A 144,179-nucleotide genomic window follows, 5' to 3' on the forward strand; every position below is an offset into this window, starting at 1 on the left:
TGGATGCAATGATGTTGTTGCAAAGGTCCAGGATGGGAATGGCATGGGCTAATCAAATGGGCTGAGAGGATGGGACCAGGTTGGGCCTGGACAGCCCAGCTGGGACAACACCTAGTCCACCACTGTTCTCTAGTCTATGATCTTCTTGTTATACGAGTTGATCAGTTAGGCTAGTGAATTGAAAGAGTCTCTAGAAGCTCGCTTGGTCCAGCGATTCAAGCTCGGGCTTCAGTGATGTGTAAGCTTGCTCCGATGAGCTTAGCTTGGAGCCTACTGGGCCTTAGGCGATTGAGCTGACTTGTTAGGTTGAGCCCAGCCTATAAGGAGTAATTCAGAAAATATCCGTGACATAAGCTCCCCAACTCGCGGTGTGATCTTCGGACCGGGAGTTAACGCATGCAAACTATTCCAGCTATTAATTCACCTTTAAGACATCCACCCAATCGCTTCAAATCTCTTTTGTTTCACGCAGCACGTCTTGTCTGCGTCATATTTAATGCACATGTTCCTCCATTACTGCGCATGATTATGCTTGTGGGGCCCATAAGCTATCGTGTGGACGATGGATGCGGAGTGTACCATGAGCTGTTTTGACTCAACGACTGAGTTCATCCGAGTAGGGCGTATAAATAGTACAGGGTATTACCTTTTTTCCCTCTTTCACGCCACTTTGAAATTTCCTTGCTTTTGCCTTCTGCTTTCAAGACTTCCATTGCTACCAAGTTCTGCCGACTACAATCCCCCCCGTGCCGTCTGCCATTCGTGGCCTATTTCCAGATTACGACACCAGCATGGGGTTTTCTGATAGATAAGCTTTCGGTCACTTTTGTCTATTTCCTTGAGGTTTCCTTGGTCCGTCCGTCGTCGGTTAACTGTTAATGGTTCTTTGGTTTCTCCGATTCTGTCGGTGTCTTCTTCATTATCCGGTGCACCAATTTGAATAAGTTTGTTAGGTTCTCATTGAGAATGGCTTTAGGATTTGACTTCTATGGAATATCAGGCTTGTAGTCTCAGCCCTTCCGCCTTAGGCGACACCTTGTTATAAAGCGCATAACCTTCCAAATAGGGAATATTTTTAAGGCTCTTCCGATCTTCTTTTTGAGGTATGGTCCGCGTCCTGCGACTTGATTGTTCTTTCTTTTTCTTTGTAGTTGTCCGATTCTGTTCAAGGGAACTCAAATCAAAAGCGATGCAACTACATTATAGGAGAAAACGATACCTCGAACTTAGAAGACTACCTTGTGACAGAGATGCATAGCCTTGAGGAAACTAGCTCGAGAGTTAGGAAGGCCATCGGCGAGTAGGTCACTGAGGGAAACCTGGAATGCCCCCGCTGCGGACTCAAAAAGAAGACCCGATTAACCGCAGCAGCGAGAGGATGACAGAGACAAGAGGGCTAGGGTCCCTGAAAAGGAGGTGGTCTTGGAGGCCATGCCGAGAGGCACCTATGTTGGCAGTCTCCTGGACTGCATACCCACACTTTTGGGAGTGGGTGCCAAGCCCCTAGACGACACGGGGATGAAAGGGGTCCCTCTCTATGACTTCATGGCTCGTCATAGCTTCATCGTACGTTACACTTTTCATACCTTAATTTCTTACTTTTTGCTTTTTCTCTAGCTGACTCTTCTTCTTTCATAACTTTCCCTTGCTGTAATGAAGCTCAAAACGTAATACCAAGACTTCGAGGCAAAGCTCGATGCGGTAAGCACGTCCCTTCAGGGTGAAATGATAAAGCTACAAGAGAAGAAGAAAACTCAACATGCCGAGCTCCTCGTTACTCGAAAGGAGGCGAGTCAGAAAAATAAAGACCTCGGCGAGGAGCTTCGCATGGGAAAAGATATGTGGGAGTCTGCCAACTCCAAGCTCATTGGCGAGCTGAGTAAGGCTAAGGAGGAGCTATGGAGGGCCCAGGACAAGCTAAAATCAGTTGGGGCAGAGCTGGAGAAAACCAGGGACGAGCGGAAACAGGCCGACGATCGAGCTGACCGGTGCAAGCAGATATCAAATAAGGCTATCGATGATATCAAGACGGAAGTGGAAGCTTGAATAGACTTAACATGCAAGGAAACTAAGTCTGACACCTGCTCGGCGTTCCTTTACACCCTCTGGTTGAACCGTCCCGAGATGGATTTCTCTTTCTTTGGGGGACGAGCCGTCAAGGAGGTGAAACGGTACACGGCTAAAGCTGCTGAGAACGCCGCAGTTGCCACCCCGTTAGATTCATCTGAGGTCACCTCGCTAGCTGCTCTTGCTGAAGTCCAATCGGTTGAAACTGCCGAAGTGCAGCCTGTTGAAGCAAACCAAGTCCAGCCTGCTGACGCTACCATTCCTCATAGCTAGGCCTTTTTTTTTTTTTTTTTTTGTAATACAAGTACTCATTCAATGAAATGAAGCATTTTCCAAACCTATACCTCTTGCTTTAAATTTCTTCACTAATTTCAAGCCAATCAAACTTGAAATTTATCGAAGTCTTAATAAATGATTCTTGAACTTGTCTCCATAATATAACTTGAAACAAGCTTCAGAAAGTTTTAGCATATCTGGGTAGTCTCGAAAGTATAACTTGGAAGAAGTCTTCGATAATACAACTTGAGAATGATAAATCCAGATAGATCTAGAGAATTTCCAGCTCGCAGACTAACAAGTTTGAAATGTGGCTCATCAATGAAAGCCATAATAATCAGTAATTGATACTAGTCCGGATGTTGCAGACAACCATACTTTAGGCAAATTTAGGCAATCCTTAGTCAATGTGTTCTGAAGAAATAACATATGGGCCATAATGGAAACTTTGCCAGTATACATATCCAGGTAGATTTTGTTGCGATCTCAGCTAACACGTCGTGCTGCAATCTCGGCAGGACGCAGACCATGGCTTGAGCCAAGATAAAAAGATCTCAGCTAGTGGGACTCCCATTTGTATTGCCAAGTTATATGTCCAGATGGATCATAAGTTGACCCCAACTAACATACCATGGCTTATTAATTCATTATCTTGCATTACCAAGCTATGTATCCAGGTAGATCATGCTGCGACCTCAGCTAACACACCATGGCTTTACAAGTTTTAAATGAATTGAATAGGAACACCCAAGTAGGTCACAGACCATGACTTAAGTCAAGATGAAAGAACCCCAGCTAGTGAACCTTAATTCAAGATCATTCAATGGAAGTGGTTGCTGAGATGGTTGCTTCGTAGAACACCAAACCATGACATTGCGATCAAGATGAATAGATTCTATTTTACGAACCATGGTCTAGGGTGAGGATTATGGTGAATGCACAAATAAGCCTCAAACTATGGCATGTAAGCCAAGTTGAATGGGCCCCACCTCGCAAACCATAGCCCTCATACCCCAGACTATCTCCTGATTCTTATATTTAACAAACAAAATGTGGATGTAATAAGATTTGGCAGGAAACAAGATACATTAATATCACATAAATCGCATGCTCAATTTTATTAACAAGGTTCATCCTGATCTGATGTAGGAGGACAATGAACTAGGGTGCGAGGAGGATCATCCTCAGCAGGAAGAGAAGTGGAAGAAGCATAAATCTTGGGTTGGTATACTCAAGTGTTTTGAACCCATGAGTAGTGGATTCGGTTGATAGTGGCTTCATTTATAATACCATAGGGGGAGGGAAGTTCAAAGTGTTCAGTTTCAAGGTCAATTTCAAGACGGGTGAAGAGATGAGTGAGAAGGCGACCATAAGGTAAAGAGGAAGTGCTACAACTAGTGACACTATGAACGTGATCAACTATGAGGGTGGACTGATAGGGCAATTATTCATGAGAGCCCATAGTAAGCGGGCCTCGAAAGAAGTGAATAGTTCAAGGGTTCCCCTTCGGGGAAGGGTGATGTGAGAGAGAATATTAGGAGCAAGGCAAAGGTCAAGAGACTTGAGGTGAGTAACAGAGTAGGACGTCTCACAGATGAGTTCCTTGTTGCCTGTGAGATCAAAGAGAATGGTGGTCCATGGAACTTCATAATATGGAAGTTTAGACTCGTCAGAGGTAATGGGGATTCCAAGGATGGTAGAAAAAGATTCAATAGTGACGGGGATGTCAACACCCTTAACGAAATAGTGGGAAGTGGCATTGAGGTTGCTAAAAAAGGTATGAATGAGGAATGGATAGACGGGACATTCCAAGTTAAGGATGAATTCCCATGGGCGATCGTCAAAAAACCATTTACAGAAAGTGAGATTGTGAGTGTCAAAGTAGAGTCAGTAAATGTGTTTTCCATGAAGAATTTCTCGATTTTGAAAAGAGCTTGGAAAAAGCTCTTCAAGTTTTAAGTTTGGAAAATATGTGGGTTGACTTGACGATTCGAGTGGTGGTTGAGGATTGGAGGATAACGAGGAATGGGAATGTTTACGAGGGTCCATGATAGAGGTTTAAGGATGGGGGAGTTGACTCAGAATATATATGGAAGTTGACTTCTAAGGGAAATAGGAGTAGACTCTGGAAGTAAGAAAAGTCGACTATTAAGAGATGTGGAAGTCGACTCTTCGAAGAAATAGAAGTCGACTCTGGTATGAAGATAGGTAGTTCTGGACATAGAGAGAATGCGTTTTCACTGAAGAATAACAACCACAAAAAGGCGACGCATATATAGAAAGTAAACAAAATCAAAATCAAAAGCATCAAAACTCCATTAATCAACACATGGATGAAAAGAATATTGTACAACAACAAACTAAATGAACATACAAAACAAAAACATAAAGAAAGAAAAAGAAGAGACACATACCTAAGGCGTTCAGACTGAAGAGAAAGCACAAGATAGAGACAAGAGAGTTTAGGAGAGAGGGAGTTCAGGAGAAGTAAATGAAATGAGAGGGTTTGGGGATTTTTAAAAGGGATAAGGAAGAAGGCCGACAGTCGCATGTACGCGGCTACAAAATCGCTGCAGAGTCAATTTCTAATTGTTGTTGTCAAAATACAACAATTAAAATTTATGATGTGGGGTTCACTCGAGCTCGATGTCAGGTGAAGTTGGGTTGCCGTAAGAGAAGTTGCCTGAAGGGAGATCGCCGCAACGATTTCGTCACTAGCTCTTTTGCCACAAGGCTTCACCACTAGCTCTCGCTACTAGCTCTCGTCACAAGATTTTGTCATAAGGCTTCGCCACTAGCTCTCGTCACAAGGTTTTGCCACAAGCTCTCGCCACAAGGCTTCACCACTAGCTCTCGCCACAAGGTTTTGCCACTAGCTCTCGCCACAAGGCTTCACCACTAGCTCTCGCCACAAGATTTTGCCTTCGCCACAAGGTCTCGCCGCAAGCTTTTACCTTCACCGCTAGGTTTGCCGTAAGCTTTTTCTTTCACCATGAGGTCTCACCGTAAGGATTTGACCCTGTTGATGCTAAAAAAATGGGTTAGAAGGCTTGTGGGAATCTTCCCCTTCGAAGACCCTCCGATGCCAAAGTCAATCTCGAATCCCAATAACTATTCATGAAAACAATCAAGATGCATTCAAAGTGTCTAGATTTTACCAAAAATTAGAAGTCCTCATCAATGTCCTGTAGTTGGGTATTTATAGGGCACGATTCTCAAGGGTGGCTAGTGTCAACACTTGGCGGTTGTTGAATGGGGCCAATTTTAACGAATGAGGGGGATCACCATGAATTTGCCGCGAGGCTGGCCCTCGCGGCCAGCCCTACCGCGGGCCTGGCACTCGCGGCTAGCCCTGCTGTGAGCAGTTTATGGCCGGCTCGGGGCCAACTTGCCCCGAGCCTTGCGGCGAGGCTGGCCCTTGCGGCCAACCTTCATTTTCAAAAAAAGATTTTCATTTTTTTCCCCCATTTTTCATGGCACAACACTAATAATATAGGAGTCAACTTCTATGAGAGTCAACTTTTATAAAGAAGGAAGTCGACTTTGGACTAAGAGTCAACTTTTATAAATATAGGAGTCGACTTTAAAATAGATTGGAGTCGACTTTTACAAATTAAGGGTCGACTTTTTAGATGCGTCAGGAACAGATTACACAGAGGCATGAAACCTAGGTAGAAATAGATATTCAAGACTAACCGAAGGGGTTAATTATCCCTAATTCTCTTTGAATAAAATTAAAACGATCTTTCGAAAGTGGTTTAGTGAAAATATTAGCCAATTGCAAGTCGATTGGGACATATTTTAAATTAATATCTTGATTTTGCACATGATCCCTTAAGAAGTGATGTCTAACTTCAATATGTTTCGTTCTAGAGTGTAACACTATATTTTTTGATAAGTTAATAGCACTAGTGTTATCACACTTGATGGGAGTTTGGTTAAACGAGATTCCGAAATAGGTTAATTCTTGACGGATCCAAAGGATTTGAGCGCAACAACTACTGGAAGCTATATATTCGGCTTTGGCAGTTAATAATGCTATCGAGTTTTGCTTCTTGGAAAACCATGAAATCAACTTGTTTCCCAATAGTTGACAAGTTTCGGATGTGCTTTTCTAGTCAACTTTACAACTGATAAAATTCGCATCAAAATAGCCTATTAATTCAAAGTCGTCCCGATTCAGATACCATAAACTGACATTTGGAATTCCAATTAAATATCTAAAAATTCTCTTCACCGCCATTACATGGGACTCTTTAGGATTTGATTGGAATCTAGCACATATACATACACTAAACATGATATCGGGTCTACTTGTCGTAAGATAAAGTAAGGATCTTATCATACTCTTATTGAGTTTTTGATTCACACTAATGCCTTGATCATCTTTGTCTAACTTTGTGGATGTACTCATTGGTGTGCCTCTTGCCTTGGCATTTTTCATCCCAAATTTTTTAACATTTCTTTTAAATATTTTGCTTAATGCACAAATATACCTTCTTTGGTTTGCTTCACTTGAAGGCCCAGAAAGTAGGTTATCTCTCCCATCAAGCTCACCTCAAACTCACTTGTCATTAAGTTTGCAAAATCCTTGCATAATTTTTCACTTGTACCGCCAAAAACTATATCATCTGCATAAACTTAAATTATTAGCAAATTTGAATCCTTATGCTTTACAAAAAGAGTTGTGTCTACTTACCCTCTTGTAAATCCTTTTTCAATAAGAAATTTGCTTAACCTTTCATACCAAGCTCTAAGAACTTGTTTGAGACCATATAACGCTTTTCTTAACTTATATACATGATCTTCTAAATGAGGGTCCTTGAAGCCGAGAGGTTAATCTACATATGCCTCTTCACTTATGTAGCCATTTAGGAATGTGCTCTTCACATCCATTCGATATAACATGAATTTCATGTGAGAGGCAAAGGCTAAGAGCATCCTAATTGTTTCTAATCTAGCCACGAGTACGTAAGATTCTCCAAAGTCGATGCCTTCTTCTTGGCAATACCCTTTGGCTACTAGCCTTGCTTTGTTTCTAATTATGTTCCCATTTTCATCTAATTTGTTTTTGAACACCCACTTGGTTCCTATGATTGATTTATCCTTAGGCCTAGGAACTATCTCCCATACTTCATTTCTTTTGAATTGATCTAGTTCTTCTTGCATAACTTTAATCCAAAATTCATCTTCTAAAGCTTGATCTATGCAAGTTGGCTCAACCTTTGAGATGAAAGCAACATTGTTGTAAAAATGATGCAATGAGGCCCTAGTCCTTACACCCTCACTTGGTTCTCCAATGATTTGTTCTATAGGATGGTTTTGAACAAACTTATAACTCTTAGGTAGCTTATCTAGATTGTCCACATCTAACGGATTCTCTTGAGTTCTAGGTTGATGGTTTGATGAATCATTCTTGACATCTTCTTGAATGTTAATTTTTTCATCTCTTTTGATGGATCTATGGATATCTCATCTCCCTCTACATTGATTTTCTTTGGCTCAAAAGACTCATTGAATTTCACATTAATGGATTCTTCTAACGTGTTTGTTTTAATATTATATACTCTGAAAGCCTTGCTAGAGTTTGAATATACATGAAATATGCCTTGGTCACTTTTAGCATCAAACTTACCTAAGCTATCCTTAGTGTTCAAGATAAAACACTTACATCCAAAAGTTCTAAAATAGGACACATTTGGCTTTTTTTTCATAATATATCTCAAATCGTGTTTTCTTGATTCATTGCCTTAAGTTAAACCTATTTAGAATATAACAAGCGGTATTGATCGGTTCTGCCCAAAAAAAAGTAAGCAAGCTACTCTCCAAAAGAATAGTTGTAATACCCGTGAGATTTTTGAGGTTATAAAGGCATTTTATGAAGGGTACAAATAGAATTTTTGAAAGAATGAGACTATAGGGTACACTAACATAGTTTTAAGAAACCAAATCGATGAAAAGGAGTACCCCAGAACATAAAAATATCTAATGAAAAAGATATGTTATTGACGAGTGTCTTGAGATAGGATTTATGACATTAAAAGCAATCGGAACAGAGACAATTTCTCAGTACTACTAATCTTAGCCTGAAAAACTGAATGATTATAAGGGATGTAATACTCAAAATTTTTAGATTTAGATACTTGAGGAAATAGGATATTTCAAGGGATTGTGGATGTTTCAAGATAAAAGTTCAATTTCTAAGCTAGGGGTAAATCGTAATTTTTGAAGTTCGGGTAAAAGCGTAATTTACCTAAAAACTAGGGATATTAGTGTAATTAATCCTTTCTCCAGTAACTAAAATACAATTAAAATTTGGCCCCGGGGACCATGTTGAAAATAGTCTAAGTACAATTACTTAAAAGTTTAGGCCAAGGTGTAATTCTTGAAACCTTTTTCCTTGGGGCATTTGAGAGATTCAAGAAAAGCCTCATAATGACTTTAGAGATAAGGATGAAGGCTCATGATGATGTTAGAGATAAGATGAAAGCTCATGATGACTTTGGATATAAGATAAAGGCTCATGATGACGTTAGAGATAAGATGAAGTCTCATGATGATTTTAAAGATAAGATAAGATTTGATTTGGATAAGATTTGAAATGATTACAGAAAATCTCAAAAGATTTAGAATGATTGCAGAAAATCTTATAAGATTTGAAATGATTGGAAAAGATCTTACAAGATTTGGAATGATTATAGAAAATTTTAGAAGATTTAGAATGATTGTAGAAAATCTTAGAAGATTTGGAATGATTGGAAAAGATTTTGAAAAATTTGAAATGATTAAAGAATATTGTATTATAATGTGACTTACTTGGTGGCTAAGTTTTCAAAGCCTATAAATAGGGTGTTCATAGCTAAAGATTCTCTCATGTGAAATTGTGATAAATTCGTGCTAGACGAGAGTGCTTTGAGTTTAGTGGACATAGGGTTTTTAAAGCATACGTGAGGCATCACATGCGTGAGCACTTGGGCAGCACATGAAGGCGTGTAAGAAGGTGGTTTGGACAAAAGACTTGAGGAGTTACACAAAAATCGAGGTTGGGCACAAGATTTGAGGTGTTCTGAGTTTCATTCAAGGTGAGTGTTCGCCCCCAAAACTTGATTTATTGTGAGTGGTTTTATCCTAAAAACTTGGTTTTGACTTATGAGTGTTCTACCGAAAAACTTGGTTTTGTTCTACCTAAATGTGTTATTACTTCATGTAAAATGGTTTTGTTATATGCAAACAGTAACCGGTGAGGGTTGGTTTCATGAGAGAGGTTCGTCCCTAAATATTTTGTACTTGTGCATTGCATTTTGTAAAATGTTCTTTATATGATGCATTGAGTTGTGAAATGTGGAATTGTCATATGTTTTGTGTTGTTCATACGGAATGTCAACCTGGAATGTTGTCTGGATAGTGTAGCCGTGATTTCCCAAAGGTGTTGCCGAAATAATATATAGGGGTATCTCGTGCTGGTGTGCATGCCAAGATAGCCGTCTAGGTTTTCGTGCCTGGCCGTATGGTCAAAAAAGTTGTACTAGGATGACTAGGTGGTCCATATGGGATTTGAGTTGGGATTGGGCAATGGTTCCTAGATGGTTTTGAGTGGGAACGTAATCCCTGACGTAATTGTCATGAGCCGGGTTCTTGCGTTGATGTGACCTTTCTGGGCCAGGAGTGGTAACGATTGTTCCCGAGATGTTGGGGAGATGCGTTGACCTTGCCCTTCTTAAGCTAGAGTTGCGTTGTGTTGACGTGTCGATGTGGTAGTGTGGCCTTTAGAAAGATTGCTTTTTCCCCGTGGTAAGGTTAAGCGCTGTGTGAAATTCTCTTGGGCTAGGGATTGCTGGGTTGTGTTTGTTAGTGTAGGTGCTCTAAACCCAATCAAATTGGGCATGTTGTACACTGACAATTATAATCATGTTTATTATTTGAATAAGGAGTTGTTCAAATTTACAATAAGTCATTCTATTAGTTTCTTGTTATTATTGTAATAACCGAATGATGTATACTATGATTAATCTATAAAGATGTGAGATGATGCATCACAGTTTCTAGACATCATTAAACGTCCCAAGTCATAGCAATGTCAAGAATGGACATTGACAATTGCGATAAAACTTGTATGTGCTATATTTTTGCTATGTGATAGCAATGAGGGTATCACACCCATAGGCATGGGGATGTCTAGACAAGTACATAAGTGACCAATGTTGTAGAACGTGTCACTGGACATGACTCGCCATGAGAATCTATTTTGGTTATATGTTGATGGAATTCTCATACGAGATGGGTGTAACTAATCCTTAGACCTGAGGTTGTCACGGTCATCTCATAAGAAGACCGGTATGCTTTGACATCATTTCGATGGGCCTAGACAAAGGCTGCATGTGGGCGATCGTTGGGTATATCGTGAGACTTATGGAGATGGGTGCATAGCCAAGATAGGACTCGTCTATCCCTTGATAGAGGATGATGTATCTAAGGCGCCTTCGGTGGATATTCACTTTAAATCCATGGCCATAGTGAAAGAGATCAATAAGGAGTTATTGATTCACTTTCTATTAAGTGGAGATATCCAGAAGAATGAAAAAAACTTATGTGATCATAATCAAGCAACACATCGCCAACTTGAGATCACATAGGATACATTGACGAGAGGATCGTATTACACAGTAACCATGCTCGTGAAAGGTTATTTGCGGATTATGAATCCTTCTGAATAATTGGGTAGGCATGATGCCTTGCTAGAGGCCAATCTTGTCTTATGTGTTTGTACCGACACATTACCAACATATTCGGAAGCCTAATGAGTCATACGCAATAGGCACGGTCCCTGGCTTAAACCAGGAGAGTTGACGTATGGTTAAGTGAGACACTTCGGTAAGAAGTTGTGCTGTCGTAGGTTCTCACGGAAAAATAACAAATAAACGTAAAGACGTCGATATGACGAGGAGTCGTTATAATAGAAAGAGTTTGCTAAAATGACAATTGATTAAATTAGGAAGAAATTTCTAATTTAATAATTTTCTATTTGTTGGAGTGGCAAATAGGAAATAAAATATATATTTGGGCTTAAGTTAATATTTGGACTAAATTCGATTTGGGCCAAATATTAAATTAAATATTATATTTGGACTAAATTGGATTTGGACCAAATATTAAAATAAATATTATATTTGGACTAAATTAGATTTGGGCTAAATATTAAATATTATATTTGGGCTTGAATTAGATTTGGGCTAAAATATTATATTTAAACTTATAAAAGGATTTGGCCATTTAATTATAATTTTTGTTGGACTAAAATAAACCCATTTAATTTAAGTTCCTAATTGGACTAAATTAAATGGGCCGGCCCATATCCATTAGGGTTTAAGAAACCCTAGAGCTCCTTATAAATACTCATTTATGGGTTGCCCAAACTAAGGGGGGTTTTGGTGTCATTTTTCAAGAGTTGAAAAAACGTATTACCGCTCACTCTTCCCCGTTTCTTTTTGCATTAATACGAAACGAGGGCGTTCTTTTACCGTCCATACACAAGCCGCGCAAAGGAGAATGAGCTAGCACTCATATTCCGCTCTCTTTGCCAACGGACGTGTGCCGCGTATCACGAGTTAGAGGCCGGACGTTTGGACGGCTCGAATCCGCAAACGACTCGATAATCTATAGGTTAGATTTATTTATTTGTTTGTGAATGATTTAATTTCGACGTTGATCCAATCGCTAGGATCGAGGTAAGTTCAAAAATTTTGAACTACGTTGTTTACCCCGTAGCGATCTTGCTTTAATTTCAGTGTTGGTTTATTTCATGTCTTATATTCATTCATGAAAATGTGTTTTTGAACTCTCACTTAAATGATTCATCATCTAATATGGACTATGTCCCTGGAATATTCAAACGTTCTGGGTGAAGGTAGCGGTGCGAAAGGAAAAGGGATTGCCAAGAAGTGACGACGATTAGTGAATAGTTTATAGTATGTTGTTTTCAATTATACTGTTTATTTTGATGCGTCATGTAAATGTTGGTTTGATTTTATGTTATGAATAAAGTGGTTTCGGTTATGATCTATTGAGGTTTCGATCCAGCTTCTGCATTTGAGGTTAAAACACGTTAAAGATATGAATACATGTATTCTTGGGCTGCTGGGCGGATGATGCCACCAATACAGGCCTAACAAATACCAAGTTATTTTTTGAACAAGCACAAAAAATTCAGTTATATATTTTTGCCTCTACCAGCAGCTGGTTCAGTTCTTTGATTTATGTTCTTGACAGGTAGTTGGTGCAGTGATTTACATCAGTCTGTCAAGTGTTAGAGCATAGGTTAGAATTTGAGGTTGACCACTTGTGCAAATAATTTGAAAAGTTATGTCAGAACCTATGTATTTGTCCCAGAACTTAGAATTGAGAGCCATCCCCTTGGTGAGTTCTTGTGGTCTTTATGCGTTCTTGCTTGAGACATGATGAATACTAGTGGAACATTCTCGTTTCTTTTAGTTTTAGAAAATAAGGTTGTTCATACATTTCAAATGTACTTTATCTATTGATTCTTGCATATGTCCCAAGAACTGAAGAACATATTTTATTGCATCACCTTGTACACTTATTTTTCCCTACTAATATTATAGCTCTACAGGTAGTTATTTCCCAGATGAATGGACGAAATTATTCATCAAACTCAGTCCACTTGTTTCAAGTGGGGAAGATGAGGATGAAACTTTCTAAAGGATGGATTACAAAGGCTAGAGAATCATATTCAACGCCAATGCAGGTATTTAAATTGTTGGGATACTGCATATTTTCTTCAAATAAGAGACTATAGAGAAATATGAACATTTCTTGAGGCATGGTTGGTTGGTATCCCCCATAGGATGACATTCTGCTATATTTCATATTGTGGTAAAGTGAAAAATGTTTTCCTTCATAGGATTTAAGATATTGTAATTGTCATTCCTCATATAGGAAGAACTTTCAACATAAGTGAAACTTTTACAAGTGCTATGAGTCCCTGTATGGTGCCATGTCTTGTAAGAGCTCCATTCATTTTGCTGTCAAAAAGCAAGGGACTGGCCCTATTTAAGATTCTCCGGGAATTAAAGGTTTTCTTGACATGCCAAAGAGGCTCTCCCATCCTACCTTAATATATACAGCATAGAAAAAATATTTGATTCAGAAAGAAGTTTTCTACAAACAAATTAATTGCCTATATTTTAAGTCCCCTCATTCATAAAGGCTATCTTGGGTCTCTTTGTACGGCAAAAGAAAAAGAATAGTGTCTCTCCTGCAACGTAAGATTTACATTCCCATATTATGTCTGTTTAACGGGCTTAAGATTTGTATTTCTGTGGAACGCTTTCTTATTATGCTCTTTATTCCTCCAGCTTTGTGGATTCAGAGGTGGTGGCAATTCTGCAGCCAAGTCATTATTTTGGCAAGCGAGGAAAGGGCAATCGTTTGTATTAGCATTCGAATCGGAGCGAGATAGAAATGCAGCCATAATGCTTGCGAGGAGATATGCTTTTGAATGTAATGCATGTGAGCCCTCCTCTTCTATCTGTTGCTACTATTTACTTCTCTTGTCCATCGATAAAATCTTTCGTAAAATGCATCCTGAAAGAAGTTTAATCTGCCATCTAAAGGCCAGAAAAGTTAGTAACTGTTCCTTCAACCAAACCTCTAGCTGCACTGTGCCTATTCAGTCATCATTCAAAAAATATCATTTATGGATAAACATAGAAATAGGGGATCACAAAAATAGTGGAAAAGATATAATTATCTAAACACGTTTCATCCTTAAACCATAATGTTCTTTGTGTTTTGGATTCTGAATGGCAGGTGGTGCTAGCGGGGCCAGAGAATGTAGCATTCATTTGAAGCTGACTGATTTTTTTTGAGGCTTGACTGATGTGAGTATAACGTTGTTCCCTTGGAGTGTGATAATCCCATTTGTTGTGTGTTTTGTGAGATGAAGAATGATTTCCCGCCGCCTTTTGGAATTGGGTTTTTGTCTAATCTGGTCTGGTTACATCCTTAGCAGGCGTCGTTTTTATTTGCCTAATCATTGGTTGTAACAAGTTTTTAACTCTCTCTCTCTCTCTCTCAAAGTTAAATTTAGTAAAATGTTTGAATCCCTTTACGGGCCTCTAATTTCAAAACCTCCCAGTTTGTATGCCGTTGGTTGCAGGTGCTACAAATAAAGATTAATTTGTTGATTTTTAACATTTAATATTCATTAGAGTAATCAAAAAAATAATACATGATTGTCACCTTATTAATCCAATGGGTTCTTCGCCAATTACTTAATTTTATATACCTAATCAACGATATAAAGTTAATATTTAGACTGGAATGTCTTCACTTGCCATGCCTCTAGATCAATAGCAATTCAACATGATTTGATTTTTTTTGTTTTGTTTTTTATATGATGCATCTTAATGGTGGTTCTTATTTTTCAAATAGTCATTTAATTGGGAATTATATATATAATTGTGATTAGACTTATTTACACGTGGGCATAATCAATGACCCTTTGGTTTGGGCACCACTTAAGAAAACATTGTCTAAATTGAGTGGCTGGCTAATATGAGCATAATTGTGACTTTAATATATTTTGTGTGTCACGATAAGGTTAACCTCCAATATATTAATTTTATGTTGAAGTTTTTAAATTTTTATGCTCAATTTTTCTTTTTGAGAACCGAAAACTAAATATATTATTTGATTTTTAATGTAATTTTTAAAAATTTAAAATTAGAAACAAAAAAATATCATTTGATGAATCTATTTATGTTAATATACTGATGGAAGAGTTCTAGAAATTCGTGCAATAGGATTTTATTTTACGAACGCATTAATTTTTTTATTTAATATTTTATATTATATGCGAGAATAAATATTTTGAGAAGAGTTAATAAAATAAAATCCAAGTCAAAAAATTTAGAAGAGTAAGGCTATCTCCTTAGTGGTGCCAATTTTAGCTTGCCAAATCTATTTATAGTGAGAATGTTACTAAAAACGAGCTCTAGCAAAGCTCGCTATAGCTATATTTCCTCATTAAAAATTTGACAACCTTCAAATGCCTTGTCAATATTGGCGAGTGAATTATTCTCGCTATATCTCGTTCACCCCTCAACTGCTCAAAGCGAGAAGAAAGAACTAGACGCGAGAAGGGTGAAGACGAGTTGCAGGACAGCGACGACAGTAGGAGATCTGGCAATTGTGGCCACGAACAATAGCAACAACAAGCAATGGCAACAACAGCAGATCCAACAGCGATAGCCACGAACTACAGCAGTAACGAGCAGCTTTGGCGTCTTCCTTGTGAAGTCTTCTTCACAGCATATTCATGGTGATTTGTGATTAATTTTGTATATTTTGTAGTATTAGATTATTGATATTATATATTGTTTATTTGGTTATTGAGTTGTTTATTTAATTATTGATTTTGTATATGTATATATGATTATTTATTTTGTATATGTGCAGTAATTAATTTGTGTATTTGATTATTTATTTTGTATATGTATATATTTGATTATTTATTTTGTATATGTATATATTTGATTATTTATTTTGTATATGTATATATTTGATTATTTTATATATTAAGTGTTCAAAAATAATAAAATTGAAGTTTATTGATAAAGAAATGAAATAAGGAGTCAAATAGACAAGAGAATAGGGAGTATTGTTGGAGTAGGCACAATTTAGAGTGAATTATTTATAATATAATAGAGAGTAAAATAAGGAGACTTGTTGGAGATAGCCTAAGGGGTGACTTGTTGAATTGATCGAAATGTTGATGGGGAATAAATTAAAATTGTGTAAAAAATTAAAAAAAAAACTAGAAAAAAAGAAATCGAAAAAACTGGAAAATCAAACAAACTAAAAAAATTGACAAAACAAAAAAAATTGAAAAAGTTTGAAAAAAACCTGTTCACCTTGCTTTGCCAACTTCAGTTCTTGTTCAAATTATATTACATATTTCTGTTCAACAAAATTATATCAACATTCAAAAAAAGAAAATAACAAAAAAAAAAAAAAACTATTCCCTATAATCAACATTCAACAATATAATTTAGTAAGTTTCAAGTGCAACATTCAAAACAATCAACATTCTAATTTCATACCATTTTCAAGTTTTAAGTGCAACATTCTGATTACATACAATTTTCAAGTTTCAAGTGTAACATTCAACAAACAATAAATAAAGAAGCATATACTTTGCATGAACCTTATCAAGTTGTGTAAAATTTAGCAATGGAAATAACAATTAATCCAATAATATAATTTAAAAAATAAACAATTATATAGTAGAAAGCATATACTTACGCATGCATGAGATCTTCAAAACTCTAAATTCCATGAGTGTGAGGTTGTTTATGATAATCTTTGCTAGTTCTAAAAATAATATACAAAATTAATTAATTAATTTCAAAATAATAAGTATTGAAGCAAATTTTAAAAGAATAGTAAAAATTAGTTTACATTATTCAAGTTTTTTAACATGATCCAAATCTTTTTCAATATTACTTATTGGAGTGATAGATGTTCGAAACGAATATTGGGTATATATCAAACTTTCAACAACTTTAGGAGTTAGAGAACTTTTAAATGAATCAAGAACTTGACCCCATTGCTAAAAGCAGACTCATATGCAATAGTGGAAAGTGAAATAACTAACACATCACGACTCATAGATGAAAAAATGGGAAACCTATGACAATTAGTTTTCCACTAGAGCCAGCTCAACCAACTTGAGAGCCTTAGCTAAAAAAGTTTGTCGCGGCCTCTTAAGAGTATTAATTTTTTTGTAAAAAAATAAATAATATACCTTTGTATGGGAAAATTCTATCATTTTATTAAATTAAAAAAGAAAAAAAAGTTAAAGTTCAATTAACTATAAAATATAATAATCTCTTAATGATAATGAACTTTTAATTAAAATATAATGTTGATAGGTCAAAATAAGATGAGCAAATAAATAAAATCACTTTTGAAATAAAGAAGATTAGATTCTAGAGATAAAAAAAATTAATTTACATCGAAACACAAAGTAAAAGAATAAAAATTAAAAAAGATAAAGTCACCTAATAGTGATACAGTCTTCACATGCAGCTCGAAACAATGGAAACAAGAAGGACAATACCATATGATAATTGTTATTGCTTTTACTTGGAAGTTTGTAATTGAGAGATTTTTTTTTAGAGCTGTAATTAAAAAATTTATAATTAAAAATAAATTTACAGTCTTAAAATCTATGGGATATTCAAGAAAAAAAGGGTAAAAATTGGGAACTGTTGTTGCACGATCACAACAATAAATTTTTAGATGAGAAATCGTCGATGGATGACTCATGTGTGGCTTATTCGAGTAATGGATGACTCACTCGGAAGATGGATGACTTCATCAGGCAATGGATGATTCTCTCAGGGTGGAGCAACAACAATGAATGAGTCTCTCGGGGGGAACGACAGTGATGTATGACTTTCCTAACTAGGTTGAGAGCGATGGATGACCTATCCAAAAAGAAGATCGATTAGGGGCGTGGGTGAAGATCTCCACGCAGACCCTCCAATGCCTAAATGAGCCTATTGAAAGTATAGAGTAGTTGAATGCAAGGAGAAAATATGAGTGTGAGAGATTGCATACTGAAATGGGGGATGACTCCTCTATTTTTATCGATGAAAGAGGCAATCAGGTGTCGACTGACTTGATTTCTTCAACGCGTAACTCAGAGGTGGTTTTAACTGGGTATCGCGGGAGTGATGGCATGCAAATCGTCAGCACATGCGGGGTTGCGCGAGTGAAGGGCTAGCAGCGCGTTGCGCATGGTCGCACGGGCTGGGGGCACCCCTGGGTAAGGGTCACCAGGGGTGTAGGCCGCGTGCTCGTTGGGCCAGCATGGCCACGTGGTGCTATCTCCTTCCTTTAATTTTTTTCTCTTATTTTCGTTGATCCACTCTGTCCACTTGTTTTGCAAGACACATCAATAATGGGAAGAGAGAATATAAAAATTGGGAAGAGAAAATGAGGAAGACAAAATGTTGTAGATTGATTGTTGGGTAAATTAATTGTTAGGCAGATGTTCATGTATCTATGTGAAATTTGGACTGAAAATTGGATTTTTATTTTATATTTAATTTTTCTAATAAAATATTTATTATTAAAAAAATAAAATATATATATAAATCCAAAATTTTAGGGTTTTCATAAATGCGGGGCCTTAGGCGGTCGCCTAGATGGTTTCATGGTTGAGCTGCTCTACTTTCCACCATTTCAAAATGTCGAAGTCATCCTTATCTTCCTCGCACACTTCATTAAAATACTTATTCAATTTCGAATGGGCATCATTAGAACCACTACCATTAGCAGACTTATACTTTTTGTAAAGAGAAATAAACAGATTTATTCTCATGCATTGAGGTTTTTCTTTCCCAATACTCTCCACAACACTTGGAGTAGAAACTTGAGACATCTCTCATGCTTTACCTTGAGGTGCCGACTTTTGCTTATACTCATCATATAAAACATGAATGACATTCTTCAATGACAAAACTGCACTAACACCTTTTTTCACTCGGATACATACTTGAAATGCATATTCCATAAAACCTAATTTGTGCCTAAGATCAAGCACCACAACAATGTAATATAAGTGGTTTATTATTTTAGATCCCCTCAATATTTGTCAAACTTATCTTCATCTTTTTTGTCATTTCATGCACCTCAAAATGTTTGCCCTCTTACCATTATTGTAAAAGATAGTGTTAGAAGTGACATATGATAACCTTGAAACGTGTTAAAAAAAGCATTGCAACATTGTAGCAAACTTTATAACATTTGTCCAATCCTCAGGCTCAAGTCTCCCACCAATAATAAGAAGTTGTTGTAGGTCTTATTTCAATTACTTGTTTCAAGCTTTATCTTAAAACAAAGATCTTACTCATCAAAACTCTTAAAAGCCCTCTCAAATTATTGTGCAGTTTCTAACATGAAGTATTCTGAGTTCCATCTAGTTTGTAACATCCGAAGACAATAAACCCGCACATTCAATTTTTTTCAACTTTACACATTCTTTGAATTTCTTCAATCTAGTTGGTGATTAGCTAACATATCTTACTATATTCCTAACTCTTGTTATTGATTCATTAATATCTTTCAAACTATATTGCACAACTAAATTTATTATGTAAGCCACACATCTCATATGAATATAATGCCCATTCATAATAATAGAATCCTATTTCGCAATTTTTTTCTTAAAATAAATCACAACATCATTTGAACTAGTGTTATAAATCATCAAAGTAAAAGCTTTATCAAGTTTATAACCCATTAGACATTTTTCAATTGGTAATGAAATAACGTCACTTTTATGATTATCACTTTTATGATTAGAAATTGGATAAAAGTTTAAGGTCATGTTCTCTTTGTTGCTTTCAATCCGTTTTTAATTTTCAATTTTCTAAAACACTCAATACGCATTTACTTATTCATTTTCAAAAATGCATTTTCCAAAACACAATTTTTTTTTGTATACAATACTCAAAACACTAAAATGTCGTTTTCGCTGTTTCTAGGCAAAACAAGTTCTTTAAGTCCAAAACGCAGAAAACACTCTCCATCCTCACATCCAGGTTTGACTATTCCTTCTTTCTTTTTTCTTCTCTACTATTCAAGGCTCGACCTTTAATCATGCCCACCACTGCAATCACCACCGTGAGCCATTGTCGACAATCATCTCTTTTCTTACGTCGGTCAACAAGAAGAAACGAGATGGTGAGAGGCAAGGTGGCAATAAGAGGAGAGGCGAATAGAAGTAAGGCGACAATGAGAGGTAAGGCGATGGTGAGAGATTAGGCAACACCAATAGTGAGATGAAGACGACGAAAGGAATAGGGCTAGAGAAGAAGAGGCAGTGGCGAGATAAAAGGTGAGAAGAAGGTAGGGAAATGAAGAGGGCTGGAGAAGAAGAGGCGACAATGAGAGAAAGGTGGCAAAGAGAAAATAACTGGAAAATGAGAGTAATGGGTAGCCAAGGAAAGGAAAAATAGATGAGAGAAAAGAAGAGAACAAATGAGTGGGTTTCTTGGGGGGGAAGAGTGGATTTCTTGGGTAGAGAGAGGACTAGAGAGGGAGAGAAAAGTGGGGGGAAAATTAATAATAATATGTATAATATGTAATTTAATAAATAAATGATATAATAATAATAGGTATGTATATGTATGTATGTTAAATAATATATTATTATATCTAATCGCGAATTTCTTATCAAGCTTGCTCACGAACCTTTAATCGAGCCAGTTTGCGAGCTAATGAGCCAAACTTTATTAAGTTCAAGCTCTCTTCGTTTACAAATAGAGCTTCAAAGTTTGACTATTTTTTTACCAAGTCAATTTATTTATTTATTCGTATTTTATTTTTGTAAGGGAAAAAAAATGTTGCACGATTCACTAACTTTAAAATGTATAAATTTCTTAATAATATATTAATATTAAATAGTTATAATTTACTGAATAATAAAATTTATCGAATACAATGTCATTAAAAAAATATTCTCAAAATTTTAAATAGAACGCGTTTTTTAGTTTTTGGTTTTGAGAAATAGTTTTTCAGAATAACAAACAAAATACGTTTTTAGTTCTTTGAAAACAGATTACCAAAACATAAAACTAAAAATGAATTCAAAACTCAAAACTAAAAATTGAAATGTAAAGAAAATAGGCCCTAAGATTTTTTTCTTCAACTTCTAATTATTGTTAATGAAGTGTGTCATCAAACACATATAATTAATCCTTTTTATTAATTCATTCATCAAATTCAACATTTCTTCATTAAATAGATCAAAACAATCACGAGAAAAGTCTAGCGATAAGGAATATGAAATCTAGGACAAACAACTAACATAAAATGCCTAAATCCCTTATGCTCCACAAATTTGAAATGAAGCTTATCTACCGTTACCAGATGAGTTAAGCTTTTCTATCAAGAACTTGATCAAATTTTTAATTAATAAGTGCACCTATATTGTTACGTGCTAGTGAACTATTGTGCTATTTTTTAGGATTTGTTTCATTATTTTATTTACTGTTTAGTTGTTAGGCGTTTTTCAGTTGTTCTAGGCTTCCATTCTCGCATGTTCTCCTTTTTTTTAGGTGATGTGCAATTGGTTGTGCACTTGGTGGTTTCGGTTAATACTGTATTTAAAAAGGGAAGATGACTGGAGGAAAGACATTGATTTTTTTCGTTGCAGTAGAATATAATTTTTCTCTTTGAGAGTTTCTTCACGACAAGAACCACACCTTTCCATGCTAGAGGTTGAGCGAGAGCTCGCCAAATTCAAGCTCATACACATATTCTCACCCTTTCCCTCACTCCCCTTTGAAGTTAATTGTAATTGTAATTGCATTTGTTGGATTTCAATAGCATGAGGGTGTTTTTTACAAGATCCCATATGATTTGTTAAAAAAGTAGTCAAATTATTTTTTTTTTTATCAAAATGAAACTCCTTAGAACAATAATTGAATTTCTCTTTCATCTTACTCTCAAAATTTATAAATTTTGTAAAATGATCTCATACTTCAGACCTTGTTTTAATTACTTTTCTTTTTGCCTTTCCAAGTGATGTAGTATTGCTAGTGCACAAGTATCAGCTTGAGGCTTGACTTGGTGCTAGTAGTGGTGGAGGCCTTGAATTGTCATCGATAAGGTTGTTTGTGGTGTGATTGGTGTTTTCTTGTCTTGACATTTAAAATAAATATAATTTTAATTAATATATATTAAAATAACCTATATGAAATCAAACATTATTAAAAATTTAATGAAATTATTTGAAATTCAAAAAATACTATACTTACATTACTAGATGACAATGTTGAGGCCGTTTTGTATCAAGAAAGTATTAGATTGTTAGAAGAAGTCAAAAATTATTATAATCCTTAAAAACCATTATCACTGATTCATTGATCAATCTCTTTGTTGTTAGATTACTTTTAGGCAAGTAGATCAGCAAAAGAGAAAAAAATACAACTTAATTTATGCTGAAGAAAACCTAATCAACATGCTTCAAATATTAGATTAAATATCCATACTTAAATTTGATCAATGTAACTTAGTGTAACTAAGTGATAAGGTTATTTGTAGATAAGAGAGGATTACAAATATTACAAAATTAAATTCAAACTTTGATTATTTTATTTAATCGAGTGAACTTTTCCCTTAATCGAGTAATCTTTCCAATTACTCGAGTAAGGTTTTATAATTACTTGAGTAAACAAAAAGGTTATACGAGTAATCGTAGATATTACTCGAGTAACAAACTAAGTTGATATAATGAGAAGGTATAATGAGATTGTCAGGGAACGGTTTTTGTATTGAGTTTCTGTTGAAAAAAAATATATCCCCGAAATCTTACGTTACCTAACGCCCTGGGAAAGCAGGGTGTTACAATAGTCCTTGCCATCTCTTGAAGAGTCATATTTTTCCTTCCAATGACACCATTTTGTTGTGGGGTTCTAGGTGTGGAGAATTGAGGAAGAATCCCTTAATTTTTGCAAAACTCCATAAAAGATTTATTCTCAAATTCCCCACCATGATCACTCCTAATGCGAACAATTTTGTCATCTTGTTCTCTTTGAATTCTTTTAGCTAATTTGACAAAGTTTTGAAACACTTCGTCCTTTGAAGATAAAAACATGACCCAAGTAAACCTAGAAAAATCATCCACTGCAACAAGTACATAAAATTTTTCACCCAAACTTCTAGTTTGTCTCAGACCAAATAAATCCATGTGTAATAGTTGTAAGTGATAGAATTAAACTGACATGGCACACACCAAGAGGGGGGTGAATTGGTGTAATTAAAAAAAATTCTTTTGCGAAGTAAAAATATTTTAGTTAAAGAAAGATTTATCAATGAATAAGCTAAGTCAAAAGAGCAAGGATGCAAACATAAAACAGGAAAGATGAATAGCAGTGAAGACACAGATTTATAGTGGTTCAGCCTTCCAAGCTTAGTCCACTACCTTACCTATCCACTAAGGATTTTAAAAGCAATTTCACTATCAAACCCCCTACTCAATATGAGCAGGTCCTCTAGTCCTTGACGAGGCAGAGTTACAACCTCCCAATTTAATGGGCCCTCTAGCTACTGCTAGGAAAAATACAGAAAATGAAGTAGAGATTCTAAGAGTACAACTCTTAGTTACAAGCTCTCTCTTTAAATGAATGATCGAGGCTTAAAAGAATAGAATAGTAAGATATCAAAGCCTCTTAAATGGAAATACAGAGAGAAAGAAAAATAAACGCTCGATGTAATAGTGAAGGCACAGTCGTTTTAGATATTCAATAAGATTCAGCAGCCTTCAATGCGTCTTCAACCACCTATTTATAGTTGATGGTGGGCAAGTTCAAAATTTGGACCATTGTGGGTGGTTGGGCGAGCATTTAATGCGCCAAAAACGAGCCGTTATAAGTTTCTGTGAAACACATAGTCGACAGAGAAAATAGGTTAGTCGACTATTTTATCAAATAAAGCTAAGCATAGTCGACAGACAGAAAGTGATAGTCGACTATCTTTTAATACAAAAATCTCATAGTCGATAGATACAAGTGTATAGTCGACAGATGTGAAAATGTGAAGAAAATTTTGAATTTACAGAACAAAAATAGTCGACAGATGAAAAGCTATAGTCGACTATCCTTACTTGATAGTCGACAGATTAAGAAATAGTCGACAGATGCCTCACATAGTCGACAGATCAAACCAGCATAGTCGACTATCCTTATACACAGTCGACTATCCTTAACAGCATAGTCGACTATTCTAAAGCATAGTCAACAGAATGAAACACATAGTTGACTATCCTTTTGAAAACATAGAAAACTTTAACAAATCCTCATTTTGATCTTTTTGAAAGCAAGTTGAGATTATCAAAAGTATATTTTTAAAATAAATATCACTCAACCAAACTCAATATTTCTTCTATAGGATTTCATATCTTGCTTCAAAATTCATGTATTACAAATTTGTTTTCTCATTCATATAATCCATACCTTATTTCACAATTCACATATTAAAAGTTATTTTCTCATTTATATAATCCATGCCTTGCTTCATATTATAAAAGTTATTTTCTCATTTATGTAATCCATATTGTAAAGATTGATTTTCATATAGTCATTATCAAAACCATTTTATTACTAAGAGTAAAATATCAGTAAGGGTTTAGTTGTTGATATCTGACTCTTAGATTTAAAAGAAGCTATAGTTTGCTTTCCTTGACAACAAACATCACAAAAGATTTCTTCATTAAATTTTATCTTTGGAAGCCCTAAAACTAACTCTTTATTAGAAATTTTTCTAATTAAGTCTGGATTTACATGACCTAATCTTCTATGCCATAAAAGAACATCTTCATTTTTTACCATTAAGCATTTTACATTAATTTCTTCAATGTCAGTAATGTAAACATTGCCTTGCCTTTTAGCACAAATAATAATGGAATTATTACCATCAATAACAAGACAATGCCCTTGTTTGAAAATATCTTCATAGTCATCATCACAAAATTTACTAATGTTACGAAGATTATGCTTTAAGCCATCTACTAAAAGAACATTTCTAATAGTAGCGAAATGTGGTTGGCCAACAATACCAACTCCAACCACTTTACCTTTGGCATTGTCACCAAAAGTGACAAATCCTCCATTCTTGGGAGTGAGATCTATAAATAAATCTCTCTCACCGATCATGTGCCGTGTAGCAGCCACTATCCATATACCACTTGTTGCACATTGTGGTCCTCACGCACATCTGCACATTAAAAATCATGTTTTAGTCTTGGGCACCCATCTATAGACGGGTCCCTTAACTTTTGTTTCATTAGGATCAAATGATTTTACAAATTTTTGTGCATTTGTATGATGTACATTAACAACATTGGTGCTTTATAATCTAAAGCTCTCGTTGTTTATACTACCCATTTGAGTATCCACATTTGCACTTGATTGTTTTTCCTAGGTTGAGACTTCCACCTAGGTTGTCTCCATTCTCTCTTAGGTTCCTTGTATTTTGCTCTAGATCTTGAATTCTTCCTAGATATCAATGTGGCTAATGTTCTCTCAATTCCATTCTTTTATACAATTAGCTTATTGTTTTGAGATTTTCGAGACTCATTTTCCTCTTGAAGATTGATTAGATGAATATCTATTTTCTTTTCCTTTTCTTTCTTTAATTCTTGTGATTCTTTTTGAAGATTGTTTATTTCATTCGTTAGCTTTTCACTTTCTTCTTTATGACTTTTGTTGGAGGCCTTTAATTCCTTTTTGAGACTTTAAAATTCTTTATATAATTCCTTTATGCTTCTTGAAGTTCCTCAAATTCCACATTTTCTTCCTCATCATCATCTTCTAATGCCATGAAGCACACATGTGCTTGTTCATCTTCGAATTGAGAAGACTCACTTGAGTCATCCGCATCCCATGCCGCAAAGGCATGTTTCTTTGGCTTTTTAAATCTTCTCTTTTCTACCTTTTTATCTTTCTTTTCTTTTTATCTTCAGGGAAATCATATTGCATGTGACCTATCTTCTTGCACTTATAACATGTTAGAGGCACTCTTTTGCACTATTTTCCTTTTCTCTTCATTAGCCTAGCAAAGGTTCTTGTTAGTAGGGTCATTTCATCATCTTAATTTTCCTCACTTGATTTCGATTCTTCTTTTTCTTTTAAGACTAAAGTTTTCTTACCATTTGTATCTTCATTTACCTTGTTCAAGATCAATTCATGGGTTAAAATAGTTCCTATTAGTTCTTCCATTTTTAGTTCCTTCAAGTTCTTGGCTCGAGACACGACAGTTACTAAAGGTTGTCATTCTAGAGACAATGACTTAAGTATTTTCTTAACTTGATCTATCTCAGAAATTTATTTACCTAACATTTTAAGACTGTTTATAATCTGTTGGAACCTACCATTCATTTGACTTATATTTTCATTAGAAAGCAAATTAAATTCTTCGTATTGAGACATTAGAAGATTAATCTTCGTATCCTTTACTTAATCAATTCCCTCATAGACTAATTCAAGCTTTTTCCATATTTCATTAGATGTTGAGCAAGCTGAGAGTTTTTCATATTCACTCGGGAGAATTGAACAAAAAATTATGTACTTTGCTTTATGATCCATTTGATGTTTTTTTTATATCATCTTCAATCCATTCTTCTTCTTCGGTTGAAGTTATGGCAAAACCATCCCTAACTATCTTCCATAGTTGATAATCTATAGAAAACAAAAAAAGATTCCATCATTATTTTTCAATAGTTAAAATTTGTGCCATCAAAGAATGGTGGCCTAACGGGCGATGGTTCTTCAAGTATGGCTTGATTAGAGAATGAGGCCATTATGAATCTCTTCTAGGTTGAAACTATGGATTAAAGATTCAACTATTTTAGAAGCCCGCTCTGATACCAATTGTTGGTCCCTTAGGGTATGACTATTCAAGAAGGGGATGGAATAAGTGATTAAAATTTTTATCAATTTTAAAATAAAGATCTTGTTATTACAATTTTATCAAATTAGATTTATGTAAATATATATATGAAAGGTTGAAGTGATGAATTTTACGCCACAAGATATATCAATGAAAGAGAATATATGGCACAAGACAATTTTTAAGTGGTTCTATGTATTCCACACAACTAGTCCACTCTCCCAAGATCTAATCACTATTGGGGTTCCACTAAAACTAACACCAAGGCTTTCCCTTAGATCACCTTGAAAACTAATACAACCTTAGATTACAAATGGTTCTAGGTAAGCTAAGCAAACCACAACAAAGTTTAAATAAGTACAATACTTTGTCCACACTTGGACTCAAAAGATCTAAGCAATAAATATACTTATACAAGGCAATAAATGAAATTATACAATAACCTCAAGATGGAGAAATTTGAATAAAACTTGAAGTGACTCTTTCCTCTTTGCCTTGTGGCTCTTGGGTGAGTCAGCAATGAAGCTTGAAAGCCTTTGGATGTTTGGTTAGCTTGATGAGAGATAGGGAGCTTTGAATGCTTATTTGAACTCAAATAAATGATAAACTTCTCAAGCAAAACACCCTTTGTGCTTTTATAGACACGTTTGGAGAACCTGTACAACATTCAAAAAAATGACCATTGGACTTGAGGAGTCGACTTTCTTGAACCAGGAGTCTACTTTCATTTTAAGTGGGAGTTGACTCTAGTTATACAAGAGTCGACTTCTCCACTACTAAAGTCAACTCTTCGAAATACACCAATGTTGTCAGGTCGACTTTGCATAACTTACTCTTGATTGAGTCGACTCTAGCTTTGCAAGAGTTGACTTTAGCTTAAGGAGAGTCGACTCCATCGAATCAAGAGTCAACTTTTAAAGCCAATTTTACAGGAAATAAATTTTAAACCTATAGAAATTGCTTGAGACTTGGTTTTAACTAAAAAAATAGTTTTAGTGGCGATTATGAACATTGAAGAAATATATAATAATTTACTTTAAATAAATAAATAGGGGCTATAAATTATATATCAATTATAAAATATTTCTTTTGTTAATTATCAAAACTTAATTAAAAAAATAATTGGGGCAATTTGGCTCAACATCAGAGGCAAACGGTTGTGGGTGCAATGGTGGCAAACGACAGTTAGAAGAAGGGTAGCAAATGTGGGTGATAACCAGAGGCTAGAGAGAGAGGGGGGGGTTTAAGGGGATTTGGGGTAGTGACATGTGGCAATTTTTGATTGATCGTTAATGCATAATCAGCTCACGTCAGCGTTGCATGTGTTTTTCGTTTGACACGTGTGCATAATCGTTAACCCCAACCAACGGTGAGCTAATGAGGAAGGGATGAAAAATGTTTTTGAAATATGAGTGAGTAATTGATAACATTTTAAAGTTCAATTATCAAGTAATAACTGAATGCAAAATTCAATTAGTATTGATATAATTAATCCCATAGCTATACATGTACGTACATTCATAGCCACAGCCATATGAATACATTCATAGAATATATATACATATATAATACATTCATAGTTTATTTAAGAAATAGTTAGGAACAATAATATATTATGCATACAAATGAGAAGATAGACAATCATTGACCATTGGTAATCAATCGAAGAGCTCAGAGTTGTAGTTGCCAATCAAAGATGACCGGAATGATGGAATGGTAGAACCACTACAAAATTGAAAAAACAAAAGGATGACGTTCGCGACAACAGAGAAATTTAGAGACTTTAAATTTTTCACAAAATGAATAAAGAAGAATGGATTATGACTAAACATTTTTAGTAATGTGATCGTGGCATAAGAATCGTGTTGAAAATGTATTTTTAATATTATGAAATAGTTTTAAAATTATAAAAAATCTGAAAATATTTTTATGATATTTATCAATATTTTGAGATAAGAAATGTTTCCAAAAAAAATGTCAAAACGACACTGTTATAACACATGAATCAGAGTAGGCCACAGACCAACTATGCACATAGCTAAGCAATTAAAAATATTAAAAGGCCCACTTAGCCAAAAAAAAAATAAAAAGCCGAATTTGCTCTGAAGTTACACGGTTCGAGTTTATCTAGTGTGTTCTGAGAGAATAATGATATTTTCCCCTGTACATACGCACATATATATACCCAAGACTTAACTCTCGAAATCCGCACTAGCATTCCACTCGCAGCTTCGTCAAAAACCCTAGTCCCCTTCCAGAATTCATACCCTCCCAGACGATGGGTACGTGCCTCTTTCGGCCTTTATTTCGATCTGTTATATTTCATTTATTTTAATTTTGTTTCGATTTCGAGTTTGAATTGGTTGTTATGTCCGCAATAATTTATGCGAACTTCCGTTTCTGATAACGCCGGCTGGAATCGAGAAGCTAAGGACAGGATAGCTTTTGCGATTGAAATAGTTTGATTATATGTGTGATATATAGGCACGTTTCTAGGTTTTATGTTAGCATATCCAACGTTTGGAGTTATTGGAAATCTGCTTATTGAAGTATTGTTTTTTATGCCAGACATCGAGGCGGATATCCGGGCACTGCAGCTTGATTCAGCGGGTATACAAATATTTCTGATTATCTTTACTTTTTGGATTTAAATTTATCTTGAATGGTTGAATTCTTTCTTATGTTGGTTTGAACTCGTCGGTACTACCAACATTGATACTATCCGGTATCATTATGGCTATTTTGTTATTATTAATGTCGTGGTTATTCTAGAATTTTGGAATTGTTATCCTGTTTGATTTATTTTGAATGCTATCAGAAGATAATGCTTCAGTACCAAATGAAGATGTGAAGGCACAAGAATTTGAAAAACCTGTCCTGGTGGAAGAAGGTAGGCTGAAACACCAAACTTGCTATCCCATTTCTTTTCCATACAAGATGAAGAAGGATTGCATTTGCATATTCTCCATGATATTGTCACTGGGACATCATTTGTTAAATGATAGTGCAGCAAGAGGTTGGAAAAATTGACATGTACTCGTCGAAATTTGTTTACATGAAATTTAATTAGGTTATGTGCTCTGCTAGAACAGACTTTGGAAAATTTCTAATTTTAGGTTGGCCAAACCATGCCCAACCTTGAGTATCAGGTGACAGCCACCCAACTTCATTCGTCTAAATGACAACCTGTTCAAGATTGAGCTAGGTTGATTGGGTAGTTGCTCAAGCAAGAGAATCTTTTATGATTCTATCGGAACAGAATGTTCTAGGAAAAACAATGTTGCCACTTAGAAAATGATCATATTTAATCAACCTTCCAGCCACAAAAAATGCACAATACTGTCACTCAACTGCCTGCTTGTAGAAGTATGCCCTTGTTGAACTTGTCTTAGATAACAAAAAGGTGAGGTCAAGACTTAGTCAATGAGTTTCATCCCTATCTTTGTAGGGATTAATTGAAGGTTGTTCCTTTATTACAAGTGTCGGGTTCTTCATTCTCGTGTTTAAGCTTTAACAGAGGTCATTTAGTTCAAGTTTGGACAATCTCATAGGAAATCTATGATTTCATTGCATTATGACTTTCTGTTGTATTAATAGCTATGCGATGTTGTAGCTTCCAATTTTGGTATACATGGAATAATTTTTACACCTAGAGTATCTCCCTCTATGATTGATGGTACATTCTTAATGAAAGACATGAAAGAGCAGTAGACATTTGTGTTTTTTTATTTTTTCCTACTTATAGAATAGGAGGTGGTTACTTATGTGCTAAAAGGTGTTAGCAATTGCATATATGCTTGCTTCGAGTAATATAATTGTCATGAACCTAGGGTTTAGCCTAGGGTTGGATTGGAAATTGGAAGAATGAAGGGAGAATTTAGAAGAAGAATTGGGGAAATTAGAAGAACAGAAAGTGAGGGGGGGAAGATCGAGATCGAGAGAGGGAATTTAGAGGAAGGAAAATCAGACTATTCAATATCAATTCAAGCATATCCTCCAATCTCTTACAAGTAGCCTTTATATAGGCCTTAGCTAGTTGTTAACTGATTCCTAACAGCACCCATGTGCTTCTAACAACTTGTAAAGTATCTCCTAACAACTATTATATGCCTATTACCATATTACCCCTTTATTGCTTCTAGGGTCATGACAATAATCAATTATTTGAGGTTGTTTATTTGGGTTAAATGTTGATAAGTAGTTTATGCTTATTTTCAGATTTGACTTATGAGAATAGTGCAACCTCTCAGCCAGCACAGGTAGAGCCAAAAGGCACCATAGAAGGTATGCTATTACTTTATTTGTGTGCATATGTTCCTGTCTTTTTGCTCGTTATTCTCTTTCTCCTTTGAGGATGGGTCTTAGTAGCAATGAGTAAGAAAAATGATTGGAAGGTCATGAGTTTTGAGTGGTGGAAATAGCCTTTTTGTAAAACAAGGGGAATATTATGTATGAAAATGACTCTTTCCCTCCTTGACGCTCATGAAACGGGAAGTCTAGTGCTCAAGGGACTCCCCTTTTCTCTTCCTTGTGTTTGTTTGTTTGCATTATTTTGTAGCATATGAAATTGTGGGGTAGGTGCTTTTTACTGGGTATGTCTACTAGAACTAGTTTCTTACGATTCTGAACTTGTGATATTTTCTTCCTTTCCAGTGAAGGATAAGGACACCTGTGCTTTAGAAGATACTGAAGATGAAATTGAAGAGAATAAGAAACGACATTTAAATGTTGTATTTATTGGCCATGTTGGTAGGTTGATATCTTCGATAAGTGAATCATGATGTTTTCTTTAAGTTTATTGAAGTAAGCCATATGTTTTCTTTACACATGGGTCTGCAGATGCTGGGAAATCCACAATTGGTGGGCAGATACTTTATCTTAGTGGTCGGGTTGACGAGCGCACAATCCAAAAATATGAGAAGGAAGCAAAGGATAAAAGTCGAGAAAGTTGGTGGGGTGTTGCTTAACTTTTTAGTTGAAGTTGGTTTAAATTTGTCTTCTGGTTTAGTTCTTCTATATAGCAGAATATGTGATGACTGAAAACTTCTGCATTTTCTGTATGAAGTCTGATAATGGGGTATGAGTAGGTAGAGTAACGTAATTAATGCATTGATTCCATTGATAAATGTTAGATTTGTTATGCAAATAAAGTTGAACTTGATTGCCTTTCAATACCATATAGAACTTGCTTTAAGAATTTGGGTGCTGTTTTTAATCTACAATACTGATCTCTAATTGGGACAAAATATTTTAGACCAGAATGAATGATTTGGAGGCTTTTTTTTTTTTTTTTTTGAAATAAGTGAGGACTGATATGATATTAATGAAACCAAAAGAGTAATATAGCAATCCTTAGAAAAACACCAGCCCCACCCACCAACGAACCAGAAAAAACAGAAACCCATAAAAACCAACTGCCCGCCACCCCCCCCCCCCCAAAAAAAAAAAAAAAAAACCAGCCATTAGGGAAGGCTGATCATCCCAATCCGACTTCATAACCAACCAGCCTAGAAGAGAGAGAGGAACTTATTGGCCTAGAGTCGAAGTAGACATGATGACTTGCTCCAGTGTTATTAAAGGCGCAAGGTGCACTAAGGCGCACAAGGGTCTTGGAGCCTGAGGCTTAAGGCGAGGCGCGAGCCTGGTGGAACTAGCCGCAAGTTAATAAAAAAATAAAAAAAATAAAAATATAGCTAAAGAAAAAGGTATAAAATAGGTCCTAACTTCTAATAATATTTTAACAAGCATGTTATAAAAAAAACCACTCTCAAGACCAAAAATTTCTATATTTTCATCATTAGAAGCATCATCTCTAATATCTTCTTCCACATCATCTACTCCTCTTGTTGGATGATTTCTATGGTTTAGAAGTGTGATGATAATTTCATACATTTTTTGGGTAGGTAATATATTGGACTTGAATTTGCATCTTTCTTTGTTTTGGTGACTTAATGTTGCATTTTGTTATTGCATGCCTTGAATTTGTTCAATTCTCCCTATCCATCTTCATCTAGTTCAAATTCAATTGGAGCATTTGAAGTAGTAGCCTTTTTATTTACTGTCAAATTTGTAGTTGAAGTAATAAATTTAAACCCTAAACAGTAAAAAATTAAATAAAGTAACAAACAGTGAAATAAAAAGTTTGAAAAATAGCTAAAAAGCCCAAGGCGCGTGCCTTTGCCTGAGGTGCCTTGGGCTGAGGCGTGCTTGAGGTGCGCCTTAGGCTTAGGCGTGCCTTTTGGTCTGCGCCTGCTTGGAAGGCTTAGGCGTGCCTTTTGGTTTGCGCCCGCCTGGAAGGCTTTTAGGCGCCTAGGGTGCGCTTTGCGTTTAGGCGCGCCTCTAATAACACTGACCTGGTCCGCTGAGAAAGGGAAAGATGGCTCTACCGCCTTAACCCAAGCCACTAACCTTGATTTGGAGGCTTTATAATCAGCATTTGGGTTCCTGATGGTTCAATTTTTACCAAACTACTAATTATCTACTTGACAATTTTGGTTGTTGAGAAACCAAGAAAGTTACTAGAAATGTCCTAGGATCCAATAAATTATTTATGCCTCTAGGTATGGTTACTAAACAATTAGAAAATCTAAAATGCCTTTGAATAATAAGATCTTATGTTCAAAATGCCTAGTATTAATAAACTTCTTATGCACCTCTGCTCCGGTATCAAACTTTATAAAAATTTTAGTGCTTATTAAGGAATTCTTTGTCACACACGGGTGATATTCTTCCTGATTTTCTTTCATTTGCACTCTGTTATTTCTTGCTTTAGATTCTGTTACTGCTATTGTTTTAATTTCCAGCTGTATTAGTTTGTTAGAGAGAATATTCCAAAAGCAGCCCATGTGTAAGGGCTTGAATAGGACAAAATGGTTGTTATAACCGTTTAGGGAAGGAATCCTCTGGGCTACGTCCATATGCAGGGGCCTATATATCCTTCTCAGACCCTTGGGTCCGTTAACAAAGAATATCAATAGAATTCAGATTTCTCTCTTTCTCTCTATACTCTTCTGTTCTTCCTTGCTATTTCTTCCTTTCTTTCTCTCTACCCCGCTCACTACTACTATCGCTGATTAGCTCTTAATCAGCTAGCCGACCCAAGTCACCAGCCGTGACAATTTGGTATCAGAGCAACGGTCTTGGCTGGATTAGTAGAGCACTCTTCCATGGCGGACAGTACCCACATGAAGAGCTTCGAGACGTAGCTACAACATGAGGTGACTTGGGTTGGATCGGAGCGCAATCATGAGGTGATCTTAGCATTGGATCGCCGAATAGAAAATTCGGTAGGAGAACTCGATAGAAGGCTCGATGGGGCTCTGTCTCAAATGCGGGAGGATAATGCGCAAATGAGAGTAGAGCTGGGAGCCCAACTCCAATAGTTTATGGTTATGTTCACTCGCCAAAATGCTGTGAGATTGGCCCCCCGAGTTTCCCTCTAGAGATAGAACAGAACCATTAATACCAGATGTTAGGAGAGACAGAGTAGCAGGAAATGAGGGAGCTGGGGTGGAACTGGAGGTTGATATAAGGAATGTGTTGGAAGGTGGACATGAAGGACAAAATCGTCCACAGCAACCGGGGTTCCCGACACCCCGGTTGGAGATTCCGGTGTTTGACGGGAATAATCCCCGGTGGTGGGTGATAAAATGTGAGCGCCAGAGGAAAGGAGGGTAGCCCTGGCTTCGGCCTACTTTGATGACCTGGTAGACGCTTGGTATCAGTGGTGGATAAGGGTCAGGGATAACCCAACCTGGGTGAAGTTCACTGGGAGGTTATGCGAGAGGTTTGGAGAAAAGAGTATGTCGGATGTTATTGAAGAATTCAACAAATTAAAACAGGTAGGAGAGGTGAATGCCTACCTGAGGAGGTTTGAAGAGCTGAGATCACTGATGATCAACGACGACCCCCACCTCTCAGAAGCCTATTTCGTCTCTAGTTTCTTGAGCGGGCTCAGCGATGATCTGAGGCCTATGGTTAAAATGATACGGCCTAGAACAGTGAAGCAGGCGCCAGAAAGTGCTCGACTACAAGAAATGGTGGTCGAAGCCTTGATGAGGAAGCAGAGGCAACAGCATCGGGCTGTCACGGGAAGCTCATCCCATCAAGGGGATAAGGTACATAACCGAGATTGGGGTAGAGGTGGCCAAGGTGTTAGAATTTCAGGGGGGCCTAGCTCTGGGGGAAAATATAATGAGCCGAGGAGGCAGCCGGGTTGTGCTTCAGATGCGGGGATAAATACTATCCTAGGCATCAATGCAGGCGGCAGCTGTTGTTATTTGAAGGGGACTCGAAGGAGAAATCAGAAGTAGAAGAAGATGAAAGGGAAGAGGACGGTGATCTTGGGGAAGAAGACACAGGTGAGATCTCACTCCATGTGCTGAAAGGGGTGACCAATAACAAGATCATTAAAGTGGAAGGGAAGGTGAAGAATGACAGCTTATTGATCTTAATTGATAGTGGAAGCATGCATAGCTTCCTGGATGAAGGATCTGCAAAAAGATTGAGGTGTTCCCCCAAGGAAACTCAACCCCTCAGTGTGACGGTGGCTAATGGGAACAGAGTGATCAGTGAATCGGTATGCCGGGGTTTAATCAGGAGATGCAAGGAGAGAAGTTTGAAGCAGACCTGAGGTTGCTGCAATTAGGGGGCTGCGATGTGGTACTAGGGGTTGACTGGATGAAAGGAGTGAGCCCCATAAGTTTTGATTTCAATAGGATGGAGGTATCCTTTGACAAAGAAGGAAGAAGAATGACACTCACAGGAGGGTGAGAGTTTGGGACTTGTAGAATGATAACAGGGAAGAGGCTCCACCGGGTGTTCAAAAGTAAGTGGAACCAACTGGCTCAACTGTTCTCCATTGCAGCAGTGGAAGAAGGGGCCAAGCAGAAGCTGTATGGGGAATTATGCTTGACTGTCAATAGCTAGCGATGTGAGCTTGACTAGGTACACCTTCAGACCTCTATTGATGAATTGCTCAGTGTTCTAAAAATCGGGCTAGGTGTCGCCTAGCCGCTAGGCGGCCGGTGGCCGCCTCGAAATTGCCCTAGTCGGGCCTCCTAGGCGCCGGCCTGAGTAAACGTCAGGCTTGGGCGCCCAGGCGGCGCCTAGTCGGCCAGCGCTAGGGGTGTGCAAAAAAACCGTCAAACCGCGGAAACCGTCCGCACCAAACCGTGCGGTTTTTTGGGGGTGCGGTTTGGCACGGTTTGAGAAATTCTCAAACCGTGCGGTTTGCAGTTTGTGGTTTTTTTGGTTTGGTTAAAACCAAACCGGCCAAGTAGTATATTAATAAAAAAATTAAAAATATCTAATAATTTAAAAATTAAAAAAATAAATTAAAAATATATACTTTCTTGACCATGAATTATATTGTGGATTTTTGTGTTATTTTTATATTATGAGCATGTGGTTATGTTGTAGATTTAAAACTTTTAAATTTGCATTTTTTATTAGATAGTAACTTATTTTAGTTTTAAACTCCAAGATACTATAAAAATTTAAAAATTATGATTTTATGCATTGATTTTTATGTTTTAATTAAAAATTTATAAGTTAGTGAAGGAAACACCAAATGAAACAATAAAGAAGCATCAAACTGCGGAAACCGCACCGCAAATGCGGTGCGGTCTGGTGCGGTTTGTGCACACCAAACCAGACCGTGTGGTCTGGTTTAATGCCAAACCGCACATGTGGTTTGGCTTATTAAATCCTTCCCAAACCGTCCAAACCGCACCGTGCACACCCCTAGCCAGCGCGCCTAGGGCTTTTTAGGGCTTTTTTTGCTAAATCATAAATCGAACCTGTTAGCGTGTCCCCCTCTTCACTCTCTTCTCACCTCAACGTTGCTGCCTCAACGCCGCTAAGCTTCATTGGCCCGCCAGTAGCTCATCGCCGTTGCTGCGTCCAGCTCCATCCTCGCCGCCAAGCTTCATCGTCACCGCCTCTTATTTGTCGCGTCCTCCTCGTCCTCGTTGCCTTAGCGTCGTCGCCCCCGCCCTCGTCGTTGAGCTCCATCTTTGTCGACTCGTAACCTCTCTCTCTCTCTGTGGGTTGTGCGTTTGCTGCGTTTCTGGTTTCTTTTTTATGTTTTTTATTTTTTATTTTATTTCATTTTCTTTTCTATTTATATATAATTATTAGATTTATATTTAATTTTTATTATTAATTATATATATTCTATAATATTTGCAAAAAATCTGCTGTTTGCTTATAGTATATTGATGTTTTTATTATTGGTTTATGTTGCATTATTAATGCTTTTCAACTTTGATTTAATTGAAAATAACATCAAATTACATTACAAAATTTAAAAAATAAAAAAAATAGCAGTTTTCTAGGCTCCGCCTAGGCCCCCTAGGTGCTAGGCCCCAGCCTGGCGCCCGACTAGCGCCTAGCGCTTTTTAGAACACTGGAATTGCTATTAAAATTTAAGGACTTATTTACTGAACTTGATACTCTACCCCCAACCCGAGCCTTGGACCATTCAATCCCCCTAAAGTCCAATACCAAACCCATAAACATCAGATCATACCGTTATTCTCCTGTCCAGAAAACAGAAATTGAGAAAATGGTAAAGGAGATGCTAAAACAATCCTTCATAAGGCCCAGCCAGAGCCCTTTCGCTTCACTAGTTCTCCTTGTTAAAAAAAAGATGGATCTTGGCGTTTTTGTGTGGATTACCGGCAATTAAATACCTTAACTATCAAAGACAAGTATCCTATACCCTTGATAGAAGACCTAATGGATGAGCTACACAATGCCAAAATTTTTTCAAAGCTGGACCTTTGTTCGGGATACCACCAAATAAGAATGAAACCTGATGATGTCCATAAAACAGCTTTTAGAACCCATAATGAGCATTTTGAATTCTTGGTGATGCCATTTGGGCTCACCAATGCCCCGGCCACTTTTCAAGCCCTAATGAACCAAATCTTCGAACCCTATTTAAGGAAATTCATACTGGTATTTTTTGATGATATTCTTGTCTATAGCCCAAATCTGAACCAGCATCTACAACACCTCAAAACCACCCTAGAAGTCCTTAGATCTAACCAGTTCTTCATCAAAAGGTCTAAGTGTTCATTTGGGCAAGATCAGGTCGAGTATTTGGGCCATTTGATATCACAAGAAGGAGTTAGGACTGATCCCAAAAAGGTGGAAGCCATGCTAGCTTGGTCACGACCCACAACAGTGAGGGCTCTACGGGGGTTCCTTAGCCTTACCGGTTACTGCCACCGGTTTGTTAGAGGATATGGAGTGGTGAGTAAACCTCTGACCAACCTGCTTAAGAAAGGCTCTTTCAGTTGGGGAAAAGAGGCTAAGGAAGCCTTCGAGAATCTGAAGATAGAGATGAGCAAGGTACTTGTTTTGGGACTGCCCGACTTTGCTAAACCTTTCATGTTGGAGACGGATGCCTGCGCGCGGGGGGGGGGGGGGGGCATTGGGGCTGTGTTGTCACAAGAAGGAAGACCCTTGGCATTTCTAAGCCAAGCATTAAGCCCAAGGCATTTGGGATTAAGCATCTATGAAAAGGAATTCTTGGCGGTGGAAAAGTGGCGGCATTACCTAGAGAATGAGAAGTTTATAATCAAGACAGATCATGAAAGCTTAAAGCATTTGTTGCAGCAAAAATTGCAAACACAACTGTAGAGAAAGGGGATGGCAAAATTGATGGGGTTGGACTACATAATTCATTATAGGAATGGCAAGGAGAATGTGGTTGCGGATGCCCTTTCAAGGTGCCAAGAAGAAGGAAGCCTCGGTGCAATCACTACCGTAGTACCAGCATGGTATCAAGAAGTTGTCAATAGCTATGAAGTAGATGAACAGGTGAAGGGAATACTGGAAAAGCTAGCATTGGGAATTACGGAGGTTGAAGGTTATGCTTTACAGGAAGGGTTGATCAGATTTAATGGCAAGATTGTTATTGGTGATAAGGGAAATCTCAAGAAGAAGATCATGCAGTCCTTGCATGAATCCCCTTGGGGGGGGGGGGGATTTAGGAGTTCAAAATACTTACCTTAGGGTAAAACAGTTGTTCCAATGGCCCAAATTAAAAACTGATGTTAAGAAGTTCGTCCTGGCCTGCGACACCTTCAAGAGATGTAAGCATGAAAATGTATCCTACCCCGATCTTCTTCAACCCCTGCCTATTCTGGACCAAGCTTGGACTAGTGTCTCTATGGATTTTATAGAGGGGTTGCCTAAATCTGAAGGGAAGGATAGTGTGCTGGTGGTAGTAGATAGGCTGACAAAATTTGCCCATTTCATAGGGCTGTCTCACCCTTTTACAGCGCAGGAGGTAGCAAGGACCTTTTTGGACAGTGTAGTGGCGCTGCATGGAGTTCCAAGTACTATCATTTCAGATAGGGATAAGATCTTCACAAGTGAGTTCTGGCAAGGATTGATGAAGTCTATGGGGGCCAAATTTAATATGTCGACAACATATCATCCGCAATCGGACGGTCAGATAGAGAGAGTCAATCAAAGCTTGGAAACCTACCTGCGGTGTATGTGCATTCTACTACCCAAGAGTTGGCATCGGTGGTTAGCATTGGCCCAATGGTGGTATAACTCTAATTACCACACAGCCCTGAAAATGTCTCCTTTCGAGGCCAACTATGGGTACAAACCTCCCATTCTACCCGCCTTACAAGGGCAGGCTACTGCGACCGCTGTGGAAGAATACATGCAGCAAAGAAGGATGGTTTTGCAGCAACTTAAGCAGGAATTAGCTTCAGCCCAAAATAGGATGAAGCAGTATGCGGACAAGAAGAGAAGTGAGAGGGAATTCGAAGTGGGAGAGAAGGTGTATCTCCGGTTGAAGTTTCCTCATCTAAAGGCCCTTAACCAAGGACCGGTGTCCAAACTGAGCCCCAAATACTTTGGTCCCTACCCCATCATGGCTCAGGTCGGAAAAGTGGCCTACCGACTACAACTTCCCCAGGGAACCCACATTCACCCAGTCTTCCACGTCTCCTTATTGAAGAAATCAGCTGGGGCTGAGCTAGTGAATACCGCACTGCCCACCAATCCAAAGGAGAAGGAGATTTTGAAGACGCCTAAGGCCGTTCTAGACAAAAGAGTTATCTACCGCCAGGGGGTACCCCTCATCCAGGTGTTGGTGAAGTGGCAACACGGAGAACAGGAAAGCAACACGTGGGAGTACCTACCAAGTCTTCTCCAGCAGTTTCCTGTGGCTGCTAGCCTACTTAGCATTTCTTAAGGACAGGAAATGATTTAAGGGGGAGGGAATTGTCACACACGGGCGATATTCTTCCTGATTTTCTTTCATTTGCACTCTGTTATTGCTTGCTTTAGATTCTGTTACTGCTATTGTTTTAATTTCCAGTTGTATTGGTTTGTTAGAGAGAATATTCCAAAAGTAGCCCACGTGTAAGGGCTTGAATAGGACAAAATGGTTGTTATAACCGTTTAGGGAAGGAATCCTCTGGGCTACGTCCATATGCAGGGGCCTATATATCCTTCTCAGACCCTTGGGTCCGTTAACAAAGAATATCAATAGAATTTGGATTTCTCTCTTTCTATCTATACTCTTCTGTTCTTCCTTGCTATTTCTTCCTTTCTTTCTCTCTACCCCGCTCACTACTACTATCGCTGATTAGCTCTAAATCAGCTAGCCAACCCAAGTCACCAACTGTGACATTCTTCTATGAAAAAAAAAGAGAAAAGAATTCAAAGGCTAATTGGAATTACAGCAATTCTTTCTTAGCTAATTAAGTTTATAATTCAAATGACTTTTGCTTTTTTGGAGGGGGGTGTGGGATGGGGAATTAGTTGATTTTAGGAAATCTCGAGGGCTAATTTTGGAAATGCAGCAAGTTAGGAAGTCTTTTTCCTTGTAAATCCGTCAGAGCTGTAGTTCTAAAATCTAGGAGGCTGGAATATAATTATACATGTAATTAGATATGAGGGTGAGCCTTACCCTCATATAGTCTGATATTTGTATAACACATAATTAGATTTTGGGAGAGTGGGTTGGGGGGGGGGGGGGGGGGGGGAGCATATAAAAGATAGAATTGACTTAATTTTTACTCTTCAACTTTTTGGGTTATCATTTTTTTGTTAGACAAATGAAAACAAAACTTGTCATTTGATAACATTGTTGGAACCCTAAAAACAAAAATTGAAAATATTGTTTGTGATTCTGTTTACAACAAATAGTCAAATACATGTCAAGCCTTAATCCCATTGTGTTGGTCCAGTTACATAAATTCTAGCCCGTGAATCATTTCTATATGTGGCTTTATCTCTTTTGGTTGTTTTGTTTGCATTAATAAATTTATTTATGTCATATAATAATTAATTATACGTCAATTGACCTAATATTTTTAATAAAAATAATTTCAAATGTAATTATATGTTAATTTTGGAAAAATGGTTCAAAGTAAATCATTAGTTTTGGAAAAAAATAAATTAACTACAATCAATATGATTTTTTCCCAAATATGGAAACTTGAATTATCCTTAGAAATTTATAATGCATACCATTTGTAGACAATTTAACAAAAACTTAAAAATTAAGACATTTAAACAGTAACAATAACATAGCAAGCCATAGTTTCACTAGGTGGGGTTGGTTATATGAATTCTAGTTACACAATCATTTCTAGGCCATATCTTCTATGAGGCCCTAATAACTTACTATACAAGAGTTTCCCATGAAGTTTTTCTTTCTCTTCCTCTACCTCTTTCATGAAATACCTGTTCCCGTTCCATTTGTTGTCCCCACTGGTCTCTATTGGTGTTACTAGCAATATTATTATAAAGTTAAGCATTGTACAACTATGAATTGATCTAAAACAAGTTATACTTATATGTTTTATACAATTTAATTTGATTAACCTACTTAGAAAATATGAGGGTGAGCCTCGGTAAAGCTGCTTCTTTATGATTGGAAGGTTATGGGTTCAACTAGTTGGAACCACTTCTATGTAAAGCAAGGTAATGCTGTCTACAAAAATGACACTCCTTTGACCTAGCAAAGCAGGGAGCCTCTTGCAATGCCCCTTTAATCTGCTTCATAAATATGAAAACAAAAAGTCCAAAAAACAAAATGATTACTGTTAAATAAGCATGATATTACACCAATAACATGTAAATGGCATTAAGCTGCGAAATTTCTTCACTTGTTTAGTGGATGCTAAGTGATATTCATCAACTCATATAAACTTTTCTGTATGATCACTCCCATGAGGGAATCAATCAATAAAAAGGTTATAGTTATCTTTTATTTGAGTAACATTAAGTTGGAGATAGTGGTTTCTTCAACCTTAACACATCTTTCCATTCAGCTGACAGCAACACTAGGAAAAAATACCAATTCTTAAGAAGGGGAGAGTAGAGACTAGAGAGATGGAGAGAAAGGAGGAGGAGAAGAATAGAAAGTTCAAATCATGTAAATCATCACTTACCTAGAAGTTGAACTAAAGATTGCTGGAGTAGATCGGCATCTCAAAAGTAGAAGGAAAATAACAACTCTTGAAGGGGACTCAAAGTAGAAAAGGAGTGGGGAAAAAGCAACAAGAGAAAAAATCAACACTTGAAAAAATTGAAGGGAAAAGAGACAACAAAATAAAAGAAAAAGAAAAGAAAAGAAAATCAAAATTTGCCCTAGATTGGGCTGACCAGAGGGTGAGCTTTGTGGATCCGAGCTTGGAAAAGGAGAGAGATCTTAGGTGACTAAGAAGGTTTGAGGTTGGAGAGCCAAAAAAAGAAAAGGGCATGCTTTGGGGAAGCATGAAAGAATATAATTCATGTTGGGGAGAGGGAGGGCCAATTAGGGGAAGAAGAGGTAGAACAAGCAAGAGTGGGTTAGAGGGAGAAGAACAGAGCTCATGCTAGGGAAGAGGAATGATGCGGTCACCAATCAAGACCCGGCCCAAAGCTGACTCTCGACCACGCCGGAACAATATTTTAATACTTCTTAAGTTTTTAGAATTCTACTTGATTTAGGATTCAATTTCATATTTCTACTTGATTTAGGATTCTACTTCATGTTGGATTAAGATTTATTTCTATTAGGATTCTAGTTGGATTTTGTTTTCCAAATATTAGATGGATTTGGATTAGCCAAATACTATAAATATGCCTAGGATCTAGAGTTTGTAATCAAGTTTTTCTTAATCAAATTTCAGCAACCTATTTAGGTTTTTTTAGCAAAACAGTCTTGTTTTTGCGTCTTCTTGAAAGCCAAGCTTCGGCCATTGAAGTTTGCTCTTTCAAGGGTTTATTTTGGTGTGTTTTCTTCACACTCGCGCTACACACTGCGTCAGGTGGTATCAGAGCGGTTAATCAACCAATCAGATGGCCAATCTTGAAGGTAACGGTAGCAACCAACCTCGTGACGGTGATCAGGGGTTGTCCGCAGTTTGGAGAGCAATTGAAGAACAGCGGGAAGTAACTCGTACTATCCAGCAGCGATTGGAGCAACATAGCAACCAATTGGGCACCTTACTACGAGTTGATGATGACAGGAACCTGAATAATGGGGTGAATCAAGCCGGAGCGGGAAGACCACCTATTAATCATGTCCTTGTTAATCCTAGAAGACCAGTGATTGAAGATAGCGATGAAGAGGATGATTTTGGTCGAGCAATAGCTAACCCTGGTGGTAGAGGGGTTAGGAGGAATGCGCATCAGCACAACCACTGGAGCAACGATGAGTATAAACTAAAAGTTGATATTCCCACCTTTAGTGGAGATCTTGATATTGAGGGGTTCCTGGATTGGATCACTGAGGTTGACCGTTTTTTCGAATACATGGAGATCCCAGATGAACGACAAGTAAAGTTAGTGGCTTACAGGTTGAAGGGCGGTGCATCTATTTGGTGGGAGCGATTAAGAGAAACGAGATTGAGGGAAGGCCGACAGCCAGTTCAGACATGGAGACGAATGAAGCAACTGTTAAGAGGTAGGTTTTTGCCCCCTGACTATGAACAATATATGTTTGAAGCTTATCAAAGATATGCACAGGGAATGAAGAGTGTGAATGAATATACCTCTGAGTTTTTACGATTAGCAGAGAGAAACCAATTGTCAGAAAGTGACAATCAACAAGCAGCTCGTTACTTGAATGGATTGAAGCTTGCTATTCGTGATAAAATTGGAGTTCAGATGGTTTTAAGTGTGCAAGAAGCAAGGAACTTAGCTTTAAAAGCTGAGTTAATGTTGAGTGAGAGATCTCGTAATGACACCTATCGTCGGTATAATGGGAATGAAAATAAACAACCAGCTTTTGATAAAGGTAAGTCGGTTCAAGGAGCGCAACCCTCCAATCCACCCCATACAGTCAACCCTAATAAGGCTACAGCGGGGGGAAACATTCGAGGTACTACTTCTAATCTTCCAAAATCCCCTAATCCTTATGTAAAGCCTATTCTTTTAAAATGTTTCAAGTGCAATGAGGTTGGGCATCGATCTAGTGATTGTCCAAGGAGGAAAACAGTTAACATTGTTGAAAAGGAAGAGGAAGATGTTGCTGAAGAGGAAGTATATTGCGGGCCTGATGGGGAGGATGATGAAGAAGATTATGGACATGGGCAATATACCTGTGTAGTGAGGAAGTTAATGCTATCTCAAAAGAATGAAGATACTACTCAACGGCATAAACTTTTTCGCACGAGGTGTACGGTGAAAGGAAAAATCTTTGAGTTGATTATTGATAGTGGAAGTCAGGAGAACATCATAGGAAGAGACGTGGTGGCAAAGATGCAGTTAACTCCTGAAAAACATCCAAGCCCTTACATGATTGGATGGATCAAAGAAGTTGGTGGCATACATGTGAATGAACGTTGCAGGGTGCCTTTCTCTATCGGTAAGTACTCCGACGAAGTCTATTGTGATATTGTTGATATGGATGCTTGCCATATTTTATTTGGGAGGCCTTGGCAATTTGATGTGGATGCTAAGCACTCGGGTAGGAAGAACACATATCAGCTTGAGAAAGAAGGTGTGCGTTATACTTTGTTACCCATAGTGGAAAAGAATCAAACCAAAGCTTCTAAAGTGGAGGGGCGAAATTTTCTTACCATTACACATAAACACACAGAGTTTGTGAGGGAGTGTAAGGATACTCGAGAGGTTCACTTATTGGTTATCAAGGGAGAGAGTGTGAGTGAGCTACTGAAGGTAAATCAAATTCTAGTGGAGGTGCAGGGATTGTTGGAGGAATTTCATGATGTGGTTCCTGAGGAGTTGCCTAATGAGCTACCTCCTATGAGAGATATTCAACACCACATTGACTTGGTTCCTGGTGCTAGCTTGCCTAACCTACCACACTACAGGATGAGTCCTAGGGAGAATGAGATTTTGAGTGAGCAGGTAGAGGAATTATTGAGAAAAGGGCACATTCAGACTAACATGAGTCCATGTGCAGTGCCAGCATTATTGACACCAAAGAAAGATGGGAGTTGGAGGATGTGTGTTGACAGTAGAGCCATCAACAAAATTACTATTGGGTACAAATTTCCAATTCCTAGGCTCGACGACATGCTTGATCAACTTGATGGGGCTGTGATTTTTTCCAAAATTGACCTTAGAAGTGGTTATCATCAAATTAGAATTCGATCTGGAGATGAGTGGAAGACAGCTTTCAAGACAAGAGATGGGTTGTTTGAGTGGTTAGTCATGCCCTTTGGACTAACCAATGCACCAAGCACTTTCATGAGACTAATGAACCAAGTATTACGCCCTTTCATTGGTAAATTCGTTGTGGTGTATTTTGATGATATTTTGATATACAGTAAGTCTATTAATGAGCATGAGGGGCATATTCGAGAGGTGTTGAGTGTGTTGAGGGAAAACAAACTTTATGCTAATTTGAAGAAGTGTACTTTTATGAGTGAGAGCTTGTTGTTCTTGGGCTTTGTTATAAGTAAAGAGGGCGTAAAGGTAGATGAGGAAAAAGTGCGAGCTATTAGAGAGTGGCCAACTCCTAAAAATGTCAGTGATGTGCGAAGTTTCCATGGGTTAGCAACTTTCTATAGGCGGTTTATCAAACACTTTAGTAGTATTATGGCTCCAATTACTGAGTGTTTAAAGAAAGGAAAGTTCCATTGGGGTGAAGAACAAGAGCAAAGTTTCACCTTGATAAAAGATAAATTATGTACCGCTCCTGTCTTAGCTTTGCCAAGCTTTGACAAATTGTTTGAGGTTGAGTGTGATGCGAGTGGAGTGGGTATAGGTGCTGTGTTGTCCCAAGAGAAGAGACCAATTGCATTTTTCAGTGAGAAGTTGTGTGAAGCCAGAAGAAAGTGGTCTACTTATGATAAGGAGTTTTATGCAGTAGTGAGGGCTCTTAAGATATGGGAACATTACTTGATTGCCAAAGAATTTGTTCTTTACACGGATCACCAAGCTCTTAAGTACTTGAGTAGCCAAAGGCAATTGAGGAGTGATATGCATGCTAGATGGTCTGCTTTTATTGATAAATTTCCATATAAAATTGTACATAAGTCGGGACAACATAATCGAGTGGCAGACGCTTTGAGTAGGCGTGTGGATTTGATCAAGACCCTTAGTGTTGAGATTGTTGGGTTTGAGTGCTTGAAAGAATTATATGCGACAGACGAAGATTTCAAACATGTGTGGGAACAATGCATGTCTCAGCAACCATCAGGAGATTTTTATGTGCATGATGGGTTTCTCATGAAGGGAAATCAGTTGTGCATCCCTTGCACATCTCTTCGTGAGAAAATTATTCGGGATTTGCATGGTGGTGGCTTAGCAGGGCATCTTGGCAGAGACAAGACTATTGAAGCTGTTATGGGAAGGTATTATTGGCCAAGAGCAAGGAGAGATGTTTCTATTATTGTGGCGAGGTGTTATATATGTCAAACAGTTAAGGGGCACTCTTCTAACGCCGGTCTTTACATGCCATTGCCTGTTCCCAATGCTATTTGGGAAGATTTGTCTATGGACTTCGTGTTGGGTCTACCGCGAACCCAACGAGGTATGGATTCTGTTTTTGTAGTGGTTGACAGGTTTTCCAAGATGGCGCACTTTCTCCCATGCAAGAAGACGGCAGATGCAGTAGCTACAGCCAAACTGTTTTTCAAGGAGATTGTTAGACTACATGGAGTCCCTAAAACTATTACTTCGGATCGTGATACAAGGTTTTTGAGTCACTTCTGGATTACCTTGTGGAGAATGTTCGATTCATCTTTGAATTTCAGTAGCACAGCACATCCCCAGACTGATGGCCAAACAGAGGTGGTGAATCGTACCTTAGGAAATCTGATTCGCAGTGTTTGCAAAGACAAGCCAAGACAATGGGACCTAGTCATAGCTCAAGCAGAATTTGCCTACAACAATGCCGTACATAGCTCAACAGGAAGATCACCATTCTCTATCGTATACATGAAAGTTCCTAATCATGCATTGGATTTGGTAAAATTGCCAAAGGTACCAGGTTTCAGTGTTGCAGCCAGTGACTTAGCCGAACACGTTCAAGCAGTTCAAGAAGATGTCAGGCAAAAGTTGCACGAGGCGAATAAGAAATACAAGGCAGCAGCTGACAAGCATAGGAAGCACAAGGTATTTGCGGTTGGAGATGAAGTCATGATATTCTTGAAAAAGGAACGGATTCCTACAGGACAACAGAACAAGCTCAAGCCAAAGAAGTATGGTCCTTACAAGATTACAAAGAAGATCAATGATAATGCTTATGTTGTGGATTTGCCAAATCATATGGGTATTTCCAAAACATTCAATGTTGCTGATCTTTCTTTGTATTTGCCGGACGTTGAGTTGTCATACCCAGATCATAATTCGAGGACGAATTCTTCTCAAGTGGAGGTGAATGATGCGGTCACCAATCAAGACCCGGCCCAAAGCTGACTCTCGACCACGCCGGAACAATATTTTAATACTTCTTAAGTTTTTAGAATTCTACTTGATTTAGGATTCAATTTCATATTTCTACTTGATTTAGGATTCTACTTCATGTTGGATTAAGATTTATTTCTATTAGGATTCTAGTTGGATTTTGTTTTCCAAATATTAGATGGATTTGGATTAGCCAAATACTATAAATATGCCTAGGATCTAGAGTTTGTAATCAAGTTTTTCTTAATCAAATTTCAGCAACCTATTTAGGTTTTTTTAGCAAAACAGTCTTGTTTTTGCGTCTTCTTGAAAGCCAAGCTTCGGCCATTGAAGTTTGCTCTTTCAAGGGTTTATTTTGGTGTGTTTTCTTCACACTCGCGCTACACGCTGCGTCAAGGAAGAACAGGTCAGAGGGAGAAATGAACAAGTAAAGAAACCCGTGAACTGAGTGCAACTTGGAAATACCTTTCTAGTGTATGCATTTTTCCAAAAAAAATGGAAACTATTTTTTCAAACTAAAACATACGAAATGTTGTTTATTTTCGTTTTTCAAAATTTTGAGAGGAAAACTGAAAATTGGAAATGGTAACAAAATCTAATGATCTCTTGATATATTTTACTTTTTGTGCTAGCACCTCTGTTTAACGTGGTATTCGTCTTTGGAAATTATTGATTACTTAAAATGTTCTCTTCTCCTTTCTTTGCGCCCGTGCATGTGTGTAATATTTCTATAAGTTTTCATTTGCATTTGTTTTTGTTTTCTCTCCTTTTTATGTTTTTAGTCTCAGGCATACCATAAACTTATATGAAGACATGGTAAGATTGAAAGTAGCTTAAGCTTCACTTTATTTGGCCATAATACGTGAATGCTTAACTCTTTCTTTCAATGGGATTGGCTTTTCCACAAATTTTGCTTTCAGAAGCTAAGGGCCTGTTCTCTTTAGCGTTTTCAACCTGTTTTCCATTTTCAGTTTTTCAAAACACTCAAAACGCGTTTACTTACCTATTTTCAAAAATGCATTTTGCAAAACACACAAAAAATTTACACAGAAAACTCAAAACACTAAAATCACGTTTTGGCTGTTTTCAGCCAAAACCAACCCCTCAATCCAAAACACGGAAAACGGTAGTGTTTTCACATGCTTCTCTTCTCTTATCTTTCCCTTCAAGCTCAGTTGCCACCACTATCACTGTCATTCAGGCCCGCCACCACCATCATTGCCATCCACGCCCACTGCCGCCATCACCGCCACTGCCCAAATCACCTAGATTCGTCGCTGCCCTCCGCCCGCCACTACCCTCCACGCCACCGCCATCACTGCCATTGCCCTCCACGCCACCGCCGCCACTGCCATCCACGCCCACCACCGCCACTGCCCAAATCGCATCGCCTGCCACTGCCCTCTGCTCGCCACCACTCATCATTGCCCTCCACTCCCAGATCTGCCACCGCCATCGCTCGCCACGCCCAAATCCGCCTGCCACTTCCCTCCACTCTCAGATCCCCATCGCGCTCGCCACCGCCTGTAGGGCTGTAAATGAGTCGAGCCGCTCATGAGCAGCTCGACGTTCGATTCGGTAAGGGCTTGTTCGTGTTCAGCTCGGTTCATAAACGAGCCGAGCTTGAGCACGATTTTAGAGCTCGAAATATAAACGAGTTGAGCTTCAGCAAGGCAAAGTTCGGCTCGTTAACTCGTGAGCAGGTTCGTTAATGAGTTCGTGAGCTGGCTCGTGAACAGGTTCATGAATAGGCTCATAAACATACTCGTTTATATAAAGCTCGTGAGTAGGCTCGTATATAATTAAAATACTTAATTTTTGAAAGTTAATGTTGTTGGTTTGATTAATGGATTGTTATTCTATGTGTTGGGTAATTTAAATATAATTTTAAACGATCTTTTAATGAGCTTTTAAATATAATGTTAAATGAGCTTTTAAACAAGCTGCTCATGAATTGAGCTCGCGAACAAATTATCGAGCTGTCTCTTGAGCTTTTAAACGAGTTGCTCATGAACTGAGCTTGCGAACAAAATTATTGAGCAGGCTCGAGCTCAACAAGCCTTTAAACGAGCCGAGCCCAAACAAGAATTTGAGCTCGAGCTCGAGCTTACCTATTTTTTGTTGAGCCGAGCTTGAGCAAGTTGAAGCTTGATTCGATTCGGTTCGATTACAGCCCTAACCGCCTGCCATCCACGCCCACCACCGCCCTCTTACCATTCTGCCATATCTTCTATGCCATTTCTTCCTTCCACTGCCCTCCACGCCCATTAATATAATTTTTTTTATTAATTTTCTTTTCAATTATATTTTTAAATTTTGAATAAATAAATATTTTACTAATTTATGATTTATAATTTATTTTAATATTTATGTTGTGAATAATTTAATATAAATTTATTATGAAATTAATAGTTGAGTCAAATTAAAAATGACTTTAGAATGTATTTTGTAATTTTAATACAATTAAATCATTAGTTATCTCTTATATTATATTTTAAAATTTTTAAATTAATTTATAATTTATTAATAAATTTTTATAATTTACTTTGAATCAAATTTCTTAAATAAAATATCATAAAATAAGATTTTACAAAATTTCAAAGTAAACGCATTTTTCAGTTTTCTGTTTTGAGAAACAATTTTTCAGAATGACAAAAAGAACGTGTTTTTAAAAATTTCAAAACAGACACTCAAAACACAAAACTGAAAATGAATTTAAAACTCAAAACTGAAAATTGAAACACAAAGAAAACACCACGTAATGGTTTCACTGGTGTGATTTCATTAGCAATTGCAACATTATTTCTTTCCATCAAATATTAATTTCCTAAATTCCTATAAGGCTGGAGAAACTATTTTGAACTTGGGCATGCACTAGAAGCCAAATTGGTGTCCATCTTAGAATATTGGAATGCCTATAAAGGTTCGTTTTCATGTTTGGACAATGTAGTTAGCCTTGTCTGTACTTTGTAAGGCACTTTTAGACTAAATGAGGAAGAAATTAATAGAATACTAGCATTATTTATTTGTTTTCATATTCTATCTGCATTATAAGAGAATGCCAGTCTTCTTCTCCATAGCACCCTCAATTTGTCAGCCACTGGTTTCAGAAAATTTACAATTTGTATTGTGTTATCCTTATTGTTTCCAATTTCCTAATTGTGTTTCAGAGTATACTTCTCATACTCTGCTCTTTTTGTTCTTCTGCAGAAGGAATTTTTTATCTAATTGATGATGTTTTGTTGTCATATATTTATTTCTGAATTGCCTTCTTGTTATTTTGGTACCTCACTCTAGAATCTAGATCCATTTATTTTAAATCATGAAAAATTATGGGATGCTTAACTAATTTTTTTTTTTTTTTTCATGATCCATTTACTTCAAAATAGTAAGATGTGTAGAGGTTCATTCTGTGTATTGATTTTTATGTTCTTGGGGATTTTTCATCAGCAGTGGATACCATATGTTTTTCTTTTTCTTTTTTCTCTTTTTATTAAGGATATCATAGATGTTATGTCATTAATTGGTGTATTTTGTACACACATGATCTTCATTGTCCAGAATATGCTGTATTGGGCATTTAATTATATGATAAGTATGGCATGAATGGTCCTTTGCTATTTAATTGTTGCATTTTAATTGCTGTCCTCCCTGATGTTCTAGGTATATGGCATATATTATGGACACTAATGAGGAAGAGAGGGTTAAGGTATTAGTCCTTTGTCTAGTTTTTTATTATTAAAATCTGAGCTTTTCTCTATGATATTATTTTTTAATTCTAGCGAATGCATTGTTCATTTTTTATTATTTCCAAAATGGTTATGCTTAAAAACCAAAATTTATTCTGTCTTATTTATCTGTTAATTTTGTAATATTGCTCTAGGGTATAACAGTTGAAGTTGGAAGAGCACATTTTGAAACAGAAAGTACAAGATTTACGATTCTGGATGCACCAGTAAGCTGCTTTCTTCAGATATATCTATCTATCTATCTATCTATCTATTTCTATTTAGTGTAAGGGTTGACCTATTCATGTAAGTACAAATATTTTTTTGTTTCATTTCCATGGAAATGGCTCATTTCCTAAGAAATCAAATATAACATTACTAGGAAGTCAAAATTGCAATGCTTTCACTAAAATGTTCCAATATACTCCAACATAATATGAAACATTCAGAAATTGTAACAAATTTCTACAACATTGGGAAGAACTAGCGGAGGTCATTTTTTATCGATCTATTTCATTATTAAAATAATTTGAGAAGGAAAATATAATGTTAATATCTATTAGAAAGTTTAAGGTAGATGAGAGGCATAAAGTCTGCAAAAAATTGTGTATCATGTATTCCCTTGTTTTATTAGTATATGTAAGTAATTTCTTATATGAGTTATAATTAGTCTCTTTTAACATCTTACCACTACAACAGTTTGGTGTTTTTGTAAACCTATTTCTCATCTAAGAAATTGAAAGTTTTAGTATCATTTTCTTTTATTGAGCTTCATACTTGCCATCGTTATAGAACATAAAATTAGCCATGTTTCACAAAGGACCTCTGAAATATTGGGAATGTTGTTTCCTTTGTTTATAATTTGTATTGTAATTGTTGATATCTTTGTAAATTTTATTTAATTGGAATCTTATATGTAGCCGAACAGAAAAAAGAATGCATAGATCCCAAAAAGAAAATAGTTAAATTCTCTTCTCTAAGCTTTTATAAACGTTGTAGAACAAGGAGTCTAGAATAAAATTTACCAAGTTAGAGAGAGGATCTTGAGAAAAGAGAAAGGCAAAATAGATCTGAAACACTGCCTAAAGTGACTGGTTCTTCAGCCAAACAAGGGCTGGCATCTGGTTAAGCAGCCATGAACGAGGAAGACAATTATTCTGATAGTAAAACTGTTGAAAATCAACCCTAGGGAAAACATTACAACTGTTAAATAGTCCTCCTAACTTAACCCACAAGGCTTGGGGTTTAGTTTCCTAATTCTGTTGGGCTAGATACCTTCTGCTACTCCTAGGCCCATAAGGAAAACATAGGCTTTAAGATAAGACTCTAAAACCATATCAACATAGTCTGAACCCAAATAAAAATAACATAACTAGAGAGCTGCGAGAATAATAAAATATGCAAAATTACCAAATATCCCTGCATATATATATTTTTAATTGCTCCTACATCGATTCCCTCAAGGTGAAGAGAAGCTTGGCTCTGATGAGAAAATGTGGATATACTGGTCATAAATGGTAGGATCAATCCTCTTCAGTTCCTCTTCTGAAATCCAAGTGCTTTTAGTTGGAGATTTCCCTACCCATTTGATAAGATATCTGCGATATTGATTCCCCCTTCTGGATTGTGCCTCTCTCATGTCAAGAACTTCATCAATTACCTCTTTTGGCTTCTTTTAACATTAAACATAGGACTAATCTGAAGATCATCTGGCAGTTCCATCACATAAGCATTGGAGCTTATTTTCTTCAAAATTTTGAATGGACTAATTTTTCTTGAAAACAGCTTATGGTAGGCTCCTTTTGGAAACCTCTCCTTTCTAAGATGCACCGACACTTGGTCACCCTCAGTGAACTCCTTGAAGCGTTGATGCTAGTTTGCTCCTTTGCACTTCTTAGCTTTAATTTTAGTTCTTTCCTCATCATGTATATAGCGAATATGGTCAGCATATGCTGCTTTGTCTTCGCTGATCCTAGCTTCCTGTAGTAAAAGAACAAGATCCAGACATGTTGAGGTTTATGCCTGTAGGCACCTCAAAAGGAGTTTTCTCGGTTGTGCGATTGACAAAGTTATTAAAGGCAAATTTAACTTGAGGTAGAATCATGTCTTGTGTCTTCACATAATCTCTGACAAGACAATGGAGCAAATTTTGAAGATTTTGGTTAGTCACTTCTGTTTGTCCATCTGTTTGTGGATGACAAGTGCTAGAATATTGCAATTGTGTCCCCAATTTCATCCACAAAGTATGCCAAAAAGGCCCCATGAACCTCACATCTCTATCTAACACAATTGAACTAGGAATTCCATGCAAGCACCCCCCTTCTTTGAAAAATAAATCAGCCACATGAGATGCATCTGCAGTCCTAGAACAAGGAATAAAGTGTGTCATTTTGGAAAAACGGTTAACTACAATAGTATAGAATCATACCCCGTAGTTGTCTTTGGAAGTCTAAGCACAAAATCCATGCTAACATGAATCCAAGAAGAGGGAGCAACTGGTAATGGAGTATAGTCCAGTGTTTTGTGAATTCCCTTTAGCAATTGGTAGACCCTGCATTGCCTCACTAACCTTTCAACATCACGACTCATTCTTGGCCAATAATAACGTTCTGCTACCATAGCCAAAGTCTTGTCACTCCCAAAATGCCCTCCTAAACCACCACCATGCAGCTCCCTTATAATTTTCTCTCTCAAGGTCCCTTCAGGTATGCACAATTGGTTCCCATGAAACAAAAATCCATCATGCATAAGAAACGGGTGAGAAGTTGCCGCTACACTTGAATGTTGTAAGTCTCTAATTATATGGCTGAAAAACAGATCACTCATGTATTGACCCCTAAGTTTTTCAAAGCCAATAAGTTGAGTGTAAAGTAGTTAGCAAGAAAGATCTTTGACTGAGTGCATTTGCCACTCCATTTGATGCTCCAGATTTGTATTTGACAGTGAAAGTAAACTATTGAAGGAATGAACTCTAGGGTGCATGTCTTGGGATCAACTTCTTTTGAGAATTGAGCTACTGAAGAGCCTCGTGATCTGTATAGACAACAAAATCTTGATGCAGCAGATACTGTTGCCTATGGTGTAGAGCACGAACCAAGGAATAGTACTCCAAGCCACTGGTCTGTTTTCTTGATTGAGAACTTCCCTATTCCCATGTGGGATGCATCACACTCAACGAATAACTTGTTGAAATCTGGTAGAACTAGGACAGGAGAGCCTGGGTCATGGCTATTTTGATTTGATTGAAGGCCTTTTCTGCTTTTGTTGTCCACAAAAACTCTGTTCCTTTGGGGTAGTCTGTTATAGACCCATAATTGAATTGAAATTACGAATGAATTGTCAATAAAAAGATGTCAACCCATCAAAGCTACGAACTTTTGCAACCGAGGTGAAGGCCAATTGATTATAGCTTTTATTTTGGCTGGTTCAGGTTTCAAACCTTCAGCTGAAACGATGAAGCTTGAAAACACCACATTGTTGTGCAGAAAGGAGCACTTTTTCAAGTTAACATATGTCATGACCCAAGTAGTAATTAAAGGGCAATATAGTAATAGTTTTATAATAGTATTTAGGAGATATTTTAGAAGCACATAGGGTGCATGTGCTAGGCCGCTATTGAGCTTGTAATGCCTATATAAGGCTACTGCTATTGGTTTGTTGGGGTATACTGAAAAATTATGGAATTGAAATTCTAATTTCTTCTCTCTACCATTCTTCCTCTCTCGTTCTTCTTCCTCTCTCTTATGCTCTTCTATCTCTCCCTCATTTCTCTCTACATCCTTCCCCCATTTCTGTCCAAATATCCCTTTAAACTTTCTGTCCCTAATCCTAAGCCTCTTGGATCCCTTCAAATGCCAATTTCAGCTCATCATGAACCCTAGGTTCATGACAAATGGTATTAGAGCAGTCCATCCTCAGTAGTGATTCTGTTGCAGCTCCGATTTGAAGGCGAATCCGATTGGGGCTTAGCAGTGTGCTGCTCATCTGGATTGGAAGGTGATTCCGACCAGAGCCAACCGTTCCTCGGTTGTAAATTCAATCATTTTTGTAAGTGAGTTGGTCCATTTTTGTTGGTCGTAATTTCTGTCGCCAATTCATAGCGGAGCCAGCGACCTCTGTTAATCGCAACAGAGCTGACGGTCTGAGCAGCCGAATAGAGGTGGGTCGACCGGCGAGCACACTGGAGGCAACGCGAACTGACGGTCATTCATGAGAAGCAACAGTCTGTCGAAGGTGACGCGGTTTGGTTGGGCGATTGGAGGTTGATACGGACGACCAAGAGATCGCGACTAGTGCAGGAGTTCCGAGCGATTGCGATTGTGCAGTGGGTTTTTGGCGATCCTGGTTTGGGTTAGGAAGTGGGTGTCGCGGCCATTGTCAAATTATAGTCGGTGATTGGGCAGAGCCAGGGGAAGGAAGCTTTGATGCAACACGGGCTGGGCTGTCATTGGCAAGAAGTTTGTGATTAGTAGTGATCGTGACTGGAGCGGACAGACAATGAAGCTTCTGACCGGTGCGTTGTTGGTGCTGCGACTAACTTGCCATAAGCTAAAGCAGATTCAAGGCCAGGCGATTGTGAACTGGACGACGTCACTGAGAGGGGCAACTTGTAGGAGGCTGATTAAATCTTTTGCCATTGAATTGGATCTGGACGAATCTAGGTAGAATTGCTTAAATTTCGAAGCAACTTGAAGCGGTGTAGGAGACGGGTGATTTTCGAAAAATTGATTTCGATGCCTGGGATGATAGATGGCTGTCGTAGCACTGAGGTTTGGAGTTCGAGAGGCAGACTTCATCAGCAAGCTAACCAGGTGAATTCTGATCCGTTTAGACTATTACCAGCTAACATGGTTAATTTCCAAGCGATAGAACAACCCTCGGTTTGGACGTGCGAATTTGGGGGGCGAAGCAAGGTGGACAGAGTTCCAGTTTCTTGGCAGGTGGCTGGTTTCGCCCGTGAAAGTTCTACCAAGATAGATAATATACACGTGAGGCCGTGGGAGATTCAATTGCAATAGAAGAAAGCTTCCTTTTCAGTTGGAATGGAGCCTCAATGGCAGCCAAAGAACGCTGCATTTTCAGTTGGTAGCAACAAGGAACAGAAGAAGGGGATCAACCAAGTTGACAAGGAGACAAGAAGTGTAATACATGAAGAGTGCAAGGAATTCGGTCGAATGTTTCGCGAGAAGCTACAGGAGTTTGCAATGATACTGATTAAGAAGTATCATTACAACTTTTCAGCGGAATGCTTTGATGATTATCATGGAAGTTTTAACTAGTGTTCTAAAACGCGCTAGTCGTTAGTCGGGCGCCAGACTGGGGCCTAGCGCCTAGGACGCCTAGGCGGGGCTTAGGCAGGGCCTAGGCGGACTGTTGTTTTTTTTTTTTTTTTTAATTTTTGATGTAATTTCATGTTAGTTTTAGATAAATCAAAGTTAAAGACAAATGAAACTTATATAAACAGATTAGATGTACTAGTTGACAGAGAGATTTATATATATATATGTTTATATATATAAATAATAAATAATATATTTTTATATATATATAAATGGTGCCAAGGTATTGTTTTGTATTTTGGCGTTTTGGCCGCCTGGGCCGCCTAGACATCGCCTCGGCCGCTTAGGCCCTGCCTGGGCCGCCGCCTAGACCCGGTTAATTGGGCCCGACGCCTAGGATGCCGATTTGCATGTATTCGGGGCGGCAAAGGTTCGCCTAACGCCTAGGCGGCGCCTAGGCAGCGTTTTTGAACACTGGTTTTAACAAAGAGGAATTCCTAAAAATGGAGCAGCAGGAGGAGAAGCTGAAAGAAAGAGCAAACAAGTAAGCAAGGAGCATTGATCATTTTATGGAAGAGTTGGAGCATGAATCAAAAATGAAGGAAAGGCGGAACCAGGAGCGTGGTGAGCACTACAATAAAAATTCTGCCCCATCCAACCGAAATGATGAGCTGCCAAATGATTTTAAACCAGATGGGAAGCCTGGATCAGTTGATAATGGAGATCTGCAAGCTACTAAGCTTAATGTTGGAAATTTGTCTCCTCAGGTGAATGAAAATTCAGTTATTAAACAAGCAATAAATCATGTTGGGACTAAAGAACCATTGGCTGGAATTGAAGAAAACTTGTCAAGGGTAACTAATGATTCTAAAGAAGCAAAGAGAGGTTATAAAGACATCAGTTTAGGCCAAATTTTGCAAGAGAAAGAAGCTAAAAATTGTGTTGAGAATCAGTCTACAAATCAGATTGATGATGAGAACTGCTATGAAGATGGCCTACTTGTAGCTGAAATATCTTCCAATGTTGTTAAGGTATGTAGAACTGATCCTAAAATGTGCCACAATGTTACTGTAAATTTTGAGGTTGAGGAGCAACATCAATTGAAGGCTGAAGGACTGCAAGTTTCAGCTGTTACCTGTGACCAGAAGCAGCTAAATTCAATGAAGGCACTAGATGAGGATATATTGATTGGATTTGGCATTATATTGGATCCTCAATCTATGGGTACAAGCTATCTTAATTTGGTAGCTATCACCAACCCATGGGAAATGGTATGTCGCTCCTTGGAGGAAGATGCAGCTTTGATTACACTGATTATCATTTTTGTTTCAGTTGAGGAGTATCCAAGAACAAAGAAGAAGCAGCCTAGAAAGGGGATGATAAAAGAAAGAACAACCAAGCTAGAGAGAGTTGGTATTGGTTGAGGAGCAATGGCTAAAATTGTTGTAAGTTATTGGGGACAAGAACTCTCTCAAGGAGAGGGGAATTGTCATGACCCAAGTAGTAATTAAAGGGCAATATAGTAATAGTATTATAATAATAGTTAGGAGATACTTTAGAAGCACATTGGGTGCATGTGCTAGGTCGCTATTGAGCTTGTAATGCCTATATAAGGCTACTGCTATTGGTTTGTTGGGGTATGCTGAAAAATTATGAGATTGAAATTTCTAATTTCTCTTCTCTACCATTCTTCCTCTCTCTTCTGTTCGTCTATCTCTCCCTCATTTCTCTCTACATCCTTCGCCCATTTCTGTCCAAATATCCCTTTAAACTTTCTGTCCCTAATCCTAAGCCTCTTGGATCCCTTCGAATGCCAATTTCAGCCCTGTCATGAACCCTAGGTTCATGACAGCATAGAGCTTCTCTATATGAAGAACTTCCATGACTTGTCTTAGATGGTTCAAATGCTCAGTTTTGTCACAACTAAAAATAAGTATATCATCGAAATAAGCAACAAATGAATTAAGAAAAGGTCTTAATACCTTTATCATCACTCCCATGAAAGTACTGGGTGCATTGGGAAGACTAAAAGCATGACCAATCATTCAAATAATTCATCTGGTGTCTTAAATGTTGTCTCCACTCATCCCCACTATGAATCTGGACTTGAATGGTACCCATTCCTCAGATCCAGCTTTGAAAAAATTGTTCATCCCATTAGAACATTGAACATCTCTTCAAACTTTGGAATGGGGAACCTGTATTTCACAGTAATTTTGTTAATTTCACGGCTGTCTATGCAGATCCTCCATGAACCATCTTTCTTTGGTGTTAGCAGCACTGAGACAACACAAGGGCTTGTTCTTTCTCTTACCAGTCCCTTTACAATCAAGTCTTCTACTTGGCACCTCATCTCAGTCCTTTGTTGAGGTGGCATACTATAGGCTGCCTTATTTGGTAATGATGCTCCTGGAATCAGGTCAATTGCATGTTGTATATCTTGCATTGGGGGTAACCCTTTAGGCAACTCTTCACTAACAAGCTCTTGAAAACCACCCAAAAGCTTCTTCTTAATTTCAAGTCGTAGTGGAGATTCTTCTTCCCTTTTGCTCTTTCCAATTCTATCAACCAATTCTATCATCCCACGCTCTTTGCTCTCCTTTTCAAATCTTCCAGCCTTGAGAAAACAATTAACCCTGCTGTCAATCGGTTTCTAACTAGCTCGTTCCACCTTTAAAGGATGTAGTGTGAATGTCTTTCCATCCTTTTTGGAAAGTGTATGTATTAGGTGTGGAAAGATGCTTCATATTCCGATCATATAGCCATGGTCTTCCCAATAGAATGTGATACATCCATAGGAACTATGTCATACCAAACTTCATCTTTGTAGTCATTTATCAATTCTGAACTGCACCAAGCACCTTGAATAACGGGTACTTCACTCCCTTTTTGAACCCAAGAAAGGATGGGGATGCTTCTCTATTGGCAACTTCAGTTTTTCCACTGACTCTTTGGCAATTATGTTTTCACTCTGCCATTATCAACAATAACATTAGACAACTTTCCCCCACAAGAAATTCTAGTGTGGAATATACTGTGCCCCCTCTCATCTCCAGCCTCCTCAACGTTAGGTGTTGTCATCACATGCCTTGCCACCAAGCTCTCACCTTCCACAGGAAGCATGTCAATTCTTTCATCTATCTCATCATAATAACAGCTGGAAGAAATTGTACTCCTCCACACTAAGCTCTCTTTGTTTTTGCCTATGGAACTCCTTGTATAGGTCTGTCATATAATCAGCTGGCAAGAAATTGTTTCCTGAGTTTTGCTTTCATTGTCTCCTAAGTTTGAATTATGGTCTTTCCTTGCCTTTCACTCTGTTCCCCCAACTTCTTACACCAATGAAGGGCAATTCTCTTCAGTTTCAGCTTCACAAACAGAACCGTCCTCTCTTCAGCCATCGGCTTCCATTCAAAATAAGTCTCCAAAGTGGATTCCCAATCAAGGAAATCTTCAGCGTGCATCTTACCATAAAAATCTGAAACATCAACACGAATACCATAATTCAGATATGGAGCTCTTGCTGCCTGCTCTCTAATCCACAGTGCTCGGGCTGATCACGAATCATGGGATCATGGGAGGGCTTAATGTGCTCATCATCATTCCCAATATCTCTACGTAGGGATTCATGATCACCTTTTGGTGCCTCTCCAAAAGTTTCTAACTGTTCTCTACATAGGTTGCACACCTCTTTCTTGAGTTGCTCCACCATCCTTCTGATCTTGGCCATCTCTTGGGCTTGGGTAAGTCTAGGAACTCTTGCTCTACATGCTGCCATGAGTGGGACCAATTAAGGTTGGGCTCTGATACCAACTGATGTTGAATAAGGAGTATAGAATAAAATTTACCAAGTTGCAGAGAGAGAATCTTGAGAGAAGAAAGGTAAAACAGCTCTGAAACACTGCCTAAAGAGATTGGTTCTTCATGCAAATAGGGGTTGGCATTTGGCTAAGCATCCAAGAACGAGGAAGACAATTCTTCTGATAGTAAAACTGCTGAAAACTAACTCTAGGGAAAACATTACAACTGTTAAATAGTCCTCCTAACTTAACTCACTAGGATTAGGTTTTAGTTTCCTAAATCTGTTGGGCTAGACCCCTTCTACTACTCCTAGACCCATAAGGAAAACATAGGCTTTAAGAGATAAGACTCTAAGAACCATATCAGCATAGTGTGAACCCAAATAAAAATAACATGACCAGAAAGTTGGAAGATCGGATAAAGGAAGAGGGTTGTGTTAGGTAGCTGATAGCCAACGTAAAACTTAGTCGAATCCAAAACATGAACTCTAGACAACTTATGAAAAATCGTTTGGGCGTGGGCGTAACCCTTCATAGCGATGCGCTACACTGCCCGCGTGTAGTGTCAAGTGAGCTAGAGCCGCTGCATCGACGCCCGGATGTAGTGACAAATGAGCAAGGGTCCCTGCATTTGCTTGGATGAATGTGGGTAAAGAAGCTAGTCAAAAATCAAAACCAAAACCAAAACCAAAACCAAAATAAAAAACAAAATCAAATTCAAAGTCAGGCCCAAAAATAAAATCATAGATTAAGAATTGGGTCATGGAACATAGGAACATTAACAGGCAAAGCTATGGAAGTGGTAGATGTGATGATTAGGAGAAAGATTAATATTATGTGCCTCCAAGAGACGAGATGGGTAGGGAAAAAAGTAAAAATTTAATTAGAAACTGGATATAAAATATGGTGCACAAGAAATGATCGAGCGAAAAATGGAGTGGGGATTATTATGGATAAAAGCTTAGTAGATGAGGTGGTGGATGTAAAGAGAATAGGGAATGTTAGTCTAGGAAGAATGACTATGAATATCTTTAGTACATATGCACTACAAGCGGGGTTAGGTGAGGAGATAAAAATAAAATTCTGGGGGGTTAGGTGAGGAGATAAAAATAAAATTCTGGGAGGACCTAGAGGGACTCATACAAATGATACTAAGTGGAGAGAAAGTGATTATAATAGGTGACTTAAATGGGCACGTGGGTAGAGACGGAAACGGCTATAGAGAGGTGCATGGAGGGTATGGATTCGGGGTAATTAATAATGGGGGTAAGTCTATTCTAGATTTTGCTATGGCATATGGGCTCATCATAACCAATACTAGGTTCAAAAAACGAGACGAACACTTAATCACATATAAAAATGGCATATCAAGCACCCAAATAGATTACTTCCTCATGAGACAAGAGGATCAAATATGTTATAGGGATTGTAAGGTGATACCGAGAGAGTGTTTGACTACTCAACATAGACTTCTAGTACTTGACGTCCAAGTAAGAAATTGGAAGAGAAAAAATTACATAAAACAAAACTCAAGAATCACGTGGTGGGATTTAAAAGGGGAGAAACAACTAATCTTCAAAGAAAAATGAAGGGGTAGAAGGGAATGGAATGGAGAAGGACAGACAAACTAAATGTGGAGAGAAATGGCTAATGCCCTAAGAAGCACGACAAATGTAGTCCTTGGAGAGACAAATGGTAGAGCCCCTAACCTTAAGGAGTCTTGGTGGTGGAATGAAGAAGTACAATTGAAAATTAAAAATAAGAAAACTTGCTATAAGGCTGTATATTAGTGCAATAATGAAGAAAATCAAAAAAATTATAAAGAAGCAAAAAAGGCAGCAAAAAGAGCTGTTAGTGAAGTAATGTCAAAAGCATATGAGAATCTATATAAACGACTTGATACAAAAGATGGAGAAAGAGATATATATAAATTAGCTAAAGCAAGAGAAAGAAAAACAAGGGATTTAAATAAAGTGAAATGCATAAAAGATGAAAATCAAAATGTATTAGTGAATGAGGGAGCAATTAAGGAGAGATGGAAGGAGTGTTTCACAAAATTATTCACTGATAGTGGCGACACAAGAGTTAGGTTGGGACATCTTAGTAACTCCGTAGGGGACGTGAGATATACATTTTATCGACGCATAAGTTCAAATGAAATAAGGTAAGCATTAAAAAAGATGAAAAATCATAAGGCGGTGGGACCGGATAATATACCAATCGAAGCATGGAAATGCATGAGAAAAGAGGGCATCTCCTGGTTAACGAAATTATTTAACGCGATCCTTAAATCAAAAAAGATGCTAGATGAGTGGAGGAAGGGTACTTTGGTTCCTATATACAAGAACAAAGGAGATGTTCAAAATTGTGAAAATTACAGAGGAATTAAGTTAATGAGCCATACCATGAAACTCTGTGAGAGAGAAATAGAGCAGAGGCTCAGAAAAGAAATAGAGGTATCGGAAAATCAGTTTGGTTTCGTGCCTGGTAGGTCAATAATGGAAGCTATATACCTATTGAGGTGCCTAATGGAAAGGTATCGAGATCATCAGAATGACCTACATATGGTGTTTATAGATCTAGAAAAGGCTTATGATAGGGTCCCTAGAGAAGTATTATGGAGGGTTTTAGAGAAGAAATGAGTCTGAATAGCCTATATACAAGCCTTTAAGGACATGTATCACGGTGCAGAGACAAGGGTCAGAACATATAGAGGGAATACTGAACCGTTTAAAATTACAATAGAACTGCATTAAGGTTCTGCATTAAGTCCATACTTATTTGCCCTAGTAATGGATGAACTCACTAAAGATATTCAGACATAGGTGCCATCGTGTATGCTATTTGCAGACGACATAGTGTTGGTGGATGAAATAAAAGAATGAGCGAACACTAAGTTTGAGTTGTGGAGAAATAATTTAGAATCTAAGGGATTTAAATTAAGTAGAAAGAAAACAGAATATATAGAATGTAAATTTAGTAAGAATGCAAGAGTGGAGGATGTTATAATAAAATTGGAAGACCAAATCTTACAAAGAAAAGATCATTTTCGATATTTGGGATCAGTGATTTAAAAAGATGGAGAAATTCACGAGAATGTCACACATAAAATTAAGGCAGGTTGGCTAAAAGGGAGAAATGCGGGTGTTATGTGATGGTAAAATTCCATTAAAACTAAAAGAAAAATTCTATAGGACAGTTATAATACCAGTCTTGTTGTATGGCTCAGAATGTTGGGCAGTCAAATACCAGTATGAGCAAAAGACGAGCGTAGCGGAGATGAGGATGTTAAGATGGATGTGTGGCTATATAAGAGAAGATAAAATTAGAAATGAAGTTATTCGCAATAAGGTAAGAGTAGTGCCAATCGAGGAGAAGATGAGAGAGACTAGACTAAGATGGTTTGGTCATGTGATAAAGAGACCAAGAGACGCTCCTATGAGGAGAGTTAATGAAATAGAACAATTAGTCAAAAAAAAAGAGGTAGAGGCAGACCCAAGAAGATTTTGGGAGAGACATTAAAGTTTGATATGAAGTATATGGATCTAAATGAAGATATTACAAAAGACAAAAATACATGGAAGTTTAGAATTCATGTAGTCGACCCCACATAGTGGGATAAAGGCTGGATATGTTGTTGTTGTTGACCAAAAAGTTGCAAAAATAATAAAATATGAATAACTACATAAATAACCTTGCTAATAATTTTTTTATTGCTCCTGCATCACTTGTGTAAACATTTAAATATATTTTCATTATGGACATCCAAACATTTTCAACCATTCTTCCCCCCCCTCCCTCTCTTAAATGCCATGTGTTCCTTTTTTACTTTGTTTTTATTTTTTGTTTGAGCTAATCAAAAAACATATTGAAATGAAGTTTTAATACTTGAATTCGTAAGGCCTTTTACCCCTAATGTGGAGGTTCATATATATTACATTTATTTTACTTCTAACTAGGGCCAACATAAGATACTTGTGATGAGGTTGCATTGGATTGTTTCATATTATAAATGCATAGGAGAATTTGTGTGGTCAATTTTGTAATTAAAAGGTTGAGTTTTGGTCATATTCCCTTGGTTGGAATTTGAGCAGTTGGGTTTATTGTTCCATATGATGCTAGAATATACAACAAAAATCTTAAGCTGTAATCCCATTATGTGGGGTTGTCTACCTGAATTCTAGATCTCTAGCCATTTTTACCCATGGTCATGTCCTCATTATATCCTTTGTCATGTATGAGGCTTTTGTACTGAGTTTCCTTTGGTCTTCCTTTCTGTTTTCTGCTACCAACTTCTATTGATCTTCTTGTCACACGTCCAAATCTTCTTAATTATGATTTCTACATCTTATTTTCAGTGGGAACAACTCTAACCTTATTAAGTATGATCTTGTAGTCAAGACTTAGCTAGTTATTTTTATTTTCATTTCTTGTAGATTATGTTATTTTGCAAGAGAGTTAGTTATTACTTTTATTATCTAATTATTCTCGGTTATGGAGTGATTTAGGAGGTTATGAAATGATTAAAAGAGCAGTTACTTGTAGTGGATTGGTAACTGTCTTGTAGAAACTGTGGATAGCTTATATGTAAAGCTATAACTGCATGGCCAATCATTATGATTGTTGTGGATTAAAGATCTTCCTTTTCTTTGCTATTCTCCCTTACTTTCTCTTGGTTCACTCTCTCTGTTTCTCCCTATTTGCTGTCTATTTCTCCTTCATATCTCTTAGTTTTCCCCCTTATTCTGTCTGGTCCTCCCCCATTTGTCTACTTTTCCTATTCTTGCAATTCTATCTTCATGAAAATAAAAAATTAGGGCCAGGGTCCTGACAAATTGGTATCAGAACAGACTGGTTCTTGGCTGGATCTAGGCGTTTCTGACTGAAACTGAAGGTATGCAGTATAAGACGGTTTCTGCAAGCAGTCTTAGAGGCAGTTGCCGATGATTGGAAGTAGTTACAGTCGCTGTTAAGAGTGAAGTCAAAAGAATTTGACTGAGGAAATGGCAGAAGGGACTTGTGTAAGTGTACAGTCATTGGAGAAAATATTCAAGGAAGGTTTTGCTAACATACACCAATAGCTAGACAAAATTCTGATTTAGATTTCAAAGAAGTTCCTGGTCAGTATACCAGTGGATCTTTATTCAAAGAAGTTTCAGGACAGTATACCAGTGGAGCTTAATTCAAGATCGACTGCAAAATAGATTCCAGCAGGAGCTGGAATCTTACCTAAGACATCCGATCTGCAAGAAGTTGATGAATTACCTGCAATGGATCAGGCAATTCAGGATGGCAAGAAAGGAATGGCTGTTGCAGGAAAAATCACTGCAATTGTGGAAGATGAACCTTTGGTGTACGCCAGCTAACAGGAAGCAAAGGATGCTTTTAAAGCATGGTTGGAGTTTGTAAAGGTTGAATCCAACTAGACCCGGGAGCCGAGGAGGATGCAGAGGGAACAATTGAAGTGGATTGAACAGGAGAACCTTGATGTGTTTTGGAAGATGATGGAAGATCATTTGGCTGCTGGAATACTTACTGTTAAAACTAACTGGCATGATTACTACATGAAGGTCAAGGATTCAGTACCCTACAGTCTAAGAAGGATGAATCAGGCCAGATGCTGAGATTTCTTAGGGACAAAAAATGATTTAAGGGGGAGGGAAAGTCACGACTTAGCTAGTTATTTTTATTTTTATTTCTTGCAGATTATGTTATTTTGCATGAGAGTTAGTTATTACTTTTATTATCTGATTATTCTCAGTTATGGAGTGATTTAGGAGGTTGTGGAATGATTAAAGATCTTCCTTTTCTTTGCTATTCTCCCTTACTTTCTCTCGGTTCTCTCTCTCTCTCTCTTTGTTTCTCCCTATTTGCTGTCTATTTCTCCTTCATATCTCTCAGTTTTCCCCCTTATTATGTCTGATCTTCCCCCATTTCTCTCTATTTCTCCTATTCTTGCAATTCTATCTTTAAGAAAATCAAAAGTTAGGGCCAGTGTCCTGACACTTGTTTCTTGTTTTGTCTTTTCTTGTATGGCCCCACATCCACTAAAACATTCTCATATCTACTGCACTTATATTTTGGACATGTTGGCACTTATTTTGTTTAACATTATGATCCATACAACAAATTTGTTCTTATAGCTGTTTGATTAAACTTCCTTTTAGCTTTAAAAGAATTTTACGAACACATAAAGTGTTGTATGCACTTATGTACTTTAGTCATCCATAATTTTATGAGTAACATCTCCATATATCCCCCTCTATTTTGAACAATTGATCCAAGATATCAAAATTGATGTTTTTTGTTTGTTTGTTTGTTTTGGCTGTAACTTAATCTCTAAGTCTCATAACTAAATTATCCATTATTCTATTTTTACTGAACTTAAATGCAATATAGCTAGTCTCAACCATCTAATTAAAAACCTCTTGATCCAAAGGTGTTTTGCCATAATTCAAGTTCTATTCACACCTTTTTTTTGTCTCATTCATTAAGGTAATATCATAGGCAAATAGCATACACTCAGAGACTTCTTCTTGGATGCGCTTTGTGAGTTCATCAATCACAAAAGCTAAAAGTTAAGGGCTCAACACAGAGCCTTGATGTACTCCCAACTGTTATCGGGAAAGGTTCAGTACGTACTCCACAGATCTTAAACACATTTTCGCTTGGTGACATGTCCTTAATAACCTACAAAGTAATTTAAACACATTTTCGCTTGGTGACATGTCCTTAATAACCTACAAAGTAATTTAAACTCCTTTCTCTTCCAAGACTTTCTGTAAGATTTCTTTAGTAACTCCCTTCTTCTCCAACACCTTCCACTAGAATCTATTTATAAGAAATGGGAAACAAAACCAGATCTGAGCCGGTTCTGTTACTTCTGTAAATTTATAGAAATATAATGTCTAGAAATATGTAAAAGTATGTTTTTTGTACTATTTTCTTTCAGTAAGAAAACTATATATTCAACAAAAGCCCCAGAAGGTGTTGAACATTGTACTAAACTTGAAAATCATGTAAAAGCCCTTGCAAGTATACCTCACCTCATAAAGACAAGGAAAATAGCTATAAAGGATTACTAAATTTTATTAAGATGATATTTGGATTTAGTAATATTTTATATACTTTAAAGGTGAAATATGCTAGCAAAAACAGCAAGGAGATCCCATCTGTATGAGTAGTACAAAGAGTTTTTAAAGTTAAATAATTACTGTTTGGACACTATTCCTATCCCTTTCCCCAGTTTATAGAAGAAACCTTTTCAAATTTCAATACGCATCAATATGCATGTTATGGTAAAAAACTATAAAATTAACTCCATGCAATATTATTAGTATCATATGAAAACAAAAAAAGGGTATGTAAAAGGGAAGACCAGTGCACAAGTCTCTCATTGCTGCAGGTCTAATGTATGCAACCTTACAAGATCTTGTTAAATATTCTTAATATGTACCCTTCTCTTGTTGGGAATATAATATACCTTGTAAGAGACAATATACACTTTGGTGTTGAATGTTGGAGAATGATTTCATTTTCTATTGGTGAAACTTCTCCTCCCCGAGTTCTTACCCCCTCTAGTTTACCTTCTGTAAAGAATTGAATAAACTCTTCCTTAATTGATATGTACACGTACATGTCCTCTTATAGAGGAGAGAAATACAACATAAGAAAGTCTACAGTACATAAAGGAAATATTACATATATACAATCTTAGGAAAGTTTCCTAAGTCTGAATTAAGAAAGTATCCTATTCTAGTTTTAGAAACTTCTAAAAAGCATAAGTTTTGACCAGCATATGGATGATGAGCCATTCGTTCCTTCTCCTTTATTTTGGTAATCCTTCGGCAACCAACACCTTCTGCATTTCTGTTCTTTACAAATTTTGGTCATCTATGACCCTTTCTTTTTCCCCTCTCTCCCTGTTCCTTTTTTCTCCTACTATTTGTTTTATATGCCTCTCTTTCCTTTTACTAGTTCTGTCTGATGTCTTGAAATACCATAGGCTTTTGAGGGTTTTGGGTGAAGATAAAAATAAATAAATAAATAAATTTTACAAGAGGCATTTGATGAATCCCTAGTGCTCCATCTATATTTTGATACACTTAGAATTCTTTCTTGATGCAGGACAAAGGACAATCTAATTATTTTAATTGTAAAAGTGTTTTTGTTTTTTCATATGATGCACTTCCAGTTTGAATTGCTACTAGCTCTTTTGTTGAACTTTCAGGGTCACAAAAACTATGTACCGAACATGATCAGTGGGGCATCTCAAGCGGATATAGGTGTACTAGTAAGTTGGTTTTTACAAAAGGTTTTCATAATCATGGGTCGAACCTGGATAAATCTCATATTTGTCTTCTAGGTAATATCGGCTCGGAAAGGTGAATTTGAAACTGGATATGAAAGAGGTGGACAGACACGTGAACATGTTCAACTTGCAAAGACTTTGGGTGTCTCTAAGCTGCTTGTTGTTATAAATAAGATGGATGATCTTACCGTGAACTGGTCAAAAGAGAGGTGCCTTCCAGATTTTGTTTTACCCCTTTATGCTATACTAGTTTTTTTAAATATAAATATAAATATATATATATATTTTGTCTTTGTGTTCTTGCCCAGGTATGATGAAATCGAATCGAAGATGGTACCATTCCTAAGATCTTCAGGGTACAATGTGAAGAAAGGTAAACAAAGCTTTTAATTTAAGGGGCTGCTTGAAATGCTGCGGGCAATATTCATTGCTTTTTATAATTTTCATTCCATTTTATTTGTTTAATTTCCATTTGAGTTAGGAAAAAATGGAAATTGAACATATTTGATTTTTCTGTCAGTTGTCCAGAAAATGAGAAAAAAAGCTGAAAACAGCATTTGATTTTTCTAATCTGTATTTAATTTCTTTTAAAAATACATGATAAGTCTAATTTTTGTATTTTGTTAAAACTACAAAAATTATAAAAATTCAGATAAATATTCAGCAAAACAGAAAAATAAAAAATTCTAAAATAAATTAAACTGCTCAAAATTAGAAGTGAGAAAAAAATTAAACTGAGCAAGAACCAGAAAATTCCAAAAAAAAATAAAAAAAATTGAAGGATTCAGTGTAGAGGGAGAGAGAGAGAGAGCACTAACAGATTTTGTTTCTTCTTCTTCCCTTAGGTGGCTGATGATGTCAAAGATCTAAGTGTTTGCCTTTTACTTTAAGTTTACTTCAGTAGTGGTTTCCCTACTCAACAGTAGGGAAACCATCACATTAAATGGCAGCGTTCAGTGTTAACAAAAAAATTTAATATCTGAATTAAATTGCATTGTTCAGTGCATCATCATCAGATGCCTTACTCTCTAGGTGGGGTATACACTGTTCAATGTTAATAAAAAATTTTAACATCTGAAACAATGGATTTAACTAGTTTGTGTTAGCTTTTTAGTTATCCAGGGTGTGCTTTCTTTATGTTGTTTCATTTTTAAAAAACTACAACTCTTTTAATTTTAACCTATTGGTGATTAGATTCATGTTCTGCATTCTCGAACTTTGATATGTCTAACCCTATGTAGCTTGGACGCATCCAAAATGGAGCTGTAGCTGTGTGGGATACCATCTTTTATGTTCCTAAACTGGAGATGTTCTACAATTAACTTGACATGCCCATAATTTGAAATAAGAAATTGAGTTTTGGAATTTGTTGATGCTACTTGGATGCTTAAGCCAACATTTAATAGAAACATTATCAGTACTCCCTGGAAACGGGAGAAACACATCCAGCAATATTAAATCATATAAAAATTCAAGAATAGGAAGAAAATTTCGATTATCTTGAGCATCCAGTGGATGCTCTGATGTGAAAATAACTAGATTGAAGGGGGAACAAGGCAAATGGTAATGGAATATTATAATTCTTCAGCAAATGCATCTAGTTTTACTTCCTGGTCATATTTTTCTTTTGGAATGCAAGTATGTGTAATAGAATAGCCTGGCATAAGGGGGTGAACCTTGTATACTCTGGGGTGGTGGTGGTGTGTTCCATAGTTACACAATTTGTGGCACCCCCCACGAACTGTGTTTCTGATCGTGTGAATCTGTTTGTGGTATGAATGCGTACTGGAATGAGGAGGGACGCAACTTGGATCGCCAAAAATGGCGATCCCAAAATCATGAACATTAGAAGGGCTGATAAACTGGTTTCTATTCATTCAGATATTTGTCTTTAATCATGGTTTTTTCAAAAATCATGGAGTTGGACCTTATAGAAGATGGGATATTGATCCAGATAATGATAACATAGAGGATTCTGTTACCAGATTGGAGGAGATGAGATGGAGTTCTCTAGATAGTGAATATGTTGAAATGCCAAATGAAGAGGAAGCTACATAAGATTGCTCAAGAGCTTTGCTTGCTACCACATACAAGCCATCATCTAAGCTTGTGAAAGGAAGCAATTCTAAAGATGGGGGAAAAAAGTAAATTATTAACAAGCTGGTTAGAGATTTGGGTTTTTTGGGATTTAGGTGCTCTTATCATTAAGCTTTTGAGATGATTGTTATGTTAGCATTCAGTTTTTTTTCCCCCCTGTTTTGGTTCTACTATTATTGTTTTTCTGTAATTGCAGACTTGCTTTTAGTTAAGTTGAACATTTTTTTCATTGCAATATCTTATGAATATAACAAAATTTTTCCTATGCATTTTAATAAATGTACCAATACATTACTCAAAGCAGACCACGAACCAAACTAGTGTACCAACTAATTCTACCACCCATGAATATGTATCTAGCTAAGTAGCGTACCTCGTACCCAAATACATACCACAAATCGGAACGTATCGCATTCTGTGTAACTATGGTTTATTCCTATTTAACTTTTCCTTATATTTTTAAATTTTAAAAATGTTAAAAATTAACTTATACGATTGAGAATAGATAAATAAGAGTTATTCTAGTTTTCTTGTTGATTATTTTCCTTTGTCTATGAGTTTTGCAATTTAGAGTCTGACTTGTTTGTCAATGAAGTTATTGGTGTTTCTGATTCTGAGCTGAGGTGTGGATTTTCAGTTTTGAGTACTGGACACTTAAAAAACTTGGCAAGTGGATGGATAATTTGATTGAACTTGGAATTTGTTTCCTATTTTGTGATTTCTAGGCTATATAAAATGCTTGTCATTGGATAGTTGCCTCAAATTTTAATATAATACTTGTGGCCTTAATTTGTGTCATCTTCATTTTCTTTTCACACGAATGAACTTGCTACTTTCATGAAGCCTATAAATACAATTAGTTTTTGGACAACAAATGGAAAACACAATTTAATTTAATTACAACCTCATGAAAAGTTTCTATTTATTTATCTTTCGTATGTCTAATGATGTTTATATTATCATTAATATAATTTTTATAATGTTGTTATATTGGGTTTGTGGTATTTCTTTTTGATTGGAAAATCATGTGTTTTTAGTTGTGGAAACCTCCTCTTTGCAAAGTAGGGGAAAGGGTGTGTGCTAAAAGGACTCTCCCTTGACCCTTCTAAAGGATGGAGTCGCATTGGGGTGGCCTTTTGTCAATATTATAATAGTTTGAATGGTATATTTTCTTTGTTCTTTTTTTTTTTTTTGGCCACTTGTAGTTATTATTTTATAAATGTTACTGGTTGTCGTGTACCTAGGGTTTAGCCTAGGGTTGGATTGGAAATTGAGAGAAATCAAAGGAGTCTGGAGTCAAGAACAGAACGATTGGAGAGGGAAATTGGATAGAAATGGGAGAAGAAATTAGAGAGAAACGAGAGAGAGTTGCAGAGGAAAACAGGAGGGGGATTGAGAGAATTTTGAGAGGGAAATCAGAGTATTCAATTACCAATTCAAACATAATCTTGCCCATCCTCAGCTGTGGCTTATATATAGCCTAACGGCCTTCCCACATGCACTCATGTGCAATACAATAAATAGCCTAACTGCCTATAGCTAAGGACAAAGTCCTATAAGAGAAAAAGGAAAGAGAATTACAATTATTATGCAATGCAAGTAGGCCACTACTACTATATTTACTAATCGATCCTCGGGAATCCTTAAGGTTGTGACAATTCCCCCCCTTGAGAGAGTTCTTGTCCCCAAGAACTTACAACGATTACACTGCTGATTCTTCATCTAATACCAGCTCTCTACTTGGCCTATTCCTCTTGCTCTCTTTCTCCATCTAGGCCTATTCCTCTTTGCCCTTATGTTCTCATCAACTGGAACAAAACCACGGGTTAGCACCATAACTCGTACAATGGCAATCAAGGTTACATCTACCTCCAAGGTGTAATAGACTATTCCCCTTGGGTTTGCAATAGCTACCCAATCAAGATTGCTGGTACTCGTGGTCTAGGGATCCAGTATGGTGCCAAAACTTGTCAATATGTCCACATCAAGTGACTTTAATGAATTTAGCCGCTCCCTGCCATAGGTAGCAGCTGAAACCTGCAACCCTACAACCTCCAAATGATGATCATTTTGAAACTCACACATTCGACCAATTACCACATATGTTCCCATCTTCTCATCATCTTCGATGTTGGCTATTTTGAATCCAAAGGGTTGACCAACTAGTTCTCTAGTCATTTGCTCATCCTTCAATGCAATAATCAAGCATTCGAATTTGCCAGTTGGAGGAAGAACCAACACAGCAGCGGGAGTTTTGTTCTCGTCGGCAAAACCTTTGACTTCTTCCACTATCTCCCTTAGCTTTTCTCCAACTACAATTGGCTTCCAACATTCCTCATAACTTTGAATCTACTGTTGGTGGAGAGAACTACTATTAGGGTCATAACTCGTAGAAGATTTCCCTTGGCTGAAAGAGAAATCAGCCTCTCTTTTTTCAAGGAGTGTGTCTTGCTCCACTAAAACTCCAGCTTTAGTTACCTCTGTTTCCACCAGCACTAAAAACGGGTTTGCACCTATTGCAATTTGGCTTGCACTTTCTAAAATGGCAGCAACACCATCATATTGTTTAGTGCTAGTCTTTTATGTTGGTGGTAAGATTTCCTCTAACTAGTACTGTCTTCACTTTCTTGTTGCCTATTTTAACCCAAGCCAAAGAATCCTCGGCTTTTCCTGAAACGACATCCCCCACATTAGCCGATTCTTCATATATTGGGCTAGACACCCGCGGTAATGTAAGGGACTTTGCTTCCTTTGTCAATTCCTTTAATAACCTTTCGTTTTTTTCCTACTAGCTCTCATTAGGCACATCCAAATGTATTAGCTCTTCCCTTGGCTGCAAAACAACCTTAACGACTTTTTCTGTCAGAATTTTTGAATCCCCTTTCGGTAGTCCAACATCATCTTCTTTTTGTTCATTGGAATATTTCAGAAGCTCACTCCCTACACTTTTCTCCTCCAAGAGTCCTCTGTTATGGTAACTCAATTCTGATGATTGATTGTTTGAATCAATCATCTTTTGGTTAGAATTTCCAGAGCGGTCATCTGCAACACTCCTCGAAGAGTTCAATGGGAAAATTGACGTTATATCCCTTGGTTAGCATCCTTGCAAACACCTGCAGCTGCTCTTGTAGCACACAACCTATTTCCACGCTCGATTCGTGTATCATTCTTCTTGTTTCCTTGTCCAATTGGATGAACTCACTCATTATCAAACTTTTTTTCCCATGCCTGAGGCTTCTGGCCAAACTCCTCATGATGTTTGCCTCCAACTGAAAATGCAACATTCTTCTGTTGCAAGTTAGGCTCCACTCGTTTCATGTGTGCACTGCTTCCCATGGCCTCACGAGCAGGACATCCCACTGAAAATGTAGCATTCTTTTGCTTCAATTGAGGCTCCCATGTTCTCATGCGTGCTTTGCCCGTTATGGAAAAAATTTCACGAGCGGGACAAGCCACAAGCCAAGAACCAGGAGCTTTGTCTATTCTAAATCCTGCACTTCCCTTCTGTAACTGCCTCACCCAGTCACCTCTGAAATTGATCCAATAAGTGGCAAATTGTAGTCGTTGTTTCGCGTTAGGGTCAAGTTTGTTGTAGGAGCGAAAGAAGTCGCGTAGTTGCAATGATTTGATCGGCCTTCTAGAGTCTAGGATCGCCATCATAAGTGAAAATCGATCGCTACAGCGGTCACCTTCATAATCGAGATCGCCGTAGTCAGAATTGATCTTAATCGCTTGCTGCTCCTGGTTTTCTGTAATTGCCTTCAATTTTCGACAGTCAAGATCGGTGCATCGGAATCAATTGGCCAAGTCGTCTTCTAATTCCAAGCCTCAAATATCAGTCGACCTCACCTCCTTGTGTGTCGGACTCAATTTCCGAGATTCAACCTGAAATTAATCAACAAAGAACTGTCGCGACTAAGGAATTTCGTCAGAAATCAGTTGGAACCGGCTGAGAGCCACTCCTCCTACTTCTTTAGATTCGAACAGACACTCACCTCCTTGTGCATCGGAATCAATTCTGAGATTTAACCGAGGATCTCCTAGTTGCTTTTCTGTCTCGAATGCCCAATTTATCGAAATAATCGGAATTGCACTATAAGAAGAAACTGAAGGCTAAGGTTCTGCTCTAGGAGTCGTCTTTGCCTTGTCTTCTCGTCTGCGCACTCTGATTATCGCTTAAACCTCCGATCAGCTGAACTGATTGTAGACGATCACACTTGCTGGTTCAGTGATTTCTCTAGACCCTCTTCACTAACTCATTGGAATTCTACCAAATCGTCGGAATTTTAGCACTGGAATTGCCCGAGCTACTCACCTTCCTTGAGAGATTGTGATGCAACCTACAAAGTTCTTCAGAATTGAGAATTGTTGGTTGCCGTAGTTTGTGAATTGGCTTCCAAATCGCTGAATCTGCTTCACCCTTCCACTTTGAGCAATACTTATGGAAAGTTGCGATCGGCGTCAACCTCCGGCTCTTTCGAAATTCAATTTGGGAGACGCTCGCCAGTTCCGAATTTTGCTACTAGATTTGCTTCGCCTATCACCCAATGTATCCTCGCTTGGACCACAGGAATTGGATTAGCTAGATTTACTTTTGTCGCCTTCTTGAATCGCGACTGCAACAGTTGAAGTCCGTGAATTCTGTCATGGTTAAGAAAGTTTGTGGAATCCATGAATCATTGCTCAATCAATTGCAACGAGAGTCGTCATAATCAATTTATCAAAATTGCATGAACCACAACCGTAGAACGACTGCTCTAATATCAATTGTTATGTACCTAGGGTTGGATTGGAAGTTGAGATAAATTAAAGGAGTTCGGAGTCAAGAACAAAATGATTGGAGAGGGAAATTAGACAGAAATGGGGGAAGTAATTAGAGAGAAACGAGGGAGAGTTCCAGAGGGAAATGGGAGGGAGATTGAGAGAATTCTGAGAGGGAAATCAGAGTATTCAATTATCAATTCAAACATAATCCTGCCCATCCTCTATGGCTTATATATAGCCTACTAACCTTCCCACATGCACCCATGTGCAATACAACAAATAGCTTAATTGCCTATAGCTAAGGACAAAGTTCTATAAGAGAAAAAGGAAAGAGAATTACAATTGTTGTGCAATGCAAGTAGGCTACTACTACTATATTTATTAATTGATCCTTGAGAATCCTTGGGGTTGTGACACTGGTATCTTTTGCCATGTCTCTGCCACATTTGTGTTCTTATTTCTCTAAATTGTTCTGTTTGCCTGTCCATGTTCGGGTTTTGTATTTGAAATTGGAACTTTGATAGAGAAATCTACATTGTGTTGATTTGGAGAATAATCAAATATTATTTGCCTCCAAAAGATGGGGCGGATTGGCAAGAAAGCTAAACTGTTATTAAGTAGGATATAAGCTTTGGTACTTAGGGACATATTAGATGAGAAATCCAGTGAGGATTTATGGATACGAGATAAGAGGATGTGAACAAGTTATGAGATAGGATTATCACAGTTAAAGTTGTTATAGGTGAAGAGATTATGACTTTTGCCTATGGTTATGCCTGGAAGTGGGATTGGAGATGAGACAATTTTGGTAGCAATAGTAGATGAGAAAGAAAACATTGTAAGAGGTGATTTTGAATGGTCATGTGCATTGAGACATGAGAGAGTATAGAAATGTGCTTGGAAGGCATGGCTTCGGAGAAAAAATAATGAAGGAAAATCAATTTTGGATTTGTTGACAACATATGGATAGGTATAGAAATGTGCATGGAGGTAATGGTTTTAGAGGGAAAAATAATGTGGCAAAAGTTATTTTGAATTTCGTCATGACATACAACATTATTGTATCTAATATTATTTTGAAGAAACAGGTTGGACATTTGATCACATATAAAAATGGCTTATCGATTACTCAACTAGTCTTCTTTGATAAGGCAAAATGATCGATTATGGTTAATGAAACTATTCAATGTGATCCTTTATTTGAGGAGTAGGCTTAATGATGGAGACATTCTTTTATAGACTTAGTCTACCTACACAAGGTAGACTAAGCCAATCAAATACTAAATAAATTAAACATTTTAAATGGTGGAAGGTCCAAATTGAAGTTTGTTAAGTGAAAATTTAAACCTTCAAATTATCTTGCTTTTCTTAAATGACGGGAGAAAGATATTTGGCTTATAATGACCAAGTAGATTTTAGAAGTTGGGATAATTACAGAAAGTTCAAGCGCAAGGTAATTGGGCAAAGGTTGAGGAATTAAGGTTTGAAGACTAATTGGTTCATGCCTAGTATGTTAACAATGGAAGCTATCTACTTGTTGCGTTGTTTGATTGAAAGGTTTAGAGATAAATGAAAGGATTTACACATGGTTGAAAAGAAAACTTATAATTTGAATCTTGAAAAGAAATCTTATGGAGGCTCTTAGTGTAGAAGTGAGTCTGAGGCCCCGTTTAGCCTTGAGTTGAGGTGAGGTGAGTGGGTTGAGATGCAGTGAGTTAGATGAGCTGAGGTGAGTTTGATTATGTAAAAGTGCTTTTTAAAAGACTAAAATTGAGTTGAGTTAGAATGTTAAATGACTAAAAAGGACATAATAATTATAATTACATATAAATATGTATGAACTGAATTATATATAAACTAATTATACATAAATTATATTATTACACAAAAGTATATTTTAACAATCTTTGTATAATTTGATGAGGTTGAGTTGAGTTAAAATGTTGACTAAAAAGGACATAAATAAACTATGGGTATTTTACAAAAAAGATTAGTTATGGAATATATATTATTTAAAAGACATATTTTAATAAATTGATAATGACAGAATATGTAATTAATATGAAAATGTATTTATTTTAACAAAAGAAAGAAAGAAAGAAGTAAAGAGACAGAAATTTGGTTAGGGTTTTTATGGGACATAGACAGAATTAAAATTCGTATTAGTTCTTTTAAAAGGGTAAAATGGGTATATTGAAGGAAAATTTTATAACCCACCCCAACCCTTGCCATTTTGGTGCGGCTGAGTTAAGCCATCTCAACTTCACTCAAGTGAGGTGAGTTGAGAAATTTGAAGTGATACCAAACACTATCCTAGAGTTGAGGCTCAAACTCAACTCAACCCACCTCTCATCTCAATGCCAAACGCCCCGTGAGTGGATTTAAATACAGTTTATTGACAACGTGTGATAGGATTTTTGGAGAAGATAGTAAAGACTTTCCTATTACAATTGAAATGTATCATGAACCTTCCATGATTTTTTACCTTGTTAGTCTAGTAATGGATGATTTCACTAAGAATATTTCAGAAGCGGGGCCTTGGTGTATGTTGTTTGCGCATAACATTGTTTTAGTAGATGAAATAAATAAGGTATGCATGGATACTAAGCTTGAGTTACGGGGAGAATTTATTTTCAAGGGCTTCAAGTTGTGCAGGCTGAAAATTGAATATATAAAGTGTTTTAAGTATAACAAAAATAAAAGTGTGGATGATGCAATGGTGAGACTTGAAGGTCAATTTAAATATCTTAGATTAAGTGTTCAAAATGATGGAAAAATTGATTATTGAGGATGTTAACTCCATAGTAAATGTAAGATAATTAAAGTGGAGAAGTCCTTTATCATTTTATGGTGTATTTTAAAGTTCTGTTAAAGAGAAAAAAAATTTATTGGATGGCTATATGGCTATATCTATTGTATAGTACAAAATGTTGGGCAGTTAAGCACCAAAATATGTGCATAATTGGATGAAGATGTTACGGTGGAGGCATGACCATACAAGAAAAGGGATAATTAGAAATAAGGTTACTCATAACAAGGTTGTAGTGGCGCCTATTGAACATAAGATGTACAAGATATGTTTAAAATTGTTTAGACACATTAGGAGAAGATCAATAGACACCCATATAAGGAGAGTGGATGGAATGGAAAATGCTTGCAGCAAAAGAGGTAAGAGGGAGACCGGAGAAAATTTGGTGAAAACCTTTTTGGTGTGACATAGATATAATGGCCATGAAGAAGATATAATCTTGCATAGAGATGATTGGCAAGTTAGGATCCATCTAGCCAACTTTGCCTAGTGGGATTAAGGGTTGGTAGGGTGGTGTATGATTATTATTATAATATTATTATTTTTTTGGTTGGGGAGGGGGGATGTTTGCAATTCTGTTTTGTTAGCATTCTTTTGGAACAATAATTTGAATTGCTATATAAAATGCCAAACATGAAATATTTTGAGCACAATTCAAAAATATTTTGAATGCACAAGAACAATGATGAAAATTCTAGAAAGATAAGGAAATACAATAGAAACAAAACCTAAAAATTTAGTATGTTTATATAGAGCTCAATGTGCATAATTTGGGAATAAATCCAATATAAACTATTGTGTAAACTGAGCAAGTATATGGTATCTTTATTATTTCACTGTGAGTCTGTTGAAACTGTAGAAAACTGAATGAAATTGATTAGGATGATTCTCCAGTAATTCAGAATATACACGGTGATGTCCTCTTATAAAGGAGTAGGGAAACTACATAAGGAAAACTATCTTCTACAAGAAATACAACATAAGAAAAGGATACATATTTACATTCTTAGGAAAGTTTCCTAAAGCTGAATTAGGAAAGATCCTATTCCAAATTAGGAAGCTTCTAAAATTGCATACTATGACCATCACACACATCCTCGTTCTCCAACACTCCCTTTCAAGTTGGTGAATGAATGTTTATCATTCTTAGTTTGCTTATTAGATTTTCAAACCTTTTTACAGCTAGCCCTTTAGTGAGAACATATGCCACTTGATTTTCTGATGGCACGGAGGGAATCTAAAATAAGCCTGCATCCAACTTTTCCTTAATGAAGTGTCAGTCTATTTCGATATGGTTTGTCCTGTCATGCTGAACAAGATTATGAGCAATACTAATAGCTGACTGATTATCACAAAATAGTTCAATAGGACCTTGCACTTTGATCTTCAAATCCTCTAGGATGATCAATCGCAACAACTCACACAAACCAAGGACCATACTCTTAAATTCTGCCTCTGCACTTGATCTTGCCACAATGCCTTGTTTCTTGCTTCTTACTTCTCTAAGACACTAGATTGCCCCCTAAAAACACACAATATCCAGTAGTGGATCTCCTATCAATTAGAGATCCTCCATAATTAGTATCAATAAATCATTTGATACTTACCCTTGTTTAAACAGAATGCCCTTGTGTGGTGTAGCTTTTAGGTAGTTTAGGATCCTCTTTACTGCATGCATATGCTTCTCAGTTGGGCTGTGCATGAATTGGCTTATTAGGTTGATAGCAAAGGTTATGTCAGGTTTAATATGGGAGAGGTATATTAGCCTGCTCACCAACCTTTGGAACCTCCCCTTATCAATTGCCTCACCATTAGGATTCTCCTGCAGTTTGATGTTAGGCTCTACGGGTATGCTAGCTTCTTTTCCCCCTATCATACCTGTTTCAGCTAGCAAATCAAGTACATACTTACGTTGAGATAGGAAAATTCCAGCCATAGAGTATGTTACTTCAATCCCCAAAAAATATTTGAGTGCTCCAGAGTCTTTAATTTCGAATTCCTCGTCTAAATTTTCCTTGGAATATGCTATTCTTCTTCATTATTCCTTATAACCACAATGTTATCAACATTTACCAACAAGGCAGTTACCTTTTCTCCCAAATGCTTGATAAAGAGGTTATGATCCCCTTTACTTTGATGGTATCCTATAGATTTCATGGCCTTAGAAAACCTGCCAAACCAGCCTTGTGGGGACTGCTTGAGCCCATACAAAACCTTCAAGTCTGCACACTTTCCCTGCACCTTCTTCCTGAAATCCCGGAGGCAACTCCATAAACACCTCTTTCTCTAAATCTCTATGCAAGAATGCATTTTTTATATCTAGCTGCTGCAGTTTCCACCCAAAATTGGCTGCTAGAGACATGAGAACCCTTACAATGGTCATCTTTGCCATGTGGGCAAAAGTCTCAAGGTAGTCTATGTCATAGGACTGTGTATAGCCCTTGGCCACCAGTTTGGCTTTATACTGTTTTAGGGTTCCATCAGCCTTGTATTTTAAATTGAATATTCACCTGTAGCCCACTGGATTGACTCCCTTGGATCTAGACACCAATTCCCATGTCTGATTTTTATTTAGGGCTCTCATCTCCTCCATCATAGCCTCCTTCTAGTTTCAATCTTTTAGAGCCTCCTCTATTGATTTTGGAATAACAATAGCATCCAAAAATGTTAGGAAGCTCTTATAGTTTTGGGAAAGGCGGTGATAGGACAGATAATTGGGTCAGGGATGTTTTGTATAGTTTCAAACTCCTTTCCTTACAGCAATGGGTAGGTCCAAATCAGTAGGTTTAGGATTAGATAGGGCTGAAACTGATGGAATAGAAACTGCTTGTTGCTTGAATTCCATACCTTGGTCAGGATTTGATGTTGATGCAGGCTGAGGATTTTCAATGGGCTGTCTTCTTTTGAATACATAAGGAGAGCCCTGAAACCTAACCGGAGATGGCAGCTCATGAATTGCTTGATCATTACAGCTTGTATGTTGAGGAGAGGAATAAGGAGAGGAAGTATGCTGGGGAGTGGAATAAGGAAGAAGGGTAGGAGACTGTTTAGTACCGGTAGGCTCACTAGAGCTTGGTATTGCTGATCCTAGGCTTGGGAAGAAATTCCTAGTCTTGATCATCATACCCTACAGTCTCCCCCTGAGGACTAACTTGAAGAGAACCAAAAAATGACTGAGATTCTATAAAGGTGACATCTTTGGAGACATAAAATTTCCGAGAGGTAGGGTTGTAACATTTATAGTCTTTTTGGGTAGGAGAATACTCAAGAAAGACACACCGAAGAGCTCTAGGATCAAGTTTGTCCCGATTAGTTTTAGGAATGTGAACAAAACACACACAACCAAACACTCCAAGGGGAAGAGGAGTATGCAAACTCAAATCTGGAAAAAAGGATGCTAGACAGTGAAAGGACTATGGTTGTTTAGGACCTTAGATGGAACCCTGTTAATCACATAAGTTGTTGTTAGAACAACTTCCCCCCAAAAGTGTTTAGGCACATGGTGATGGTGGAGAAGAGATCTAGCCACATCAAGGAGATGTCTCATCTTCTGTTCAGCTACTCCATTTTGTTGTGGAGTATCTATGTAGGGAGATTCATAAACTATCCACTCTTGTTGGAAAAACTGATGCAAGTGATTGTTGAAATAATCCCTTGCATTATCAGCACGAAATTTTTGAATGGAGGTGCCAAATTGAGTGGTAATCATTTTGCAAAAATAAGGCAAGACAGTCCCAATGGAAGTTTTATCTTTTAATAGAAAAATCCAACACACATGAGTATAATCATTTATAAAAGAAATAAACCATATTGCCCTAGAACAATTGGGTATTTTGGATGGCCCCCAAACATCAGAATGGATTAAACAAAATGGTTTAGATGACAATTTATTGCTGATTGGATAAGACACCTGATGGTGTTTAGTAATCACACACACATCACACTAAAAACTACTAGGGTCTAGAGTCTTAAATAAGGTGGGAAACATACTTTTTAATAGAACAAAAGGAGGATGACCTAGTCTAAAATGATAAAGCCAAAGGTTGGAAAGATCTGAGGTTGACTGGGATGAACAAGCAACCCTTGGTTACCTCCCTTTAGGGCAATCACTCTCCCTTTGTAAGACATAAAGACAATTATGTTCCTCAGTCACACCAATCATCTTCCCCTTGTCCATAGCCTGAAATTTACACATATGAGGAGAGAAAATAGCATGGCAATTCAGTTCTTTAGTAAGTTGATGAATAGAAATAAGATTGGTAGCCAAATTAGGTACATGAAGTACTTGTTTGATGGATAACTTAGGTCTAAGATTGACCTTGCCCTATCCATGGATGGGAATTGAGGTTCCATTGGTAATGGTTTTCTGTTTGGTGGTTTCAAGAGGCTCATATGACTCAAAAACATGGACGTTAGGGGTCATGTGATCGGTGGCTCCTGAAACTAGGATCCATGTTATTCCTATCAGTTTTAGAGGCTGAAAAAGAACCATAATTTAGGTAGTTACCTTGCTGATTTGTCCTTAGAAATTTTTTTAACTTGTTAATCTCCTTAGCATTCAACTAATTAAGATCAGATCCATTGGATTCTATCTTATCAGAGGACCCTACTTCCTCTTACTCCTTGCTTGAGAGATAAACCTAGTATTTTAGATTCTTGAATCCTCCCATCTTGCTCAAAACAATTTCCTTCCCATGGAGTTTGAAGCAAGTCTCCCTAGTGTGTCTAGGTTTCTTGCAATAGCTACACCATAGTCCTTCGCGACCTGAATTCTTAGTTTGAGCCTTTGATTTTCCTACTTTAAACCTTGCTCCTTCTTTGTTACTGGTCATCATGGCAGAACCTTCAGAAGTATTCTCATTGAGTATAGCACCCCTCTGGTTTTCTTCATTTCTAACAATGACAAATACTTCATTAAGGGTAGAGAGTTTATCTCTACCAAGCACCTAAATCCTCACCTGATCAAATTGTGGATTGAGGCATGCAAGGAATTCAACAATCCTATCTCGCTTAGAAATTCGATTGAGGGTGGCATCATCCTCACTGCACACCATTTTGATCTCCTGATAGTGATCAAGTTCTAGCCATAAGCCCTTCATCTTATTATAGTATTCTGTTATAGTTAATGGCCCTTGCCTAGTACCACTAATCTTGATCTTAATCTCAAAGATTATCGAGGCATCTTGGAGCTTAGAGTAGGTTTGCTTCACTGTTCCCAAATCTCCTTTGCTGAACTTAAAAACATAAAATTCTTATTAACCTCAGGTTGCATTACACTTCATAGCCAAGATATAATGAGGGAGTCCTTAACATCCCATGTCGCCAAAGTGGGATCTGACTCTTGGAGGAAGGGCAGTCAAGTGGCTGATCTTCCCCCAGCTTTTGAGGAAGGCCCTTATGAGTTGAGCCCACTGCAAGTAGTTCCTACCATCTAGGCAGTAGGAATGATGTATATCGGGCAAATCTCCGACTCCAGTTGGCTGTTCTACTGGAGTTGATTCTCCAATTGTTGGGGTGGGTGTAGCTTCAAAGAATTCTGACATGTTCACCGGAATAATTGGTAGAACAAAGAAGAAGCAATGAAGGCTTAGAAGGAACGGAAGGGAAACTGTGCAGTGAAGGCACACTAGGATTTTAGGCGGACTGGGCTGGTATCGTAGGCTCTAATACCATGTAGAAAACTGAATGAAATTGATTGGGATGATCCTCCAATAATTCAGAATATACACGGTGATGTCCTTTTATAGAGGATTAGGGAAACTACATAAGAAAAACTACCTACTACTAGAAATACAACATAAGGAAAGGATACATATTTACATTCTTAGGAAAGTTTCCTAAAGCTGAATTGGGAAAGATCTTATTCCAGATTAGGAGACTTCTAAAACTGCATACTATGACTATCACACACATCTTTGTTCACCAACAGAAACACAAAAATTTTAGGTTTGGACCATTTTTCCCCATCAGTTCTCTAGGAAGCCAAACTTTTTGGTTACTTAATTGGAAAAGAGATGATATTATTGCCAAATATAGTTAGTGAAAAACTGTGGGTTTAGAACTATGCATGTCTCACTTACAGAACACTAACATAACAACCATGCACAATTCATTATATGCCTTTTCCTGGTTGAACAGAAAATTGGATTTTTCTAACAAGAAAAACAGTATCATTTTTTATCCTGAATGATAGAGCTGTGATAGATAGCATTATGTGGAACATAATTGGTTGGGATTAGTATCATGGATTTCTTTTCTTTTTTTTTGTTTCAAAGACTAACTAGTTTGACAGGTTTTTATTTTGTGAAAATTAGTATTTCTAAAGGTCAGACTTATGGAACGTAGATTACTCTTTTGTTTTTTTTTTTTTTCGCGGGGTGGGGGCGCTCTGACCATAAAATGTGAACTTTGTGGGAAAAAGATGCCGTGAGCTGAAAAAGTTTGTCTGGATTTTATAAGTTCTCTTTTCAGTAATTTTTAAGTAATTTAAATTTAAATTTACTTTTAACATTCACTATTTTGTTGTATTTTTTAATATATAAAAGTTTCATATGAATTAAAACCTAAAAAATCCCCTGTAATTGAACAATTCTGAAAATAATAAAGGCTAATAGAAGCTTTTTGTTAGGTTCTTTAAGACTTATTTAATATCTGGAAGGAATTTCTTAAAGTTTACTTTATTTTTTTGATATGTAATATGCCCAAATTATTATTTACCTGGATTATGAGTTCCTGTTTACATGGATGCTAATACCTGATTATAGTATTTCTTATCTTTTCATTGTTTGGATATTTCAACTTTTGCAGACGTTCAGTTTCTTCCTATTTCTGGCCTTCTTGGTTCAAATATGAAAACAAGGATGGACAAAAATATTTGTCCTTGGTGGAATGGGCCGTGCCTTTTTGAAGTTCTTGATGCTGTTGAAGTTCCCCCCCGTGATCCTAAAGGTCCATTTAGGTGTGGTAGTGCCTTCACTTAATTTTGTTTTACACTACTTGTTCCTCTTTCTGGATGTCTAGTCAATATGGTACTTGTTCCTTCCCCCCTGATTCACATAGAACTACGAAAGGTTGTAACGTTAGTAATATGTTTTCAATCTGATTGGGGAAAGTTAAATGGTGGTCTTGGAATTCTTTAGCAATGAGAATGCCTGAATTTGTTTTTGATTGTATTTTTTTTCTTTTTCTCAGTATAAAATGGTAGTACGAAAGTCATTTTCTACTTAGGTTTATATGTATTGGTGTTGTTTCTTTGTTTCCCTGCAAGACATAGGCTTTGTGTTTTTCTTTGCACAAATACATTTGGTTATTTTTCTTTTGACTGCTCAGTTACTAGATATTTAATTTTGCTTCTCATTGTGGAGCTGAGAACAACAAGGGCACTGTGTGGATTAGCCATTTCATTGCAACAATGATTTTTCTTAATGTCAGGTTATTATAATGGTAAAGTTAATTTTTACTTTGTAGGATGCCAATTATTGACAAGTTCAAGGACATGGGAACAGTTGTAATGGGGAAAGCGGAATCTGGCTGCGTGTGCGAAGGTGATAGCTTGTTGGTCATGCCAAATAAGGTGTCTCCTTTTTTCTTCCACCTGGTCTAATTTAACTTTATGAACTCATGAATTTGATTGTTGAGATTCTTTAACTTTTATGCTTTCATCTGCAGGCTCATGTAAAAGTTCTGGCCATTTACTGTGATGAAGATAAAGTTAGGTATGCTGGACCTGGTGAAAATCTAAGGATTAGATTATCTGGAATTGAGGAGGAGGATATATTATCTGGTTTCGTTTTATGCTGTGCAGGTAAGTTTCTTTAGATGCCATTAGTGTTACGAAGGTTGAAGTTCTTTTAGTCAGTATAAATGATTTTTTTCCCCTTCTTTGGGACTTACAACGTCTGCCCCTGTAGCTTGATTAGGGTTGCTTCAGGGATGAACAAGTCCCTTACATGCATCTCTCATCCTTTTCACTTTGTCAGCAACAATTTCTTTGTATCTTGCTGATCATTTGAGGATGGAACAATTTTAAAAAGATTTTTTTTTTCATCTTGTATGCATAAAAGAAAATCTTGTTTAAGTGCATCAACTCTTATTATTTTTCTTGCGTCAGAAAGAACATGCTTCAAATATCATGACCTGCAAAGTAGTGTTCCCCACCACTCAGTCATGACTTAGGGTTATCAAAAGAAAATGGAACCAAGTGATGTTGTAGAACAAAAATGCTACTTAGGGAGGAACTGTTGACTTCCACAAGGTTTGCAACCTTTCAGATATACAAGCATATTGTTTGTCAACCTTGGGGATCTGCTAACTGCCAACACGAGGATTGATTGCTACACTACCAACTATCAAGGTGGAGCCCCACTGTTATCCCCTCCCAAACCTAGGGGATAAATTTTAAGTTCCGGTACACAGTTTTATAATCTCTATCCACAAGCCTAACGGAAAAGGAGGCTTAACCTGACTTGTGGACCACTCACCCCACCTCATAGAACCATAATTGGCAACAATAGCCCTGTGCTCACTTCTAAACCTCAATAGCACCTTAAATAAAAGAGCTTCGTTAAATGCCTTCAGCTTTTTTGGTTCATAGCTTCCCCACGAGCTAAGAAGACACGCTTTATCCCTTAGACTAGGTGTTACTTAGAATTGATCCCCATTATGTATTGAATAAAGATAATATGTATGTGGGAATACTAGATAGGTACTACTTATAAGAATGATCCTTCCTTCTGTTGACGAATACTGCCTCTTCCAAGAAGCAGGTCTGTTTCATGCTTTTTAATGAGACTATCCCAACTTCGGTTACTTAATTAACCTTAATAATAATATGTAATGACATTTTGCTATTATGATATACCATATTTTGTTACTAATTATTATGTATTACATTTTATTTACAATAGATGTATTATAGGAAAATTTATATATAAGTACTTTGTTGTTTGTAACATGTTGTGTTTTACTAGCACTTATTAGCCATGTTAAAACTGGGCTAGATAGGCCAGTTTGACTTGTTAAACTGGCCACTGGTCGGTAGTCTGGTCCTGTTGCCACATAAAAGCAGGCAGTTCAGGAACTGGTGTAATTTGGATAAACCAGGCGGTTCAGCTGTGAGTCAGCTGAACCGTTATGGGCAACTGGTTCATTAAAATGCTTCTATGTTTCTGGATTTCTCTTCGCACAATCACTCAACCATATTTGATTCAATCAATTCCTTGTTTGCTATTTGCACAATTAGGAAGTGATTGAAGTTTCACTAGTTCTTCTGGCACATTTAAGCTATTCTTCAGAGTTAACATCACTGCAGCATTATGTAGGCTGGTGATAGACATTCCATCAGTGAAGATTGGACAAAATCCAGCAACATTAAATTGCTAAAAAGCTTGGATGCTGGAAGTTGAGGGAGGGAGGGAGTTTGCACATGGGTGTGGGGTCTATATTGTTTAGAAGCTGAACACTAACGAACAATTTCATCCTTTCCTAAGAACAAAAGGTTGACTGATGTGTTGGTTCTCCAATTTTCACGAGTGACTTGAGAAGGCGGTTGTCCAAATGGAGGAGCTCTATTTCTTATTTATTTTTTAATTTTATCTATTGCTTTTTTTTTTTTTGTTAAGGAAAAAATTATCACAACGATCACAATATGTCATGCATATGTATTGAGAATATGTTATTAATCACTATTTGTCAAAAAGATGTCATGAATTTTAGTTTTTAATTTTAACATCATAATTTAAATTATTATATATTTATTTATTTGATAAAAAAATGGTCCAACCCTGGTCCAACAATTGACCCTTGACCGTTTTCCCTCTTTTTTGGTTTGATGTTCGGTCTGATTTTTAGAACATTGCTTGTAACTATGTATTGCATATTCTTAAAATATATATATTTTTGACTTGAAACAACTTTTCTTAGTGTACACAAATTCACAAGTTATTTTCTACTATTATCTGTTCATGTTTTAACTCTTGTAATCAAACTTAATTACAATTTTCTGTAGTCCAAATTGTTATGTACACCTCAAACATGTCTAATTACTCACATACTAGCCTTAACAAATGACAAATATATGGATTTTGGTTTACAACAACAACAATCGCAAGCCCTAATCCCACTAGCTCTCAGTGGGGTTGACTACTTGAATTCTAGAACTCCATTAATCTCTCTTCACGACCATATCCTCTGTAATTGCATTATATCTTATGCGTGTGCAAGGGTTTCCCACCTTGTTTTCTTTCTTTTTTTCTGTGCCTTTTGCTGCAAATTTCCTCCATTTTATGTGCTTGCCTCATACTTGCTTCTATCAATCTTCTTCTCCATTTTATTCTTGACTCTCCCATCTCATATTCAATAAGCGTGAGTCAAACTTTATTATGTATGATTTCTTTTTTAATTATTTTGTCTTTTCTTGCATGTTTGCACATTCATTACGATATTCTCATTTCAGTTACATTCATATTTTGTTGGTGCTTAACTGAACTACATTCTTAGCCGTATTTTGAAGATGGTACCATATCCATTTGATCAAACTTGTGTTTTATCTTTAAAGGGATTTTACCATTGTAGTAAAATGCTTTATGCACTTCTCAATTTTAACTGTACTACTTTGATCATCCTCCATAAACTCCAAAATTTCTAACTTCTTGTGAACAATTGGTCCAACATGTCAAAATTGACCTCTTTTTTTTTTCTGTAGCCGCGGGGGGGGGGGGGGGATGATCTCTAAGCCTCACAATTATCATCCACACACATTTATATAGAATATATTCAATATACTCAGTTTTCAACCCACGTAATGTAAAACTTGGATTTTGAAGCCTCTCTAAATTCAAGTTTATTATTCACACCTTTTGTCTCACCCATTATGGCAATATTGCGTGCAAATAACTTACACCCACCACTTTGTCTTGTGCTTTGTGGGTTCATCGATCACAAAAGCAAATATGTAGAGTTGAATGCAGCCAATTTTGATTGGTAAAAGCCTCGGTATATCCTCCGAAGTTCTAACACACATTTATGCTTGACGGTGCATATCCTTAACAACCTGTATATGGGTAAATCTGAATTCTTTTCTTCTCCAACACCTTCCACAATACTTCCCTGGGTCTGTTATTAGCTTTTTTCAAGTCTGTACTTGCCATGTTTTGCAAATCTTTCTACTTATGTTTAGACCTTTCTATTAGGCACCTAAGTAGATGGCTTGTCTTTTTGGCCTACCAGACAAAACCAAATTGTTTTTTAGAGACTGTAGTTTCTCTATCTAACCTTTGTGCAATTACTCTTTCCTCAAGTTTCATAATGTGGCTCATTAGTTTGACCCCTCTATAATTTTCATAACTTTTGAAGATCTATTTCATTCTTATAAATATGCAGTAAAGTGCTCTTTCTCCACTGGTCTAGTGTTCATTTTGATTTAAATATTGAATTAAAAAAATTTCCTTAAAACAAAAATGCTCTCGTCTCCCATACATTTCCATGCTCCCATCGAGGATATTATCTGGTTCAATTTTTTTTTTTTTCTAGTTTTCAACTTTTTTAATGCTTGCTTTATTTCGTTTAGATGAATACTTATATAGAATATGTAATTCATTTCTTCTTAAAAGTTACTAAGATGTCGCAACATAAACTGTTTCTACTTTTTCGTTAAATAGTTTTGAGAAATACTCCTTCAATGCCCCTTTTATCACCTCCCCATTAGTTTGTTTTGCAAATTAATATTAGCAATTGCTCAGAGGCAGAACCTTCAATGTCTAAAACCTCACCTCTGTATCTTAAAATACAGGCCATTAACGAGTCCAACCAGTCAACATTTCTAACAGTTGTAGTTATGAATCTATTGATATAGGCATGCATTATTTTAATTATCTTCTCGTATTATTAAATCCAGTGGAAGTCAGTTCTTGCCCGTCATTATGACTGTGGACCTGTGGTTGGTATTTATTGAAATGAGGTGGTATTTGGTTAAGTGTAGCTTAATGAGTTAGCTTGACCTGTGGTTGGTACTTATTGAAATGAGGTGGTATTTGGTTAAGTGTAGCTTAATGAGTTAGCTTCCCATGATTTGCGACCTCCATGCATCCCTGATTTACCTTGGGAAAAAATTTGAGAGAGAGAAGTGCAACTGCTTGTTATTCCTTATTTTTTGTTGATATTCTGGTTTAATAATTTTTTTCATTTTAAATTGTTTTATTATGATATTTAAAGTCTTAATGTCTTTTCTTTGTTGCAGTGAGGCCCATAGCTGCAGTCTCAGTGTTTGTTGCTCAGTTACAGATCCTCGAGTTGCTTGATAATGTAATGTGAATGTTGTCTTCTTCTCTTATTCTGACAACCTTTTTTGTTGCTTCTGTGTAGTAGTTGCTAATTCCCTGTTTCTTTGAGGAGAGACAATTCTTTTATATCTCTCCTCCCTCCCCCAAATACTAACTTACTACTCTTCCAGGCAATTTTTACTGCTGGCTACAAGGCTGTCCTACATATTCATTCTGTTGTGGAGGAATGTGAGATTGTTGAACTGATACAACAGATTGATCCAAAGACAAAAAAAGTCATGAAAAAGAAAGTTTTGTTTGTGAAGAATGGTGCTGTGGTTCTATGTCGCATTCAGGTTAGTTCAACAATCTGATCTCCCAAAAACAAAATGAAAATCTCCAGCTAACCGCCCTCCTCTCTTTGGCACCCGTGGCCCCACAACCCCCCCCCCCCCCCCCCCCCCCGTTTCATACTGGTATGTAACATTTCCTTGCATATCCATAATGGAAGCAGTAGGAGCCACAGTGGGTTATCCTTCTATAGTAAGAAGGATGATGTGTTAGGGGTGGAAAAAGAAAAGACACGATCTCTGAGTTTGACAGGAATTGGATGTGTATAAAATATGGTGTGAGTTATGAAGTTGTCCTTAATAGAGCAAGCGGAGAAGGGAGAAAACCAGTCAAGGAAGAAGGGGATGGAAAAACCATCCTAAACTTGGGCGTGGTCACTAGAAATGTTCATACTTCCGCCAGCCCTTTTCTTATTTTTCTTTTTCCCAAGTTCCTGTATGGTTATTTTTACATGGTTGTTTGTGATTATCCTGCTGTCTAAAATGTGCAGGTGAACAATGTGATCTGCATTGAGAAGTTTACTGATTTTGCACAGCTTGGGAGGTTCACTCTTCGTACCGAAGGTGACATACCTGGCATTCTCCTTATTTGTTTTAGGAACTTCCATTATTTTGGTTTAAGCGCAAGGCTAAGTTTTTTCTTTGCTCTGTGTTTGGTTTGGATTTGATTTGTTTTGTTTTGTTGTTTTGGACACGAATATCACAAGACTTGTCTTCTTTTTACAGGGAAAACAGTTGCAGTGGGAAAAGTTACTGATATTTGTCCCTAAGTGCTACATCTTTAGACGACTTTGGTGTGGCAGGTAAAGAATTTTGAAGTATGGCATGTTCTTTGCTATGGATTCATAGTAGTAGATTGTTTCATCTTTCTTATCTTCCACATCCTTGCTGGCTATTCTTTCTAGGGTAGAATTGTTAACTTGGTTTAGAAACATAGTCCTTTAGAGTTTAGCGACGTGCCAATTAAATGTTTCCCCAGTTCCAGGAAAGATAGGCACTTGCCATCATCCGTGTCATTTACTTGAGTTTAATATTTCATAATTTATATATATATATATATATATATTTGTTTTAGGTGTATAAATTTTTGTTTATTATGCAGAGTGATGGATCTGGGCTCCATCCAGAGGCAGCACGGATGGGGGGCGGAGCATTGCTTACTATGGATGCAGAGACCTTTGTCTTGATGCTGGATTTTGCTGCAGAATTATGAGTGGTAGTTTGTAGTTGTTGGTTGGTTGGCTGGTTGGTTATTTCTTCTAGAGGATTTTGGATGCCGCATTCGGGGGGGTACAAATATGATGAGATCCTTTCACCAATCCCCATTTAAAGGTAACTTCATAGTTGATTAATTTCTATGGATCTATTTTAAATGGTTCAACATTTCATGTATCAATATATTATATTTATATGTTTAAATTATTATTATTATTATTAAAAGTTTGTGCTAATTGATTTGTGTATTGAGTTGAACATGTATATTTATAAATGAGAATGGCCAAGCACGCTAAGTTGATCAACTGCAGGTACTAGTGTTGAAACCGCACGTAGCATGAATAAGGCATTTCAGAAACAATGCCAACGGCATGGTATCACTATTTTATTTAATATCAATGTGATGATTTTGACGAAATAAAAGTGGTTATTGGTATGGGAAGGACAAAGGCAAGAGGACATATTTACATATATTTTGGCCCGCCCTTGGGGTGGTAAGACACTAAGTTTAGGCTCTACGGAGGTAAGCATATGCATATCATCAAGTTTGGGTTTGGTTTCATCTACAATTCTTGCCGTCAGCCCCTTGGCAACTACTCATCTCTCGTCGGACCATTCTTCGTCTGACCATTTCTTGCTTAGACTCCCCTTGTGTCTTCTTCGGCTTCCATTACCACTACCTATTCACCATTTGTTTGTTTTTGATTTTGACGTTATTTCCCCTTTATTTTTGTTGTTCGTGCTTTTCCTTTTTAAGTTTTTTTCCTTTAAGCTTTTCCTATAAGTTTACATGTACTGAATATCAACATGTACGTTAATGCCACGATTTTCAAAAGAATTTTCATTTATGCAAGTCATCAAACGTTAAATAAAACTATTATTTATTGTTGAGTCCTCATTTTCTATTTAAATTTAGTTCTTTTCATATTAAATTACGGTTGCCCATACAAATAATGAGATAATTTCCTAGAAGAACATTATTACTTAATTGAGAATTAGAAAAGTAATTGGGCATAAGATCTATATCAATTTTAGAAGTCAAAAGTTGACTCTTTTAAGGTGTGTGTGGTTACATTACCTAGAATATTGTCTAGAGAACAAAAATTATTCCACTCATTTGAAAAATGAATTTTATAGAAAGAATCTTTAAATGTTTGTATTATACATATATATATTTTTTTCATAGTATGCTAAAAACGTTAGTACGCTAAAAAAGTTATGTTAAAGGAGATAAAGGAGATAAAAAAGAGTATCATGGTAAAATAAGCAGTGTTCAAAAACGCGTTAGGCGTTAGTCGGGCGCCAGGCTAGGGCTTAGCGTCTAGGGCGCCTAGGTGGGGCCTAGGTGGCGATTAGGAAAAATGATTTTTTTTTTAATTTTTTTTATGTAATTTGATATTATTTTCAGGTAAATTAAAGTTGAAAAGACAAGTGAAATAATGGAATTAAGATTCAGAAAATAAATTATTATATTAGTTATAAGTTCAAGAAAATAGAAGTAGTAATAATACAATATAAACCATATCCGAAGAATCTAAGTCTAACTATCTAATTGGTCTTCTTCCTCTCCATATTCTTCTAATACACGATCTTCATCGGACTCAAAATCAAATTTATTGATTTCTTGCTCATCTTCTTCTGATTAAAAATCATCTTCATGAAGCTCTCTCATCCTAGAACTTCTTCGAGTTTGAAGCATCTCGTCTGTTCTCGATACTTCATCAACCACTTCCCAAGTGAGCCCCGTACCAGGCTCAACTTCTTCATCATCTTCTCCATCAACGATCTATCCTTGTGCATTACTAGCATCACTAGCAAGTAGCACATCAACATTCATTTCCTTCTCTCTTTTGTGCTTGTTCATCAATTTCGCATTAAATTGAACATAGACTAGATTGTTCAATCGATTCACGTCTAGTCTATTTCTTTTCTTCGTATGTATCTATATAAATAAAATAAAAGCAATATCAATATAAATGATAACTGAATAAGGATAACTAATTGATAGTAAATAAATATAATTCATATATACACTAATCCCTTCAAAAGTGCTCCAATTTCTTTCACAATCGGATGAACTAGTGGTTAACAAGAGAATCTTTCTCGCCATTTGTTGCAAGTTTGGAGTTTAATTTCCATAAGTCATTCACCATGTAACTACATAGGTCAAACAAGTATAAAGTAAACAAATTTAATTTATACACTAATACACAATAGAAAGGATTAAAAGAATTTTATACCTGGATTATAATTGTCATCATTTTTCGCACACCCTTGAGTTGCCCACGATTTTTCAAAAACTCCATCTTTACGAGTATACTTTGGCAACTCAACATTTATAACATGGCCTTGTAATTCACCATCATAATGATAAAACATCTCCACACAGTTAAAAAGCCCATCTATCATTTCATTATCAAGTTGTATATCCATATCCTTGAAAAAGTAGTAGCGATTCAAAAGGTAAGCTGCAAAATATAGTGGACTATCTAGCCTATCTTTTACCCTTGCTTCAATAATCTCCATAATAGGCTTATAGTTTTTTTCAAGATTATTTAAGGCCTCCTTAATATCTTCATTTGCTTGCTTAATCTCTCCACATAAAAAGCCCATAGAAGGCTTTCTATCCGCATCAAAAATTCGAAGCACCTTCACCAAAGGTGCAAAAACTTTAAGGCATATAGTCACACCATTCCAAAAAGTAATGCTCATCACAGTAGCATAGACTGTTTTCCCTTTAACAATCTTTGACCATTTGCACTCCTCCCATTTAGAGCTGGTAAACATTGCCTTTAGTTGGGCCTTTTTCTCCATCAAACTTTGTAAGGTTAAGAAAGCAGAAGCAAATCTAGTGACTCCTGGTCTCACTATATCCTTCTTCTTCGTAAATGACCTCATTAAGGACAAGGTCTTATGGTGCGCATAAATGAAGATTGTGAAACTCTTGGCCTGATCAATGACTTTCTTATACTTCGGCAGTTTTCTAATACTTTCAAGCATCAAATTGATGGTGTGAGTAGCACATGAGGTCCAAAAGATATTTGGCCTCTTCACCTTCAATAATTTTGCCGCTCCTATATTATTGGCAGCATTGTCGGTTACTACTTGGATGACGTTTTGTAGCCCGACTTGCTCAATGCATTTATCCACATATTCAAAGATAAGTTCACTTGTATGTGCTTCATCTGAAGACTCTCTAGAAGAAAGGAAAGCAGTACCAGCATTAGAATTAACACATAAGTTCATGATGCTCTTCCTTTTTCTATCTGTCCAAGCATCTGTCATAATGGAGCACCCAGTTCGTGCTCACTCTTCTTCATGCTTCTTCAATAACTCTTTTATTCTGTCAACTTCCCCCTTTAATAGTGGTTCCTTCAATTGGTATTGATTGAGAGGTTTGAAGCCCGGCCCAAATTGACCAACCGCCTCAACAAATAATTTGAAGCTATCATTGTCAATCGCATTGAAAGGTATACCAGCTTCATACACCCATCTAGCACAATATTCACAAACAGACTGTGTTCTCTCTTTAAATAGTGCTTCACTAATAGTTTGTTGCCTTTGGCTCATTCTCGCACTCAAACAAGTTTCAGGGCTGATGGAGCTTGCAAACTTATCCATAAGGCCAAGAGTACGGGACGTTTTTCTGCTACCTAACTCTTGCAATTCATCTTTATCATCCCCTTCCACTCTTTTGGAGATATTAACAGTTGATCTCATCAAATCTTCCTTCTTCTTCTTATTTTTCCTCTTATTCTTTGCCTCGGCAATAGCATTCTTACATTTGGCTTGATCAGTTGGAGAAGATTTTGGACATGCAAAAACATTTCCAGAAATGTGGCCAATGTGTTCTTTTACTCTGTAAACACCTTCAAACATAATTTTACCACATAACTTACATTTAATTTTATCTATATTCTTCGGATCAATTAACATTCCATATTCCCATTCGACATCATTTGACTTCCTTTTAAGAATTGAGGAGGCCTCGGACGATGCTCCCGTACTTCCAGTCTTATCCGAATCATTCATTTCACTTCCTATTTTTCCTTGAGTATTGAATAATATACATTAAAATTTAATTAAAACTCATCTAATGAAATGAAATCAACAGCTGCTGCTTGAAGCAACAAGCTTGCATATTGCTTGCTTGCTGCTTCAACGAGCAGCAAGCAGCAGCAACTTGCTGCTTCAACAAGCAGCAAGCAAGCAATACGCAAGCGAGACACGAGCAGCTTTGCGTTGCTGCTGAGTTGCTGTAGAAAGGCAAGCTTGCGTTGGCAGAGGAAGATGGATGGTTGGATACATATCGCAGCAAGACGCGAACGGCGACGAGAGAGAACGACCAACAGGCAACAAGTGAGGTCAGCAGCAAGGTCGGCAGCAACGAGAGAGCAAGACCAAGAGAAGAGATCAATGGCGATGGCGAACAACCAAGAAGAGATCGAAGGGGAGAGAGAGAGAGAGGAGCCGCAATGAACACAACCAGAGAGAGAAAGGGAAAGGGGATCGGGAAATAGAGAAAGGGAGGGGGAAAAAAGGTCGGCCCAAGACGCGCACGACCTAGGTGGCCCAGGTCGTGCACGACCCAGGCGGTTAGGCGCCGCCTGGTCCGCCTAGGCGGCGCCGCGGCCCGATTAGTCGGCCATGGCGCATAGGGCTACCGAGTAGCCCTAAATCGCTACGGCCGGTTGCCGCTCAGTGCCTAGGCGACCGCCTAGGCCGAATTTTCGAACACTGAAAATAAGAAAGAGTTTTAAGTTTACCTTTAGAGTTAGAAAGCTCTGCTTCAGACAATAAAGTCTCGTTAAACCAAGTTTCGTCATCGAAGCTACTGCTGACCTTTGCCGGGTGGAAAATGGAATTTTGATGCTTGGCTTGGTCATTGCTTATTAAAGGATGGGCAAAGGGGACTCACCATTCATTATTCGCAACCCAAGATTTCCCATATGGGGAGAGTTTGATCGATGCAATAAACAAACTATTGGAACCATTTCCTAGGAAATTTGTTTACAGTAGGTTGTGGAATGATCTTTTTTTTTTTTTTTTTTCTTTTTTCCATATCTAGGAAGAGACAAGGTATATACCAATCGCTAACTTGGGTAAGGTGGAAGAAATAGTTAAAGAGCTTCTGGAGAGGCTCAATTCTAACTTTGGGACAAAGAAGGATGAAACCCATAATGTAGTGCCATGAGCAAGGAGAAAGTTGCGAAGGGGCTAACGTGTAAAAATTTGAGATTTAGATGATTTGGTATTAAAAATAAAGACTGAATCTGTGTGCAAATGCATAGTGTAAAATACATAAGCGGCCAACAACAGGGATACAAGAATGTCCAAAGGTGTTAAACTCGACAATCCAATCTTTGGGGTTATTATATTCAGTCAGAAAGTGGCCTCGTTCTTCGGTCGACATTCGTTCAACCTTTGTGAACAAAGCTAGGTGATTTGTGTGTAAAAGTATCAATAGGTGTTGGGATCACTTTACCCAATGCCTAACTTGTAAAAACTTGTGAAGAAACAAAGCAACTAGTCAAATACCAAGTGCAATCACAAAAATAAAGGAAACAACCAATTTAAGTGGAAAACTCCCTCAATGTGAGCAATAAAACCATGGAATCGAAGTCTATCAAAATATTTAACTAATATCACCAAATTTGGGTTACAAAATCCTTTCAACAAACATAAGAGGCAAGAGACAAAGCATAGAATTAAACTTATCTCAAATCAATGAAATAACAAAGGAGTCGGGGAAGAACAAACCGAACTACAAGACAGTACGAAAATGACTTGATTCCCAAGGGTCTTTGCCTCCAAATCAGATCTCCACCATTCAGATTCTAGAACCACGAGTTTAGAACGTACCCTCCAAATTTCAGCTCACTCAAATCGCAAAACACTGTTTGGTCGTCTGTTTGATCATAACTACATAAGCAAAAATTGAAAACCACAAGGTAGTACGAAAATTGGTCAATTCCCAAGGATCTTGGCCTCCAAATTAGATCTCCACCGACCAAATCCTAAAACCATGAGTATCGAACGTACCCTCCAAATTTTAGCTCAATTGGACCGTAAAACATCATCGATCGTATGTTTGATCACAGTTGTATAGATAAAAACAAAAATCCAAAATCGAACCCAGCACTTTGCCCTTTTCCCTATCTTTTTCCTTCTGTTTTTTCTCACTTATTATGCACGACTTTTATAGTCTAAGAGAGACAAAACCCTAATCTAATTAAGGCTTCTTTTTTTTCTCACTTATTATGCACGACTTTTATAGTCCAAGAGACACAAAACCCTAATCTAATTAAGGGGTATTTTAGTCCCATGAGATAAAAATATTAGTAAAAGAAACTAGGCCATCTTTTTAGGCATACCTAATCATTATTGGGTTGTCCTCCAACTAGGAGGAAAGCCCAACCCAACAATAGGAAACGTGCATCCATTATATATAAGAAAAGACTACGATGAGGGTTTGAAGGATAGAAATGGGATAATTTTGGTAAAAAAAGGGAAAACCTAAGGAATGCATAAGAAGGATGAGTCATAAAGTTTGAATTCCGAGAGATGTGGACAACAACTACTATTGAAGGAGGTGAAATGAATAATTGAAACCTCGTTGTGATATCTTTGGTTATTATAAGGACAATAAGGCATTACTTTCTTATTTTCTTGAAAAGAACTTTGAAAGTAGTAGACTCCTAATGAGGGTGTTGTTACCGTAATATAACAATTAAAACTTATTTGACTTTGGGAAACTCAGGGAATGCTCGATAGGGCCTAGCGAGGATGGAGTGGGTGAGCAAGAGTGAGGCCTCAGGAAATCTTCTGTAGAATTAACTTAAAGAAGTATTTATTAGTGTTAGTGCCCTAATGCTAGATTTATATAGAATCTAGCAATTATAATGATGGGACTAATGATGTAATTATTGTAAAAATAATAAAATATATTTTTATATTTTAAGGTCATATATTCATTCGTACCTCTCCAATCAATCAAATAAATGAGTCCTTAGATTTTTTGACAATAGTTTTATTCTTAAGTGTTAAGACTACATGACAAAGACTCTCAAGTTAAGGATTTCTTAAAGGTATTCACAATTCTTAGTGGGATATGATTAATCGATTATGGACTGGCACATAGGCTACTATCTTTGATTGGTATGAGATACTAATGATAAATGATGATGAGTCGCATCCATAATCCATGCGATGGATATAGTAGACATGTGGCTAGATGTTAGTTGAACATCTACCAAATGTGACGCACATGATATATCATATGGCTGGGAGGATCTATGATTTATCACAGGCTTTGATTGTGTTACTAGTCCTTAGATTGGAGGTAACAAAGTTGTCTTGTATGTTGGTGCCAGGGATTTGTCATTGCTAAGAACCATTCGATTACTAAGTGTGAGATGCATTGTGTGGTCTCTATGCAGTGGCGTATGGAGGTAGGTGATTATTAATAGAATCCATCGACCTTCGGCATAAGGTGAACATTCTATAAAATTAATAGTGGTTTTGATTGTAGAAGCCCCTAGCTAGGGTACACTTGATTGGAAATTATTTTCGATGTGTCATCTCAATCATGCTATACTGATCTTAGAATAGTCATTGAGTTAGTGAGTTTGATTAGTCCATGACTCTCATTCGATCGAGATATTAGTCGATGGAGGGATTATAGTACATGGGAATCAGAAGCCCAAATATGTTCTTAAAGAAGTTAGACTTCATTACTGATAGGATCACCCTGACATAATGTTAGTTGTCACTCAAAGTCTTTCGGGGTACATTGAGGAGTTGGAGATATCTTTGTTGTAGATTAAAGTGTTTGGTCAGCGTCAAAGAGTTTGACGTGTCTCGATTGTTGCTTAGTAGTGAACCTAGAAGGTCACATGCATATCTGGGTGTGGTGGTTTATTAAGCGATAAAAGCTGTAATCATTATTAAGAGTTAATGGATAGGGTTTAATGATTAAATTAATAGGAGCAATTGTCAAGAGTTGACATGCATGTTGTTAAGAGTTAACAAGGGCCTCAGTTTCATCATGAGATGATGAAAGAGTCATTAAGAGTTAATGATGGGCCTAGATGCAATTTGTAAGAACTTGACAAAATCAATCGACAGGTTGAAGAACCGGTCGACCGGCTAGTGCCAAGCGGTCGACAGTTAGAACTGTCAACCGTTTTTGTTGCAGAGGGTTGTAAATCTCATGACCTGTATTGTCGTCTCTACTTTCGATGGAAAATAAGGATAATGGGAAAATGATTAAGGCGATGGGGTGAGTCCTTTATGGTGTGGCCTTGTCTCCCACTTGCCTCTCCTCTCTGTTCTATATTTGACTATTCATTGAGAATTTAGGGTTTCTAGGGCTTCATATATAAAGGAATGAGAAAGAAAAAGGTGGGGGCTTGGCTACATTTGATGCTTTGTCTCCCTATCTCGGCTGTTTTATTCATCTTCTCATTCCAAAGCCTTCAACCTTCCCTATTGCTCTCATTCATGCTCCATTCATCTCTTGATTACTAGAGTAGCAATCCCATCCAAATAGATTATCTATTGGATTGGATATTCTTTCTTTGAACTCAATATCAGTTTCAACTCCCACACTTAATCTGGTTAGCACATAGATCAAGTTGTGGGATTCATCGACTATTAGGAGTGTGGACTGACTAGGGCCTTTGTAGTTTGAAGGGTTGGATTAGTCATCCAAATGAGTGTTCGGGAGCTGCTTGGGAGAAAGTCGTCGTTGCCACAAGGAGGATTCCAACCTCTTCACAAGATTTGAAGCCGCTAAGAGGTATACCTTCTTACCCCCTATGGTATGGTTTCGTTTGTAATACATATGATCATTTGATACCGAGTCCTCTAAGGTGATTCTCACTTTTATTTTCGCTGCGTTCGTATAGTTTTTCAAAAAAAAATTAAAAATCAGTAAAACCCTTGCATTGATACACCAAATGTTGTCATCCTTCTTCAGTCTTCCAGAAGGAACAGGCCCGAAGGGTCTTCGAGATTGGTCTTGGTGGATGAACCTTGAAAAGGGTATTCGGAGGCAGCATGGCCTACATGGTCTTTAGAGGTAACAGGATTCGAAGGGTCTTTGACTATAGATGTTGCCTAAGGGTCTTGTTGGGTTGTTTACTGAGTCTTCGGTTGGGTTCAGCTTCGGGAGAGCTATGAGTCTCAGGGAAGTAATTTCTAGATGGGTAATCCGGGTTTTCCATTATGGGTTCCAAGGCTCGAGCAAGGATTATGGGGCGACTTGGCTGGATCATAGGATGGGACTCGGCAAGGGTCAAGGATGTCTCCTCATGCAACTGATACGAACTCAGGGTAGACGACTTGCTCCCCAGAATTGAGAATAAGAAAGATAGGCTTGCTAAAGGCCCACTTAGAAGTTTCCCCATCGGATAGGTATATGGGGGCTTCCCAGGAATGGAGTGCGAGGATGCAGGTTAATTGACTTCAATGCTAAAGGCTCTTGCATTCTACAACATCTGTTGTCTGGTGCAAGCAAATTGAGGTTTCCTCACAATCTTGGAGGCTTTTAGTGTATTTTTCGGAGACAGTACCAAATTATTGTTTCTGTAATACAACAATTAAAACTTTTTTTTTTTAACTCTGGGAAGCTCAAGGAATGCTCAGTAGGGACTGGAGAGGACGGAGTAGGTAGTAGGAGCGAGGCCTCAGGAAATCTTCTGTGGAATTGACTTGAAGAAGTCTTTTGGAAGGAAAAGCTTAGTCCTGGTGGATGAACCCTAAAGAGGGTGTTTAGAGGTGACAGGACTCGTAAGGTTTTCATAGGTAATAGGATCTAAAGGCTCTTCGGCTATAGATGTTACCTAAGGGTCCTATTGGGTTATTGGTTGAGTTTTCGGCTGGGTTCGTCTCCGAGAGAGCTATGAGTCTCCGGGAGGTAATTTCCATATAGGTCTTCTGGGTCTTTGGGATTGCCTACAAGACAGAGGACATTAAGAAGGCACACGGGGATCTTTCCCTTGCAGGCCCTTCGATGCCTAAGTCAACCATGTTAATAGGGCTAATGATGATACATGTGCAAAGTGTTAATGCTGGATGTTAGTCTTCAGAAGGGTTGTGACCCTTTGGAAGGGGGATCAGGTTGTGTGGATGTGGGCCTCAGAAGGAACTAAGTCCTCTGAAGAAGGGTGTTGTCGATAGGTGTGTCTTCAGGTTAGGTTTTGGTTCCTAAAGGCATGGATCCAATGAGCTATTTATAGTCGTTAAAGGACTGGGTCACGTGGCACGCATGCATGAAGACATCTGGCAAGACCTTTCGGGTGTGAGCGCTAAGTCTTTAAGTGCCCTGGGTTAGGATTAAAAGGCTGGAAGGGTGCCTGAAGATTGGTTTTTAGGCGTGGAAGGCCTCGAAGAGGGCTGACCAGGTCTTTGGAGGAGACTTGGGAGAAGTCGTGAGAGAAGCCCTGAAGGCTAGAAGGAATGGAGTAGATTTGGAGATAATCGTCTAAGATAGGTTAGGCTTTTAGGCTCAATGAACATCGAAAGGGCTTGCATATGGGTTTTCGGATCACCGAAGCCTTTTCCGTTGGCTAAGTGCCTTTAGGGAAGATTCCTTCCTAAAGGTTCTTCTAAAGGCTATGCTATAACAGAGAGGCAAGAGGTCAATGGAGAAATTAAGTAAAATTTGAGGGACTTTCATGGGAAAAGTGGTCATTGACTTTACGCAAAGGATGCTTACCTTATATTGTTTATAAATATGGCATGAATATTCATAAAGGGGGACTTCTTCTAAAAAAACTCAATATTCTACAATCCATTAAAATGTGGTAAATCTTAAATGAGATACAACATCTTTTTGGTCATAAGTTATATTGGAATGAAATCATAATGTTTTCCATCAAAGGAAATCAAGTTCTTTTTTTTTTTGGCATATATCACGAAAACAATAGCCATAGAATTTGACTTGATAACTTGGTGTGTGGAGTGAGATATTGTTCAAATATGGTGAATGTTAATGGAGATACAATCTCTTTTGCATCACTTTACCTTGTCCTAAGGTGCCATAGGGAGCAAATGACTCATTCACATATGGAGAACACCCAATTGGAAACTTTAAAATAGGGGTAATTAGGTTTAATTAGTGATATTGGTTCTTCCACCCATTAGGCTAGGAAGAAATATAGCAAAGTGAAAGATCTTCCCCAATGAGTATTGAAGGAAATCAATAATATGAAGGTACATATAAAAATAATTTTTTTTTCATATATCAGATATACGCAACGAAATATAATATACACACCACACATAACTTGAGTATTTGAGAAACACGCAAAATTATCAAATGAATATAAATAAATGCATACTTGCTATCCGATGAAGGGATTGAGATTTCTATACTGAGATTGAATCCACCTCAAGCTGTTGTGGTTACAGTCGCTCCACACCCAATATATAGTAAGGTACCATTCCGGTTATCTCTTCCTATGCTAGACACAGAGGTACTGCGCATCACCAATACCCGTGTCTTAAAACTATATATGTGACTCTCACAAAATAATTTTTGGTAGCAGAATAATTTGCAAAGGAAGCAAATGAGGAAGAAGAAGACAACGCAAGAGAAGAAGAAGAAGAATTAATTAAAGTAGAAGGCCCTCTGCTTCTTTTTAATAATTCTCTCTCTCTCTCAATAATTTAATCTTCTACCTTCTCCATTATCATTTCTTTAATATTCCACTTTCTTTATTATCATTTCTTTAATCTTCCACTTTCTCCATTATCATTTCTTCTCCCCAATTCCAATTCAAATTCAGGTTTGCCACCCACCCTCACTAGCCTCACAAATTTTACGCCATGTGGCAGCCCAATTATTGGCAATTAGGGGCCTAGGGTTAACTTTTGACCAACTATTTCCAGAGACATTTTGGACACGTGATATTGATACCAAACACAACACTATATGGTGTGTGACTTTCTAAGTTCATTACTAGTTAGCAATCGGATAATACTGAAACTATTTTCATACTGATCAACTCCTTGACCCATCACCGAAATTTCACCAAATCTGGACGACGATCCAAGAGTTCCTAAATAGTGCTTAATAGCAGTTCAGGACAATATAGGTGACAATGAAATCTCACTTCAAGTGAACATATTATGACTAGCGATCAGCATATGCTATAATCCTTCCATCACCTAACGTCCCGACTACGTGAGAGCCATGGAATGACAAACTCATAAATTCAGTAACTATGTGTTAGACCTCATTAATGTGACTAGATGACACCTCATGAAACACCTTTCCTGACTTTCAATTTTCCTTGGCCAGGGACTAATCACACCAACAATAGTTCACATAGGATGTACACCTTATCAAATACCAATGAGGGTGACAAATCCTATTCCCAACACCTATCTCCATATACCAACAATACAGAACCACATAGATGAACCTCTCCATCTCCCAATTGGATGGTTTGACTCATTAGCAAATCTTGCACACCAATACAAAAAACAATCGTGCTGGTTCAAGTCTAAGGATCAACACACTATCTTAATCTGATGACACGACCATTATCCACCAAGCCATGTGGTGAATCATTGACGTCGCATTCGACTGATCGTTCACAAACAACCACCCACAGGTTTACTAGCGACATCTCATGTTATGTGGCGCATGACACAACATCCTCCCATTAGTATCCCCATACTAAACAAGATAGTAACCCCTGTGTTAGTCCATATTCGATTAATCGAAGTCCCCATCCAGAGAATCTAAGGATTAGAAATTGTTTAAGAATTTTTGTTACCAAATAATCCTATTAGATAGTCTCAACACCTTGAGAATAAGATTCTCAAACAAAAGATTTAAGGACTCATTCATCTAATTGATTAGAGAAAATATGAAAGAAGAAAATCTTGCATTTTATTGATTTATACAAAGATATAATTAATGCAAAAAACAAACCTGCTAGATGTCACCTAAATCTAGAATTAGGGCACATAACATTAACAATCTCCCACTTGCATTAATACTAATTTACATCACATATACATCTAGTGAATCACCATTAGCAAGAATCGGATATCCATATTCTCAGGATGTTGATCCAACTGTGTTTGAGTTATAGCTTTGGTGAGTGGGTCAGGTACATTATCTGCTGAATCTATTCTATGCAATTGAACATCCCTACATGCTATAATCTCTTGAATAAAATAAAACCAACATTCAATATGTTTGGACTTCTGATGAGATCTGAGTTCCTTTGCTTGAACAATGGCTCCATTATTGTCATAATACAAAGGTATTGGTGGCAGAATGGACGGAACCACATCAACCTTTGAAAAGACATTTTTAGATCAAAATAGTTTTCCATAACAGCATCACATGCCGCAATATACTTGGATTTGCTATAATTGTCTGCTTGGAACTTTTCTAGATCATAACACTACCATTCAAGAGATATATAAAACCAAACATTGATTTACGATCATCAACATCTGATTGAAAATCCGAATAAATGAATCCGCCCACAGGGAAATCACCCATTTCATAAATCATCAATATATCTTTAGTCTTTCGAAAGTACTTCAAAATATGCTTTACTAGGATCCAGTGACTCGTATCGAGATTGGATTGATATCAGCTTACAACACTCACAACATATGCAATATTGTGCCTCGTACATATCATCACATACATAAGGCTCCTAATTGCTGAAGCATAAGGTACCTTACTCATACGATCCCTATTTTCAGGAGTATTAAGGGGTATTTACTTAAAGAGATGAATTTTGACCCAGACAGACAATTACCCCTTCTTGAAATTCAACATGCTAAAGCTCTTTAGTATCTTTTCTATGTATAGGCTCTGGGAGAGACCTATCAGTTTTCTGACTCTATCTCTAAAAATTCTAATCCCCAAAATATAGGCAGCATCTCTCAGATCCTTCATGGAGAATACTCTAGATAATCAGGCTTTTGTAAACATCATCATGTCTACACTGTTGCCCATATTTAGAATATCATCCACATACAAGACTGGGAACACAATGTTGCTCCCACTAGCCTTCTTATATACTCATGGTTCATCTGGATTTTTCAAAAAACCAAACTCTTTGATCTCATGATCAAAACATATGTTCCAACTTCTCGATGCTTGTTTCAGACCATAAATTAGTGTTTTCAGCAAACACACTTGATGTGGATTGGTTGACTCAAATCCACTCAGTTTTTCATATATATACATATATATCATAGTTGTTAAAATCCCGATTTTACACGTACGATTTTACGATTTTACGATTTGAAGACCCCTAAACGATTCAAATCCCATGTAAAATCTAATTTAGGATAAAATCCTATAAAATCTCGATTTTACATATACGATTTTACGATTTTATGCTTTAGAGATTCCCAAACGATTTTACGATTCAAAGACCTTCATTGATTTAAGTTGCAATTTAGAGGATGTTTCCAACATCTCAATGTCACATAGCATCTGACATTGGAACTTATGCAATGAATTGTTATATTTTGCCTCTAAATTGGAACTTGATTTAACATTGATTGTATAAGTTCCAATGTCACATAGCATCTAACATTAATTGCATAAGTTTCAATTTACTTGATTTAAATTATAATTTTTACTTGATTTAACATTGATTGCATAAGTAAATCAAGACAAACAAGTAATTAATTAATGGACCACCAAACCCCAAATTGGGATTTTACTTGATTTAATCAATGTTAAATCAAGAAAAAAATGCAACATAAATCTAATGGAAGACGTTGAAAGAATCCTCTAAAAGAATTTTAAGCTATATTTTACCTCTAAATTACCTATATTTTGCTTCTAAATTGCCTATACCAACTTGCTAGTTTTTGAACTATATTTTGGAAGTATCATCTTTTGAACTATAATAAGGAATAATCAGGTTATTAAAAGATATTAATTTATTTTCTGCAAAATCATGTTATTATAAACATATATTTACAAAAATTGAAGGGTATTTTTAATTATCTCTAAAATCTTACGATTTTACGATTCGATTTTACGATCTGATTTTATGGACACTTTTTCGATCCCACTTAAAATCCCGATTTTAACAACCTTGATATATATATATATATCTTCTTTAAGAAATCCATTTAGAAAAGCCGTCTTGACGTCTATATGCCATATCTCATAGTTATAGTAAGCAGCTATAGCTGACATCATCCCAATGGATTTTAGCATTGCGACATGTGAGAAAGTCTCATCATAGTTAATACCTTGACGCTGACAATAACCCTTTACCACCAACCAAGCTTTATAGGTCAAAACTTGCCCATCTGAATCGACTTTTCTCTTGAAGATCCATTTATACTCGATAGGAACAATTTCTTCAAGTGGATCTACCAAGACCTAAACCTGGTTGGAGTACATAGATACCATCTCAGATTCCATAGCCATCTTTCACTTTGAGGCATCGATATCAGATATCGTCTCCTCATAGGTGATAAGGTCAGCTAACTTGTCACTGTCACCATACAAGAACAATTCATGTATCTCCTCCACCAATACACCATACTAATGATCTAGAGGATGTGACACTCTACTAGACCTACGGGGAACCTGTGGATGATCTCCTTGACTTGGTTCACCTTGCTCACTAATTTGATCAGATATTTGTGGAACAGAAGACTCCTCTTCCATAAGATCTATTTTCTTCCACATATCACCCTCCTAGATGAACTCTTTTTCCAAGAAGATGACATGACTAGCGACCACAACTCTTGAGTCAGCTAAAAATATATATATAATACCCTAAACTATCATTAGGATATCCCACAAAATGACCTTTCTCAGATCTAGGATCCAACTTCTCTGTTCTCAACCTCTTTGCATATATCGCGCAACCCCAAATCTTAACATGCTCAAGACTTGGAGGTTTCCCAACCCATATCACATATGGTGTGGTTGAAATAGATTTAGTCAGTACTCGATTTATCAAATAAATTGTGATAAAAATAGTATATCCCCATAGTGAAATAGATAAATCTGTGTAGCTTAACATAGAATGAACCATGTCCAACAAAGTTCAATTCTTACGTTCAGGTACACCATTCAATTGTAGTGTATAAGGAGGAGTCAACTGTGAAACTATATCACAAACCTTAATATAATCCAATAAACTCAATACTCAAGTATTCACCTCCTCGATCTAATTGAAGAATCTTGATACTCTTTCCTATTTGGTTTTCTATTTCAACCTTGAACTCTTTGAACTTTTCAAAAACTTCAAACTTGTACTTCATTAAGTACATGTAACCAGACCATGATAAATTATCAGTAAAAGTTATAAATTAAACATAACTACCCTGAGCCATAACATTTATGGGCCAACATACATCTGAATGTACCAATCTTAACAATTCACTAGCCTTTTTCCCTTGTCTAACAAAAGGAGAATTAGTTATTTTCTTGAGAATATATGACTCACAAGTTGGCCCGGGTTCAGCACACAAATCACAAATTAAACCCTGATGAACCAACTTTATAAACCTATTCTCGCTAATATGACCCAACCCAAGGTGCCACAATTTGTTGGGATTAATGTGATTACCCCGAGAACGCTTCTCTTTTAATATGGTATTAGGTCTTGAAATAATTTGCTGACTATATTCATATGCATGTGCTTCCAAGAAATATAGATCATTTATCATCACAGTTTTGCCCACACACACATTATCAAACATAATTTAACATTCATTATATGTAAAAGAAAATGTATAACCATGTCTTACAAGCCAAGGAATTGAAACAAAATTTTGAATCACATTCGGTATATATAAATAGTCATATAAAAGCAACACATCCTCAGAAGGTAAAGATACAGAAACAGTCATTTTGGCTAATTCAGCAATGCTTGCCCCATTGCCAACCCTCAAAACCACCTTGCACTTTCCAAGCACCCTAATTCGACTGAGATTCTACGCAATCAAACAAATATGGGAAGTAGCGCTAGAATCCATAATCCAGGAAGTAGGGTATTGACCAATCGAAAGACTAGTCTCAATAACACAGAGAAGGAAAAATAGCTTGACCCTCTAGCACTTTCTTTTAAAGCTCATAAGATAGTCCAGACAGTTCCTATTCCAGTGTCATTTCTGGCCGTAAAAAGAACAATTACCCTTAGCTTGAACTTCGTTACCCTTTGACTCTATCTGACCTCCACCCCTATTAGCCTGGAGAACATTTCTCTTCATTTTCCTAGATTTTTGTTTCTTTTGGGAAGAAAAGAAGGCAACAACGATGACTCCTTTTCTACCCCTTCCTTTCATCTGTGACTAAGCAGTTGTAGTGGCTAGAAAAAAACCACGATAATAGAATTTATAGAGAGGGAAAGCTGGAGCCGAGGTAGAGCGAGGTTGACAGCTGGAAGGAGTTTACTGGTGGAGATAGGCGTCGGATAGCTTTGGTCCTCGATATACTGATCGGGGTCGCATGGGGACCTCTAAGGGCATCCTCGGGAACTCCCGAAAGTGGCCTTGCATATGCTAGGGATATATCTGCACTCATAGGAACAAGTTAGAAGGCATGCGGGGATTCCTCACCCGCATATGCCATTCGATGCTTAAGTCAGTACCAATAGAAAAATAATACAATAGACAAGTAAAACATGATATAGAGCTTTTATACCTTTCTCGGCAAGAGAGGGTTGATCTTGGTACTGTTACACGGAACAGGAGATGGACTTGTACATTAGTAGAATTCAGATGGGCTTAAGAAGAATTCGCCCCGGAGGGCCAGACTGATCAGGGGGTCCTCCGGGAGAATGTGGGCCTCACAATGGGCTGCCGAAGTAGGGTCTTGGCCCCTAAGGGACCTGCCCGGGCGCCGCTCTAAGCTTAGTGATGATGCCTTCAGGCACTAACTGTTTAGCTTCATACATGGCTCATCATATCATACAAGTGTTATATATATATTATATCATGAACATAGTGCAATGTTTATGTGAGGGTACAACATAAGGGTGTGGAGTGCTAGGACACCATATCACAATACATAGGCTCATTAACTTGGCTACTATCTCACGCAAGCCTGTCATGAAATACCTAAGGGTGTTTCGGTCGTTTTGGCGCCTAGGGGTAGTTCGATCATTAGCTGCCTAGGGGTATTTTGGTCATTTGGCCTAGGTGAGTGAGTACCAAAAGTGGTCCTAAGCCCGAGTTTTCAATCTCTAGAAAAATTGTGGTCGAACGGTGAAGAAATTATTTAAATTAGAGGCCAAACGAATAATTTAGAAGTTAAAGGGGGAAAAGTGTAATTAAGCAAAGAGCCAAGGGTATAAGTGGAGAAGAAGGCCACTATTCATGGCCTTCTCCCTCCTGTGCGCGCTCTTTCTCCCACTCTCTCTATCGATCTCTCTCCGAGAGAGATTTTCCTCTCTCGGAGAGGATCTTTCTTCTCTTGGAGAAGGGCTTCTCCCTCTCGGAAAGCCCAGCTCTCCCAAGCTAGGAGCAGCAGCAATGGAGCATCTTTTGGCGACAAATAGGTCTCTCGGAGAAGACCTCCAACTCTCTCCGCAACCCTTAGTGATGGCGGCTTCTTTCGGCAATGGTGGCAGCTCTCGGGGAGAGCTACATTCTCTCGGCAAGTGGCCACACTCCATCTCGGCATATCTCTCTCTCGGCCTTGTCTCCTTTCCGTAAAGCCTCTCGAGAAGGATTGCAGTCTTCTCGGGGGCAATGGCACGTCTCTCGGCCATGGCCGCATCTCCCCCCTCCGTAGTCTCTCTCGGCCATGTCTTCTCTCTCGGTGAGGCCAGCTCTCTGAAAGGTCTCGGGAAGCCGCCTCTCAGTCACAGCAAGCTCCTCTCAGGAAGGCTTCTTCCCGAGATCTCTCTCTCTCTCTCCCTCTCTCTTTGTCTCCTTTCATCTCTATTATATATACATAATATATATTTTGTGCCAATGCTCATACACACGTATACATAATACACACCTCTACCTCCTACCTATATACATATATATGGATATACATGTAGAGGAAGGGAGATAAAGAGAGAGAGAGAGAGATCTTGGGAAGAAGCCTTCCTGATAGGAGCTTGCTGCCGCCGAGAAGCGGCTTCCCTAGACCTTCCGGAGAGCTAGCCTCACCAAGAGAGAAGACATGGCCAAGAGGGACTGCGAATGGGGGAGATGCGGCCATGACCGAGAGACGTGCCATTACCCCCGAGAGAGAGATATGCCGAGAGGGAGTACGGCCACTTGCCGAGAGAATGAAGCTCTCCCCGAGGGCTGCCACCATTGCCGAAAGAAGTCGCCATCACTGTGGGTTGTCGAGAGAGTTGCAAGTCTTCTCCGAGAGACCTATTCGCCACCGAAAGATGCTCCATTGTTGCTGCTTCTAGCTTGAGAGAGCCGGGTTTTTCGAGAGGGAGAAGCCCCTCGCCGAGAGAAGACGGATCCTCTCCGAGAGAGGAAAATCTCTCTCAAAGAGAGATCAATAGAGAGAAAGTGGGGGAGAGAGCGTGCACAGGAGGGAGAAGGCCTTGAACAGTGGCCTTCTTCTCTATTTATACCCTTGGCTATTTGCTTAATTACACTTTTCCCCCTTTAACTTTTAAATTATTCGTTTGGCTTCCAATTTAAATAATTTCTTAGCCGTTCGACCACGATTTTTCTAAGGATTGAAAACCCGGGCCTTGAACCACTTTTGGGATTCACTCACCTAGGCCAAATGACCAAAATACCCCTAGATAGCTAATGATCAAACTACCCCTAGGTGCCAAAAAGACCGAAACACCCTTAGGGCACTCGGGAATTCTATGACATAACAACAATTCTTAACATATTTAATAACTCAGGGAGAGGACACTCGATCTTATTCATATTGAAATAAGCAATAAATAAGGTGAAAAAATTTGGCAACGATTGTAGGACTAGATCAGTACGGAGTTTAGAATTTTAGAATTCATCGAGAATTCCAAGGCATCCAATTGACCAATCCAATTGATCACGATGATGGCATGGTCCTTAACATCTGAACCCTCAACCCCTCGAGGTAGCTTGAGTGATTGTCCATAGAAGATCTAGGTGTTGGGTACTGTCAAGTTGTGTGTTCAATCCCTGGGCAGTGCGACACTATATCGTTGCACTACACGGGGGGCCACAGGCACGAGTCTTCAACTCGGATTTAACCAGCCTGGCTAGATTGCTTGGTTTAGTCGATTACCTATAGGTTATAGGGGAAGGGGTCGATCTTTTCCAAGAGCTTATGTATTGGGCTTCTCCGATTCCTATGTTAAAAAAAAAAAAAAAAAAATTTGAACCCTCAACCATTCGAGATCGAAACAACTTCTTTGATATCTCATATCGAGCTATCCAACTATGCTCGTCAAATAGGTCCTTAAGATGCTGAATCATGCTCACAACACTCACATAATTTTCAAGTTAGCACTGCAAGTCATTGGATATCGATCCGAGTATATAGTTACGGGCTCTCATGTCATGTTCTTTCAAAATCTCTCAAGTGATAATCTCTTCCTTAGTCGCACTTTGAGGAATTTCAGTAGGTGATATATAAGACAAAGTATCATTTATTCTTTTTATATTGAGCACAATTTTTAAACTCTGAAACTAGTCAAAAAAATTTGGGCCAGTGAGCCTATTGGTTTTCTAGAATACGAGTTAACGAATTTAAACTTGTCATTTTATCTGTAGAAAATAAATAGATATATTAGTTTGTATATTTGTAAAAGTCCATTCAATTAAGGACTTTTGATTAAATAAGTACTTTCACTAAATTTTTTGAATCCTACACTTTCCAGGTAGAAAACTTGATCCTTATACAAAATCCAATAATAGGTGGTCAATTTCTTTTTCATAAAAATACCCTCGCATTTTAGTTACTTGAAGTAATCTCATAATTGAGTAGGCAATGCTTGCCACCACTTCATATGTAGAGCTCGACCTTTGGTTTCTAATCTATTATAAACCTCACATTTTAGTTATTTAACCTAATAGATTAATTAGATCCCACCCACTGTCTGGCTAAGTGCAATGAGTTGAACATCACATTCTCTCACATTTTAGTTACTTAGTTAGGTGAGACCCGTTGAACACCGCCCCATCTCATGGTTAATAGGAGAAATCAAATAATCTTTCATGAAATGCACCCTCACATTTTAGTTATTGGATACACTCAATTAAATTGATGAACCCTTACTACAGTGGAAAGCCACGATAAATTAGATTTATCGTTTATGGGAAGATTTTTGGACTTCTTATTTTAAGATCTCATCAGATTTCATCATTCATTCCATCACACAACTATTTCATAAAATGGACAATAAATTAACTAGGATGACCATGGGATTGCACACTGAATAAACTCGAGCCTCTGAAGTTTAACCATATCACACATCAACTCCTTAATGGCTTGCATGCTTCATCGCTTCTGTTGAGCTTAACTCCTTAACATCATCTTCATTTACAACATTTGTAAAATAAAGACTAAAAGAAGTTACTTGATGCTTATGCCTCAATACATGCCTGAATGAATAAATTATTATATATTGATAAATCAATTGAAGTTTTGTAACATTCATTCATTCATACCAAGCCCATGCTCATCCTCAACATTTATCTGCTTCCGTTGTTTCAAAACAATTTTGAAAATATTTATCCTACATATCTAAAATAATACAATCTGACATCCAAACATGCATATCTAAATCTCCGTGTTAATGTCCAATGCGAATTACAACACAACCATAAAAAATGAAACATGTAGTCTGGGTGCTAGAATTTCTACACCGATTAAATGCAAGATTTGATGCATACAACCACGTATATGCATTAAATACCAAGCTGAGCTCTGATACCACTAAAGGAAATCGATAAGATGGCGATATAGGCAAAAATAAATTTTTTATTATGTATTAGATACGTGTAACGAAATATAATATACACGCTATACATAACTTAGGTATTTAAGCAACACACAAAATCATCAAATGCATATAAATAAATGCATACTTGATGTCTGATGAAGGGATAGAGTACAAAAATGATTTCTGTAATGAAACTGAATCCACCTCAAGCTGTGGTGGTCCTAGTTGGTCCACACCTAATATGCAATAAGGTATCGTTCCAGTCACCTCTTCCTGTACTAGACACAGAGGCTCCTCGTATCACCAATATTCGCGTCTCAAAATTATGTGTGACTCACACAAAATAATTTCTAATAGTAGAATAATTTGTAGAGGAAGCAGAGGAGGAAGAAAAAGACAACACGAGAGAAGAAGAAGAATTAATTGAAGCAGAAAGCTCCCTGTTTCTTTTTAAACTCTATCAATAATTTAATCTTCCACTCCTCCATTATCATTTATTCTCACTAATTCCAATTCAAATTCACGTCTGCCGCCCACCCCCACTAGCCTCACAAATTTTACGCCATGTGGTAACCCAATTATTGGCATCTGGGGGGGAGTCTAAGGTCAACTTTTGACCAATCACTTCTAGAAACATTTCGAGCACACAATGTCGATATCAAACACAACACTATATGGTATGTGACTTTCTAAGTTCATTACCAGCTAGTAATTGGATAATACCAAAACCCTTTTCGGTATCATTCAACTCATTAACCCATCACCGAAATTTCTCCAAATCTGGACGACAATCCAAGAGTTCCTGAATAGCACCTAGCAGCAGTTCAGGATAATATAGGTGGTAGGGAAGTCTTACTTCAAGTGAACCTATTACGACTGTTGATTATCCTGTACTATAATCCTTCCATCACTTAATGTCCTGAGCGAGAGGCATGCAGTGTCAAACTCACGAACTCATTAACTATGTGTCAGACCTCATTATTGTGACTTGATGACATCTCAGGAAATACCTTTCTTGACTTTTAATTTGCCTTGGCCAGTGATTGTCCTGTCATACTAATAGTAGATCGCATAGAACGTTCACCCATCAAATACCGATGAGGGTGATAGATCTTTTTCCCAACACTTGTCTTTATATACCAGCAATACGAAACCACATAGATGAACCTCTCCATCTCCTAATTTGATGGTCCGACTCATTAGCAAATCTTGTACACCAATACACAAAACAATTGTGCTGGTTCAAGTTTAAGTATCAACACGCCATTGCAACCTAATGACATGATTATTATCCACCAAGCCATGTGATCAGTTATCGGCATCACATTCCACTGATCGTTCCCCAACAACTACCCACAGGTCTACTAGCGACATCTCATTTCATATGGTGCATGACACACCATCCTCCCATCAATATCCCTATACTGAACAAGGTAGTAACCCTTGTGTTAGTTCATACTCGATTAATTGGAGTCCCTATTCAAAGAATCTATGGACTAGGAGTAGTTTAAGAAGTTTTACGATCAGAGAATCCTATCATACAGTGTTAACACCTTGAGAATAAGATTCTCAAATAGAAAATCTAGGAACTCATTCATATAATTGATTGGAGAAAATATGAAAGAAGAAAACCTTGTCTTTTATTCATTTGTACAAAGATACACTAAATGAAAAAAATAAGCCCACTAGATGATATCTAAATCTAGAATTATGGCACACAACACTAACAAGTACTCATTTTGCACAACTTCACTTTAGGAAAAGGTGAGCTTTTTCTAGTTCTGCACCTGTAAATAATTTTGGGATTTCAACCCTATTCATGCACACCAAGACATTATAACTTGCTAATTGACTATAAATGGTTAAAATCACTAATAAACATACAAGAAAAAATCAGGCCTTGGCTTGACACATGATTTACAAACTTAAAACTTAATTTATAAATGATAACTAGCCTCCAACTAGTGCACAACAATTTAAATTTAAGTACAACTAGCATTTGTCAAACGACTATAAGCTAGCATTTGACCTGTCGAAAGTCGACAATGCTTGTAGACTAACCTACCAAGTTAGTTAGTGATCAACTCCTTTCCATAAGACGTCCCTACATCCACTGCTTAGGAAACAAAAAGTATATAATAAAAAAGAAACAAACATGAGTACATATCTCAATAAGACATACCATAAGTGCATAGGTAGAGCAACATGTACGTAGTCTTGATGTGACAACATTTCATTCAATTGTGAGACATGGTTAATTTGGAAAGCATTTCACTTAGAATATGCTAACATTTCATTCAATTGTGAGACATGGTTAATTTGGAAAGCATTTCACTTAGAATATGCTATTGAACTTTCAACCTTTTTTATTGGACGAGAATTTGCATTGCTAAACCACAACTAGCTCCTTTTATCTAGCACTAGCAGCATTTTATAGAAGTCATTCTTACAATTCCCTATATTAATACAAACACAATAAACACACCCTAAATCACCATCCTAGATATCCATGGACTTATTTCAAAGCATCCCTTATGCAACAACAACACATGTTCATTCCAAAATCATTCCATGCACATGCAATGCACCACACATAATATTCATCCTAGATAGCTTTTACCTATCTTTTGGGTCCTTGGTTGGCTTGAATTTCCACATGTCATGCAAGCACGTTAATGTTGGGATTCAAGTTTCATTATGACCCTCAAACTTTAAGAAATTACATTTAAGCCTGAAACTATGCCTTGATTACATTAAGGCCAATAAAGTTTCCAATTAACCCATTTTGACCCAAATGGTTACCCCAAACTCTACAACATTTACATAAAATCCCTCAACTTTCATAAAAAAATGGCTATATGCGATTTAATGTTTGAAGAGTATGGAAACTAGAGAAAATGGATTTGAGAAAGGGACCAAAATGGGAATTCTAAGATGGAATGTTTTAATTTTGATGATAAGAAAAGTACCAAAGTAGAGAGATATGAAATAGACAATATCAAATAAGGTACATCGACTTAGGTATCCTACTCACCTTGGTATGATTGAGGTGGTTAGAGACATAGAGAGGTTTGATGATGGCTAATGATGAAGGAAAATATAGCTCATGAAGCAACATAGTATTATATTTAGACTAAAGAACGAGGTAGATATATAGTCAAGATAGATGGGTCTAAAAGGGAAACTTGGTACACCTAAGTGGAAATGTCGAACATAAACCTAAGTAGAAATGGTGAACGTAATGGTGTTTGGCGTTACATCTTTACCCCCCTAAATCCCAAATTCTCAAATAGGCGCAACACATCTATGATTTTTATGTTGAGGTTAGGCATAAAATTGCAATGAGCAATGTAGATTATAAACTTACTATTAATGTGCATTATAAGGCTACATAATTTAATGAAAGTGACAATGTCATGGTTTGCATTCGTTCTAAGTGTTTTCTTAAATGTTTTGCCAATGAATTACATGCTTGAGGTAATGAAACATTCCTAACTCGTCACTTATAAAATTAGCTTTTGTACTTATTATACCTAATAATGTGAATATTAGTCCAATTTGCACATTTGATCCTCTCATTTTGCCTACTGGTGTTAATGCAAGTCATCAAGTCCCTCATTTTCCCTCTTATGTAGCAAAGAGATGTGCTTAATATTGTACTTGATAATATCATCACATCACAATTATTGTAGATTGTTAGTCAACTAGAAAGATCATCCATACTTAGATGTTGCTTAACTCATAGACGACAAATTTAAATAGTTAGATCTTGAGCTTTTGAATGGTACTTATAGTCTAACTAGTTGGAGGCAAGTTCTTTTTAGTCGATGAAAAATGATGGAGGACATGAAAACAAATGTTTCTTAGCATGTTTTTATTTATTTATTTCCTAGTTAATATTAATTTATTTATTTTGTCCATTGGAGTTCAATATGCTTCCATAAGAATTTATTGGCCGATATAATATCTTTAGAGATATATCTTATAACCAATCTTGACATTGATATGATATTTATTTAAATTTCTCATTAAGTCTTCCTAAATTCAATTTTTTTCTTTCTGTTTTGCTTCTACACCAAGAAGATAACAAAGTAATTTGGTACCTACACCAATTTCTTGATGTTGGCAAGGAAGACGTTCAAAATTTTCCAATGCATTCACATTTAGACATGAGCCCCTAGCTAGGGTACTCAGACCTAACTCAGACCTGGTGGTCAGGTGACTATACTCTTCACACCAATTGTCATGGATTAAATTTTATTGAGACATGAACTCGTTAATTTTTGTCAGTCTAGTTGATTTACGTGGTTTATGGGTTATTATACGAACTTGAGATTTTACCCAGTATGCATTTAAAAGGTAAGTGTATCCCATCACTCTTGTCTTTAAAAAAAAAAAAATAATTACCATATAAGATGGAAATGGATCAAGAAGGCCAGGAAATTATTTTATTGATGGGAGAAAGCAACATTAGAGGCTTATTGCAAGCAAAAGGATGGAACAAAAAAATCAAGACAAACGACTTGCGACAGCCAGAATAGTACTGCAAAGGCCTTCCATCTTCTTATTGGCCTGTTGCAGCTCCCGCGCCTCCGCCGGTGGCTCCTCAAAGCCGTCTTCGCAAGTGTCCGGCCCGTCCAAGGCGGCGGAGGCCCTTGTCCTCAGCCCAAGAATATCCCCAGACTTCAAGGCTTGCCTCGCCTCCTCAAGGTTTGTCACCGTGTCGTCATAGTTCTCCTCGCATGTCTCGTACCGCCCTTTTACTTTCGGATCACTCGCTTTTTTCACAAGCGACACGACGAGCTTAGATGTCTCTTTGGCAAACTTCTCTGCGCTGTCAATGGCGATCAGGCCGAGGCCCTTGAGGTCTGCTTTGTTTGAGCGATGATCGCCTTTCAGAACCTCCAAGCATAGGGGAGGGTTCTGGGTTTTCGAACAGACATCCTCGATGAGAGTGGCTGTAGCTCTCGATGAGAGGCTGAAGAAAACAAATAGTAGCAGTGAAGCAGGAAACAATGAAGATGTCTTGCGTAAAGAATAAGCCATTTCTACAACTTTGAGACTTCTGTAATTTTGTTCTCGTCTTTGCTAATTGCTATGCGGTGCTTCCCCATGGTTGCCCTTGTTGTTTATATAGAGCTTCAAGGAGCGAGTTTATGGCAAGACAATAACTAGGGTTGACCGAGATTTCATGGGTGATTTGATTGCAGATATTGCATCCACATATTGTTCGTATCTAAATTCAGTAACAAATTTCCCTGTACTGCTCTGCACGTGTATTTTTGGTTTCTAAATTTAGTAACAAGTTTCCTTGTTCTACACGTGTATTTGGCTAATTGGCCATTCTTTTGGCTCCACCCAATAAATGAGTCCAACTCTTCGAGCATTATCCCTTGCCTTGTTTGGTGATTAGGTCCATCGGACTTTGGGATTAATTTGTCCCACCACTCCCCCGGGAAGAATTAGTCCAATACCTCTAATGACAAAAATGCCCCTTCACTGTAATTGAAGAAAGCTATGATTCCTTTTTGTAACTAAATAAATGAGGGGTATTATTGTATTTTTAAGAAAAATTCACATTTATACCTTTTTCAAGCAGAACAAGGAGTAGATATTGTCTCGAGTAATATTACATCTTATACCATTACAAAACAATCGGTGTACTAAACGCGAAGAGAGTTGCTATCAGTTACACTCTTTTTTCCATAAAAATCGTGGAAAAAAAAATGAAAGGTATCTTCACATGTTTCATAAAAACTTGTTTTATTTGTTATTTATGTTTCTCTAATTTCACATTTCATAACATAAACTAGGGGAGGGTCAAGGCGATCTTATATGATATATAGGTTTTAAATCAAGCACATTCTATTATTAATTTCTCGTCATTTTTGTGTGATTAAACGAATCTCCATGAAACAAAAGGATGTAATAACAAATTAATTATGTTTCCAAAGTTATCTTTTCCAACTTTTCGAGAATAATCTTAATTTGGTTGAGTTGTTATTTCATAGTAGTAGTGGTTTCTAGAATAATCTTATAAATGAATATATATATATATATATATATATTTAACTTAATAAATGACACTAGTAGCTTGTATATCTTGGAACTATACGTGGATTGCGAAGATAACTAATTAAGCTTTTGGAATTTATAAAAGATATTATAAATGTTTTGGACAAGATTAAAAAAATTATTAATCTTTTGATATAAAATTACATGACTGGGTTGGAATATATGCCTCAAATTTCATAAATTTACATTGACATGTATTTCAGTTCATTTCAAGCTCATTGTATTTTCAATGAATGAAATGAATTGTTCTTTGTACATGCATTAATATTGATCTGCTATATATGTATACTTATGTAAATGCATTGTATAACATTCAAAACTAAAGGATGGATTACTTGCCAAATTATTCTCAGTGCCTTATAAATCTTGGGCATATATGATCACTGTTCCAAAAAGAAGTCTAAAAGTGGATTCATCAAATTATTAGGTTTTGAGTTCATATATACTAAATGATTGTGCTTGAGACAATTAAACTTCCTTTCGACTCAGTATGTACTAACCTTGACATTCTTCTCCATCTAGTCATTAATTGTCCTCGTCACATTGACTACCATTTTTCAAAGGAGTGTAGAGAGGCATCTCACATTATTCCGAGTCTACCTCAACGTTACTGTCTTAATAGAATCCACAACAATAGCAAGAGAACTAACTAACGTGCATGTTTGGGAATTATTTTGATACCACAATACAGAAGTGAATCTATATTACCTTTCCACATAAATTATTTATGGAAGAAATTATGTTGCTTATTTAGCGATTGATTTTGCAATTGAACAGGTTGTTGCAAAATAATGTGTTGTCATTGTGATACAATAATAAATTTATAATTGAGGAATCTGTGATCAGGCCGTTCTGCAGAGAATATGATCAAAGAGCACATGACAATCCTTACATGAATATTCTGATCGTTAAGTCAGTCACTCAAATTTGCAGAAGGCTTGTAAGCAATATTGAAGTTAGTATAGAGGCGTATATTTTTTTGGGATGAGAATTCATCTATTTATAGAAGTGTTGTTGCATAATTGGTCAACATTCACTTAGATATATTGCTTAAAATATCCATCAGGCAACATTTTTTGTCTGTTAGATTTTTTCACTAGATTTTCTGGGACTTTTTTGTCAAATTGTCTAAATTATCAATTTCACCATCACTTCATCTTTCGAGTTTCCTTTATGAAGAGAAATACCTTGGTCATTTGTTGAAAACTTGACTATTTAGGGCTATGATGTCATACGGTAGTTTTAATTTGGTGTTGTTTTAATTTGGTGTTCTTGCTCAGTCTTTAGTGTGGAGATTCTTCTAACTAGGCCTAGTAAGCTATTAGGGCCTTTTACTTTTTGTGTCCCTCTTTTCTTGAGTTAGGGTTTGCTTCCCAATCTTTTGGGAGGACTCTACCTTGTTAGAAGATTCTCGTGTCATTTGTTTCTTGGGTAAATATTGTTGCTGAAATACAACAATTAAATTTATTTATCTTAGGAAACAACTTGGTAGAGCTTGGTGAGGGGGTGAGGAGTAAGGTCTGTGACGACAAAGGGGGTTAAAGGGCGTTTGACTGGAATGTGGCTCAATTTACTGTCCGAGAGAGTAGGTTCCTTAGGGTGAGGCTTGATCTGTTGTCTAGGAAAGCTAAAAGGGTGCTTTGAGTCTTCAAATGGCTTTGGGGGAGTCTTTGAGAGACTTGGTCCCTAATGACTTGGGTCTTTGGCTAGCTGGTCTTCGGATGGCTTGGTTACAGAAGAAGTCTTCGGACGAGAAAGCTCTGGGAGAGTCTTTGGATAGGTATGTAACACAATAATAGTTAGAAAACATACAGGGAGCTTCCCCATGAAGGCCCTCTAATACCTAAGTCAGATGATGCCATGGTACATGTTAGCGTTAGTGCCCTAATGCTAGATTTAGATAGCATCTAACAATTGTAATAATGAGACTAATGATGTAATTCTTGCATATATAATAACATGTGTTTTCATATTTTAAGGTCATATCTTCATTCATAACTCTTCAATCATTATATATGAATGAATCTCTTATTCTTAAGTGTTAAGAATATATGACTAAGGATCTTTGTATTAAGAATATCTTAATGATAATTCCTAGTCCTTAGACGTCTCAGAAAAAGACTATGATTAGTTAAGTATGGACTGACACATGGGATACTACATTTGATTAGTATGAGATGCTAATGATAAAGGATTGTGAGTCGCATGTCATAATCCATGAGATGGATATAGTATACATGTGAGTAGATGCTAATAGAACATCTACTAAATGTGACTCACATGATAGATCACATGGCTTAGAGGATTTATGATCTATCACAAGTTTCGATTGTGTTACTGGTTCTTAGACCGAAGGAAACATAGTTCGTCTTGTATGTTGGTGTCAGGGATTTGTCGTCGGTAAGAACCATTGGATTATTAGGTGGGAGATGTACTATGTGGTCCCTGTGTAGTGGCATACAAAGGCAGGTGATTGCTAATGGGATTCATCAACCTCCAGTGTCAGGTAAACATCTTATGCAATTAATGGTGGTTCTAATTGAAGAAACCTCTAATTAGGGTACACTTGATTAGAAAGTGTTCCAATGTTGGAAGGAGTTTCGATGTGTTATCTCAATCTCACCACACTGATTTTGGCATCGTTAGGGAGTTTGATCAATCCATGACTCACTCGATCGAGATGATAATCAATGAAGGGATTATAGTATATGGGAATCAAAAGTTCAAATAGGTTCTATTATGAGGTAAGACTTCATTACTAGTAGGATTACCCTAACATAATACTAATTATCACTTAGGGTCTTTCGGGGTACATCGAGGAGATGGAGAGATTCTAGTTATAGACCAAAGTGTTTGGTCAATGTTAAAGAGTTTGATGTGTCCTAATTGCTACTTAGTAGTGAATCTAGAAAGTCACACGTATATCCAGATGTGGTGGTTGACTAAGCGATCAAAGCTGAAATCGTCATTAAGAGTTAAAGATGCACTGTTAAAAGTTAACGAATTGGATTAAATGATCAAATTAATGAGGAGAAATTGTCAAGGGTTGATAGGCATGCCGTTAAGAGTTAATGGGGGCCTTGGTTTCATCATGGGATGGTGAAAGGGTTATTAAGTGTTAATCGACAGATTCTATCAACTAGTTGAGCCATACGGTCGACCGCTTCTATTGTAGAGATCGCAAATCGCTCGATTAATTTGTCATATCTGCAATGGTTTTGGGGCACTTGGCCTGGGAGGATAACGGAAGGATGAGATGGGTGATGACATGAGTTCTTCTTGTCGCCCCTTGGTCCCTTATCTCTCTCTTTCTCCTAATTAGTTTTGTCTGATTGGGTGCGATTTGGGCATCTAGGGTTTATGTTTTCCATATATAAACCAAAAGGAAGAAAAACGAGAGAGAGCTTTTGGCCTTGCAATTTATTGCAACATTTTCTCTCACCTTTACTCGTTTTCTTTCTCTCCTTCCAAAGTCCTTGCCCCTTCTCCATTACTCTCTTCCATTTGCTCCATTGGTCACTTTATTGCTAGAGTAACAATATTCTTTCAATAGTTAGACTGTTGAGTTCTGAGTGACCAACCATTTGAACCCAAATTTCCAATCTAATCTGTCTCATTCTCTCTAGCTAGGACATAGAGTGATTTGAGGGATTCAGCCACTCATCGAAGAGTAGACTGACTAGGCCTCTCGTGTTTTTGGGGGTCAATTTGGTTCTATCAAATTTCTATTCAGGAGGAGACTGGAGGTGCAACGGTTGTTGCCTAAGAGGTTATCAGACTCTACATCGGCTTACAAACCATCTATAAGGTATATCTTTGAACCCCCTATGGAATGGTTTGTATTGATATTGCATATGGTCATTGGAAACTAGTCTTGCAAAGTGATTTTGATGTTTATTTTTGTTGTCGTATTTGCATTTTCGAAAATGTTTTTGAAAATCGGTTAAACCTTTGCATTGATAAACCCTTGCATTTCCCTTTAGTACAGAGTAATGCATGCATGTATGTATGTATGTATCTATGTATGTATGAGGCTTTGGATGAGTGTCTTCAGATGGGGGTCTCCAGATGGGTTTACTGTTGGACTTGGGTCTAGGTCTTCGGATCCTAGATCTTGGTTCTCTCTCTTTCTTTTGGCACTTACCCAAGGATATTTATAGGAACTGAGGGTGGGGGCCACATGACATGTGGCTTGTTGATGTGGCCTGGAAGACTTTTCGGGAAAAGAAGCTGCATATGAGGTCAGAGGGCTTGAAGGTGCCTTTAGGGATGGAATGCCTTGAAGAGTATCCTTCTGGTGGGTTTCCCTAAGACTATTTGGAGTCATCAGGTGACTTTGGCTCGAAAGACTCAATAGATGAGTCTTGGCCTTAGATGAGTGCTTGGCTGGCCCAGATAGTCTTTGGAAGACTCTTGTTTGGAAGACTCTTCGGGGTTATCTAGGTTTTTGGTCTTCTAATTGGATATTTTTTGGATTTGGTTTTTCTAAGGCACCCCACAACAATGGCTCCCCATTCTTGCCTTTAGCTGAAGGCAAAGGGAATAGTATAATGTCTCCGAGTGCTTGATGCCTCGAAGACTGGGATGCAAATTGGCTCAGTATAGAGAAGTACCATTTTCGTGTGGGTGATGATTCATCTGTTTATAGAGGTGTTGTGGCATAACTAGTTAACATCCACTTAGACATATTGCTTAAAATATCCATCGGGGCAACATTTTTTGTCAACATTTTTGTCCATTAAATTTTTTTCATTAGATTTTCTGGGACTTTTATGTCGAATTGTATAAATTATCGATTTCACTATCACTTTATCTTTCGAGTTTCCTTTATGAAGAGGAATACCTTGGTCAGTTGCTGAGAACTTTACCATTTAAGGCTATGATGCTGATACAATAGTTTCGTTTTGGTGTTCTTACTGAGTTTTTAGTGTGGAGATTCTTGCAGCAATTCCTAGTAAGCTTTTAGGGCTTTTTTCTTTTTGTGTCCCTCCCTTCTTGAGTTATGCAATCTTTTGGGAGGACTCTACCTTGTTGAAGGATTGTTGTGCCATCTACTTGTTGGGTAACCATGGACATCTAGGGCGAGTCCTTGGTTTGCAAGTGACCTCTAAGCATCTTAGTCGGTCCTCGTTATCTTAGATCATTCTTTTGCTTTTATTACTTTTGATTTCAGGTTATCTTAGATCATTTTTGTGCTTTAATTTTTATCATTCTCACGCTTTTTTTCTTTTGATGCTAGGTTATCTCTTTATCATTCTTGCATTTTCTTACACTTTTGATACTAGTTTTGTTTTGGATCATCCTTGCATTTTCTGTGTTTCTAATTCCAGATTATTCTCACACTTTTTGCATTTCTAATTCTTGATGATTCTCACATTTTCCATGTTTCTAATTCCAAATCATTGTCATGCTTTCTCTGTTTTTGATTATGTTTTTCTCATCCATCCATTTTCCTTCCTTACTAGATCATTTTGCGCCTTTGTCGTTTCTGATTCTAATTTTCCTTATTTGTTGGGATTCTAGTCTTTCTCACACATTCATTATCTTGAAGAACAAAACACACTAAAAAGAAATTTCAACAAGATGCAAGATTTTATTCAGGCAAATATGCTTATAATACTTCATTAAAGTATCTGCAATATACAAGTGTTTCCCACGAGTTCCTTTATAGATCTCCACCTAAGACTACTTGGCTTCTAAGGGGTTTAGATATTTGAGAGGTGACTTGTGCTCCCCAGACCTTAGCTATCGAGGTTTTCCTTTTGCATTTGGTTGTATCTACTATGCTACAGGTATTCTGGTTGGATCTTAGTATCCACAAATCTTCTAAGTTTCACTATTTGATCAAAACCTCTATTTGATTCCTTAGCTCATAGCATTTGTCAATGGAGTGCCCTTGGGTATCTTGGGATTGACAAAAAGCTTTATTTTTCTTTCCTGAAGGTTTGCGCAAAAAAAAGTTGGCTTAGAGAATGACTAACGGTCAATTTTACAAAATTTTATTGTAATTATAACCTTTATTTTGATTTTAAATTGGTTTAATTAAAAAGAATTTACAAAATATATAAATATATATATAATATATATCCATAATATATATTATAATACATATAAAATATAATACATATCTATATACATAATACATATACATGCGTGCATGTCATATATATATATATATAAAGTATAATATAATCTAATTGCATGAAGTCCAGCGCATGGAAGAAATTAACTTGGTGGCCCACATTTAATTGAGGATTGGAATCAGAAGAAATTGGCCCAGCCGCATCCAGCCGCTTGTGTGAAGCAATTGGAGCCCAGCGCATGCCAGATTAAAGACTCAGATTTTGAAGGCCCATTGACCTCATTAATTGGGATTTAAATCCCAGCCCCATGCGGCCCAAAGGAGATCTGAAATTCCAGCGTCTCGTGTTGAAAGCAAGCAGTGTCACTTTAGTAATTAACCTGAAATTGGAAGGCTTTTAGTGGCCTTCATGCGGTCCCAGCCTTGTAAATTCCTTGAAATTGAAGGGCAATCTGATGGTGTGCGTAATACATATATATACAATCACGCAGCGAACAGAAGCCCTAAGCCCCATTTGCCATTTTCTGCACCAGAATAAGGGGGAGGAGCTCTCGGCCACAGCGCAAGGAAGGAGGAATTTCTCCGACAGCAAGCACATAGCACAGTTTCTTCTTCCATTTTCATTCATTTAGTTTCAGCTATTCCATATTCTGTCCATTTGATGTTCGTTTAATTGAAGTTATTTCTTGTTCCGTTATTATTTTCTGTCTTGGATTACTGTTTTTATTTAACTTCAGCAACCTTTAATTTTAAGTTAACTTTAATTTTTCCTTCACATTGATGCTTTACCATTTCAATTCACTGTATTTAAATTCTGCCCTTTTAATACTGTCATTTAGTTTCAGCAATTTAATTTCAGCATCTTTAATTTTCTGTCATTTAATTTCTGTTATTTAATTTCATTAATTTACATTTGTGCAATTTAAATTCTGTCATTTAATTTTTGTCAATTAGTTTTTAAATAAAGATGTGTGGCTAATAAATTCTCAGACCAAGACAAGGACAGTATCCGATGTCAAAATTTCTCAAGATAGCTGAACTTCATTGTAGTTGAGGTGTTTAAACTAATTTTAAGTATTTTTGCAAAAACACTTGAGTTTGGATTGAAATATATGCCTAATTCGGAACTCTCATGCCGTATATGTGGGTTGCCTAACTTAGAAATATCATCATTCATCCCCAAACTTAAGTGTACTATATCCATCTCGATTTATGGTGGTTGCTTAAGTTAGAATCGACATGTCATGTATGTTGGTTACTAGAATTAGAACCATCATCTTGGAATGTAATCAATAACAAATATCTTTAAATTAATTTAACCCGATGATACTATCTTTTGTAAGTCTTAGGAAATATTTGGATTGACACTGAAATTGTCTTGATCCGAGACATTTGGTTTTTTGTCACACATTCAATTTTCTTTTTCTTTCCTAAAATCAGTTGAATTGGTTTGACAAACCCATTCAGTACATACAAATTTTCGTTGCTTTTATTTCCGTCTTAATAAAGATTTCCTAGTGAATCGACCTGGACTCTCATCTAGTAAATAAATTTGTGCTGCAACGCACACTTGTACACTGGCGAGTATAAACGCCTTATGTCTACATGCTTGTTTTCTTTTTTATTTGTTTTTATGTGTTTGTTTGAATTAATGGCACAAGGTTAAGTGCAGTCAGTTTTTGACACCGTTGCCGGGGAAATTTGAGGTATGGAAACAAATATTTTCAAAATAGTGGGCTAAAAAAAAAAAATTACTGTTGTACTGTGTGAGACTGAGATCATGTAAAATTCTAGAATATTATTTTGATTCATATCATTTTGTAGAATTTTTACCTGCAATTTAACTATCAAATTTATATTCACTCATGTCTCAACACTTTTATGATATACCTGCACACAATTATGAGAGGAGTTATTACCAAGACCATTTAGAGAGTCATGACCTGACCTTTGATGAATATCCTTTCTCTTCCCAACCTTAACCATTTCAAATGAACAAAGGGTCTACATTTAGCACCTACCAATCTTTGGAAGACACCTTTGATCAATTTATGTAGAATCAAATAAAAACTAATGCACAAGTGACCAAATTCCAAGAACAGACCAATAGAGCCATGTAATACATTAGGAGCCAATTGACCCAATTAATTCAGACTTTGAGTGTAATGGAACCTGGTCGATGTCCATCCCAACCCAATTCAAATTCAATGAGTAAATTGACCAGTGACAATGAGAGTTATGAGCAGAACCAAAAGGTGATTGTTTTAAGGAATGAGGAAATAATTGAGAAATTTGATGATCGTAAGACAATACACTCTATGGTTTTAGAAGAAGTGGTTGATCACAGGGAGCTGGATGTCAATGAAGCCCGGGAGGAAGAAGATAGAAAAATAGAGGAAAAAGGCAAAGACGTTATAGATGAAACCCAATTTGAGCCTGAATCTCTTGCCCCTCAAAGTCTAACCATCACACTGAAGGATCCACAAAATGCAAATGAGTATGAGGTGTTTGAAAAGGTAGAATTCATTCTTTCACTGTTGGATGCAATGACACAAACATTTTCAATTGTTGCTTCTCAAGGACTTGAGCGTTGTACAATGAAACATTCATGAGTTTGAGAAAGTGTACCTGACAGAACAAGTCAGTACTATCCTTCCATCAAGAGCTTTCCTAAAAGTGGGTGTTGGATGAAGTGTGAGAATGAGAATTCAGTAGAGTAGGGGAATAATAATAATAATAATAAAAATAAAAAGTGTTATTGTTTATATAGTTGTCGTTTATGTCGTCTTTTGCTTTGATTCCATAGTAAGCAGATGGGATCAGTCCGATTTTGAAGACCATCAGGTATTCCTAACCTCTTATCTTGTTATTGTTCTGTCTCTTGTTATTGGTGCTTGAAAGGTAATTCTAAATTCAAGTTGGGGGTAAGGTATACTTAGAAATTGATTTATTAGTGTTTGAAATTGATCCATGGTGAAAATAATTTTGTGTGGTATATATGATTTTATTGGACCCTTAAAAAAGATAATAATAATAATAATAGAAAAATAAAATAAAAAATAAAAATAAAATAAAAATGAGAGAAAAAAGAGGGAGACAGATTTGACGTTAGTGGCAACCGCTTTTCTTGGGTAGTGTAATCACACTACCCTATAAAGAAAGAGGCACACTGTCGAATGTTGAAAAAAGAGACGCTAAGCTTTGAAAAAGGAGACGTCAGGCGTGACAGTGCAATTATGGCATGCCTCGAGCCGAGTATAGTGGTTGGAATAATGACTTCTACTGCCCTATACGAGATCCCGTATCTGTATGAGACAAGTCACACTTCTGTGAGTTCAATCTTCTCTCATTTGTGTTGTTCTCGGATCAGGTACTCTCGTCCCTTTTGTAAGGTTTATAGTTTTGTTTTATTTTCCTCTTATTATAGTTGTGTTTTTTTTTTTTTAAAAAAAAAAAATAGATCTTCAACTCTCAAAAATTTGCAAGTACTATTCATCTCTCTTGCAAAATGATTTGAAAAAAAATTATGCTACTAGGTGTGAAAGACTTGGACTGTTGATGTGTAAAAACATTATTGGAGATATTCGTTGATTGATTGAAGCGAAAGTTCAATTTGCTGGCAAAACTTCACCTAGTTTTAAGCACTTTCTAGGATTGAGAAAGGGTAGTTTTTTGAAAAAACAAAGAGCCAAAAGAGTGAATGGTTGTCACAAATGTGCTCAATGAACCTGTAACACACGATGCACATTTGTGAGGTTTACGTCCATAAATCAAGAAAATAAAATTAGTTTCATAAAGGATGGATTGAGTAAGGTGTCTTTGGATGATATCCAATTGACTCTTGAGACGTATCCGTGTGGAATAGTGCAATGAGAATTTCTTGCTTTATGGATTCAGTTCATAAGTGACCACCAACGATATACTCTTGAGAATCTGACTATAAACGACCCAATTTTTCAATTTATAAGAAAATTGGATGGGAAACCTATCCTCATTTCATAGAAGGTGTTTAAGTCATTTCTGGACGTAAAATCAGAGGAAGAAGCCACAATCACAACTACTAGTATATACGCACGATTTTTGTTTATGTTTATTTCTTGTTGAATTCTTGTATAGCTAATTTTGATCGTCAAACCTCTTTTTAAGGCATACATAAAGAACAAACATAAATGGAAGGCCAGTTAGTTCGTCGAATCAATACCATATATGTACTATGTGGCTCTCAACTCGGGAGCGATAGTTGTTACACACTTGCAGCAAGCAAACTTAGCCTAAAATTGGGAGAGAAAAAAATTAATTTGGTATATGGAGGGGGAAGTCGAGGATTGAATGGTTGTGTTTCACAAGCTACACATCTTGAAAAATCATATGTGGTAGATGTAATGCCAATCCCTTTGGTTGATCCACATATTTTCGGAATTACACGCGATCAACTTATAAGAACGACTTCTACGTTTGAGCGCATTGCTTGTAAGATTTGTCAATCAAACTCCTTCATTACTTTACTAGGAGGTTTTCATACACTTGAAGAAATCTTTTATATAATCTCCTAGACCAAGATGAATCTCTATACCAAACCCATTAGACTTTTAAATGTTAATCATTTTTTCAATGGGTTACTCTCTTTTCTTGATCAGGCTGTGGATTAAAAGTTCATTTCTCTTTCAGCAAGAAAGATTCTCATTTCCGCATCCACCATTGAAGAGCTGCTAGAGAAATTATACGCTTATGTTCCACAGCACAATCCTTATGAGTCTCGAATAGACTAGTTTAAGGCAATTAGAAACAAGCGCCAAAGGGGTCCGATTAATTTAGATTTATCCCTGTAAGGCAAGTCTATGATAAGATGGCTGAGTAAATAGTATTTTTTGTACTCTTGAGACGTATTTGTTTACTTTATAACTTGCATGAATTTTTTTCGGTGTGAAAAAAAAAATCTACATATGATATTCTCATTTATTTGTTGAAGTTTTAGCAGTTCACAGTAAATCTATAGACTTCTAGAGTTACAGGTATTCCTAACAACCTTATTTTATTACTGTAATTCAAGTTGAGAGAGTAAGGTTTAGTTATGAATTATCTAGTTTATGTTTAATTGTAAATTTGCTATTGCTTGCTTGTAGTCTTGTGTGAATTGGTTATCTTTATCTGCTCTTATTAAAAAAAAAAAAATTGTGTGCTTTAAATAATACTATCCCTAAAGCTTTGGAGTTATACACTAATAGTCAGTTAAGTTTGTTATACGAAACATGAATGCATTAATTTTTTTTTCTTGAAAACGTATATGCATTAGAACAAATAATTTGTATTCATCCGGTATTTAAAAATTAGAAATTAGTTATCGGTTATAAAGTCAAATGCAACAGTAATTAGCTGATTAGTGACTGCTACGCTACCCTGCACATTTATTTATTAAAACTACAACAAAATTCATCAAACGTCAATTCTCTTATTAAAGCAGGTGTAGGGTAGTAGTCAGTTTTTGGCACCTTTGCCGGGAAGATTAAATTTGGTTGAATTTTGTTGTTGTTTTACTATTTAAAAAAAATTAAAAAATAATAATTAAAAAAATATTTAAAAAAATCTATATTTGAAAAAAAAAACTAAAAAACTAAAAAAATAATAAAATAATATAAATTAAAAAATTAATTTTTAAAAAACTATTTAGATAACTTTTAGTTACTAAACAGTGCAAGAGACTACGGTCAGGTATGATTATTGAAATATTAATTGATTCATTAGCATCATTATCTGTCGTTGAATTGTCGTTTCCATATTCTCTATGTCTCAGTATTTTAGCATGTCTATGACTTCTAATGCATTTAACCATCCCGATCCCAGTGAAGGGAGGTTTTCTTTTAACGAGAGTCAGAGGAAGAATTCTTATCTGTCGGGTTACGACCCAGATCTTTACACTGATTACCCCAGTTTCTGTGACCATTGGAATTATTCTTGGAACGATGACTCTGTGTTCCAATCTCATGAGCCTTTTCCTCCACCACCTCACCAATTTGAGTTAGAACAAGGGGTTAGATCTTATGTTTATTAATCTCAGGATAAAAAATTTTTAGAGGACATCCTTCAGGAGTTTATGCAAGGTCAAATGAGTTTTAATGCACAAGTGATCGAACTTCAAGAACAAATCATTAGGGATATAGGTGACATTTTAGAACAATTGACCGAGTTTACACAGACCTTGAGCGTGAGTGAACCTGGCGAGTTTCCAAACTCAAAATTCCATAGGTCAATGTCTTGGGGAGGAATCGTCATTCAATGCACCCATAGGTCAAGAGTCAGTACAATCTATACCCATCCCTAGGAATGATAAATCAATTGAGAGATTTGATGACCCTAGGATAGTACGAGCAATCATAGAAGAAAAATTGGGCCAAAATGATGTGAGAAAAGAAGAAGCCTGACAAAAAGAAGAGGATAAAATCCAAGAACCCAAATGTGAAGATACCATGGGCCTAGCCAAACTTGAGCCTAAATTTATGTTTTTTAGGCTAGTTTATATTATTAGGGATCAAATTAAACTAGATATGTGTGAGGTGTTTGTGCGAATTGATATGCCGTACTTTGATGTAATAAAGCTAATAGCTCCGGATGACATATTTTTAAAATATGTATGTGCATTTATGAGAAAAATCAATTTACATAATTTTGAAAATAACTTTAAAAGTGGTGTAATGAATGAGAGTTATTATACGAATAGGTGGGCAACCACTTATTTGATCCTTAACCGGAAGAAAAGAAAAAAAACTCTAAAAAATATATAATAAAATAAAATTTGTTTTTTTAATAAATAAATATAAATATATATATACACAAAAAAAGATAAAGAAAAGAGGGAGACAGACTTGATGCTGGTGGCAACCATTTTTCTCGGGCAATGCAACCACACTACCCTATAAAGAAAAAGGACACACTACCCTATAAAGAAAAAGGAGACGCCGAACGTTGAAAAAGAAACGTCAAATGTTGAAAAAGAGGACGCCAGACGTGACCCTGCACTTGTGGCACGTCTCGAGCCAAGTGTGGTTGTTGGAATGGTGACTTCCACAGCCCTATAAGAGATCCTGTATCTCCATAAGGCAAGCCACACTTCTTTGAGCTCAATCTTCTCTCATTTGTGTTGTTCTCCAACCAGATACTCTCGTCCCTTTTGTAAGATTCATAATTTTTTTTACTTTTCTCTTACTATAGTTGTGTTTTAAAAAAAATGGATCTTCAACTCTTGAAAATTCGCAAGTACTATCTATCTCTCCCACAAAATGATTTGAAAAGGATTTATGTCGTTAGGTGTGAAAGACTTAGGCTTTTGATGTGTAAAAATATTGCTAAAGATATTCGTTGGTTAATTGAAGCAAAAGTTCGATTTCTTGGCGAAATTTCACCTAGTTTTAAGCACTTTCCAGGATTGGGAAAAAGTAGTTTTTTGAAAAAACGAAGAGCGAAAAGATTAAATGGTTGTCACAAATGTGCTTGATGGACTTGTAATACACGATGCAAATCTGTGGGGTTTACTTCCATAAATCGAGCTGATAAAATTAGTTTTAATAAAGGATGGGCTGAGTAAGGAGTCTTTGGATGATATCCGATTGACTCTTGAGACGCATCCATGTAGAATAGTGCAACGAGAAATTCTTATTTTATGGAGCCAGTTTAGAAGTGACCAACAACGCTATAGTCTTGCGAATCTGACTATAATTGACTCTGTTTGTCAATCTATAAGAAAATTGGATGAGAAGTCTATCTCCATTTCATAGAAGGTGTTTAAGCCGTTTTTGGATGTAAAACTAGAGGAAGATGTGAGCCACAATCACAACTATTTGTATATACACATAATTTTTGTTTGTGTTTATTTATTGTTGAATTTCTATGTAGTTATTTTTGATCGCCAAACTTCTTTAACCAGTTCTATTTTTAGGGCATACATAAAGAACTAACATAAATGGAAGGCCAGCTAGTTCGTCGAATCAATACTATATGTGTGCTATGTGGCTCTCAACTTGAGAGCGATATTTGTTACACACTTGCAGCAAGCAAATTTGGCCTAAAATTGGGAGAGAGAAAAAATAATTTGGTCTATGGAGGGGGAAGTCGTGGGATTGAATGGATATGTTTCACAGGCTGCACATCTTGGGAAATCATATGTGGTAGGTGTTATGCCAATCCCTTTGGCTGATCCACAGATTTTCGAGTATACACGAGGTCAACTTATAAGAATGACTTCTATGTCTGACTGCATGCTTGTAAGATTTATCAGTCAGACGCTTTCATTGCTTTATCAGGAGGTTTTGGTACACTTGAAGAAATCTTTTGTATAATCTCCTGGGTTAAGAGGAATATTCATACCAAACCCATTGGACTTTTAAATATTAACCATTTTTTTGATGAGTTGCTCTATTTTCTTGATTAGGCTGTGGAACAAAAGTTCATTTTTCTCTTTCAGCAAGAAATATTCTCATTTCTGCATTCATTATTGAGGAACTACTAGAGAAATTACACGCTTATGTTTCATAACACAATCCTTACGAGACTCGGATAGACTGGTCTAAGGCAATTGGAAGCAAGTGTCAAAGGGGTCCGATTAATTTAGATTTATCCCTCTAAGGAGAGCAAGTCTATGATAAGATGACTGAGTAAGGAGTACTTTTCTGTACTCTTGAGACGCATCTGTTTATTTTGGCTTGCATGAATTTATTTTATGTTTTGTTTTAAAAAATTGTGGAAAGCTGTTAGGCAAGTTAATGATAAGATGGCTGAGTAAGGAGTACTTTTTGTACTCTTGAGACGAATCTCTTAATTATATGACTTGCATGAATTTTTCTTATTTAGGTGTGAAAAAAAATATAAAAAATAAATATGTAGGGTATTTTTACTTGTTTGTTAAAGATTTAGCAGTTCACAGTAAACTTACAGACTTGTGCAGTTACAGGTATTCCTAACAACCCTATTTTATTACTGCAATTCAAGTTGGGGAGAGTAAGGTATATTTGTGAACTATATGGTCCATTTTTAACTGTAAATTTGCAATTACATGTTTGTAGTTTTGTGTGAATTATTTACTTTTATCTACTCCTATTAAAAATTAAAAAAAAAAATATATGTGCTTTAAATAACACTATCCCTAAAGTTTTGGAGTTATATACTGATAGTCAGTTGAATTTGCAGTATGAATTATGAATGCATTAATTTCTTATTTGAAAACATATATGTATAGAATTAGAATAAGTGATTTACATGCATCGGATGTTCAATAATTAGAAATTGGTTTATCGGTCATAAAGTCAAAGACCATGGTAATTAGTTGATTAGCGCACTGCATGATTCCTCAATAAAAGTAGAGACTATTACCCGAGTGAGTGAGTGAGTCTAATAATCATTAATTCTGAGTGAAATAACACTTACTCTATATGCACTTTATTATTTATCTTATCTATTTAATAGTTTCAAAACATTAATTTGCTTTGAATGTCTAGTATGATAGCGGATGAATTTGGCTGGTTTCAAACTCTGAATTAGTTGACTGAGTAACATCGTTTTGTAGAAACATGATAGGGGGATCAAATTCTTTCAATTTGGGCCTATTAACCTTGTTCTTTCTTTACATTAACCCCTTTGCTAGCCCATTTGAGCTGTTCTTAGCATAATTCATTTCATTACCCTCGTTTAATCTATAACCACATGAAGTCTGTCCAAACCTGGTGTGTTTTTAGGAATCAGACTATTTTGGTATTTTCACATAAAAGAGAAACCAAAAAAAAAAAAAAAGAAAAGGAAAAAAGAAAAAAAAAAAGAAGTTCTCTTAGATAATTAGCACAAGTGTTTCAAAATAAATGTTGAAGAAAACATTACATCCAGTTTGAGATTTGTGTAAAAAAAAAAAAAACCCAACACACCATTTGCACACTTTACCATTTTCTTTGACAACCCGTATTAACCTCATAGCTCCATTACAACCCAGTCTTGTTCCTCTTGATGCTATAAATCATGTGATCTCAGGATTCGAGTTTGGAGTAGGGAATTCTGTTTAAATTCAGAAGTTATTTATCTATGGCATTATTCCAGTCATGAATCTATGTCAAATTCCCTATTCTTTCATGAAAATGCGTTCTTTGCATTTGGGATGACACCGAGTTTGAACTTGCCTTGCATTTACTCTTAAATCGGTGCACCCCCTTATGTGTACACCAGATGAATCATTTTTTTTTTATTGGAGGGAAATCTATAGTAAGGTTTGAAGTCGAAACTTCGAGGGAGTAAAGTAAAATGATGGTCATCCTAATTGTCGTTCCTAAGATTGTATGACATTTGACCGAAATCTGATTTAGAATATTCGACTATATGACAGATAGCTTGTTCTGTTCTATGTATTTCGGTTTCGGATTCGAAAATTTTATATTCATGCGATTATTGTGAATAAATTTGGCCAGTGTAAAGTCTAATTGCTATGGGGCTAACAATGTTTAAGTTGGGGGTGTGATTAGTGATCAATTTTGTAAAACTTTTGTTATAATTTCACCCTTATTTTGATCTTAAAATGGTTTAAATTAAATACTATTATGCATTTTGTAATTTTGTGCATGTTTAAAAATATTAATATAAAAATATATATATAAAATATAAAAAATAAATATAATATTATAATATTATAAATCCCAAGCCCAACACAAGGAAGGCCCAAGTCCAAAACAAGAAAGGCTCAGGCCCAAGCCCAACACAAGGAAGGCCTAAGCCCAAAAATATGAAAAGTCCAAGTCCCACAAATTGATGACATCATCGCTTATATCATGGGTTGGAATGACATCATCGCTTACATCACGGGTTAGAATGACATCATTGCTTACATCACGAGTTGGAATGACATCATCGCTTACATCATGGGTTGGAATGATGTCATCGCTTACATATATTTAAAAATACAAAGATAAATAAAATATATGTAAGCAATGACATCATTCCAATGACATCATTGCTTAAATAATGACATCATTCCAATGACATCATTGGAATACATATATTTTATTTATCTTTGTATTTTTAAATATATGTAAGCGATGACATCATTCTAACCCATGATGTAAGCGATGATGTCATTCCAACTCGTGATGTAAGCAATGATGTCATTTCAACCCGTGATGTAAGCGATGATGTCATTCCAACCCATGATGTAAGCGATGATGTCATCAATTTGTGGGACTTGGGCTTTTCATATTTTTGGGCTTGAGCCTTCCTTGTGTTGGGCTTGGGCCTGGGCTTTTCTTGTTTTGGGCTTGAGTCTTCCATGTGTTGGGCTTGGGATCCATAATATTATATTTATTTTTTATATTTTTATATTAATTAATATTTTTAAACATGCACAAAATGCATAATAATATTCAATTTAAACCATTTTAAGATCAAAATAAGGGTAAAATTATAACAAAATTTTTATAAAATTAATCAATAATCAATTAGTACTCTGCATGATCCCTTAACAGAAATGGAGACTATTACCCGAGTGAGTGTTTGAGCTTAATAAATGTTGATTTTGAGTGAAATAACACTTACTCTAAATGTGCTTTATTGTTTATCTCATCTTTTTTAATAGCTTCAAAACATCAATTTGCTTTGGACGTCTAGAATGATAGAAGATGAATTTGGTTGGTTTCAAACTTTGGATTAGGAGACTGAGTAACATTATTTTGTAGAAGCATGATAGGGGGATCAATTTATTATAACTTGAGCCTATTAACATTTTTCTTTCTTTATATTAATCTCCATTACTAGCCCACTTGGGTCATTTTTAAACACAATTTCTTTTCTTACTCTCATCTAAACCGTAACCACATGAAGTTTGTCCAAACCTAGTGTATTTTTAGGAATCAGTCTATATCAGTATTTTCATATATAAAAAAAAAGAAAGAAAAAAAGCGAAAAAAAAAAGAAAAAATGAGAAGTTCTCTTAGCTATTCATGTGATCTTAGGATTCGAATTTAGAGTAGGGAATTATGTTTAAATTCAGAAGTTATTTATCTAGGACATTATTTCAGTCATGAAGTTATGTTAATTTTCCTATTCTTTCATGAAAATACGTTTCTTGTATTTAGAATAACATCAAGTTTTGAACTTGTTCTGCATTTAATCTTATAACGGTGCACCCCCTTGTGTGTACACATGAGGAATCATTTTTATTGGAGGGAAAATTCATAGTAAGATTTAAAGTCAAAACTTCGAGGGAATAAGTCTATGTGTTGGTCATCTTGATTGCCATTCCTGAGATTGTATGACCCTTAACCAAAAAATCTGATTTAGAATGTTTGACTGTATGCCAAACTACTTATTCTATTTTATGCATTTCGGTTTCGAATTTGAAATTTTTCTATTCATACGATTATTGTGAATAAATCTTAGTAGGTGTATAGTCTGATTGCTAAGGGACTAGCAATGTTTAAGTTGGGGGGTATGATGAGGAGTTAATTTTTTTAAATCTTAATGAATTATATCCCTATTTTTATTTTATATTAATGTTTAAATTGAATAATTATACACATTATGTACTATTGTCAGGATGATATGAAAAAATTAGTATTTGTTGCGTAATTGAAGATGTTAAAGAGTCAATCGGATGACCAACGTTACTACTCAAATTCAAGTGCAATTTGGTCAACTATTAAATGGAGTCCAACACAAGGAAGACCCAAACATTTTAATCACAAGAAAAATCTAAATCCAACATAAAGAAGACCAAAAACTCAACTTATGAAAATTTATTTTTATTTTTTATTTTTAAATATATGTTTTATGAGTGCTTCTTTAGATGTCTTTTAGCTAAAATTTATTTAATTTTAGGTATGTCTTTTAGCTAATTTTCTTCCACTAGTTAGGTGAATGTTTTGTGAGTGCCCATTAGATATAATTATGTTTAGTTGTATAATTTTAAATTGTGTGGTTTGTATTGCATCTTGTGGGCTATAAATAGCTCACTTGGTTGTACTTGTATGAGACTATTATTCTTGAATCAAAGTGAGCTTTATAGCCTCATATAAGTGAGCTATTTATAGCCCACAAGATGCAATACAAGCCACACAATTTAAAATTATACAACTAGACATAATTATATCTAATGGGCACTCACAAAACATTCACTTAACTAGTGGAAGAAAATTAGCTAAAAGACACCTAAAGTTAAATAGATTTTAGCTAAAAGACACACCTAAAGAAGTACTCATAAAACATATATTTAAAAATAAAAATAGATTTTCACAACTTGGGTTTTTGGTCTTCTTTATGTTAGATTTGGGCTTTTTTTGTGATTAAAATGCTTGGACCTTCCTTGTGTTGGACTCCATTTAATAGTTAACCAAATTGCACTTGAATTTGAGTAGTAACGTTGGTCATCTAATTAATTCTTTAACATCTTCAATTACACAGCAAATGTCAATTTCTTCATATCATTCTGACAATAGTACATAATGTGTATAATTATTCAATTTAAACATTAATATAAGATAAAAATAGAGATATAATTCATTAAGATTTAAAAAAAATTAACTCCTCATCAGGGAATACAAAATATCAAGCCTTAAACTAATGAGAGAGATGTAAACACAAAATGATCAATTAACAACTGTTGATATAACACTCTATAGTTTGATTCTTAGTCATTGATGGAGTTTTAGATCAATAGCTATAAATTGTTGTTTTCTATCTCCTCTCGCTCTATAGTTTAGGGTTTTTTCTTGTCCACTAACCTGGCTAACTTTTCTTCACCCACCCCTTGCCTGAATGGGTGAGAACCTAAGATGAATGTCCATCTTTACTTCTTAATTGTTGATGGATCGTTAGATCAAGGACTATGAATCATTATTTGTTTTTTCCATTCACTAATTAGTTTAAGGTTTGATCTTAGTTGTTCCTTAGGCTAACTTTTCTTTGACCAATCCTTCCTTGAACCAATTAAGTTGTTTTACTTCAAGGAATAACTTAAGAAAAGATAACCTAGTAAGCTCATAAGACCGAGCTTGAATTTGATGAGGCAAATGAGATAACAAGAAATGATCAATTCATAACCGTTAATATACTCTATCAATGGGTGAGAATCAAGAATGAATGTTTATCTTGGGTTCTTAGCTATTGATGGACTATCAAATCAATGGAAATGAATAATTGTTTCTTGTCACCTCTCAAACATTAGTTTATCGCTTGTTCTTGTCTACTCTCTTGGTTAACTTCTCCTTGTTGAACCCATTCTTGAACTAATCAAGTTGTTTTAGTTTAGGGAAGTTAAATGATGAAAAATTAACCTAAGGAGCTAATAAAAAGAAGAATTAAACTAATGAGAGAGAGAGATAACAACAAATAATGTTTGATTCACAATAGTTGATATGATAGTCATCAATTGGTGAGAACCAAAGTAAGCATTCACCTTTGAATCTTACTCGTTGATGGGTAGTCAAATCAACAATTGTGAATCATTGCTTGTTATCGCCTCTAAATAATTAGTTTAAGACTTGTAATTGTTTGCTCACTAGGCTATCTTTTCTTTTACCAACTTAGTTGGGTCACTATTCATTATTTTAGTTTAGAGTTTAAAGGTTAGGATTAAGGGAAGGTTTGTGTCGAGAAAAGTTTGCCTAGGGAGCACTCAAGAAAAAGTCTTAAATTAGTAAGAGAGAAACAAACAAACAATGATTAGTTCAGAACTATTAATATGATATTCTATCAATGAGTGAGAATTAAAGATGAAAGATGAAATTTCATCTTTGATTGATAGCCATTGATGGAGTGTTATATCAATAGTTGTGAATCATTTTTTATAGTCTCCTCTCACTTGAAGTTTAAGGCTTGCTCTTGTCTGCTAACCAACCTAACTTTTCTTTGTCTACCCCGTGCCTCAACTAAAATAACTTGTTCAAGTTATAGTTATTTTCATTCAGGAAAGGGTTGGGCAAAGATAAATTAGCCTAAAAAGCACACATGATAGAGCCTTAAACTAATGAGAGAGCTAACAACAAAGAATAATTGATTCACAACCATTAATATGATTCTTCATAAATAGGTGAGAACCAAAGATGAACACTCATATTTCATTCTTAGCCATTGATGGATGGTTAGATCAACTATTGTTTGTTATACCCTCTTAGTCATTAGTTTAAAGCTTTTTCTTGTTTGCTCACTCGAAAAACTTTTCTGCATGCAACTTTTCCCCTGAACCAATGAAGTTATTTTTGCTCAATTAAGGGCTAGGCTAGTAAATCTAGGGATAGAAGGAGAAACATTAAACTAATGAGAGAAAGGAGGTAATAAGCAACAATATATTCACAATGATTGATGTGATTCTCTATCAACAAGTGAGAACCAAAGATAAACCCTCATCTTTGATTCTTAGTTGTTGATGGACCATCAAATCATTCTAAGCTTTGTTTGATGTTGTATCTCACTCATAAGCTTAAGTCTTATTCTTGTCTACTCACTAAGTTAATTTTTCTTCACTTAACCCTTCCCAAAAGCCCCCCCCAAAAAAAAGATTGAAGTTGTTGCGGTTTAGGATTTATGGTTTAGAGAAGGGTTAAGCAAAGAAAAGTTAGCCTGAGGAGCACTCAAGAAGAAGCTTTAAATAATGAGAAAAAGGAAATAAAAAAAAAATGACTTATTCATAATCATCAGTATGTTATTTCAATTGTCGATATTTTTAAAATCCCCCAATGGCTATGAACTGTTAATTGTTATTGTTAACATATTATTTGAACACTTGTTCTTGGTTACTCACTTGGATAACTTTCTTTTACCCAACCCTTCCCTAAACTAATGAAGTTTTTGTTCATGAAAGGGTGTCTACAACTTTTGAGAGAGATTCAACAAGAAGCAATGATCAAATTGCAACTATTGATGTAACATTCCATCAATGGGTGAGAACGTAAGTTGAATGTTCATGAAAGGGTGTCTACAAATCAATGTTTGTTGTTGCCTTTCACTCCTTAGTTTGTAGTTTGATCTTAGCTGTTACCTAAGCTAACTTTTCTTTAACTAACCCTTCCTTGAAATAATTAAGTTGTTTTTGGTTTAAGAAACAACTTCAAAAAGAAAAGGTAACCTAGTGAGCACATAAAAACGAAGCCATAAACTGATGAGAGAGTGGCAACAACAACTGATGATTGATTCACAACTGTTGATATGACACTCCAATAATGGGGGAGAACTAAAGATGAATGTTTATCTTCGATTCTCAACTAATGATGGCCATTAGATTAATGGTTGTGAATCATTGTTTGTTGTCACCTCTCACTCATTAATTTAAGGCTTATTCTTGTCTACTCATTAGGTTAACTTCTCCATGCCTAACCTTTCCCTGAACTAATCAAGTTGTTTTCATTCAAGGATGGGTTAGATAAAGAAACATTAGCCTAGGGAGCACACAAGAAGATGCATTAAACTATTGATCAGAGAGAGGCCACAACAAACAACTTTAATTTCCAACCATTGATATGACACTTCATCAATGGGTGAGAACCAGTGTTAAACGTTCATCTTTGATTCTCAATCATTAATGGACTATTTGGTTAATGGTTGTGAATTATTGTCTATTGTTGCCTCTAACTCATTAGTTTAAGACGTTGTTGTTCGCGGACTCGGTTAACTTTTTTTTACCCAACTCACTAGGCTAAATTTTCATTGTTTTGACTTATAGTTTAGGGTTGAGGGAAGATCTATGAGAAGCAAATTTTTCCTAGGGAGCACTCAAGAAGAAGCCCTAAACTCATGAGAGAGAGATATATAAACAAGCAATGATTGATTCATATCTGTTGGTATGCTGCTCCATCAATGGGTGAGAATCAAAGATGAAATTTCATCTTTGATTCTCAGTCAATGATGGAGTGTCATCTCAACAATTATGAATCATTGTTTATTGTCTTTTCTCACATAGTAGTTTAAGTCTTGTTCTTGTTTGTTGAACATACTAGTTTTTCTTCTCTCGTCCCTTGCATACAATAAATTAACTAATTCAAGTTATTTTAGTTTAGGTAAGCACAGGCAAGACAAGTTAGCCTAGGGAGCACACATGATGAAGCCTTAAACTATTATGAGAGAGAGAGAGAGAGAGAGCGCTAATAATAAGAAATGATCGATTCAGAATCATTAATATGATGCTCTGTTAATGGGGGATAACCAAAGATCAATGTTCATATTTTATTCTTAGCTATTGATGAGTCATCAGATCTGGGTTTGAATCATTGTTTGTTGTAGCCTCTCACTCATTAATTTAAAATTTGTTTTGTCTACCCACTAGCAAAACTATTCTTCATGAAACTCGTTCTTGAACCAATCAAGTTTTGTTTTTTCTTTCAGGTAAAGGTTAGGCAAGTAGAAGTTAGCCTAAATGTACAAGGAGAAGAGTTCACCAATGAGAGGAAGGCAACAACAAGCAACTATAGATTCGCAACCACTGATATAACTCTCCATTAATATGTGAGAACCAAGAATGAACCTTTATATTTGGTTCTTTATCATTGATGAACTGTTAGATCAATGGATGCATTGTTTGTTATTTTATCTCGCTCATTAGTTTAAGGTTAGTTCATGTGTGCTCACTAGGCTAACTTGTGTTTGACTAGCTAAAGAGCCTAACTTTCATTGTTTTGGGTTGAGTTTAGGGTGCATGGAAGGGTTGGGTAGAGGAATGTTAGCTTAGGGAACACTAAAGAAGAATCCTTAAACTAATGAGTTACAAATGACAAAGAGTAATATCTATTTCACAACTATTATTATGAAACTCCATCAACTGTGAGAACCAAAGATGAATGTTAATTTTTTATTCTTAGTAGTTGATGGATTGTTAGATCAATGGTTGTGAATTTTTGTTTGTTCTCGCCTCTAACTTATTAGTTTAAGGTTTG

The 144,179-nt window shown here is 36.7% G+C and overlaps 2 protein-coding genes, 1 long non-coding RNA gene and 1 other non-coding gene across 10 annotated transcripts in view; 3 read left to right on the forward strand and 1 right to left on the reverse strand.

Annotated features, from left to right (window-relative positions):
• The first annotated feature begins 28,968 nt into the window (after positions 1-28,968).
• Positions 28,969-92,502, forward strand: LOC127791051 (uncharacterized). Of its 3 annotated transcripts, none has more exons than XM_052320787.1 (19): positions 28,969-29,105; positions 29,392-29,433; positions 29,645-29,713; positions 31,042-31,107; positions 31,477-31,572; positions 31,663-31,774; positions 51,334-51,379; positions 51,554-51,625; positions 68,708-68,770; positions 68,843-68,997; positions 69,097-69,161; positions 85,266-85,416; positions 85,926-86,031; positions 86,127-86,262; positions 90,694-90,758; positions 90,907-91,071; positions 91,557-91,629; positions 91,792-91,868; positions 92,168-92,502. In XM_052320787.1, exons 1-18 carry the CDS (start codon positions 29,102-29,104, stop codon positions 91,833-91,835), a joined length of 1,530 nt encoding a protein of 509 aa, XP_052176747.1. In that variant the 5' UTR covers positions 28,969-29,101; the 3' UTR covers positions 91,836-91,868; positions 92,168-92,502. The 3 variants fall into 3 exon arrangements, with proteins under 3 accessions (XP_052176747.1, XP_052176748.1, XP_052176746.1); XM_052320786.1 differs by having other exon boundaries at positions 28,971-29,105; positions 29,642-29,713; XM_052320788.1 differs by lacking the exon at positions 29,645-29,713.
• On the forward strand, positions 86,380-86,483 carry LOC127791277 (small nucleolar RNA snoR99). Its single transcript, XR_008020914.1, has one exon. It is a non-coding gene; the product is annotated as a small nucleolar RNA snoR99 (small nucleolar RNA).
• A 26,147-nt stretch (positions 92,503-118,649) lies between the features above and the next one.
• On the reverse strand, positions 118,650-119,317 carry LOC127790937 (pectinesterase inhibitor-like). The gene has a single exon (XM_052320670.1). It carries the CDS (start codon positions 119,184-119,186, stop codon positions 118,650-118,652), a length of 537 nt encoding a protein of 178 aa, XP_052176630.1. The 5' UTR covers positions 119,187-119,317.
• Positions 119,318-137,304: 17,987 nt separating this feature from the next.
• LOC127790764 (uncharacterized) overlaps positions 137,305-144,179 on the forward strand; it is a 10,072-nt gene continuing 3,197 nt past the window's right edge. For 4 of the 5 annotated variants that reach the window (XR_008020820.1, XR_008020821.1, XR_008020822.1 and 1 more), the window contains exons 1-2: positions 137,305-142,201; positions 143,632-143,751. This is a non-coding gene — a long non-coding RNA (uncharacterized LOC127790764). The remainder of the gene's footprint in view (positions 142,202-143,631; positions 143,752-144,179) is intronic. The other variant, XR_008020819.1, reaches the window with a different exon arrangement.

The sequence above is a fragment of the Diospyros lotus genome, chromosome 14 (assembly GCF_014633365.1).
Source record: "Diospyros lotus cultivar Yz01 chromosome 14, ASM1463336v1, whole genome shotgun sequence".
Taxonomy (NCBI): Eukaryota; Viridiplantae; Streptophyta; class Magnoliopsida; order Ericales; family Ebenaceae; genus Diospyros; species Diospyros lotus.

Bases quoted from the DNA above. Each gene is read 5' to 3' on its own strand.
- LOC127791051 (XM_052320786.1), top strand. The intron at 51,380-51,553 runs GTATTAGTCCTT...ATATTGCTCTAG, and splicing joins ATGAGGAAGAGAGGGTTAAG to GGTATAACAGTTGAAGTTGG. The intron at 85,417-85,925 runs GTGTGGTAGTGC...TTTACTTTGTAG, and splicing joins GATCCTAAAGGTCCATTTAG to GATGCCAATTATTGACAAGT.
- LOC127790937 (XM_052320670.1), bottom strand. From the start codon at position 119,186: ATGGCTTATTCTTTACGCAAGACATCTTCATTGTTTCCTGCTTCACTG.